The 108,972-nt window shown below is 41.1% G+C and overlaps 1 protein-coding gene and 1 long non-coding RNA gene across 4 annotated transcripts; one reads left to right on the plus strand and one right to left on the minus strand.

Annotated features, from left to right (window-relative positions):
• Window positions 1-2,463: 2,463 nt before the first annotated feature.
• On the minus strand, window positions 2,464-84,596 carry WRNEXO (Werner syndrome-like exonuclease). 3 transcript variants are annotated; one of them, XR_016109131.1, is made up of 6 exons: window positions 84,004-84,548; window positions 66,310-66,489; window positions 54,055-54,185; window positions 53,834-53,952; window positions 2,938-3,048; window positions 2,464-2,832 (listed from the first exon to the last, which is right to left on the minus strand). XR_016109131.1 is itself a non-coding variant. In XM_088974976.1 (6 exons), the coding sequence occupies exons 1-6, from the start codon at window positions 84,461-84,463 to the stop codon at window positions 2,764-2,766; spliced, it is 1,113 nt and encodes a 370-aa protein (XP_088831102.1). In that variant the 5' UTR covers window positions 84,464-84,596; the 3' UTR covers window positions 2,464-2,763. The 3 variants fall into 3 exon arrangements, 2 of the variants coding, with proteins under 2 accessions (XP_088831102.1, XP_088831104.1); XM_088974976.1 differs by having other exon boundaries at window positions 53,791-53,952; window positions 84,004-84,596; XM_088974978.1 differs by lacking the exon at window positions 66,310-66,489 and having other exon boundaries at window positions 53,791-53,952; window positions 84,004-84,546.
• Window positions 84,597-100,201: 15,605 nt separating this feature from the next.
• LOC148865349 (uncharacterized) lies at window positions 100,202-101,156 on the plus strand. The gene is made up of 2 exons (XR_016109027.1): window positions 100,202-100,687; window positions 100,839-101,156. It is a non-coding gene; the product is annotated as an uncharacterized LOC148865349 (long non-coding RNA).
• Window positions 101,157-108,972: the final 7,816 nt, after the last annotated feature.

Raw genomic sequence — 108,972 nt, forward strand, 5'->3', positions numbered from 1 at the left:
AGTTTTTTGGCAGCACCCTGTTGTTCGGACTACTTCCAGGTGGCCGATGACCGATGACTCAAAGGCTGAAGTGGAGGATTTTTGCTGGATGAGGACTTGGATGTTAAGCTGACTAGGCCGAGCTGGGGAGTAGATTCTGTGCCAAGATAGGTTGATTGCCGAGATGGGTAGCTCTTTAGAGAAACTTGCAAGGAATCAATGTTGGAGGACCCGGGGTGACTAACCCGGTGAGGTTGCTCTGATGATTAAGTTAGTACTCTCATAGTAGATCGCGAGCTAAAATCAAAAGGTATAAAAGCTAGAATGTGCTTACTCGGCTCTCTCTTGTGCCATTGGGGTTGGTGCCTTTATATAGGCATTGTTTGGTGTGGGCCTCACGCACCACATCCGAGATTTCCGGGAGGTCGTGCCTAACCGGTCCAAAATCCTCGGAGGTAACCGCCATGCACATTGACCATCATCAGGAACATTCGGTACGTGGGCGAACTTTCAAGAAACCTAGGAGCGTGAAGATATGCATGTCGAATTTATCAACGAGCACATCTCACAAGTCACCGCCCGGTCCTTAATAAAGTCAATAAGCCCTCGAAGGAGGTCACTCCTCGTGTCAAGGTCAATTCGGCTAGTGACGAGGTGCTACAGGATGACCCTAGACGAGGTGTTGCAAGCTAACCTAAGTTGTGGTCGAGGTCACTAGGTCGACGCAAAGTCAAGTCGCCAGGTCAGCGGTAAAGGCAGGTCGCCAGGTCGACGATAAAGGTAGGTTGCCAAGTCGGTGGTAAAGATGAGCCGTGATCTGGGACTCCAAATCATCACTTAGGTGGTGTCTAGGTGTCATCTAGCTGTTCTGAAATGCCATGAGTCACAATGTCATTGGAGGGCCAAATCCGCCCTCATCATGATCAAATATTCTTTCCTTCTTTAACAAGAAAAATGATTTTCTCTTTCCTGGGGGTGGAGGTAAAAAAAGTGACCCAATCAAGTTAGCTGCATAATTAATTTTAGTGTGAATTGTTGAAACCTCTCTTGAAGTTTTTTAATCTTCTTTAACAACTAACATTTTAGGGTTAAGTAATTAAGACTGAATGGGATCTAAAGATTACACTTTAGGACCCGCTCATTTTTTGGATTCCAAGAGGGGGAAAGTTGGTTAATGGGATTTTGATTCCCATTGACTAAGATACCTATGTTCTTTTTTTAGATTTATGTGGTGTTCATGGAAATTTTATTTTCCCTATGTATCACTTATCCAGGTAAGTGATACTCATCTCTTAGGTGGATAAGTGACTTTTCCAATTGAGGAATAAGTTGCAAACACTTGGAAGAGACAAATTTTTACTTTTAATAATGGTTTTTTATCGTTGAAAGAAAGATTGCCTTGTATATCTAAGAAATAAAAGAACATGGATAAATGTACTTACCCGAATATGTTTTTCTTGAGAAACACTAATCCGGATAAGTAACTTTCCAAAAACAAACAAAACCTTAGAGTGAAGTGATGAATTTTTCAAAACCCATATACATTATAGGATATAAACCAATACCTTGTGATATTTCGAACTTTATTGGAAGTGAAGTGATGAATTTTTGAAGGGAAAGGAGAGTGTGTAACAAACAGAATTGAAACTTGAAAGTAGAAACTATAAAGGTTGTAGATAAGGAGAAGCATAGTGGGCGGACTTAAAGGGAAGCATACGTGTCTTTGGGCAACTTGGTTCCCAACCTTATTTTTTGAACAAGTTGTCATGGTGTCTTTGACAATGAGAGGTAGGCCCTTGGGGCCTTTTTTCTGTTTTCTTTATAGGGAGAGATGGTGAGAGTGTTAGTTGGCATTTGACTTTAGAGGTTCTAATGGGTGATAGACAGATGGAAGTGGATAAATAGTCCCTCGTCCCTCTAACATCTTCTAGAGGAGTTCAGATCTGCGCCCCACAAGGGGGCGCCGCACAGTGTCCAACAGCACATCTCCGCCATGTATTGGGAACATCTCCCGATAATGTCATTATCGGAACTGGTATTATTATCGGGAAATGTTCCCAATACATGATGAAAATGTGCTGTAGGACTTTGTGGGGCACAGATGTGAACTCCTTTTAGAGATCCACATTGAGTTGATGGACCCACCAATTCTTCAGTATTGGCTCCTTGGTCTACGTACGCCCCATGTTCCAATTCTATGTAGTATTGTAATGTTCTCTCAGTAAAATGATGCAATCATGAGGTTACATGCACATTTTTAACAATCCATTACATTGGTGCTGTGAGGGGTGTTCTGGGGTTTAACCCGGTTCAGGGGGTAGACGGGCCTTAAACCAACCCTCTAAACCAGGTTTTAAAAAATCAACTAAAAAACGAGCGAGCCCCGATACAGTTCAGTATGCCCCTGCCAGCGTATCAGGCTGTATCAACATTTTGAACCTTGATTTAACTATTTTGTCCACTACAAGACAAAGAAACAAGTCATTCAGTATCAAACGGCCCCTAAAAGAATATGAATTTATAAGTTCTTTACATTGAAGAGTGATAGATGACAAACCATTTTAATGAAGTTCTCATATTCAAAAATCAAAAATTATTTAGTACCACTGTAAGTGACAAAGATAACACTCTGGAAATAATGTAATTTACTTGCAAAGAATAAAGACAACCTTTTTTCTCTTCCTTATCTATGGTTTTACTTGCTTACATAGAAACATGCTTACCCTTACAACTGAGACATCTGCAGGTTACCAGTACAATCCTCTCTAAGACTGTTGATGATGGTCATAATTGTTGTACATCATTCACTTCCTCATCTTGACTGTTAGATGCATCTGGGAAGTTCCTCAAAATCTGTTATATAGATGACGAAAAATAATAAGAAATTAGTTGCAGGATTGTTACATGGCTATGCGCCTGATATAAGGAAAAGCAACCAAAAAGATGAAGGTAGTTTACCTGACATAGGTGCCATGAAACAAAGGCATCAGTGGCAGCATACTGGAGTTGCTCCCTTGTTAGAAAATCAGATTCCCAGTTTCCAAGTCTAATTTTATTTCGTTTTTCCAGCTGTAAAGTTATAAGAAGGGAAAAATAAGAAAGAAACGGAAAAAAGGAACATTATTAGATCCCATTTGAGCAAGAAAGTGGACCTCTGTATGCAACTTAAAGACAAAAGAAATCCTGATCCAACTAGATATTTTCTTCCAAAGAGGGATCTGGTTACCACTTCGTTATGGTCATAATCATAACAAAGATCCTAACAAAATGATGCAAGTAAAAGAAGGAAAATCTAATTGTAAGATGATGGCATTGCATAAGTATGCAGACCTGACTAACTCGGGCTGAACCAAGATCAGACTGATCCATTTTCACACCAAATAATTAAAAGGCTAAGTGCTGGACATTTTAGAATACCAATAAATCAGAATGTGTTCTAATTAAGTTAGAAAATATTTTAGAAGAGCAAAGCATTCAGATTAAGCTGTGAACATTCTAGAATGATAAATAAGCATGTGCATTAAATGAGTAAATAAAGAACAATGCAGATTAAAGGGTAAAATTGGGAAAGAGAAAAATAAGGAATATCTAGACTAAGAAACTTCTAGATTCCAGCCCACCAAAACTCCATAAATAAGGGGCTCCATACCCATTTTAGGGACCTTTTTGGGCCCATGGCTCCCATGCTGATCCATTTCCTCTCTTCCCTTCCCTCTCCTCTCTTCTCTCATCCTCCCCTTTAAAACCAGCAACTATCTTCTTTCTCCATTGCTGGAATTCCATCTCCAACGAACTACATTGACCTGATCCCTCAGTGGAGGGTATGTAGACAGCCCCTCTGGGGGTCCAATCAGCTGTCTTTCTCTCTCCCTTTCTCCCCTTTCTCTTCTCTCCTTGTTTTGATTGAAACAGTCCAAGGAGATGAGCAAGACCAGTGTAAATAGACAAAAAGGAAAGACCAGATCAATCCCCAACACAATAGAAAAAAAGAGCTGAAATAATTGGCAAGAGGATCAAACTTGCTTTGATACCATGTCAGTGAAATTCGAATAAGAGAATGTGAACAGATTTGTGGTGCGTCCAAGTGAGTTGACTGCACCAAGAGAAAGGTATTTATATTAATGAAAAGTAAAAGGACAAATCTGTCCCTAAGATACAAGATGTATGATACAAAACGATGTGCTTTGCCTGGCATCATGGAGCCAGCCAATGTCCACCCTTGAATCTCCTTCCACTACAAGGAAGATGGAGAGAGGAGAAAAAGGGCAAAGTGACGAAGATTTCCAGGCAGTGAACAGGTGGAAATTTGAATTGAACATCAAAGCAAAAAGATTGCTGTTCGAACTTGGAAGGGCTAGAGGTAGAAACCTGCTAAAAATCAGAGAGGATAGGAAGGTGATGGTTCTATTACATGAGGAAGCTGTGCTGTGGTTGAAATGGTTCATTGATGGAGTAATCAACTCCATCAGGACAGCAGGATGGAGAAACTCTTTGGAGGTGCTAAGGAAAAGATATAAAGTTAAGGAGGAATGGGAAAGGATGGATCAATACCATTACAGAATATTTTGCTGATAGGAAACAGATGGTTTGCATACCGGAAGGGAACCAGTTACAGGGTTGGGTATCATTCGCAGAGAAGTTACAACAGTTCCTGGTCTCCAAAGACAGGACCTCAAAGGAAGAACAGGTGCCAAGCGGTGTAAATGATGAGGAGAAAGAAAAACAGACCTCAACTCTTCGGGGCGGAGTGGTTGTAAGGAAACTGTTAGATACAGCAGTGAATAAATTGAAACTGAAAGCTGAGGTAGCCTTAAAACCATTCTCAGACAGGAAGGCGATTCTGCTCGGTATGAAGTAAATCGGGGCTTCATGACTTACGAATCTGAAGAGGGGCTCGTCCAAGTTCAGAATTGGAAGCCACTGTGTAATGAGGTGGAGCAGTTCTCTGGTAGCTTCCTGCTAAAACTGGAATAGAAATCACTGTTTGCTGATTCAGTCAAGCTTCTTGTGAAAGAAAGAGGGGGAAGGTGAAGATTTCAGCAGTAGAGAAGGAGAAGAAGAAAAGAGTAGGAGGTCAACTAGGATTATGAGAAAAGTTAACCCTAGCCGCCTACCTCTCATTATATTTATATTTAACTTAAAGCTGAGATATTACAAGGATGCCCTTAGTAAAGCGGCTACTAAACCTGAACAGTCACAACTTTAAAAAATATAAACTAATGGGCCTAGGCCTACCAACTTCCTAACTAAATAAAAACAAATTAAAACAAAACCAGCCCCCTCAAGTTGGGAGTAAATGTCACACATTCCCAACTTGCGTAGATCATGCTCCAGCTTGTTCTTTCCAACACCTTTTGTGAGAACATCGGCGAGCTACAGATCAGAAGCAATGTATAGAAGACAAACTTCTCCAGAAGTTACCCTTTCTCTGATAAAATGTCTATTCACTTCAATGTGCTTAGTTCGGTCATGCTGGACTGGGTTACGGACAATATTAATTGCTGCCTGGTTATCACAGTATAGCATCATGGGTTCTTCTGCCTGTACACCAATTTCTTCTAACAAAGAGCGGATCCAGAGAAGTTCTGAAACTCCGTGTGCCATGGCCCTATATTCGGCTTCAGCACTTGATCTTGCCACCACTGTTTATTTCTTACTCTTCCATGAGACTAGGCTACCCCCAACTAGAGTGCACACTCCTGAAGTTGATCTCCTGTCACCAAGGCATCCTACCCAATCTGCATCTGTATAAGCCTCTAGTTTCAACTGTCCATCATTAGTGAACAATATGCCTCTGCCCGAGTGTCCCTTCAGATAAACAAGAATCCTATCAACTGCCTCCCAATGCTGGACTCGTGGAGTATGCATGTATTGACTTACTACACTCACTGCATATGAGATGTCTAGTCTTGTCATATACAAGTATGGCAACCGATCCACAAGTCTGTAATATCTCCCAATGTCCTTTATTGGTTCGCCTTCTGATGCATTGATTTTATGGTTCTGATCAATAGGGGTGTTAATTACCTTTGTTCCAAGCTTCCTTGTCTCTTGAAAAAGGTCCAAGACATACTTCCTTTGAGAGATAAAAATTCCGTGTTTCGATCTTGCAACTTCAATGCCTAAAAAGTATCATAGTTCTCCAAGATCCTTAATTTCAAATTCCTTATGTAGGTTCCTTTTCAGACTATCAATCTCACTCAGATCATTCCCAGTGACAACAATATCATCCACATAGACAATAAGGACTGACACCAAAGATCCCCTGCGCTTCACAAACAAGGTGTGATCGAATTGAGTCTGAGTGTATCCAAAAGCAATCAAGGCCTTTCTGAATCTGTCAAACCATGCTCTAGGAGATTGTTTCAAGCCATAGAGTGACTTCTTGAGCTTGCATACCTTTCCCTTTTCAGTATCATTGTAAAAACCAGCAGGAAGATCCATATACACTTCTTCTTGAAGAACCCCATTTAGGAAAGCATTCTTCACATCCAGTTGAAACAAGGGCCAAGAGTATGAGGCAGCAAGAGAAAGGAGTATCCGAACGGAGGTCATATTTTCAACTGGCGCAAAGGTCTCTAAGTAATCAATGTCGTAGGTCTGTGTGTACCCTTTTGCAACAACTCTTGCCTTGTACCTTTCTATACTTCCTGTTAGCGTAGGGATATTTCTGTCTTTATACCTTGATTGATGTTGTTGATCTATTATGTTGTGTTGAAATATGTGCTCTTAACTTAAGTAAGGGCACATAGGTCTTTTCAGTTATGTTTTAATATTAATATAAATTCTTACTGGCCGAATGGGAGAGGATATGTTGACTCTTTCAGTTCGAACCAGAATTCTCTCTTCTCTCTTTCTCTATCATTCTCTCTTCTTCTACATAACTGAACTCAGTCAGGCCAAACTCTAAGGCAGACCTGAATTCTAACATGGTATCAGAGCAGGTTAAATCTGCCTAGATCTCTGCTTGCCTAGGGTTCATTCTCTGTGCACCCTATCTAGGGTTTTCCTTTTTTTTTTTCTGTGTTCGATTGGAGATAAGGGAAAGGGCTGAAAAGGAGTGATCGCCCTCTTCCCTTGGGGGTCTCCATGCCTCCAATCAGGTCGTATGTGTTCGGTTGCTGTGATTTCTGAGATCGCCCTCTCCTAGTAGAGGAGGAATAGAGGGCCGAATTGTGTGTGGCTGTTGTGTGTGAAGCGGCTGTTGTGTGTGAAGCGGCTCTCCTGCTCGCATGGGTGTTACTTCAGCGATAAGGTAAGAGATTTCAGTTCTGGTTTATGGATTAAATAGGAGGTCTGTTTCAGATAATTTGCTAGTGTTTCAGCCAGCCAGTGCTAGGGTTTATGCTAGTTTCTTTGCGCATGTTGAAGGAAGAGATATGATCATATAGTGGTGAGATTTCAGGTAGTTGTAGGAGCAGGGTTTGTGGTGTAAAGAGCATACATTCCAGCAACAATTAGTGTTGCAATCAGTGTGACAGGTGTGACCTAGTGGTGTGTAGTGTGCAGATCTTAGTGATAATAGAATTCAGCAAATGTGCAGTATTGGTGATAACATAATGGGAGACAGTAATGATTATAAACCTAGTGTGATGGTGCCTACAGACTACCTGAATGTTCAGATGACCTCCATTAAGTTAAATGGAGAGAATTATGTGCCTTGGGCTAAATCCGCTGAAGTCTTTCTAAAGGCAAAGAAGAAGGTAAAACATATCAGAGAGGAGAAACCTTCCTTTGACTCTAACGAGTATGAAGATTGGGAGCAAGAGGACACTCAGATCATCACATGGTTGTGGAACAGTATGGAACCCAGGATTAGTGTGAACTTCATGTTCCTTGATACTGCCAAAGACATGTGGGACCATGCAAAAAAATTGTATTCAAGGCAGGACAATACAACCAGAGTTTATCAGCTTTATCAAGAGTACTTCAATCTGCAACAGGGCAATCGGAGTCTTGAGGAGTACTATGCCAACATGAGGAACATACGTAATGAGTTGAATGTCTATCATCCTCTCACTTCTAATGTCAAGATTCAACAACAACAGAGAGAGCAACTTGATGTGACTAGATTTTTTGTGGGACTAAAGTCTAAATATGAACCAGTACGGGCTCAGATATTAGGGGGATCAGCTCTTCCGTCCCTGGAAAAGGTATTTGCTCGACTTCGGAGGATTTCTATCAGATCTACTGAGAACTCTAATATCTCAGATAGATCGGCCTTGGCTGCATCGAGAGGCCGTGGTGGTAGAGGTGGAGCTCGGGGAGCTCAATCTGGCCGTGGTGTTGGTAGTGGTTCTGCATATGGCCGAAGTGGCAATGGTGGGTCTACTTATAATCGTGGTGGTGGTCATACTAGGAGCAGAGATTCAGGGGGAGCCCGTGGTAGAGGACGTAGCTCAGGCCCGAGGAAGTGCACTCATTGTGGTATGGATGGACATACCATCGACTATTGTTATGATTTACATGGTCCTCCCTCAACCTGGGCCAATCATGCCGCGACCGGTGACTCAAGTTCCAGCTTTAAACAGGAGAATCATTCATCTGACCAGTTGCCTCCTACATCCACAGATGGTCCCATGAAGGAGATGGTGAGTGTTCCCCATGAAGAATATGAGAGGTTTATCCAATCACAACAGAACACGACAACTTTTGCTCACTCAGGTATGGCTTGTCTGGCATCTACACCCAATCCCTGGATCATTGACTCTGGAGCCACCGATCACATGACTGGAACTCCAGGAGTGTTTTCCTCCTTGTCTCATTGCTCAACATCACAATCTGTCACCCTTGCTAATGGTTCCACATCCTCAATTTGTGGTGTTGGTAATGTTGACCTAGATCCTGTATCCCTCTCATCAGTTCTGTATGTTCCTAAATTGCCTTTTAACCATATGTCTGTTAGTAAACTGACAAAATCACTTAACTGCTCAATTACCTTTTATCCTTCTATGTGTGTCTCTCAGGATCTCAAGACGGGGATTAAGATTGGTGGAGGGCATGAAGCAGGTGAACTGTATTATCTTGACGGTGGTGGTGGTAGAACTTCAATAGCTCTCCAGTCATCTCTTTCTCCTCTCCAGTGGCACTGCCGATTTGGTCATTCGTCGCTCAAAGTCTTGAAGTCCTTGGTTCCATCCTTGAGTCAGATTTCTGTTTTGGATTGGGAGTCATGTCAGTTTGGGAAACACCATCGTGTTCCCTTTAGATCTAGGGTTGATAACCGTGTGTTGAGTCCTTTGAAGGGATAAGAAATCCATCATATGGATGCCCAAAAATGCGGAATAAAGGAGGGCGAATTTCAAAAATTTTTCTTTCCCTTCAACTAGGAATCGAATTCCCTATTTAGAAAATCATATTTTCAATGATCATTCTTGAACCATAAACTAAACCAGATATGAACCAAAAGGAGGAGAGAGAGATAATACCTGATACAGAGAAACAATCTCTCAATGGAGGTGTTCACGCCCAAGGTAAAACCAAAATCTGCTCCCACTGAAAATGGCGCAGTGCAAGGTGGAGCAGAATCAGCAAAGTCCTTCCTAAGAACTTGATTCTTCCCAAGAATCACCTGGACGGCTTGTGAATACAACTCCTACCAATATTTTCTCCAAAAGATTGGAATCAAGATCCGATCTTAATTTACCCCAAGGAATGGAGATCGAACTGCAATAGGTGGCGGCTGCAGGAAGGAGGCGGCTATAGAGTATTTGCAGGGTGCAGAATTCTCTCTTCTGTGATCTCAGCTCTAAAGACAACACTGTTGCTGGTGAGTCTCTTGGATATCTAAAGGCCGCCACCCCCTCTTCTTTTATAGACTTAAAGGGATCAGCTCCTAATCCCATTAGGAGTTGCTAACCCAAATCATATCTGGATTAGAAGTCCCTTTAAGATAAGGGATAATCCTTAATCTTATTTGCAGATTAGATCAGCCAGCTCCTAATCTAATTAGGAAGTTTCCAAATCTAAATCTCATTTAGATTTTGGACTCTCTGAGTGGATAGGGTGTGGGCCCAATCCTATCAGCTGATCTTATCTCAGAATTCGCCCCTTAAAGACTAATCAAATTAACCCAGTTCAAAATGGGCTTAAGGCCCATTTAGGGTTATGTATTCATTAAGCCTTCCAAACTGCTGCCCAGTTGGGCTTCCTTGTATGGCGTGGGACCCAAGCATTGATCTACACATCAGCCACATGAGTTCAGCCTAGCCTTTGTTACAAGGCCTGGCCGAATACACTGTTATAGACAGTGCACCCCCTAAAAACCCATCAGATGGGCTTTATGGGCCCAACACTTACCCTAAGTGGTCCCTGGGCCAAACCACCTTCTAACACCTAGGGACTGTGGGCAGATGCAAGATTAGCCCAACAGGTATTATCCTCAATGGCCTTACACTCAACCTCTCAGCCCATAATGATCATACACTATCCGACCAGAGAGGACCTCTCCCTCGGCTGCAAGAACAGTATTGCACTCTCTCTTGTATGGATCCTGGGAATTAAAACCTTTTGCAAACATTTCGAAACCATAATATATATACTTTTATATCTCATATAAAATATATTTTGCAAAACAAATCTCAACGATTGAAATCGGCTGCCAGCAGTCTTGGTTTCCATCAGTGAGAGCGCATCCCCGATCATTACCTTTGTTTGACAAAGGGGCTGATCCTGTCACTATGATCACCCACTCAGATGAATTCTCAGACTGTCCCAACATACCCAGGTTTTGACCCCCGCTAAGGATCTCACTAATTGGTATATCAAAAACAGCGCAATCCGACACCTAGTGCAATATCATAATCGAGTCTAGGGGTCGGGTGTAACTTTTCGGTTTTGCCCATCAATCTCCAAGGTCCAAGGCAATACTGGAAATCTGGTCCAGTTCAAAGGTTCAATTAATCCCACACTGTATGTGCCTAGGGTCTCACCCCGGTAGCTGAGACAAGCCACCCCAACCGACTTGGTGGCACCACAGTGTCAGCCTTGTCAGGATAGGTCTCCCCAGACCGACCCACTGGCTGTGAACATTCTAAACTAACACAAGTCTCATTAAGTGTCCAGTTTAAGGGTATTACACAGAAACATACCAAAGGAACATGAATCAAATATGTACTTTTATTCATTTACAATAAACTCATAAAGTACATCAATTTGATTGAAGCTAAGGGCATACAAAACTGTCTAACATCCTTTTTCTTTAGTTCGTTCAGATGTTTGGGGTCCTTAAAGTAATGTCATATAATGGATACAGATATTTTGTCATTTTTGTGGATGATTTTTCAAGGATGACGTGGCTCTATTTAATGAAAGAAAGAAGTGAATTGTTTACCATTTTCCAAAAATTTTATGTTGAAATTCGTAACCAATTTGGTACCCATATCAAAGTTTTTCGTTCTGAAAATGGCCGCGAATATTTATCCTCATCATTTCAGGAATACCTAGACGAACACGGCATTATACATCAGACCTCGTGTACCTACACCCCACAACAAAACGGGGTGGCTGAGAGAAAGAATCGCCATCTCCTTGAAACAGCAAGATCCCTAATGCATCACATGCATGTTCCCAAACCTTTTTGAAGTGATGCAGTGTTTACCTCTTGTTTTCTGATTAATCGGATGTCCACGTTCATCCTTGATGGTCAGTCTCCGTTTCGGGTCTTGTTTCCTTCTGTCTCTGTTCCCTCTTACGCCGAGAGTTTTTGGGTGTGTCTGTTTTGTCCATCATCTAGGTCCTGTGAACGACAAGTTTGATGCCCGTTCTCTCAAGTGCATCTTCCTTGGCTATTCTCGAACCCAGAAAGGGTATAGGTGTTACCATCCTGGTTCTCGACGGTCCTTTGTGTGTGTTGATGTCAGTTTCTTTGAGTCTACTCCGTTCTTTTTGGGGTCTGGTGATGCTTCTTCCTTCTCATCACCTCCTCCCCTTCCACTTCCCGTTGTCGATCCTCAGTTTGTTCCAGTTGTGACCAAATCGTTGCCTCCGGTGCCACCACCTGTTGAACGCCCACCTATTCGTCATGTGTATACACATCGCCCACGTGCACCGGCTACTATTCCTCCAGCTACATCTCCATCGACGGATCCGTCACCAGAACCCCACTTGGCATCTGAGATTGATCTACCCATTGCTTTGCGGAAAGGTAAACGTACTTGCACCCTTCATCCCATTTCTAATTATGTTTCTCTTACTCACCTTTCCGCTTCCCATCGTCAGTTTGTTACCTTGTTATCATCAGTTATTGTTCCTAAAGATGTCTAGGAAGCCCTTGCCTCTCCAGGGTGGTGTCGTGCCATGGAAGAACTCTCAGCCCTTCATCATAATCATACTTGGGACCTCGCTGCTCTTCCTCAAGGGAAGCAAGCTGTTGGTTGTAAGTGGGCTTATACAGTTAAGTACCTGCCTAATGGTAGTGTTGAATGCCTGAAAGCGTGATTAGTTGCAAAAGGGTACTCCCAAACCTATGGCATTGACTACACAGAGACCTTCTCACCGGTTGCTAAGATCGAGTCAGTTCGGGTTGTGATCTCTCTTGCAGCCATGTATGAGTGGCCACTATATCAGCTTGATATCAAGAATGCCTTTTTGCATGGTGACTTACACGAGGAGGTCTACATGGAGCAACCTCCAGGGTTTGTTGCTAAGGGGAAGGATGGTAAGGTGTGCCGACTAAGGAAGGCTATATATAGGCTTAAACAATCTCCTCGAGCATGGTTTGGTAGGTTCAGTGAGGTGGTAAAGAAGTTTGGCATGAAACAGTGCAAGGTTGACCATTCTGTATTTAGTCATGACTCTTCGGGAGGAAAAATATTGTTGGTGGTGTATGTAGATGATATTGTTATTACTGGGAATGATAACATTGGTATTGATAGGCTGAAGACTTATCTGCAAGATCACTTTCAGACAAATGATTTGGTTAACTAAAATACTTCTTGGGGATAGAGGTAGTGAGATCCAAGTATGGGATTAACCTGTGCCAGAGGAAGTATGTGCTTGATTTGCTAGACGAAACAGGCTTGTTGGGTGCCAAACCAGCTCAAACACCCATGGACACAAATACCAAGCTAAGCAGTGATATGGGTGAAGTGTTTGAAGACCCTGGCAGATACCGACGACTTGTGGGCAAACTGAACTACCTAACCATTACCAGACCAGACATCTCATTTGCAGTTAGTGTCGTAAGCCAGTTCATGCAAAAACCTCTGACTCGCCACTGGAATGCGGTTCTGAGAATTGTGAAGTATCTAAAAGGGGCCCCGGGTCGTGGTCTGATATACAAGAGTGGGGGAAAACTTGAAATAGAAGGGTATTCTGATGCTGATTGGGCCGGTTCTATGTCTGATAGGCGGTCTACTACAGGCTATTGCACGTTTCTGGGAGGTAACCTGGTGACATGGAAAAGTAAGAAGCAGACGGTTGTGGCAAGAAGCAGTGCAGAGGCAGAAAATAGGGCTATGGCGCATACCGCTTGTGAGTTAGTGTGGCTAAGGAACCTTCTACAGGAAGTAAGGTACAACATTAACACTCCAATGAAGCTCTACTGTGATAATCAGGCTGCAGTTCATATCTCCTCGAATCCAGTGTTTCATGAAAGTACCAAGCATATTGAGGTTGACTGTCACTTTTGAAGGGGATGAGAGATCCATCCCATGGACGCCCAAAGATTGCGGAATAAGGGGCGAATTTCAAAATATTTTCTCTCCCTTCAACTGGGAATCACATTCCCTATTTAGAAAATCATATTTTCAAGGATCAATCTTGAACCTTAAACTGAACCAGATCTGAACCAAAAGGAATGGGAGAGAATGATACCTGATACGGAGAAGCAATATCTCCCAACGAAGGTGTTCACGCCCAAGGAAGGATCCAAAGACTGCTCCCACTGAAGATGGCGCAGTGCAGGATGGAGCAGAATTAGCAGTGTTCTTCCCCAAGAACTCTGTCCTTCGCAAGAAACAGCAGGATGGAACGTGAGCACAGCTTCCCTTTTCAATCCTTTCTCAAAGAACTGATGTCAAGATCCAATCTTGACTTCTCCCACAGCTGGAGATCGAACTGGCAAACAGGGCGGCAAGAGCAGGGAGGCGGCAAGAGAGTATTCGCAGGGTGCAGAATTCTCTCTTCTTGATTTCAGCACTAAAGAGGATCTGATGTGCTTCTTTGTCTCTCTCAAGGCTACCGCCCCCTTCCTTCTTTTGTTAACTTGAAAAGATCAGCTCCTAATCCCATTCGGAGGTGCTTATCCAAATCATATTTGGATCAGCCTTCTCTTCTAATGATAAGGATAAACCCTTATCTTATCTACAGATTAGATTATCTTTATCCTAATCTTATTATGAGGTTTCTAGATCTGAATCACATTCAGATCTGGACTCTCTGAGTGCATAGGATTAAGACCCTATCCTAACTGCTAATCCATCTCAGAATTCGCCCATTTAATTAACTAAATTAATAGCCCAGTTCGAAATGGGCTTTAGGCCCATTAAGCTTATGTGCTCACTTAACCTTCCTAACTGCTGCCCAGTTGGGCTTCCTTGTATGGCGTGGGACCCAAATATTGATCTACACATCAGCCACATGGGTTCGGCCCAGCCTTTGTTACAAGGCCTGGCCGAATACACTGTTAAAGACAATGCACCCCCTGAAACCCATCAAATGGGCTCTATGGGCCCAACACTTACCCTAAGTGGTCCCTGGGCCAAACCACCTTCTAACACCCAGGGACTGTGGGCAGATGCAAGATTAGCCCATCAGGTATTATCCTCAATGGTCTTACACTTAACCTCTCAGCCCATAATGATCATACACTGCCCGACAAGAGAGGACCTCTCCCTCGGCTGCAAGGAACAGTGCTGCACTCTCCACTTATATGGATCCCGGGAATTAAAACCTTTTTGCAAACATTTTAGAAACCATAATGTATGTACTTTTATATCTCATATAAAATATACTTTGCAAAACAAATTTCAACGGTTGAAATCGGCTGCCAGCAGTCTTGGTTTCCAACAGTGATAGCGCATCCCCGATCATTACCTTTGTCCGACAAAGGGCTGATCCTGTCACTATGATCACCCACTCAAATGAATTCACGGATTGTCCCAACATACCCAGGTTTTGACCCCCGCTAAGGATCTCACTGATTGGTACATCAAAAACAGCCCGATCCGACACCTAGTGCAGTATCATAATCGAGTCTAGGGGTCGGGTGTAACTTTCCAGTTTCGCCCATCAATCGCCAAGGTCCAGGGCAATACTGGAAATCTGGTCCAGTTCAATGGTTCAATTAATCCCACACTGTATGTGCCTAGGGTCTCACCCCGGTAGCTGAGACAAGCCACCCCAACCGACTTGGTGGCACCACAGTGTCAGCCTTGTCAGGATAGGTCTCCCCAGACCGACCCACTGGCTGTGAACATTCTAAACTAACACAAGTCTCAATAAGTGTCTAGTTTAAGGGTATTACACAGAAACATACCAAGGGAACATGAATCAAATATGTACTTTTATTCATTTACAATAAACTCAAAAAGTACATCAATTTTGATTGAAGCTAAGGGCATACAAAACTGTCTAACAACTTTGTGAGGGAGAAGGTGCTGAATGGAGAGCTAGACACTACACATGTTAATACAGGAAATCAATGGGCTGACTTATTTACAAAAGGTTTGAGTCGGGGAAGAGTGGACTACATATGTAACAAGCTGGGAGTATATGATATATACTCACCAGCTTGAGGGGGAGTGTTAGCGTAGGGGTATTTCTGTCTTTATACCTTGATTGATGTTGCTGATCTGTAATGTTGTGTTGAAATGTGTGCTCTTAACTTAAGTAAGGGCACATAGGTCTTTTCAGTTATGTTTTAATATTAATATAAATTCTTACTGGCCGAATGGGAGAGTATATGTTGACTCTTTCAATTCGAACCAAAATTCTCTCTTCTCTCTTTCTCTATCATTCTCTCTTCTTCTACATAACTGAACTCAGTCAGGCCAAACTTTAAGGCAGACCTGAATTCTAACACTTCCATCTGCCTTATATTTTATTGTGTAAACCCATCTGCATCCAAATGTCTCATTCCCTTCTGGTAGGTCCACAATGTCCCATGTCTAATTCTTAATCAAAGCTTCCATCTCTTCCTGCATAACTGTCTTCCACTCAGGTTTGGAGAGAGCCTCACTAACACCCTTGGGTATAGACACTAAATCAAGAGAGGAGAGAAAAGTGCGATATGAAGGAGAAAGTCCACTGTAGGATAAGTACTATGAAATACAATGAGCAGTACACTTTCTCTTCCCTTTTTTGAGAGCAATAGGAAGATCAAGGTTATCTGTAACAGAGTTAGTAGGATCAATGAGAACTGAAATAATAGTAGGACCAAGAGGAATACATGAATCCATGTCAGCCGAATCTGGAGTTTCCAAGGGATCAACAGGAAGTGGTGAATTCTACTGTAATGGAATCAACCGCCTTGTGAAGTCTCTGTCATGAGTAATGCTGAGAAACAGACCGCAAAGGAGGTGGCAAGGTAGGTGGTGCCACTGGGTGGTGGTCAAGCACAGGAGTAGACACAGGGACTGAAATTGGGAGAGGAATAGATTGCTGACTTAGTTCCCCAAAACACTCCCCCTGAGAAGGATTCTTTGAGAAGAATTATGTGGATTCAAAAAGGGTACCATCCATGGTAACATATTGGCTCCCAGAGACTAGACCATAGCAACAATACCCTTTCTGATTCTCTGCATATCCAAGGAAGACACATTTCTTTGCCTTGGGGTCAAGCTTCGAGCGATGAGGACCAAGGATATGTGCAAAGCAAACACACCCAAACACCTTGAGAGGAATATGAAACATCTCCCTGAGGAAAAAGAAGACTGAATGGGGTGTTGAATCCAAGTATACGAGAGGGCACCCTGTTAATCAGATATACTGCTATGATGACTGCATCACCCCAAAACCGAACCGGAACTGTAGATGTGATCATCATGCTTCTTGTAGTTTCAACAATGTGTCTGTTCTTCCTTTCTGCAACACCATTCTGTTGTGGACTGTAGGGGCAACTGCTCTGATGGACAACACCTTCACCTTTTGTTTCTATTGATGGCTTTCGTTACTTTATTAGTTTTATTGACCACTATTCTCGATGCATATGGATCTACCTGTTAAAAGGACGAGATGAAGTGCCACGGATAACCATGGCATTTTGCAAAATGATTGAAACACAATTTGACAAGAAGATTAAGCAATTCCGGTCAGATAATGCTGTTGAATATTTTGAAAAATCCTTGAACTTGTTCATGGAAGATATTGGCATGCTACATCAATCATCTTGTACTAATACCCCTCAACAGAATGGGATTGTTGAGCGCAAGAATAGACATCTATTGGAGACAGCTCGAGCCTTACTATTCCAGCACAAGGTTCCCAAGCACTACTGGTCTCAAGCAGTAGTTACTGCATCATATCTGATAAATCGGATGCCATCTAAGGTGTTGGGTATGAAAACCCCTTTCTCTGTTCTATGTCCTACCCTTCCAGACTTTCCTCTTCCTCCTAGGGTCTTTGGTTGTGTATGTTTTATACATGTAAAGGATCCAAAGATACCCAAGGTGGATCCTAGGGCTAGGAAATGAATTTTTTTGGGGTACTCTCCTACACAAAAGGGTTACAAGTGTTATGATCCTGTCACTAAGAGAAAGTATGTCACCATATCAAGTGCGGAGGCTGAATATCAAGCTATGGCTCATGGTGTTGCTAAACTTCTGTGTCTTAGGACCCTTCTTGGTGAGCTTGGCATAAAAGCTGAGGGTCCTCTTCGGCTATACTGTGACAAGGCTGCCATCAACATTGCAAATAACCCAGTGCAATATGACAGGACAAAACATATTGAGATTGATCGACATTTTGTTAGAGAGAGAATAGTCTCAGGAGAACTCTGCATCCTTTATACTCCATCCGAGATGCAGATTGCAAATGTGATGACTAAAGGGTTGGCTGCAACAAAATTCTTGGACCTTCTTGGCAAGCTAAACATGACTGACATCCATGCTTAGCTTGAGGGGGAGTGTTAAGTTGACTATTTTTATGTATTGTTGGTTCGGATGATAAGTGTACATGGTAGTTAGTATTGGGTTTTAAGTTGTTAGGTATTGGGCCTTTGTTATTGGGCCTAAGTTTATTTAGTGTTTTAAGTTGTCTGGGTATCCCATCACTAATCAGGGGCATTCCAGACATTTCATGTAACATTGTATTGTAATCTACTATAAATAATAGTATTGTCGACTAGGTTACTCAGTTCGACATTCTCAACACTTGTTTGCCTTCAACTCTCTGCTTCTACTTCAGCTACAACCTTTCAGCAAACATGAGGCAAGATGTCTTTCAAAATATTTCCTGGCATTGTCAGATCTGAACACCTTTATTCTTGTTCCAAACTGTGTTAGTATCATCTGATTAAATCGCCTCACCAAGGATGGTACCTCATCGTGGGATTTCATCAGGTAAATCCAAGAGTATCGAGACAAATCATCCACAAACAAGAGAAAATAGCGATAGCCTCCCATAGAATGAACATGGTAAGGGCCCCACACATCCAAATGAATAACATCAAAAGAAGAAAAGCATCTTTTATAACTAGGTTTAAATGAATGTCTACAATGCTTTCCAAGTTGACAACCTTCACACTCCAGACTTGACAAACTAACAGACTCAAAAAGTTTTGGGAACAAAGAACCCAAAGAAGAAAAAAGTAAACGACCCAAACGATTATGCCACAGCATAATTTGACTCACAGATCCTGACTAACTATCCCTGCTGACATGATGACTCTGATGAGGAGGAAGCACATCCAGGAGGTAGAATCCATTCACTTCACGACCACTCCCAATCGTCCTCTTTGAATCCAGATCCTACAAAATACAACGTCCAAGAGAAAAAATTACTGAGTAGTTTAGGTTCTTAGTCAAACTACTAACAGATAACAAATTAGTATTCAATCTGGGAACATGAAGGACAGAGGGTAGACAAATAGAATCACTAATCTTGACAGATCCCTTCCCAGCAATAGGAACATGGGATCCATCAGCTGTGGAGACCCTGTTTCTACCAGAACAGAACTGGTAAGAAGAAAAACTAGTGGAGCTATGGATCATGTGCTCTTAGGCTCCATAATTTATAATCCAAGAAGGTCCCTCCTTACCTGAAGTGGAAACATAATTTGTAGTGGCGTGTGAACTACCTGTGTGAGCAAAGGAGGTAGAGTGGACTCCACCAGTGTCACATGTACCTTGCTGTCCGCTTGCGGCTGAACTGGAACCGGCTGTATCCCGCTGGTTCAGAAGTAGCCCATACCACTCAAGTTCGGCCCTTACTGCAGCAGTTGCAACAGACTCTAGAGTAGTTGTAGTAGGAGGGGCCGGAGTGTCACCAGTAACTGCCACGTGTGCATTTCCCTTCTTATTTTTCAATCTAGTCGGCACAAGGTGTGGGTGAAGATTCCAGCAAGTATCTCTTGTATGTTTAGGCTTCTTACAATAGTCACAGATCAGATCTCTTTTGTCTTCCTTCTTGATTTCACTGCCAATTTGTTTAGGTTTCACAGCACTTACCATGGCAGACTGATCAGAAATGAGGCTTTTCATCATCACATCCCTCCCGCACTCCTCCCCTGACACAAAAGCATATGCTTGGGAGAGAGTGACACTGTCCCTGGAAAGAAGATGTTGTCATGCAATATCATACTCAGGATTTAGGCCAGCAAGCAATTCAAACACCCTATACTTCTCTACATGTTTCTGATAGGTAGTTGCATCCTTAGTGGCTTCCTAAGAAAATGTCTCTAAATGTTCAATCTCCTGCCACAGGGTTTTAAGGACTGAAAAATAGGCTACAACAGATCTATCTCCCAGCCTTGTACCAATAATCTGATTTCTCAGTTCATAAGCCCTAGCAACATTCTCCCTCTGTGAATGGGTTTCAGCAACCCCATCCCATATCTCCTTATCTGTATTTGCCCATAAAAAAATTTAATTATATGTGGTAACATGGAATTACACAACCAAGTCATCACTATATAAATCTCCTACACCCACCGGGAGTTGCTAGTTTCGGGATTCACCAATGATATACCCTAATTTCCCACGAGCACCATGAAGGGATAGGAAATCCATCACATGGACGTCCAAAATAGAGGAATAAAGGGGGCGAATTTCAAAAAAAAATTTCCCTCCCTTCAACTGGGAATCGAATTCCCTATTTAGAAAATCATATTTTCAATGATCAATCTTGAACCATAAACTGAACCAGATCTGAACGAAAAGGAGGAGAGAGAAATAATACCTGATACAGAGAAATAGTATCTCTCAATGGAGGAGTTCACGCCCAAGGTAGGATCCAAAATCTGCTCCCACTGAATATGGCGCAGTGCAGGGTGGAGCAGAATCAGCAGCGTTCTTCCCAAAAACTTGATCATTCCCAAGAATAACCTGAACGGCTTGTGAATACAACTCCAACCAATCTTTTCTCCAAAAGATTGGAATCAAGATCCTATCTTGATTTCTCCCAAGCAATGCAGATCGAACTGCTATAAGCGGCGGCTGCAGGAAGGAAGCGGCTAGAGAGTATTTGCAGGGTGCAGAATTCTCTCTTCTGTGATCTCAGCTCTGAAGACAAGACTGTTACTGATGATTGTGTTGAATGTCTAAAAGCTGCCGCCCCCTCTTCCTTTTATAGACTTTAAGGGATCAGCTCCTAATCCCTGAAAGAATGGTAGGATCCATCTAATGGACGCCATAAAGGTTACGGAATGGTTGGGCGAATTTCAAAAATTTCCTACCTTCTCTCAACTGGGAATCATATTCCCTAAATTTAGAATACAATATTCAAAGATCCTACTTGAACCATAATCAAACCAGATCTGTACCAAAAGATAAATGGGAGGAATATACCTGATCCGGAGAAACAGTATCTCCCAAAGTTGGTGTTCACGCCCAAAGAATGCTCCAAGATACGTTCCTACTGAAAATGACACAGCTGTAGATGGAACAGAACCAGCAGAGTGCGTCCTACACACTGGATCCTTCACAAGAATCCTCTGGAAATACTAAACACTGAATCTTTTTCAGTCTTTCTTGCAAGACTGATGTCAAGAACAGATTTCTTGACTTTCTTTTTCTGCAAAAATCTAATCTTGCAAAAACAGATGGAGGCGGCAGGAGATCTCCAAATCGAAAAAGGCTGAACTGCTTTTTCTCTTTTCTGGAGTATGAGATCTGATCTCAATTCGCAGGAACCTTTCTTGCGATTTTCTGGGTTCGAAATCTCCTCCTTTCTTCTTGATTAAGAAACCTCCTTATTAGGAGTTATCCCAATCCAAATTAGTATTTGGATAGGGGATAATCTTAATCCTTTCTGCAGATAAAGTTAGCTTACTCCTGATCCTATCAGAAGGTTACCAGATTCAAATCTAATTTGAATTTGGTCTCTAAGAGTGGATAAGGCTAAAGGCCCAATCCTTTTACTAACTTTAATCTCAAATTCGCCCCATGGATGGGTGATCATATCAGCCCACCTCGAAATGGGCTTTTGGCCCATTAAGTGTTCAGTGTCTAATTACTTTCCAATCTGCTGCCCAGTTGGGCTTCTTTGTATGGCGTGGGACCCAAGCATTGATCTACACACCAGCCACATGGGTTCGGCCCAGCCTCTAAAACAAGGCCCAACCGAATTCACTGAAAAACTCAATGAACCCCTTGAGTCCATCATATGGACCCTATAGGCCCAACACTTACATTAAGTGGTCCCTGGGCCAAGCCATCTTATAAAAACCCAGGGACTGTGGGCAGGTGCAAGATCCATCAGGTATTATCCTCAATGGTCTTACACTTAACCTCTCAGCCCTTAATGATCAAGCACTGCCCGACAAGAGAGGACCTCTCCCTCGGCTGCAAGGAACAGTGCCGCACACTCTTCTTACATGGATCCCGGGAATTAAAACCATTTGCAAACAATTCGAAACCGTACATATATATATATAAATATATTAATTTTGCAAAACAAAATTCCAACAATTGAAATCAACTGCCGGCAGTTTGGTTTCCATCAGAGAGTGCATTCCCGATCATTACCCTTTGTCCGACAAAGTGGCTGATTCTGTCACTATGATCATCCACTCAGATGAATTCTCAAACTGCCCCAACATACCCAGGTTTTGATCCCCGCTAAGGATCTCACTGATTGGCATATCAAAGGCAGCCTGATCCAACACCTAGTGAAATGTCATAATCGAGTCTAGGGGTCAGGTGTAACTTTCCAGTTTTGCCCATCTATATCCAAGGTCCAGGGCAATACTGGAAATCTGGTGCGGTTCAAGGATTCAAATAATTCCATACTGCATGTGCCTCGAGTCTTACCCTGGTGGCTGAGACAGGCCATCCCAACACTTGCTGGCACACCAGCATCAGCCTTGGCAGGATAAATCTCCCCAGACTTATCCAACGGCTGTGAACATTTAAAACTAACACGAGTCTCTATAAATGTCCAGTTTTAGGGTTTTACACAGAATTAAACCAAACAACATGAATCAAACATGCACTTTATTTATTTCCACTAAATGACAAAAGTACATCAAATCAGATTGAAGCTAAGGGCATACAAAACTGTCTAACAATCCCATTAGAAGTCGCTAACCCAAATCATATCTGGATTAGAAGTCCCTTTAAGATAAGGGATAATCCTTATCTTATCTAATTAGTAAGTTTCCAAATCTAAATTTCATTTAGATTTTGGACTCTCTGAGTGGATAGGGTGTGGGCCCAATCCTATCAGCTGATCTTATCTCAGAATTCGCCCCTTAAAGACTAATCAAATTAGCCCAGTTCGAAATGGGCGTAAGGCCCATTTAGGGTTATGTATTCATTAAGCCTTCCAAACTGCTGCCCAGTTGGGCTTCCTTGTATGGCGTGGGACCCAAACATTGATCTACACATCAGCCACATGGGTTCAGCCCAGCCTTTGTTACAAGGCCTGGCCGAATACACTGTTATAGACAGTGCACCCCCTGAAAACCCATCAGATGGGCTCTATGGGCCCAACACTTACCCTAAGTGGTCCCTGGGCCAAACCACTTTGTAACACCCAGGGACTGTGGGCAGATGCAAAATTAGCCCATCAGGTATTATCCTCAATGGCCTTACACTCAACCTCTCAGCACATAATGATCATACACTGCCTAACAAGAGAGGACCTCTCCCTCGGCTGCAAAGAACAGTGTTGCACTCTCTCTTATATGGATCCTGTGAATTAAAACCTATTTGCAAACACTTCGAAACCATAATATATATACCTTTATATCTCATATAAAATATATTTTGCAAAACAAATCTCAACGATTGAAATCGGCTACCGACAGTCTTGGTTTCCATCAGTGAGAGTGCATTCCTGATCATTACCTTTGTCCGACAAAGGGGCTGATTCTGTCACTATGATCACCCACTCAGATGAATTCTCAGACTGTCCCACATTACCCAACTTTTGACCCCCGCTAAGGATCTCACTGATTGGTACATCAAAGACAGTCCAATCCGACACCTAATGCAGTATCATAATCGAGTCTAGGGTCAGGTGTAACTTTCCAGTTTTGCCCATCAATCTCCAAGGTCCAGGGCAATACTGGAAATCTGGTCCAATAAATTGGTTTCTATAACACAAGTTTCGAAATTACCTTCCTTGGATTCCAGGTAGGGAGGACAATTCCTCTTCCAGTGGCCGATCTTTTTGCAGAAGTGACAAGCATCCGATGCTTTGTCTTTCTTCTTCTTTTTGCTCTTGGTGGCTTTCTTCTGAGGCTTCTTTGCCTTCCGCTTTTTCTTGCACGTTTTGCTAGTTTCAACAAGCATAGCTACAGGCTCATCCTTTTTAATCAGTTCTTCAGCTCTTTGCAACATATTGTTGAGCTCTTGCAAACTGACATTCAGCTTGTTCATGTTAAAGTTCATGATGAACGGATTAAAAAAAAAGAGGCAAAGAATTAAGGATAGCATCTATCTGGGTTGCGATGTCCAACCAGGATCCAAGAGCCTCCAGTTCGTTGATTTAACCCATCATCCGAAGACAATGGTCGTGAACTTGTTGGCCCTTGGACATTTGAGTGGTCATGAACTGTTCCAAAACCTTTTGTCGAGTAAAAGGATTCTGCTCTTCATACATCGTCCTTAGGTTATCCAATATGTCCTTGGCAAGTTCGATCTGATCGAACTGCCTCTGTATTGGGTTGTCCAAGGAGGCAATGATGTAACACCGGGCTAGGGAATTCTTCTCCTCCCATTCCTGATAGTCTCTACTTCGGGCATCAGAAGCCCCGTCTCCCGAATGCTCCGGAGCAAGATTCTTTGCCACTTTGTCCAGCTTTTCTGAAGCTATGACCAGCATAAGGTTCCTGTACCAGTCGGCGTAGTTTGGGCCCTTAAGCTTGTTGTCATGAAGAAACTTTGCAAATGATCCGTTTGCCATTTTCTGATAAAAGAGCAAACATCAGTCCACAACCTAATTTGATTCATGTTCATTTCATAGATATGGCTTTTAATCTACGATCCATTTCTATTTATTCATCTCTGAGATTTCCCTCCTTTCTCAGTGATGGAGACTACGGGTTGTCACTGGAAATGTGGGAAATCACATAGGGTGCATGGAGCCAACTGTTTCAGCTGCATAACCCCACCACCTTTTTGTGAAGGATCATATCCACTCATCATATGACTTTTCCCTTTGGCCTCTGTCAGACAAGGTTCAGAGCCGTTTTCAGGTAAACCTTTCTATCCAGTGAGTGCTTACCCATCATATTAGTGAACGCCAAGGTACTGTGAGAGAGTTCCCATTTTCTGGTGAATCCCCTCCCACATCGGTTTATGACGCCCCTATCATCTTATGAAACACTCAGACAAGTCCAACAGCAAATGGATAGCCCATTTTTTGGTGTGTTTCCTCATTACTGAAGGACCCATCCTCATGTTAATGATGGAAGGCCTTTAGAGAGTTCATCATATGAATCTCCCTATCACTTGCACTCATATTAGCTGGAGGGAACAAATAATTATGCCCTAGTTTGATTTAGGTCAAACCAAAGTGGCTCCCACTGACTTTCATAAAGCCAGATTTTGGTGGGCCTCAAATCGGCTAGGGTTCCGCACGTAACTTCTTGATGAGGTGTGGGACCCACCACTGAGGGAGGTCATCCAATGACCAAAAGGGACACCATGGCAATGATGTGCATTCAGTCATGGTGTGCGCAAGAGCCACTGTCGAATGAGCATGGGCAAAGTACTTATGGCCCATGTACGCAGCACATCACACATCCATACATCTCATGCAGGGATAAATTGATCCAATCAATCAATTATCTGTAAGGCCCATTGGAAGCCCGTTAAAATCCATAATATTAACCAATAATATTATCTAGATATATATGGGCTGAATTAGGGTAACCCAGTTCGACCCATATAGCTTTATCCTTTAAAAGGGCTTTTTGCAGTTTTAACTATTTAAAACTGGGCCTTTACAGGTTGGGCCGAATTAACCATTTAATTAAATATCAATCCTCAGGCCCATTAGTGGGAAAAATTAGGGCTGACTTTCAGCCTTGATTAAACCCTAGATTTGGTCCAAACAATTTGGACCAATCTTGGTTCGAATGGGTCTAGGGTTTGATTTTTTATTAAATCCTTAATGCAAGAATAATCTGAAAATAAATAACCGATAAAAGAAAAACAAGAATCAGTTAATCAGGGTTGTTCGCACACTCCATCCTGCAAAATAGAGGTTAGAACACTGATTGCAGTTTCTTAAACTGCAAATCGCAGATAGCGAATCTCCCATCTGCGAAATCTCCTTCTTTGCGCCGCCATCTTCGATCCAAAATTAAAATAAATAGAAATCCCACTTCTATTAATTATTACATCAGATCGAATGCCTATAAATTGAGTCTAAAAATTAAAAAATATATATTTATAGACCAAATGTAATAAATAAATTCAATAAACTGCAAATCTTGCAGTTCTCCCTGCGCAAACCAAGATTTCGATCTCCTCTTATACGAACAGCCCATAAATCAAGAAAATTATAAAGAACTATTCTAAATAATAATCAGATTTATTTAAAATTAATTTCAGATTATATGCCAATCTGTTTTCGGAACAAATTTCCCAAAACCCATATCGATGCAAATTGGGCTTCCTTGTATGGCGTGGGACCCAAATATTGATCTACACATCAGCCACATGGGTTCAGCCCAGCCTTTGTTACAAGGCCTGGCCGAATACACTGTTATAGACAGTGCACCCCCTGAAACCCATCAGATGGGCTCTATGGGCCCAACACTTACCCTAAGTGGTCCCTGAGCCAAACCACCTTCTAACACCCAGGGACTGTGGGTAGATGCAAGATTAGCCCATCAGGTATTATCCTCAATGGCCTTACACTTAACCTCTCAGCCCATAATGATCATACATTGCCTGACAAGAGAGGACCTCTCCCTCGGCTGCAAGGAACAGTGTTGCACTCTCTCAAGTATGGATCCCGGGAATTAAAACCTATTTGCAAACATTTCGAAACCATAATATATATATATATATATATATATATATATATATATTATATACTTTTATATCTCATATAAAATATATTTTGCAAAACAAATCTCAACGATTGAAATCGGTTGCCGGCAGTCTTGATTTCCATCAGTGAGAGTGCATCCCTGATCATTACCTTTGTCCGACAAAGGGGCTGATCCTGCCACTTAGATGAATTCTCAAGCTGTCCCAACATACCCAGGTTTTGACCCCCGTTAGGGATCTCATTGATTGGTACATCAAAGACAACCCAATTCGATACCTAGTGCAGTATCATAATCGAGTCTAGGGGTCGGGTGTAACTTTCCAGTTTTGCCCATCAATCTCCAAGGTCCAGGGCAATATTGGAAATTTGGTCCAGTTCAAAGGTTCAATTAATCCCACACTGTATGTGCCTAGGGTCTCACCCCGGTAGCTGAGACAAGCCACCCCAACCGACTTGGTGGCACCACAGTGTCAGCCTTGTCAGGATAGGTCTCCCCAGACTGACCCACTGGCTGTGATCATTCTAAACTAACACAAGTCTCATTAAGTGTCCAGTTTAAGGGTATTACACAGAAACATACCAAAGGAACATGAATCAAATATGTATTTTTATTCATTTACAATAAACTCATAAAGTACATCATTTTGATTGAAGCTAAGGGCATACAAAACTGTCTAACACACCAATGGCCATCTTTGCAGATTGTGACCATTCCAAGTAATTTGCACCATCCAACCTAACTGTGGTAATGGTCCCAGCCCCAAAGGGGTCTCCAGCACCTCCTCCCATTGGTCCCATTTCACTCCCAGGCTTATTTTCAACTCTGTGGCCCTCCATGCTTCTCAAAAAAGGTAAAGAAAATAACTAAAATTTGCAGCAATATCAAACAAAACACCTTTTGGAACCAACATCACTTTCTTGGTGTCCTAGACTTTCTTTCAACAAAAGATTCTTTTTCTGTGGGATGGAAGAAGAGAGAGATGAGGCAGCCGCCCTCTCTAGAAGTCTCCAAACCAGGCAAGACTTGAACCGCCCCTTACAAAAAATTCCAAGGAACCCTAAAAAATTAGGGCACCACATCCTAGGTCAAAATTGAAGAGTCCAACAAAAACATGACTCTTCCCCTTTCTCCAATTTTTCCTGATTCTGATGAGAAACCCTAGACCAGCTACAGGGTACACAAATCCATCAAGAAAATCCAAAAACTGAGCTTACCTGAGAGCTTCGATCAGCCTCTTAAATCACCATGCAGTCGGCCGATCTAGGGCTGCATGAGAGAACAACTTCAAGAACCTTCGGCCAGATCTGATACCAAGTAGAAATCATTGTTTATTGATTCAGTCAAGCTTCTTGTGAAAGAAAGAGGGGGAAGGTGAAGATTTCAGCAGTAGAGAAGGAGAAGAAGAAAAGAGTAGGAGGTCAACTAGGATTATGAGAAAAGTTAACCCTAGCCGCCTACCTCTCATTATATTTATATTTAACTTAAATCTGAGATATTACAAGGATGCCCTTAGTAGGGCGGCTACTAAAACTGAACAGTCACAACTTTGAAAAATATAAACTAATGGGCCTAGGCCCAACAACTTCCTAACTAAATAAAAACAAACTAAAACAAAACCGGCCCACTCAACAACTGGTTGGACTGCCATTCCACCTATGGAATGAATCCACTCTGGACTTTATGCTGGGGAGAGTTCTGGAGGAAATAAAGCTACAAGACTTACAGGCAATTGAAGTTCTTTCTGGTGAGGCCTGGTACAGAGTCTGGCTGATTGACAAAGTTCCAAGGTTGAAGACAATGCCGACACGGCGGGCTGGACTACACATGGCACACATTCGGGGGTGGAAAACTCTGATTTTCAGAACATTTTTCTAAAAGGGAAAATGGAAAGTCGGTGAAGGTAAACCAAAAGTTAAGAAAGCTAATTAAAGAAAGAAATTCAATTTTTTTTAATTAAAAGAAAAAGAGGAGACTCGGGCTTCATATGCTGACATGGCCAAAAGGGGGAGCGGTTTGACCAAAGGATTAGGAGAAGTTGTCGAATCTGATTCAACCGGAAGGCAAAGCGGTCCAACCAAAATTCAGCAGACCGACCCACAAGACACTTTTAAGTGGTCACGTGGATCGGGGAAAAGGTGTTCTGATAGATGATAGTGCTCATCTATCTTCCTCTCCATTGAACATGAATGGTTGTATCCCATCCCTGACCCGAAGGTTTGAGCAGGGCACGAGGGATCTCTGCAATGGGTTCTTCGAGCTGAGCAGATTCTTCTAGCGCCGCCCAGCCCCGACAGGATCGGCCAAACCCAAGGTACTCTAGAAATTGCCTTGAGGAAAGGGAGGGAGTCGATGAGGATTGGGTAGCATGCTGTCTGGAGGAAGTGGAAAGTGATGAAGATTCTGAAGACAAATCCAGCCAGGCAGTGTTAGGGATGAGTTATAATTCAAGGAAGAGCTTGAGGCAACTCTAAATCTGGGGCTGCTGTTTAAAGGAGACATAGAAGCTAAAAATCGAAACATTACTCTAACTCAGCCTGACAGAAGAGAGACAGTCAACAGAGTGGAGCACAACCAAACTTTTGGAGTTGGAAACCTTCGCTCACATTCAGAAGGGCAATTACTAAATAATTCTGCTGATCATAAGTGTGTAAGCAATTGCCTGAGACCTCTCAGCGGCATGACAGGGGTAAATAGAGAGGAATAAACAAAAGGGTGAAAGGACTCACTGTTTAACACAAGAGACAGGAAGGCACTCTCATCAGAATCAAACCAAGGAGATAGGCAAACCCCACTCTCCAAATCAGCAGGGCATGACAGACCACACTAATACCCCATGCATTCCCCTTCCAAACCAGCAAACTCCAGATAACTGTGTCCTTTCGGGTTTTGCTACTAATGAGTGTCATGTGTATGTTATGCCAGATTCAGGTCCCATTCCAGAGGCTGTAGCCTATCTTGAAGAAGAGGGAAGAGAGAGTAGTGAAGTTAGGGAGAGTCAGGAGAGTGGTGATGGGATGCAGGAGGGAGAAATAAAAGAATTTGGGAAATTCTGGAGAGGTTGTTGGATGAAATTGTGGAGAATTATTTACAGAAGGAAGGGGCAGCAGGGGTAAACACTGAAAAACTAAAGAGGGTAAAGGAAGACTGGGGGTAATAACTCACGAAGGAGTGAATAAGAAATCCAACAAAGGAGAGCTGAGTAGTGAACACTCTGTGGCAGCATTTGTGGGAAAACTTGGTTGTAAGCTGAAAGATCCGAATGATCTTAAAGTGTTCCTACAATAAAAGAGAGAGAAAGTAAAGGTAAAAAAGAGGAAGCTGAGTACGATTGAAAGAATAATGAGGGATGTGGAAGGAGTTAAAAGCTTTGATATTAAAGGGGAGAGAAGGAAAAGAAATAAGTAAGGCTAATAGAGGTAAGGGGTAAATAAGTAGAGAAAATGAAAACAATCAGCTGGAATGTTAGGGGTCTGGGAAGTGCTAGAAAGAGAGCAGTCATTAAAGAGGCAATCAAGAAGATAAATCTGGATGTGGTAGTGTTGCAGGAGGCCTAGAGGGCAGACTTTGATGTTAGGTGGGCAAGGAGTGTCTAGAGAGTTAGGGGAATCAGTTGGGCTCTGGCACCCTCTTGGGGGCAGCAGGGGGTAATGGTGACAATGTGGAAGAATGATGTCCTCACAAGATTGGAGGAATTGATAGGACAGTTTACAGTTTCAGTGAGGTTTAAGTGGAGGATAGATTTGAGTGGGTTTTAACAAATGTTTATGGGCCAAATGATTATAGAGAGAGGGGGAAACTATGGGAAGAATTGGGTGATATTAGGGGACTGTGGTAGGGGCCATGGTGTATATGAGGGGATTTTAATGTAATCAGATTTTCGGAAGAGACAAATAACCCTAGGCAAAGGGTGACCACTAGCATGAGGAAATTTAACCAGTTTGTGGATGGTTTTTTAGCTTAAAGAGATCCCATTGTCACATAGCCGCTTTACATGGTCCAGCCTCCAAGTGAATCCTATTTGCTCTAAGCTGGACAGATTTCTCTTCTCAAATGAGTGGGAAGAGCACTGGGGAAGCTTGACATCTAGAGCCCTTCCAAGGGTGACCTCTGATCATTGGCCTATTGTGATCTATAAGGAAGAATTGGGAAATGCAGGGCCTACTCCATTTAGGTTTGAAAACATGTGGCTAGGTCACCCGGGGGTGTTATTAGGAAAGTAAAAGAATGGTGGATCAAGAGCAATCCTGTAATTGAGTGGAATGGAATGAGGTTCCACAAGAAACTCCAATATCTAAAACGTAGAATTAAGGATTGGAACATCCTAGAGTTTGGGAGGCTAGAGGAAAGGAAGAGAGGGGATGCCTTACAAAAGAGGATAAGGATCTTAGATGAAGACTGCAGAAACAGTTAGAGGATTATCTACTCAAGGAGGAAATAAGTGGAGGCAAAAATCAAGATGTAAGTCTTACCATTTACTAACTTCCTGTTCATTTACTACAGATATATGGGATTTGTTTTTCTCTTTATTTGGGTGTAGGTGGAATATGCCAACGGAGATAAAAATGATGTTTGACCCATCTACCTTTGTGTTACCGAAGAAGGGGGGAAGAGTAATGTGTGGTGTGGACCTTGTGGGAAGAAATAAATGTCAGAATTTTCCAAGAGAAAGAAAGGAGCAAACGACAAATTGTGGAGTGTGTAATGACTAGGGTTATACACTGGCTACAAACAGTCAAACTATTTAACAATTTCACATTTGGTAATATTTGGAGGAATTGGCCATTAGTGGCTTCTAGCTCAATGTAGAAGGTTAAGGCAAGGCTGGTTTGGGCTCCTCCCATTGAAGGATTTCTGAAATTAAACTTTGATGGGAGTAATCAAGGCAACCCAGGCCCAGCTTGAATAGGAGGGGTCATCAGAGACAAGGAAAATTAAGAGCACTCTTCTCAGGACCAGTGAGGAATGGAGACTCCTTAAAGGCAGAACTGTACACAGCCCTACAAGGTGTACAGATTGCAAGAGAGTTAGGATTGCAAAATTTGGTGATAGAAGGGGACTCCAAGGTGGTGGTGGGTTGGCTAAAAACCCAGATTTAGTGATCTGGGCTTACAGAATTGAATTGAAGAAATTAAAATGGTTAACTCAGCAAATAGAGGTAACTATACAGTAGGTGGGGTGGGAGGCAAATGTTTTTGCTGATTCTCTAGCTAAACAAGGGGTAACTAGGGAGTAGAAACCACTATCTGCTGATTCGGTCAAGCTTCTTGTGGAAGGAAGACGTGAAAGCTATAGATTTCAGCAATAGAAGAGGAAAGGAAAGAAGAGATAAGAAGGTCAACTAGGATTGTGTGTCATAACCCTAGCCGCCAGCCCCTCATTCTATTTATAATTAACTTAAATATGAGATATTACAAAGAAGCCCTTAGTAGGGTGGCAACTCAAACTAAATAGTTATGTTATGATTCGGTTCTACCTTAGAGTTCTGTCTGTCTGAGATCAGTTATGTAGAAAGAGAAAGGTGGAAGAAAGAGAGAAAGAGAGAAGGGAGAAATTCTGGTTCGAACTGGAAGACTCAACATAACCTCTCCTAGTCGGCCAGGCAGTATTTATATTATTAAAATTAATTGAAAAGACATATGTGCCCTTATTTAAGTTAGGAGCACTAGTTCCAACACAACATTACAGATCAGCGACATTAATCTAGGTATAAAGACAGAAATACCCCTATGCTAAAACTCCCCCTCAAGCGGGTGAGTATATATCATATACTCCCAGCTTGTTACATATGTAGTCCACTCTTCCCCGACTCAAGCCTTTTGTAAATAAGTCAGCCCACTGATTTCCTGTATTAACATGTGTAGTGTCTAGCTCTCCATTCAACACCTTCTCCCTCACAAAGTGACAGTCAACCTCAATGTGCTTGGTTCTTTCATGAAACACTGGATTAGAGGAGATATGAACTGCAGCCTGATTATCACAATAGAGCTTCATTGGAGTGTTGATGTTGTACCCTACTTCCTATAGAAGGTTCCTTAGCCACACTAATTCACAAGCGGTGTGCGCCATAGCCCTATATTCTACTTCTGCACTGCTTCTTGCCACAACCGTCTGCTTCTTACTTTTCCATGTCACCAGGTTACCTCCCAGAAACGTGCAATAGCCTGTAGTAGACTGCCTATCAGACATAGAACCAGCCCAATCAGCATCAGAATACCCTTCTATTTCAAGTTTTTCGCCACTCTTGTATATCAGACCGCGACCCGGACCCCCTTTTAGGTACCTCACAATTCTCAAAACCGCATTCCAATGAGGAATCAGAGGTTTCTGCATGAACTGGCTTACCACACTAACCGCAAAAGAGATGTCTGGTCTGGTAATGATTAGGCAGTTCAGTTTACCCACAAGTCGTCGGTACCTACCAGGGTCTTCAAACACTTCACCCATATCACTGCTTAGCTTGGTATTTGTGTCCATTGGTGTCTCAGCTGGTTTAGCACCCAACAAGCCTGTTTCCTCCAGCAAATCAAGCACATATTTTCTCTGGCACAGGTTAATACCAATCTTGGATCTCGCTCCCCACGATTATGAGTAGGCCCACCATTACTACTTCAGCCATACGCAGAACCACTACCACCACCACGGCCAGACTGAGCTCCCCTAACTCCACCTCTAGCACCACAGCCTCTCGATACAACAAAGGCAGATCTACCTGAGATATTAGAGTTCTCAGTAGATCCAATAGAAATCCTCCAGAGTCAAGCAAATACCTAACCTAAGGAGGGAAGAGCTGATCCTCCTAATATCTGAGCCCGTACTAGTTCATATTCAGACTTTAGTCCCACCAAAAATCTAGTCACATCAAGTTGTTCTCTCTGTTGTTGCTGAATCTTGATATCAGAAGTGAGAGGATGATAGACATTCAACTCATTACATATGTTTCTCATGTTGGCATATTACTCCTCAAGACTCTGATTGCCCTGTTGCAGGTTAAAGAACTCTTGATACAGCTGATAAACTCTGGTTGTATTGTCCTGCCCCGAATACAATTTCTTCGCATGGTCCCACACATCTTTGGCAATATCAAGAAACATGAAGTTCACACTAATACTGGGTTCCATACTATTCCACAACCATGTGATGATCTAAGCATCCTCTTGCCCCCAGTCTTCATACTCGTGAGAGTCAGAGGAGGGTTTCTCCTCTCTTATGTGTTTTACCTTCTTCTTTGCCTTCAAAAAGACTTCGACGGATTTAGCCCAAGGCACATAATTCTCTCCATTTAGTTTAATGGAGATCATCTAAACATTCAGGTAGTCTGTAGGCACCATCACACAAGGTTTATTATCACTATTATCTCCAATTATGTTATCAACGATTCTGCACACTTGCTGAATTTTATTACCACTGAGATCTGCACACTGCACACCACTAGGTCACACTTGTCACACTGATTGCAGCACTTATTGTTGCTGAAATGTGTGCCCTTTACACCACAAACCCTAGATCACACCTGTCACACTGATTTCAGCACTTGTTGTTGCTGAAAAGTGTGCTCTTTACACCACAAATCCTACTCCTACAACTACCTGAAATCTCACCACTATATGATCATATCTCTTCCTTCGAAATGCACAAAGAAACTAGTATAAACCCAAGCACATTACTGTCTGAAACCCTAGCATATGGTCTGAAACACACTTCCTATTTAATCCATAACAGATATCATGCACTGAGATCTCTTACCTTATCACTGAAGTAACAACCATACGAGCAGGATACCAAGTCCACACACGACAGCCACTACACATACAGTTCGGCCCTCTATTCTTGCTCTACTAGGAGAGGGCGATCTCAGAAACCACAGCAACCGACCACATACAACCTGACTGGAGGCATAGAAACCTCCAAGGGAAGAGGGCGATCACTCCTTTTAAGCCCTTTCCCTTATCTCCAATCGAATGTAGAAAAAAAAAAAGGAAAAACCCTAGATAGGGTGTGCAGAGAATAGAAACCTAGGCAAGCAGAAATCTAGGCAGATTCAAGTTGCTCTGATACCATGTTATGATTCGGTTCTGCCTTAGAGTTCTATCTATCTAAGATCAGTTATGTAGAAAGAGAAAGGTGGAAGAAAGAGAGAAAGAGAGAAGGGGGAAATTCTGGTTAGAACTGGAAGAATCAACATAACCTCTCCCAGTCGGCCAGGCAGTATTTATATTATTAAAATTAATTGAAAAGACATATGTGCCCTTATTTAAGTTAGGAGCACTGGTTCCAACACAACATTACAGAGCAGCAACATTAATCTAGGTATAAAGACAGAAATACCCCTACGCTAACAAATTACAACTCTTTAAAAAATAAAAACTAATGGGCCCAAGGCCCAACAACTTCTTAGTTTAAAAGAAAATAAACTAAACACAAAAGGGCCCACTCAACACTCCCCTCAAGTTGGGAGTAGATGTCACACATTCCCAACTTGCGTAGATCATGCTCCAGCATATTCTTTGCAACGCATTTTGTGAGAACATCAGCAAGCTGCAGATCAGAAGTAATGAATGGAAGACAAACTTCTCCAGAAATTACCCTTTCTCTGATAAAATGTCTATCTACTTCAATGTGCTTAGTTCGGTTATGCTGGATTGGATTATGGGCAATACTAATTGTTGCCTGGTTATCGCAGTATAGCATCATAGGTTCTTCTGCCTGTACACCGATTTCTTATAACAAAGAATGGATCCAGAGAAGTTCTGAAACTCCATGTGCCATGGCCCTATATTCGGCTTCTGCACTTGATCTTGCCACAACTGTTTGTTTTTTACTCTTCCAGGAGACTAGGTTACCCTCAACTAGGGTGCACACTCCTAAAGTTGATCTTCTGTCATCAAGGCATCCTGCCCAATCCCATCTGTATAGGTCTCTAGCTTCAGCTGTCCATGATCAGTAAACAATATGCCACTGCCTGGATGTCCCTTCACATAAGCAAGGATCCTGTCAGCAGCCTTCCAGTGCTAGTCTCGTGGAGCATGCATGTATTGACTCACTACAATTACTGCATTGGAGATGTCCGGTCTTGTCATACACAAGTATAATAGCCGACCCACAAGTCTTTGGTACCTCCCAAGGTCCTTTACTGGTTCACCTTCTGATGCACTGATTCTATGGTTCTGATCAATGGGGGTGCTAGCTGCCTTTGTTCCAAGCTGCCTTATCTCTTGGACAAGGTCCAAGACATACTTCCTTTGAGAGATAAAAATTCCATGTTCCGATCTTGCAACTTCGATGCCTAAAAAGTATCTAAGTTCTCCAAGATCCTTAATCTCAAATTCCTTATGCAGGTTCCTCTTCAGACTATCAATCTCACTTAGATCATTCCCAATGACAACAATATCATCCACATAAACAATTAGGATTGACACCAAAGATCCCCTGCGCTTCACAAACAAGGTGGGATCAGATTGAGTTTGAGTGTAGCCAAAAACAATTAGGGCCTTTCTGAATCTGTCAAACCATGCTCTAGGAGATTGTTTCAAACAATATAGTGACTTCTTCAGCATGCATACATTTCCCTTTTCAGCATTATCATAAAAACCAGCTGGAAGATCCATATACACCTCTTCTTGCAATTCCCCATTTAGGAAAGCATTCTTCACATCCAATTGAAACAAGGGCCAAGAGTATGAGGCAGCAATAGAAAGGAGTATCCGAACAGAGGTCATCTTTGCAACTGGCGCAAATGTCTCTAGATAATCAATGCCATAGGTCTGTGTGTACCCTTTTGCAACAAGTCTTGCCTTGTACCTTTCCATACTTCCATCTACCTTATACTTTATTGTGTAAACCCATCTGCTTCCAACTGTCTCATTGCTTTCTGGTAGGTCCACAATCTCCCATGTCTGATTCTTAATCAAAGCCTCCATCTCTTCATGCATAGCTGTCTTCCACTCAGGTTTGGAGAGAGCCTCACTAACACCCTTGGGTATAAACATTGAATCAAGAGAAGAGAGAAAAGCACGTAAGGAAAGAGAAAGTCCACTGTAGGATAAGTATTATGAAATGCAATGAGCAGTGCACTTTCCCTTCCCTTTTCTAAGAGCAATAAGGAGATCAAGGTTATCTGTAGCAGTGTTAGTAGGACCAATAGGAACCAAAATAGTAGTGGGATCAAGAGGAATACCTGAATCTGTATCAGCCGAATCTGGAGTCTCCAAGGGGATCGACAGGAAGTGGTGTGAGTACTGCTCTAGTGGAATCAACCGCCTTATGAAGTCTCTACCGTGAGTAATGCTGCGAGACGGAACACAAAGGAGGTGGCAAAGTAGGTGACATTGGGTGGTGGTCAAGCACAGTAGTAGACATAGGGACTAGAACTGGGAGAGGGATAGACTGCTGACTTACTTCCCCAAAACACTCCCCTTGAGAAGATTCCTTCAGAATAAGTACGTAGATTCAAAAAAGGTAATGTCCATAATAACAAATCGGTTCCTAGTGTTGGACAGTTTTGTATGCCCTAAGTTTCAATCAGAATGATGTACATTATGAATTTAATGTAAATGAATAAAAGTACATATTTGATTCATGTTCCCTTGGTATGTTTCTGTATGATACCCCTTAAACTGGACACTTAATGAGACTCATGTTAGTTTAGAATGTTCATAGCCAATGGGTCGATCTGGGGAGACCTATACTGATAAAGCTGACACTGATGTGCCACCAAGTCGGTTGGGGTGGCCTGTCTCAGTGGCCAGGGTGAGACCCAAGGCACATACAGTGTAGGATCAATTGAATCTTTGAACTAGACCGGATTTCCAATATTGCCCTGCACCTTGGATATTAATGGGCAAAACCGGAAAATTACACCCGACCCCTAGACTCGATTATGATACTGCACTACGTGCCGGATTGGGTTATCTTTGATGTACCAATCAGTGAGATCCTTAGCGGGGGTCAAAACCTGGGTATGTTGGGACAGTCTGGGAATTCATCTGAGTGGGTGATCATAGTGACAGGATCAGCCCCTTTGTCGGACAAAGGTAATGATCAGGGATGCACTCTCTCCGATGGAAACCAAGACTGCCGGCGGCCGATTTCAATCGTTGAGATTTGTCTTGCAAAATATATTTTATATGCGATATAAAAGTATATATATTATGGTTTCTAAAATGTTTGCAAAATGTTTTAATTCCCGGGATCCCTATAAGCAGAGGGTGCAACACAGTTCCTTGCAGCCAAGGGAGAGGTCCTCTCTTGTCGGGCAGTGTTTGATCATTATGGGCTGAGAGGTTGAGTGTAAGACCATAGAGGGTAATACCTGATGGGCTAATCTTGCATCTGCCCACAGTCCCTAGATGTTACAAGGTGGCTTGGCCCAGTGACCACTTAGGGTAAGTGGTGGGCCCATAGAGCCCATGTGATGGGTTTTAGGGGTGCACTGTCCATAACAGTGTATTCGGTCAGGCCTTGTAACAGAGGTTGGGCTGAACCCATTGAAAGAATGGTGCGGAATGGAGGGCGAATTTCAAAAAAATTTCCTACCTTCTTCCAACTGAGAATCATATTCCCTAAATTTAGAATACATTATTCAATGATCCTACTTGAACCATAAACAAATCAGATCTGAACCAAAAAGAAACAAGAAGGAATATACCTGATCCGGAGAAATAATATCTCCCAAACTTGGTGTTCACGCCCAAAGAAGAAACCAAGATCCGCTCCTGCTGAAAATGACACAGTTGTGGATGGAACGGAACCAGCAGGGTGCATCCTACACACTGGATTCGTCACAAGAACCCTCTGGAAACCTTGAACACCGAATCCTTTTGTCTTTCTTGCAAGACTATTGTCCAGAACTGCTTTCTTGACTTCCTGTTGCTGCAAAGATCCAATCTTCCAACAGGTGGTGGCGGCGGCGGCTGAAGGAGGAGAAGTCTAGGGACGAAGAGGGCAGAATTGTCTCTTCTCTCTGGAGTCTGTGAGAGATCAAATCTCAGATTGCAGGATGTGTTTCTTGCTTACTCAAACCCCCTAGTTTGAAATCTGATATTTCTGCTAGGGTTTTCTCATCTTTCTTCTTGATTAAGAAACCTCCCAATATTTTGGGAGTTATCCCAATCCAAATCAGTATTTGGATAGAGGTTAATCTTAATCCTATCTGCAGATTAAGTTAGTTAACTCCTGATCTTATCAGAAGTTTACCAGATTCAAATCTAATTTGAATTTGGTCTCTTAGAGTGGATAAGGTCAAAGACCCAATCCTTTTACTAACACTAATCTCAGATTCGCCCTATGAACTGGTGATCATATCAGCCGAGTTCGAAATGGGCTTTTGGCCCATTAAGTGTTCAATGTTTAACTAGTTTCCAATCTGCTACCCAATTGGGCTTCTTTGTATGGCGTGGGACCCAAGCATTGATCTACACACCAGCCACATGGGTTCGGCCCAACCTTTATTACAAGGCCCAGCCGAATTCACTGAAAGACACAGTGACCCCCTTGAGCCCATCACATGGACCCTATGGGCCCAACACTTACATTAAGTGGTCCCTGGGCCAAGCCATCTTATAAAAACCCAGGGACTGTGGGTAGGTGCAAGATTAGCCCATCAGGTATTATCCTAAATGGTCTTACACTTAACCTCTCAGCCCTTAATGATCAATCACTGCCCGACAAGAGAATACATCTCTCTCAGCCCTTAACCTTTTGCAAATCTTTTGAAACCGTACATATACATATATATATATATATATATATATATATATATCTTATTTTGCAAAACAAAATTCCAACGATTGAAATCAACTGACGGCAGTTTGTTTTACATCAGAGAGAGTGCATTCCCGATCATTACCATTGTCTGACAAAGGGGCTGATCCTATCACTATGACCACTCACTCAGATGAATTCTCAGACTGCCCCAACATGTCCAGGTTTTGACCCCCACTAAGGATCTCACTGATTGACACATCAAAGACAGCTTGATCCGACACCTAGTGATGTGTCATAATCGAGTCTAGGGGTCAAGTGTAACTTTCCAATTTTGCCCATCTGTCTCCAAGGTCTAGGGCAATACTGGAAATCTGGTCCGGTTCAAGGGTTCAAGCAATCCCATACTGCATGTGCCTTGGGTCTTACCCTGATGACCGAAACAAGCCATCCCAACACTTGGTGGCACATCAGTATCAGCCTTGGCAGGATAAATCTCCCCAGACTTATCCAATGGATGTGAACATTTAAAAGTAACACAAGTTTCTATAAGTGTCCAGTTTTAGGGTCTTACACAGAATTACACCAAACAACATGAATCAAACATGCACTTTAATTTATTTCCACTAAATAATAAAAGTACATCAAATCCGATTGAAACTAAGGGCATACAAGACTGTCTAACACCCATGTGGCTGATGTGTAGATCAATGTTTGGGTCCCACGCCATACAAGGAAACCCAACTGGGCAGGAGTTAGGAAGGCTAAGTGAGCACATAACCTTAATGGGCCTAAAGCCCATTTCGAACTGGGCTATTTTAATTAGTTAAATATGGGGTGAATTATGGGATGGATTAGCAGATAGGATAGGGTCTTAACCCTATCCACTCAGAGAGTCCAGATCTGAATCTGATTCAGATCTAGAAACCTCCTAATGTGATTAGGAGAAGGCTGATCTAATCTGCAGATAAGATAAGGGTTTATCCTTATCACCTAAAGGGATGTCTGATCCAAATAAGTTTTGGATCAGCAACTCCTAATGGGATTAGGAGTTGATCCTTTAAGGTCACAAAAGAAGGAAGGGGCGGCAGCCTTGAGATTAATCAAAAAAGATCATCAGATCACTACAAGTCTTTAGAGATGAAATCACAGAAGAGAGAATTTAGCATACCTGCGAAAATACTCTCTTGCTGCCTCCTTCCTGCCGCCGCCTCACCTGCGAGTTCGACCTCCTCTTCAATGGGAGAAATCAAGATTTGATCTTGATATCAGTTCCTTGTGAAGGGACTGATAGGAAGTTGTGCTCACATGCCATCCTGCTATTTCTTGCAAATGAATAGATTCTTGGAGAAGAACACTGTTGATTCTGCTCCATCCTACACTGTGCCATCTTCAGTGAGAGCAATCTTTGGAACCTTCCTTGGGCGTGAACACCTCCATTGGGAGATATTACTTCTCCGTATCAGGTATATTCCTCTGCTACTGCTTTTGTTCAGATCTGGTTCAGTTTATGGTTCAAGATTGATCATTGGAAATATGATTTTCTAAATAGGAGATGTGATTCCCAGTTGAAAGGGAGAGAAATTTTTTTGAAAACCGCCCACCTTATTCCGTAAGTTTTGGGTGTCCATACGATGGATCTCTCACTCCTTCACCTAGAGAATGGATCAAAGCAGCGGTATCCTTTCTAATTCTCTGCATATCCAAGGAAGACACACTTCTTTGCCTTGGGGTCAAGTTTCGAGCGATGAGGACCAAGGATATGTGCAAAGCAGACACACCCAAACACCCTGAGAGGAATATGAAACATCTCCCCCTGAGGAAAAAGAAGACTGAATGGAGTGTTGAATCCAAGTATACGAGAGGGCACCCTGTTAATCAAATATACTGCTGTGAGGACTGCATCACCCCAAAACCGAACCTGAACTGTAGATGTGATCATCATGCTTCTTGCAGTCTCAACAATGTGTTTGTTCTTCTTTTCTGCAACACCATTCTGATGTGGACTGTAGGGGCAATTGCTCTGATGGACAACACCATACCACAACAAATATGAGGCAAGATGTCTCTCAAAATATTCCTTAGCATTGTCAGATCTTAACATCTTTATTCTAGTTCCAAACTGTGTTAATACCATCTGGTGGAATTGCCTCACCAAGGATGGTACTTCATCGCGGGATTTCATCAGGTAAATCCAAGAATATCGAGAGAAATCATCCACAAACAGGAGAAAATAGCAATAGCCGCCCATAGAGGGAACATGATAAGGGCCCCATACATCCTGATGAATAACATCAAAAGGAGAAGAACATCTTTATTACTAGCTTTAAAAGAGTGTCTACAATGCTTTCCAAGTTCACAACCTTCACACTTCAACCTTGACAGACTTACAGACTCGAACAGTTTTGGAAAGAAAGAACTTAAAGAAGAAAAAGACAAATGACCTAGACGATTATGCTAAAGTATAATCTGATCCACAGATTTTTGACTCACTGTCCTTGCAAACATGATGACTTTGGTGAATTAGAAGAGCATCCAGGAGGTAGATTCCATTCACTTCACGACCACTCCCAATCGTCCTCTTTGAGTCCAGATCCTGAAAAATACAGTGTCCAAGAGAAAAAATTACTGAACAGTTCAGGTTCTTAGTCAAACTACTAACAGATAATAAATTGGTGCTCAATCTAGGAACATGGAGGACAGAGGGTAAACAAATGGAATCATTAATCTTGACAGATCCTTTCCTAGCAATAGGAACATGGGATCCATCAGTTGTGGATACCCTATCTCTGCCAGAATAGAGATGGTAAGAGGAAAAAATAGTGGAGCAATGGGTCATGTGCTCTGAGGCTCGAGAGTCTATAATCCAAAGAGATCTCTCCTTACCTGAAGCAGAAACATAGTTTGCAGTGACATGTGGGCTACCTGTGTGGGCAAAGGAGGTAGAGTGAGCCCCATCTGTGCTACCTGTACCTTGTTCTCCGCTTGCAGCTGAACTGAAACTAGTTGTATCCCTCTGATTCAAGAGTAACCCAAACCTCTCAAGATCGGCCCTTATTGCAGCAGCTGCAACGGACTCCAAAGCAGTTGTAGTAGGGGGGCCGGAGTGTCACCGGTAACTGCCATGTGCGTATTTCCTTTCTTATTCTTCTTGCAGTAGTCACAGACTAAGTCCCTTTTGTCTTCCTTCTTGTTTTCATTGCCATTCTGTTTAGATTTCACAGCACTTATCATAGCGGACTGATCAGACATGAGATTCTTCATCATTACATCCCTCCTGCACTCCTCTCCTGACACAAATGCATATGCTTGGGAGAGAGTGACACTGTCCCTAGAAAGATGTTGTCGTGGAATGTCATACTCAGGGTTAAGGCCAGCAAGGAATTCAAACACCCTATACTTCTCTAAGTGTCTTTGATAGGTAGTTGCATCCTTGGTGGTTTCCCAAGCAAAGGTCTCTAGATGGTCGATCTCCTGCCACATGGTCTTAAAGACTGAAAAATAAGCTACAACAGATCTATCTCCCTGCCTTGTAGCAATAATCTGATTTCTTAGTTGATAAGCCCTAGCAACATTCTCCTTTTGTGAATAGGTCTCTGCAACCCCATCCCATATCTCCTTAGCAGTATTTGCCCATAAAAAAATTTTACTTATATGTGGCAACATGGAATTACACAACCATCATTACCATATAATTTTCTTGCACCCACCGAGAGTTGCCAGTTTCAGGTTTTACCTCTTCACCAGCAATATACCCCAATTTTCCACGAGCACCAATGGCCATCTTTGCAGATTGGGACCATTCCAAGTAGTTTGTACCATCCAACCTAACTGTAGTAATGGTCCCAACTCCAAAGGGGTCTCTAGCACCTCCTCCCACAGGTCCAATTTCATTCCCGAGCTTATATTCAACTCTATGTCCCTCCATACTTCTCAAAAGGGTATAGAAAACAAATAAGAAAAAGCAACAAAAACAAACAAAACACCTTCTGGAACCAACGACACTTCTGTGGTGTCCTGAACGTTCTCCCCACGAAAGATTCCTTTTCTGTGGGATGGGAGAAGAGAGAGAAAAGGCAACCGCCCTCTCTAGAAGCCTCCAAACCACGTGGGACTTGAATCGCCCCTTATAAAAAACTCCAAGGAACCCTTAAAAAATAGGGCGCCACTACCTAGGTCAAAATTGAAGAGTCCAACAAAAACATAACTCTTCCCCTTTCTCCAGTTTTTCCTGATTCTGGTGAGAAACCCTAGACCAGCTACAAGGCATATAGATCCATCAAGAAAATCCAAAAACTGGGCTTACCTGAGAGCTCCGATCAGCCTCTTAATCTCCATGCAGTCGGCCGATGTAGGGCTGCATGAGAGAATCACTTCCAGAACCTTCAACCTGCTCTAATACCAAGTAGAAACCACTATCTACTAATTCGGTCAAGCTTCTTGTGGAAGGAAGAGGTGAAAGTTGTAGATTTCAGCAATAGAAGAGGAAAGGAAAGAAAAGAGAAGAAGGTCAACTAGGATTGTGTAACATAACCCTAGCCGCCAACCCCTCATTCTATTTATAATTAACTTAAATATGAGATATTACAAAGATGCCCTTAGTAGGGCGGAAACTCAAACTAAATAGTTACAACTCTTTAAAAAATAAAAACAAATGGGCCCAAGGCCCAACAACTTATTAATTTAAAAGAAAATAAACTAAACACAAATCGGCCCACTCAACATAGGGAACAGTTGTACTAGGCCCAATTGTAAATTTATGATGTTTCTGTATCAATGAGTGAGGCTGCACCTCGCACCTCATTTTGGGATGCTTGTAGCAAATTATTTATCATTTGCTTCTAATGAAATCAATTGAATTTTATCTATCAAAAAAAAAGAAATCAAGATGTAAGTGGTTGAAAGAGGGAGATTGGAATACAAAATTTTTTCATGTTGTGGCAAATGGAAGGAGGAAGCATAGTTTTCAAGGCATCTAGGCGACATTGGTGCGCCTATTCGCCTAGTCGCTTAGGCGATAAAAGTTTTATAATATAAAAAACTGACTTTTGGCTAGTTTCCTAGTTTTATATACCACTCTGTCTCAGCATGTATGTTAATTGAAAACATAGCAATTCTCTTTATTAAGAACATTAAATCTCCTCTAAAAACATGGCAAATCATCACATCTGAAAGAAAAAAATCTTTTACATGTATTAATTTCATTATTTTCAAAAAGAATACTACTATAATAAGTATTTAATACAGCAAATTCATATTAATTAGCGGCTAAAAAAGGTTATTAACTTTATATAATAAATATTCAAGATAGAAAGTAAAATAGAAAAAAAAACAAGAATGGAGTTTCTGTTTTATTTAATTAGAGAGAGAATACAAAAAAAGAACTTTATTATTCTATTCTTTCTTTCCTCTTTCTCTTCTTTCTTTCCTTCTTTCTTTCTTTCTTTCTTTCTTTCTTTTTTCTCTCCTCAAAACCCTTTGATCTTTTAAATTTCAATAGTAAAACATTAAAACAAAGTATAATTGATATATATAGCATATAATAAAATGTATTAACACATACAGTAATAAGATACATCAATATAAATGACATTATAAAAGGGGATCGCCTTGTCATTTTTGTCGCCTAGGCAGGCGCTTAGTCACCTAGAAGGGCACCTAGTTGCTAAAAGTGAAGGCATTTGGGCAAGGCACCCAGCCAAGGGCGCCTAGTCGACTAGGCGACGCCTTGACAACTATGGGAGGAAGAACTTCATCTCAAGCTTGGAAATTGAAGGAGTAACATTATCCAACCAAAATGAGATTGTTGGAGCGTTTGATGGACATTTTAGATCTATCTTCAGAAGACCCATAAATTACAGAGTGTGGATTGAGGGATCAAATTGGCCATCCTTGAGTTTGGAGGATAGGGAGTGGATGGCGAGGATTTTTGACTTGGAAGAGGTGAAGGAGGCTGTCTTCTCTATGGACAGGTCAAAGGCACCAGACCTAGATGGCTTCACAATGGCTTTCTATCGGGACTGTTGGGAGATACTAAAAGAGGATCTATTGATGGTGTTTGATGAATTCCATAATAGAGGAGTGATCAACCTAGGCCTGAACTCCACTTTCATAGCCTTGGTTCCTAAGAGAAAAGAAGCAAACCACCCGAGGGACTATAGACCAATCAGCCTTGTGAATAGTCAATACAAAACCATAGCGAAGGTGTTGTCTCTTAGGATTAGGAAGGTGCTCCCTACCAGTGTAGCAAATAACCAAGGAGCTTTTGTAGGGGGTAGGCAAATAGCAGATCAAAATCTTATAGTAAATGAGAGTTTTGAGGATTTCAAGAGATCAAAGAAAAAGGGGGTGGTTTGCAAATTGGATCTAGAAAAGGCTTATCTAGTAGATAGGTCCTTCCTGTTGCAGATGGGTGATGGGTTGTATTCAAACTTGTCATTACTCTATTTTGGTATGGGACAGTGGAGGACTTCTTTCTGGATCTAAGAGGAATCAAACAAGGAGACCCTCGCACTCCTTTTCTGTTTACCTTGGTTGCAGAAGTGTTTGGGAGAATTTAATTAGGGAGTGGAGAGTTGGAAGGGAGAATGTACCACTTACTTGTAGTTTGTAGACGATATGATTCTTTTCTGTGAAGGTGGGGATATTGATTGGATTTGGAATTTGAAACTCACTATACAACTTTTTGAGCAAATGTCAAATCTCAAAGTAAATTTCGAGAAAAGTTGTATAGTGGGGGTTAATTTGAGGGAAGGGGAAGTAATGGAGTGTGCTGATATATTGGAGTGTATAGTGTGCAATTGGCCATTAAGTTACCTTGGCCTGCCTTTGGGAGATAATCCACATAAAGGGGGCTTTTGGATTCCAGTAGTGGAGAGATTTGAAAAGAGACTTGCCTCATGGAAGAAAAATTTCCTTTCTCTTGGAGGGAGAATCACCCTAATAAGGTCTATCTTAGCTAACTTGCATGTTTACTTTTTGTCGGTATTTAAGATCCCAGCAAGAGTGGCTAGTAAGCTAGAAAAATTAATGAGAGATTTCCTTTGGGAAACAGGGGAGGAGAAAAAGGAGGGAGACCATGGCATTGGAAACATAAGGAAGAGGAATTTAGCTTTATTAGGGAAATGGTTGTGGAGATTTTCACTAGAAAAAGAAAAGTTATGGGTTAAGATAGTGGGTAGTATACATGGACTTGCAGAGAATGGATGGGACTCTGTCATTCTGGCAAAGGCCACAAGGGCATCTCCATGGAAAGAAATCCAAGCTATTTTGCCTCAGTTTTCTTCCTGGATCAGGTATGACTTGCACTCCGACCACTTTATTAAATTCTGGGAGCAAGTTTGGGTTGGGGATTCCCCTTAAAAGAACAGTTTCCGGCTCTCTTTGCCATCTCTACCTTCAAGAATGAACCAATATCTACCTTCCTTGTACCATCTAACTCTACCTCCGGGTTTGGTTGGAATTTGGGACTGAGAAGAAGTATCGGGATCACAGAATTGAACAGTACCTTATCCCTTGTATCCATCTTTGATGGGATTTTCCTGAAGCCATCAAAGGAAGACAACAGAATTTGGACCCTCTCTCCCTCTGGTACCTTTACTTGTGCATCTTTCTTTAGAACCATAACACAACATTCTGTTCCTATTAGCTTGTCTTTCCCTATTGTAGTTGTTCAAGACTGCTATCAGTCTCGAGCACTACTAAATTTTAGGTTCGAAAAGAAGAGAAAGTATAGAGGAAAGAGGAGAAAGAGTAGTGAGAGAGCAGTAGAACACAAACTTTGAAAGGAAGGACAGAATCTCAATGTTCTGCCGCCGTCACTTCAATTTAATATTTATATGTTATGCTAGTTACATGAAAGGACACATCTGCCCTTGGTGTTTACATCATAGCACATAACAATATAAAACTGAAAAGTAAATAACAACTAGAATAACAGAATAACAGATTGACCATCAGCTATGACTAGATACTTTCTACCCTATGGACAGAGTGGGACCACAGCTGTGGAGCCCACATCAGTGTTCTCTACACCTATTTAAGGGGTGTGGTGTAAACCTATTTCTCCAAAGGTGGGAAGTTTCTACTGGGAGGCTTTTCTGGAAAGAGTTAATACAGGAGATTTGCTTCAAAGAAAAAGACCCAATGGATGTTTGTCTCCTCATTGGTGTGTCCTCTGCAAAGCTGCTGTTGAGTCTGGGTTTCACTTACTAATTTCCTGTCAATTTGCAAATTTTATTTGGGAATGGTTTACTTCTTTGTTTGGGTGCAGGTGGAACTCTCCAACGAATGTGCAAAGCCTGTTTACTTCCTTTCCTTCTAACCAGACAACAAAAAGGGCAGAGATAATGTGGAGATGTGTTAGGGCTGCAGTGTGTTGGTCTATTTGGGAAACTTGAGGATTTTCTCAAAGAAGGACAGAACTGTGAAAGCAATGATAAAAGTGATTCATGTAAGGGTAACTCATTGGCTGAAAACTTTGGAACTATTTGTAGAAATTTCAGTAGATGACCTGCTTAGAACCTGGAAGGAAATTGCATATTCAATCTCAGCTAGGAAGGTTTCAAGCTCTTACTGGACCCCTACTGGACCCCCCCCCCACCACCTCTTGGTTTTACCAAACTGAATTTTGATGGCAGTAGTATGGGCAATCCAGGGCCTTCCGGAATTGGGGAAGTCATGAGGGATGAGAAAGAGAATGTGTTAGCCATGTTTTCTAGGCTATGGATTTGCACATAAACAAGCTGATCATACAAGGAGACTCTAAGACTGTAGTAAACTAGTTAAAAGAAGACAATTCAAGATTATGGAGCTACAGCAATGAAAAAAGGAAATAAAAATGGTTGACCAAAGACATGGAAGTTCATTGCACATGGATAAAGAGAAGTGCAAACTCTTATGCAGATGGCTTAGCAAGACAAGGGGTGAATAGAAGTTCTGTTTTTTTGGCTCAGTTGTAATTGTTTTTATATTTTGGGTGTTTAGTGGCAGTTATGGGGAGTTAAGCTATTTTAGCTCCCTTTCTATGTATTTTTACTCTTCAATCTTTTAATGAAATCTCTGTTATTGATCAAAAAAATGTAGATACAAAATAAAAGAATGAAAAATATGTACAACAAGAAGTAAATTACAAATCTAACCCTTGTTGTCCCTGTTTCTATATTTACAAGAAACCGAAGTTAAACTAGGGCTAATGTAAGATGATGGCATTGCATAAGTATGCAAGCACGACTAACTCTTAGAATACCAATAAATCAGCATGTGTTCTAATTAAGTAATAGAATATTCTAGAAGAGCAAAGCATTCAAATTAAGTTGTAAACATTCTAGAATTATAAATAAGCATGTGCATTAAATGAGTAAATAAAAAGGACCCATTAAAAAGTGGATCAGAAGGGTATGAGTTTAATGTTTATCAACCCTATCCACTGATTTGAAGACTCGACAAGAACAAAGAGAACATCTAGATGTTGCAAGGTTTTTATCTAGGTTGAGGTCTGAATTTGAACCAGTGCGGTCCCAAATTTTAGGTAGTAGTAATCTTCCATCCTTGTCCAAGATTTTCTCCCACATAAGGAGAGCCTCAACTCCACATAGTAATCATGCCCCACCTTCAAAGAGATCAGCCATGGTAGTTTCCAGAGGAGGTTTTATTGGTAGAGGTAAGTGTGGAAGAGGTGGAGGAAGTGTGAGGGTTTTGGCCATGGGCCCGGAGGTGGACGTGGAGGTGGTAGAGAGGATGGAGGTGCAAGAGGTGATGGTGGTCATAGTGGTGGTGACCAAAGCTGAGCTCATGAGTGCTCACATTGTGAACAAGAAGGTTACACAGTCAACTTTTGTTATGATCTTTAGGGCCCTCCATCATCCTGGGCATACTGGAGTCTTAGTGTGACTGAAGATGCTCTCCTGCTTCTAATATTGGTAAGGATAAAGACAATCTCTACCTCACGTGAAAAGTATGAAAAGCTTCACCAGTTTGCTTCTTCCAGTTCTACCACCGCTACACTTGTGAAGTCAAGTATTGCTTGCCTTGTTTCTAATTCTACACCTTCACTCCAAGTAATTGATTCTAGAGCCTCAAACCAAATGACTGGCTCCTCAGATATTTTTGTATCTTTGCCACCTCCTTCTACATCCCAAATTGTTACTTTAGTTGATGGCTCTTCTTCCGCTATTACTAGTACTGCTAATGTGTCTCTTGGTTATGACCTTAGTTTATGCTCTGTTTTTTATGTTCCCAAGTTCCCCTTTGGTCTCTTGTTTTTAATTAAGCTTACTCAAGCCCTTCATTGTTTAGTAATTCATATTGTGTCTTTCAAGATCTCAAGACGGGGAAGACGATGAAGTTGGAGGATTGTACTACCTGGAAAACCATGGTCCTCAGAAGGCTCTTCATTCCTCTCTCACACCACATCAATGGCATTGTCATCTTTGTCATCCTGGAAAACCATGGTTCTCTACATGTTTTGAAAAAGCTAGTCCCTACTTTGGAGTTTGTAACCAATTGGATTGTGACTCATGTAAATTAAGCAAATATCATATAGTGTCTTTTGTTCCCAGAGAAGATAATAGAGTCCCAAGTCCTTTTTCTTTAGTCCACTCAGATGTTTGGAGTCCTAGTTGTGTGCCATCTTATAATGGATTTAGATATTTTGTAACATTTATTGATGACTATTCAAGAATGACTTGGATTTACTTAATGATGGATCATTCAGAATTGTTCTCTATTTTTTTTATCTTTTCATGTTGAGATGAGGAAAAAGTTTGGTGTATACATTAAAGTATTTCGTTCTGATAATACCAAAGAATATGTTCATAAAAGTGATGCAATTCAAATGGATTGATTGAAATTTCTCATAGAATCATATGATTGAAATTGCTCAAGCCTTGTTAGAGTCACCGTTCTCTATCTTGTTTCCTTCTACTTTCTCCTCTCTTCCTCCTTATGTGTTTGGTTGTTTGTGTTTTGTTCACAAATTAGATCCAAGATATGATAAAGTTGACTCCAAAGCTATCAAATGTGTTTTTCTCAATGATTTAAAAGGTGCGCCTAGGCGCACAGGTGAGGGGCATTTTAGGGTATGCACCTCACCTAGGTACTAGGCGTAGCCCTTTCAAAAGATGCATGGGTATGCGCCTAATGCGCCTTGTGCCTTAACCCAAGCGTGTGCCTTTTGAAAATTTCACACTTTTTGCTTTTTTTTTAACCTAGCAGCTAGGCCGGGGGCGTGCTAAAAAGGCATCATAGAATCAGGAATGCAATATGTTTCACATCACATTAGCTACTTGAAGTAATGTAATTGAGGAAAAAAAGAGATTGTGGGTTTTACATGCTTGAAAATGCTTTATATGTTTGATTATATTTTTAAATTTTCATTTGAAAATGTTTTACATGGTATTCTTATTATTCTAATTTTAGATAATAGGTTTTTTAAAACATTTATTTTAAAATTTAAGTTGATATTTTTTATTAATATTATGTTTAACGTTTTTTTATTTTTTGAATTTTCTAACTTTTTTTTTATTTTTGCTCGTTGCTTCAAACACGCACACACACCTCGCCTTACACCTTGCGCCTCAAGCACAGATTGCCCCTTGCACTTTTAAAACACTAGTTTTCCTTGGTTACTCTTGTATTTAAAAAGGTTACAAGTGCTATTATCCTGTTCTTCGAAAGCTTTTGTTGCTTCAGATGTTACCATCTTTGAGAGTTTACCCTATTTCTCTAGACATTAACCTTTTCCTTCTATTCCTCTTTCCTCTAATTCTAGTGATGTCTTTATTCCTTTACCTACTATGGAGGAGCCTATTCGGCCATCTATTCACAGTGATGCCTTTCTCTTCGTAAGGCTAAATGTCTTTGCATAGATCACCTCCTTTCTTGGTATGTCTCCATTGCTCACATATCCCCTTCACACTAATGGTTTACTTCCCTTTTTATCCTTTGTTTCCCTATCGTGTTCTATACAGGAAGCTCTCTCATCTCCTAACTAGAAGAAGGCAATGGATGAAGAATTTCATGCTCTTCAATCCAATAATACTTGGGATCTTACTTCCTTACATCATCAAGGTGGCAATATTGAGTGGTTCAAAGCTCAACTTGTTGCTAAGGGGTATACTCAGACCTATGACGTGGACTATTCAGAAACCTTCTCTCCTTTGGATAAAATAGGTTCTGTACAATTGCTCATCTCTTTAGCTGCCTACTTTGATTGCCCTTATTTTAACTTGATGTCAAAAATTCTTTCCTCCATGTTCATCTTTAAGAGGATGTGTATATGGAGCAACCTCCTGGGTATGATGCTCAAGGGGAGTTAGGGAAGGTGTGTCAATTGAAGAAGGCAAGATGTTGTCTTGAAACAATGCAGTGTTGATCATTCTGTGTTTATCAAGGACTCTTCATCTGAGAAAATCATTCTAGCATGTATATAGTTGATATTGTTCTCATCAACAATGAATTAAAACAATTCCCACAGCAGCACTTTCAAACTAAAGGTCTAGGAACCTTGAAGTACCTTCTTGGAATTCAGGTAGTCCAATCGAAGTGGGGAATCTCTTTGTCCCAGCAAAAGTATGTTTTGGACATGTTGGATGAAACTGGGTTGTTAGGATCCAAGCCAATTGAAATTCTTATATTTATCTTACTATGAGAGTGTTGAAAAATCTAAAGGGTGCTCCTGGTTGGGGGCTGTTATATAAGAAAAGAGGAGATATGCTCTAATAGGGTATTCAGATGCATATTGGACAAGGTCTCCAATGGACAGGAAGTCTACTACAGGTTATTGTACCTTATTGTGCAGAAAACTAGTCACTTGGAAGAGCAAGAAGCAGAATTTGGTTGATAGTAGTGTTGAACCTAAATACAGGGCAATGGCCCATGCTACCTATAAGCTAGTTTGCTGAAGTTGATTACCATTTTGTGAGAAAGTAACAAGTGGAGATATTGTTACTTCCTATGTTAAATCTAAAGACCAAGTAGCTGATATTTTTGTTGAAAGTTTGGATCGCTCAAGGATCAATTATATTTGTAACAAGCTAGAACTTTATGATATATATGCTCCAACTTGAGGGGGAGTGTTAGAATTGTTAAAATTAGTTGACAAGGGCGTACTTGTTTTCTCTTGTTTTTTTTCTCTCTTATATGTGTTATAACTTATCTAGGGTCATTATTGTCATTTCAACAACCAATAAAATGTTAATACAAGCTGGGCCGACAGTGAGGAGAGTAGTTCAACTTCTCCTTGCTTGTCTTCCCTTTTTTCTTCTCTTCCTCTTCTCTATCTCTTCCCTACCTTCTTCCTTTGCTTCTTTTTATATTCTCTTGATCATTACCTATAAATAAAAAATTAAAAAAAAAAAACTTCCTCTAGGGGATAGTCCCCTAAAATAACTTTGGCTTACTCCTTGCCTTGCCAAAGCATCAACCATGCTGTTAGCTAATCTTTGAGTCCAAATGGATGTAACCCAATCTTAATCCCTGTAGCACTGCCAATGGTTCAAACCTTTAGAATCTCACCCCACCCCATAGGCGTAGAAAACATAATTAAAAATTTTTTATAAGTGAAAACATAACTAAAATTATACCGTAATAACTCTTCAAAACTCCCCCAATCCCCAACAAACTCAAATTACCAAAATTGCATCCATCAAAGTTCAAGCTGGTATAGTCAAGGATTGGAGGTGGAACCGTATAGGTCCTTACCCAAGAGGGTGAGACCACAATCTTCTAAAGGGGTCAATTGAAGAGTGAGATGCAAGTAATGGCAATACTTTTACCCAATATACCACCTTCACAAGAATGTTTTCTATTAGGGATTCCTTATATTGATTTTGTCTTTGAATATTCTTGCATTTTTCCTACCGTATGGTCCATAGGTATACAGCTGTAGTACACGTCTACAATATTTTGTCTCTTTTCCAAGGCAGGGAGAATAAGGATGCTTGAAATAGAGAACTGAGACAGTTTTACCCAAACCCTAATAGAGAAAGAAAATTTCCAAATTCCAAAAACAAGTAGAAAAGAGATTGGTAAATGGAAGGTAGTTTCACAACCTTTTATAATATTCCCTGTCTACAGCTCCTAGTTGTACAAGGTTTTTTGTTCAAGGAAATTCTATACTTAACCTTTCTATACTTGTCGTTTCTGTTCAGCAGATGTTTGTATACATTAACATAAGAGACCAATTTGGTATTCTCTTTAGCTAACATTCACATGTATGACATCCTAGTTGAAAACCCTACTCATGGAAGGTATGAGACATTAGCCTTCACAGGGAACACCAACAGAGAGGAGGGGTTAGAGGATTGATTGACAAGCATATAGATGATAAAAGATCACAAGACCTATGCAAAAGTATATAAGGTACAAGCGTGTAATGTCACTTCACAAAAGAAACCAGAAAAAAAAAAAACATTAGTATCAGAATTAGTTGACAATTAATCATCCAAATCCGCCCCAGCCCTTGGGTCAGAAAAATGTTATAGAAACAAAAGCCACAACATTACATGTTTGCAAGTAACCATTTCAGTCAGAGAACGAAGACTCCACTTCTTAGGGATTCCACCAAGCTTCAGATTTGCAAGATCAGACAAGTCTTCCAAAGCTTTAACAGATACACTGTAATCCTTCAAAACCTTAGTAGCATCACCAGCTATGCAAACTCCAACCTTCACATTTACCAAACATTATTATTAATAAATAAAATTATGAAGGAATGGAGCAATTTACATAGAACAAAAAATGAAAATAGAATAAAAAAATTACCAAACCTTTATGGTTGTTGAATCCTCAAGAAGTGACTGCAAAATTGGAGGAATTCCAGAATGAATAATGTGCATAACATCACAGCGACTAGTATCACCACATATCTGAATAACTGCCGCTTTCCCTGGTGCTTCTCCTGCAGATCCAGGTTATGTTTGATAATGTTCAAGAAATCCAAATTTTGAATAGATAATGTTCCAGAAGTCCAAATGTTGCAAAACAGACATCTATTTCTAACCTTCACTATTTGACAGGAAAATGATTCCAACATACAAACTGATTTTTAGACTGCTAAATCAGCATTTTGCTTCAAAGCCCTAAGGACTCTCTGTCTCTCTACCATCTAAGTCACGGACAAGCAAAAGGCTGTGGACGTGTGACTCAATATGTCTGTATAAATCAAAGAAATGAGTCCAGCAGAACTGTCAGGGTGATATTTTAACAGGATCCTAACATGTACAAGTAACTCTACATGGAAAAGAAAAACATTAGATGCTGCAAGCTCCTATAGCAACTTGCCCACCCCATCAAAGTCTGCTCAATCTTACCCATGATGGCCTCCAAAGAGAGTGTTACACATTGTCAAACATCCTAATGTTATGCTCCTTCCGTAAGTTCTGTTTTCACTTAGATTCAGTAGAAGAATAGAATAGGAAGAGGGGAGAAGGGAAGAGAGTATGAGAAGAAGAGAGGAAAAAGATTGGAGAGACTTCCTCAATTCATGGGAGGTCAAAGAATGGATGGGATGCTGGTGTATCAAGGCAAGCTAACCTATCAGCACCTTGGAAGGCCGTTCACAACACCCTTCCTCAATTCCTCAATTTTATCAAGTATGAAGTTTGTTCTGGCAACACTGTTCATTTTTGGGAGGATATTTGGGTAGAAAACACACCTTTAAAGGATCTGTTCCCTTTGCTATTTTATGTTTCTTTGTACAAAAAAGATGTGGTCTCAAAATTTGTCTCACCTTGGGGAACACCCTTAGATCCCACTTGGGATTTTGGGTTTCGTAGAGGACTTAGGGATGATAAAATTGAATCTCTTTCTATATTGCTTAGTTGTCTTAATCAGGTTTCTTTGGATCAACAAGCCAGATAAGAGGGTATGGACTCCAAGACCCAATGGAACCTTCACTTGTGCTTCTTTCTTCAAGTCCATCTCTCAACTTTCTACTCACCAACCCTTAGATCCCACTTGTGCTTTTTTGGGTTTCTCCTCCTTTCTTCTTGATTAAAAATCCTCCTAATTAGGAGTTATCCCAATCCAAATCAGTATTTGGATAGGGGATAATTTTAATCCTATCTGCAGATAAAGTTAGCTTACTCCTGATCTTATCAGGAGGTTACCATATTCAAATCTAATTTGAATTTGGTCTCCAAGAGTGGATAAGGCTAAAGGCTCAATCCTTTTACTAACATTAATCTCAAATTCGCCCCAAGGATGGGTGATCATATCAGCCCACCTCGAAATGGGCTTCTAGCCCATTAAGTGTTCAGTGTCTAATTACTTTCCAATCTGCTGCCCAGTTGGGCTTCTTTGTATGGCGTGGGACCCAAGCATTGATCTACAAACCAGCCACATGGGTTCGGCCCAGCCTTTAATACAAGGCCCAGCCGAATTCACTGAAAAACTCAATGAACCCCTTGAGTCCATCATATGGACCCTATGGGTCCAACACTTACATTAAGTGGTCCCTGGGCCAAGCCATCTTATAAAAACCCAGGGACTGTGGACAGGTGCAAGATCCATCAGGTATTATCCTCAATGGTCTTACACTTAACCTCTCAGCCCTTAATGATCAAGCACTGCCCGACAAGAGAGGACCTCTCCCTCGGCTGCAAGGAACAGTGCCGCACTCTCCTCTCACATGGATCCCGGGAATTAAAACCATTTGCAAACAATTCGAAACCGTACATATATATATAAATATATTAATTTTGCAAAACAAAATTCCAACGATTGAAATCAACTGCCGGCAATTTGGTTTCCATCAGAGAGAGTGCATTCCCGATCATTACCCTTTGTCCGACAAAGTGGCTGATTCTGTCACTATGATCACCCACTCAGATGAATTCTCAAACTGCCCCAACATACCCAGGTTTTGATCCCCGCTAAGGATCTCACTGATTGGCATATCAAAGGCAGTCTGATCCAACACCTAGTGAAATGTCATAATCGAGTCTAGGGGTCAGGTGTAACTTTCCAGTTTTGCCCATCTATCTCCAAGGTCTAGGGCAATACTGGAAATCTGGTCCGGTTCAAGGATTCAAGTAATCCCATACTGCATGTGCCTCAGGTCTTACCCTGATGGCTGAGACAGGCCATCCCAACACTTGCTGGCACACCAGCATCAGCCTTGGCATGATAAATCTCCCCAGACTTATCCAACGGCTGTGAACATTTAAAACTAACATGAATCTCTATAAATGTCCAGTTTTAGGGTTTTACACAGAATTAAACCAAACAACATGAATCAAACATGCACTTTATTTATTTCCACTAAATAACAAAAGTACATCAAATCAGATTGAAGCTAAGGGCATACAAAAACTGTCTAACAAAACAGAGGAAAAATAAGACTAATAAAGGACTGATAACACTCTCCCTCAAGTTGGGGCTACATATGTTAATTATGCCCAACTTGTCACACAACTCATTATGCCATAGAGATGGAAGTCCCTTCGTAAGCACATCAGTAAATTGTTCTTTTGAATTGACATAGGGGGTAGGTGCACATTTCACCCTTCTACAGCTTTTCCCTTATAAAGTGTTTGTCCACCTCTATATGTTTTATCCTTTCATGGGGAACAAGATTAGAAGTAATGTTTATAGCTGCCTTGTTGTCTTAGTAGAGAGGCATTGGGCTGTCAACATTAACCCCCAGCTTTCCTAGTAACTTCTTAATCCAAAGCACCTCTGCAACCCAGTAGAAAAGTTTAGAATATCTGTTTTGATATAAAACCTATGTAAGAAAGAGGAAAAGAAAGAGAAGAAAAGATTTATGCAGAGAAGAAAAGAGGAGAGAAAATGAAGAGAATGGGAGAAGCCAAAATTAGGTTTGGCCGCCCCTTTCATTAGCTTATTTCTAAACTCACAAATAAAAACTAAGTACAAAGACAAGTATGCCCTTTGTATGTCGGCTACTTGTAAAATCTAAATAAACACTCTTAACCTAAACATAAACTAATGGGCCTTAAGTTATATCAGTCCAAAACTCAACACTCCCCCCTCAAGTTGGGAATAGATGTCACACATTCCCAACTTGCGTAGATCATGCTCTAGCTTGTTTCTTGCAACACCTTTTGTAAGAACATCAGAAAGCTGCAAGTCAGATGCAACATATGGTAAGCAAACTTCTCCGGATGTCACCCTTTCCGTTATAAAGTGTATTCACTTCTATATGCTTCGTCCTATCATGTTGAACTAGGTTGTAGGCAATGTTAATTGCTACTTGATTGTCATAGTATAGCATCATAGATTTTTCGGCCTCAACTCCGACCTCCCCAAATAAGAACGAACCCAAAGGAGTTTTGAAACACCATGTGCCACAACTGTTGTCATCTAGGCACCCTGCCCAATCAGCATCTGTGTAAGCCTCTAACTTCTTCAACTGTCCATGGTCAGCAAACAGTATGCCTCTACCTGGGTGTCCCTTCAAATAGGGAAGTATCCTATCAATAGCCTCCCAATGTTGAACTTGTGGGGCATGCAAGTACTAACTCACCACGCTCACTGCATAAGAGACGTTTGGTCGTGTCATACATAAATATAGTAACCAGCCCACTGATCTCTGACACCTTCCAACATCCTTCATTAGTTCACCCTCTAAAGCATTTATCTTGTGGTTTTGATCAATAGGTGTATCAGTTGTCCTTGCCCCAAGTAGGGGTGGCACCAAGCCAAGCTTTTCGCGAATATATATAATAAATTGGTGTCCCAATTCATTGACTTGATTATTAAACGAGCCAAGCTCGAATATCAGTTGTCCCGCCTTGTCATTTTTGTCGCCTAGGCGGGCACCTAGTCGCCTAGAAGGGTGCCTAGTTGCTAAAAGTCGAGATGTTTGGGCGAGGCGTCCAGCTAAGGGTGCCTAGTCACCTAGGCGACACCTTGACAACTATGGCAAGGATTTCAACCATAATACTTCTGCAACACCATTGGCCATGTATCTGTATTCTGCTTCTGCACTGGAGCGGGCAACAACACTTTGTTTCTTGCTTCTCCAAGAAACAAGGCTTCCCCCCCACAAATGCACAATATCTAGAGGTAGATCTCCTGTCATCAACACATCCAGCCCAATCCGCATCTACATACACTTCCAATTTCATATGACCATTATTCTTGATGAGTATACCTCTTCCTAGACATCTCTTTAAGTAGGCAAGAATCCTTTCTACTGCAAGGAGGTGGATGGTCCTGGGAGAATGCAAGCATTGACTGACAACACTAACAACATAAGAAATATTTGGTCGAGTTAGGCAAAGATAAAGAAGTTTCCTAACCAACCTTTGGTACATTGTCCTCAAGGAGCTCTCCACTTTTTGCACTTATCTTATGGTTAGGCTCAATGGGAGTAACAGTAGGTTTCACTCCTAACTTGCCATACTTAGATCAAGCTACATCAATTCCTAGGAAATAGTGTAACTTTCCTAGGTCTTTCACTTCAAATTCCATGTGAGGGTACTATTTAAGGGTTTCAATTTCACTAGTGTCACTTCCTATTATCACAATGTCATCTACATTGACTGCAAGTAGAGTCAAGGAATGACCTGTCTTCTTAAAGAAGAGAGTGTGATCTGACTGAGCCTATATGTATCTGAATTTGTCCAAAGCTAGTCTAAACCTATCAAACCAAGCTCTCAGGGATTGTTTCAGCCCGTACAAGGCCTTCTTCGAAAGGCAAACTTTCTTTCCTGCTTCTGTACCATAAGTTTGTGTGAACCCCTTTGCAACCAATCTAGCCTTATACCTCTCTACAGTACCATCAGCATTATATTTCATAGTAAACACCCATCTGCATCTAGCAGGTTTCTTCCCTTTAGGCTGGTTAACTAGTTCCCATGTGTTGTTCTTGACAAGAGCATCCATCTCTACTTGCATTGCTTCCTTCCATTCAGGTACCAAAAGAGCTTCTTGCACTTTTCTGGGTATAGGAATAGCAGAAATAGGTGCAAAGTAAGATCTGTAGGATACTGGGAGACAATTAAAGGAAAGGAACTTGGAGATGCAATGGGCAATGGATGAGGTGCAACGGTGCTTCCCTTTACGAATAGCAATTGGAAGATCAAGGTCATCTATTGGTGAAGGTTGAACCTCTGAACAGTGGGATCAATAGTGGGAGCAGTAGTAGTGTCTGGATCTGGAGCTGTAGAAGATGTTGGAACTAGCCTAGATTGCTATTGAGTACAAGAATCAACCTACCTCGACCACTTTCTGTGATACACTCTCAACTCCCAAAAGTTGAGGTCACAGGTTCGAAGAGATACACAGGTTCGAAGAGAAAGAGAGAGAAAGAGAGAGAACGAGAGAGAGAGAGAGAGGAAAGAAGAGCGAAATAAGAGAGGAGGAAGAGAAAGAGGGGATTCGGATGATGGTATCTACCACCCCATATTCTTTATTATTTATAGGCTTTGGTTCCTTACAAGAATAAGATAGAAATACATAAAGTCCTAATCTTAGTAAGACAAAACAAAGTCCCAATCCTAGTAAAACAAAAATAATATGGATAAACATAATAAGGCCAGTCGACCCAATCGTAAAAGAAAAATAAAATAACTAGGTGTGAGTATGGACCTACGAGCCTGAGTGTGGGTATGGAACCCCATACTCGTGACTTAGTAACTATTTCTTCAACAACCAATGCACTTCTAAACCTGTCAAACCAAGCTCTGGGTGATTGTTTCAAACCATATTGTTAAGAGGTGCTGAATGGGGGTAGTTTAGTCTTCTTCTGTTTATTAAGTAACTTGCTTATGTGGCAGTGTTATTAGAGTTACTCTGCCCCACACTTAAGTAAGGTCATTTCTGTCTTTGTAACTATGATTAGAACCTAATATAGATTAAGGGGGTCGACCGAATGGGTAACCCATCAGATTTTCGACAGACCCTTCTTCTTCTTCTTCTTCTTCTTCTTCTTCTTCTTCTTCTTCTTCTTCTTCTTCTTCTTCTTCTTCTTCTTCTTCAACATGGTATCAGAGCAATGCTCCTGACCTAAGTCAGTTGGTAAAGCAACTCAGCACTGTTCATGACTCTTCACCTTCGTTTCTGATCAGTCGATGGAGAGAACTAGTTCGCCCTAGGTCAAAAACAGTACAGCTTGTCTCTCTACTGCGCATAACCTTCTTCAACAAGGAATGTGACTTCAGTAGTGAATGGTTGATTGATATTCTCAAAGGAATGTCGGTTCTTTCTTCTTCTAGTGTTACTTATATTTCTGGGTAGAAACCCTACAAGAAGCTGTTGTACTGAGTAGAACCTAGAGAACTAGGTTCATTGTTGCCCTAGGAAGGGCTGTGTGTGCAGTAACCGAATGTGTAGGGCTGCTGTAAGTTGTTGTGTAATAGCCGAATGTGTAGGGCTGCTGTAAGTTGTTGTGTAATAGCCGAATGCGTAGGGCTGCTGTAAGTTGTTGTGTAATAGCCGAATGTGTAGGGCTGCTGTAAGTTGTTGTGTAATGCCCTCTTGATACGGTATAAGGTAGAATGCAGTGACCTTGCCGAGTGGTATAAGGTAGAATGCAGTAAGTTGTTGTAGGGCAGTAGCCGAGTGGTATAAGGTAGACTGCAATGACTTTGCTGAACTCCTTGTGGTTGTGTAATGCCCTCTTAAGTGTGTTAAATAAGTCTGAACTGGGTGCAGCAGATTTAGCTGTGTTGTGGTGCTTGAGTGGTTGTAAGAGAGCCTCTACGTGATTAGTGAATGGTAAACTGATGCTTATGTGGGACATAAGTGTGTGAAGTCAACAGTAGTGTGAATAAGAACAAGTGTGTGAAGTCAGCAGTGGTGTTTAGAGGCTGCAATAGGGGCTGAAATATCAAACTGTGAACAACCGTGAAAAGGTACAATGGCAGCAATAGGAGATGGCTACAATGATCAGAAACCTAGGGTAGTAATTTCTTCCGACTACCTAGGATTACAAATGACCTCAATTAAGCTAAATGGGGAGAACTATGTTCCATGGGCTAAATCCGTGGAAGTTTTTCTCAAGGCAAAGAAGAAAGCAAAGCATGTTAGAGATGAGAAGCCACCGGTTGACTCTCCAAGGTTTGATGATTGGGAACAAGAAGATGCTCAAATCATGACTTGGCTGTGGAATAGTATGGAACCCAAAATCAGTGCCAACTTCATGTTCCTTGATACGGCTAAGGATATATGGGAGCATGCTAAGAAGCTATATTCTGGACAAGATAACACAACAAGAATATATCAGCTGTATCAGGAGTACTTTGATTTACAACAAGGAACCAAAACACTAGAAGAGTACTATGCCTGCATGAAGAATATAAGGAATGAACTCAATGTCTATCATCCCCTTACTCCAGATGTTCAAGTTCAGCAACAGCAAAGGGAGCAGCTAGATGTTACAAGAATTTTAGTGGGGCTGAAGTCGGAATATGAACCAGTTAGAGCTCAAATATTGGGGGGTTCTACTCTTCCTACACTTGAGGAAGTATTCTCAAGACTTCGTAGAATCTCTTTGGGCCAGACAGAGAACCCCACACAGTATGATAGATTAGCACTTGTGACAGCTAGAGGTGGTGGACATAGTAAAAGAGGGGGAGGTCATTCCAGAGGGGGCCGTGGCAATCCCATGATTGGTAGGGGTGGCCATGACTCAGGGGGAGGCCGTGGCAGAGGAAAAAATAACTCTACAAGGAAGTGTATTCATTGTGGTAGGGATGGACACACAGTGAATTTCTGTTATGATCTACATGGCCCTCCCTCTAAATGGGCTAATCATGCTGTAGCAGGCGAGGTTGCTATTAGTGATAGTAAACTGGTAGACCTAACTCCTTCCACATCTACATCTACTTCTGAGAGGGAGATGGTGAGTGTTCCGCGTGATGAGTATGAACGGTTCCTTCAAACTACTTCACAGCATACCACTACCACATATGCCCAATCAGGTATCGCTGCATGTCATCTAAAACTCCTTCCTGGATTATTGACTCTGGAGCCTCAGATCATATGACCGGGACTCCAGGTCTTATAATGGGTACAAGTATTTTGTCTCCTTTATTGATGATTGTTCAAGAATGACATGGATTTACTTAATGAAAGAAAGAAGTGAATTATTTTCCATTTTTCAAAAATTCCATGCTGAAATACGCACACAATTTGGTGTTCCAATCAAAGTTCTTCGTTCAAATAATGGTCGTGAATACTTTCTTACTGCATTTCAACAGTATTTAGAACAGCATGGCATTATTCATCAGACCTCGTGTGCTTTCACCCCTCAACAAAATGGGGTGTTTGAACGGAAGAATCGTCATCTTCTTGAAATTGCTCGGTCTATGCTTCACCACATGAATGTTCCTAAACGGTTTTGGAGTGATGTTGTACTCACTGCATGTTTTCTCATTAATCAGATGCCCTCTTTTATTCTTCATGGTTGGTCCCCCTTCTCCATCTTGTTTCCCACTTTATCTCCGTTTCCATTAACTGCTCGTGTCTTTGGTTGTGTGTGCTTTGTTCATAATCTGAGTCCTGGAATAGACAAGCTAGATGCACGCTCAATTAAATGTGTCTTCCTTGGCTACTCTCGGACTCAAAAAGGGTACAAGTGTTACAATCCTATTGCCCGAAAGTGCTATGTCTACCCTGATGTCACATTTTTTGAGTCTGTCCCCTTCTTTTGTAGTCATGAAGCACCCTTGTCCTCACCCTTACCTCCTCTCCTCTTCTTGTCAGTGATTCAGTTCCAGAGGCTGTTGTTGGAGTAGACTCATCTCCTCATCCAGTGCAGGTCACCACTGAATGACCACCAATCCGACAAATGTATACACGTCGAACGACACCGGCCCCTCCTCCAGCTTCTACCTCATCTACGGATCCTCCCATGGCTCCTATTGCTGAACCTTCAGATCTTGACCTACCCATTGTCTTACGGAAAGTTAAACGTAGTTCCACACTCCATCCCATTTCCAATTTTGTTTCATTATTTCGTCTTTCTGCATCACATCGCCAGTTTGTTTCACTTTTGTCTTCTATTTCCCTACCTAACAATGTTCAAGAAGCTCTTAATTCACCTGGATGGCGGCGGGCAATAGAGGTGGAATTTTCTGCTCTTCAACATACTCAAACGTGGGAACTTACTACTCTTCCACCTGGGAAGCATGTTGTGGACTGTAAATGGGTGTATACTGTGAAATACTTGCCAGATGGTAGTGTGGAGCGTCTGAAGGCCAGACTTGTTGCTAAAGGTTACTCACAGGTGTATGGTGTGGACTATATGGAGACATTCTCACCGGTGGCTAAAATTGGTTCCGTTCGTGTCCTAATTTCCTTGGCAGTTATGTATGATTGGCCTCTCCTTCAACTTGACATAAAGAATGCCTTCCTCCATGGTGATCTAGTGGAGGAGGTATATATGGAGCAACCACCTAGCTTTGTTGCTCAGGGAGAGGGTGGTAAGGTGTGCAGGCTGAAGAAAGCAATTTATGGGTTGAAGCAATCTCCACGTGCTTGGTTTGGGAAGTTCAGCGAAGTGGTGAAGAGTTTTGGAATGAAGTTCATGCCAAGAAGCCTACAAAGAAACCTACTTGCTACAAATGCAAGGGGGAATGGAACTTCATGCCCTTATTTGAAGAAAAAATCCACAGGCAAGGAGAAGAAGGCTCAAGCCACTTGGGATAAGGAAAGCTCAAGTGATGAGGGATCAGAAGAAGAACAAGCCAATCCTTGCTTTGTTGCCAAGGATGAAGAGGTAAGTCCTAGCTCCTTATCTATTAGTTCTGATTTAACAGAAGTTCTTATTGATAAGGAGCTTAGGAAGAGTTTAAAAAACTTATAAGTTAAGTCTAACGATTTGAAGAGTGAAAATGATACTCTTAGTTTATCAATCTCAACCAAATCGACTTAAGTTGTTGAATCAAGAATAGAGAATGACACTTTAAAAGTATTCCTTCAAACAATTTCTAAGGAGAATCAATCATTAAGAGCTGAAAGAGATGAACTCCTTGGAAAGTTTGAGAAAGCTTAAACCTCAAACTGGACAAGGCCCATATGTTCTTATTGCTACAAATTGGGTCACACTGCTTACTATTGTTATTTCAGGAGAAATCCAGATGGCCCAAGAGTAAAATGGGTGCCAAAGCAATGACCCAAGTTGTTCAATTCAGTAGACTTTGTTAATCATCACCACAAGTACTAAAGATCTCAACATAGATCTATGATAACGAGCAGTCCGAGTTTTTTAATCAATTAAAAGCAGAAACAGGTGACCAATGAGAGTTATCAGTCAACTAGTAAATCCAAGCAATCGGCGATTACAAAAGCATAAAATGTTTCTAGAACAGCAAAGTATCTCTCTGAACATTCTAAATCTTTACTAAACTAGAAACAAATCACATGGCCTCCTCAAGCAAGGAAAAGAAGTCTAGGGTGTCTGAACTTTGACCCGAATATACTGAAGACCCTTTCAGATGTCGCTTTAGAGACAAGAAAGGAGAGGTTAGATACAAGTCAACATTCGCAAAAAGAAGAACCGAAGAAAGGTAGATTTCGAAGTGTTGGAAATGAAGGGTTTGATTTGCAAATCCTCTTCAATACACTTGGCTGGACAGGTATATCAAAGAAAAATTGTCTACCTATCTAAAAGGTGTTGAGATAAAAATGAACACCACTGAAATAGTAAAAACCCTTGAAATAAGTACAGAGAGGCCTTCCATTTATGAGAAAGAAAAAATGGCCAAATGATATAGGAGTCAATCATGGCCCTTAGAGTTGTTTTTGAAAGGGAAAGGATCAAAGATTCATACAAACCTCTGTCCAAACACTAAGATTTACAAACAAGAGTTCTGCACATAATAGTTGCCAAGGTAATATTACCAATGTCATTGTAAGATCTTGTCCTAGGGGTGCTAGAGTCAAGCTCTACAAAGGTCAGGCCCGAACCCGAACTGAAATTTGAAAAGGGAAAAGATGATTTTTTTGGCCCAGGCCCAGCCCGAGGGCAAAAAATTCAAGCCTAGCCTACGTAAATTTTTGGTCTAGGTCAGTCTGGGCTTGGGTTGGGCCCGCCCAAGTTGCACCCCTAGAACAGGACCATACAGACCTCCATGTCCAACTTGCAAATAACCCTTGAAATTAATTGGCACTATCTCAAGTCTATGCATTCATTTGCAACTAATGAGCCATATAGAATCTATCGCCCATCCACAAAGAGACACCCCAGACCAAAGAAATAACAAAGGAAAGCATTTGCCACAATCAGTTAGACAAGACCATAGACATATGGAAAATAAACTAATTGCAAGCAAAAGAAAAATCTGGTTGTTCGGATAAGTAACAATACCTAGCCCATGTTTAGAAGTGCTTCCCAAATAAGCACTCATGAGTGTTCAGTGAAAAAGCACATTTTTCAAACAGGGTAGTATAGGTATTTCAAAATGATATGGCAAACCAAGACGGGCCAGTAAGGAAATAAGCACTTACTGAATAGATGCTTAAAAAGAAGCTCAAAATTTGGGCTTCTTCAATAAGTGTTTATTTTCAAGAATAAGCACTTGTTCAGGTTTATTTCCCAAACGCAGCTAAGTGCTTATTGGTGTTGTCCTGGCCCAAAATAAGTGCTTATTTGAATAAGAACTTAAAAAATAAGCACTCCCAAACTTATCCCATGAACTGCATTATCTGTACAGTTTTCAAACAATACCTTCATTCTATATTCCTAAAACTAGTCAGGCTCCTGAGAAACTACTGACCGCCCATTCTTCAGTTTCCTCTTTGTGACTATCTAAAATGCTAGAACAATAAATAACCACATACCTTCCACCTGATGACTATTAATAAGTAGATAGCTATTTGGAATGAAATTTGAAATTCCCTAGGTCCCCATGGTATTTGCCTGTGCTGCTGACCTAACCTCACCATAGTTATTTTCCAAATGTGATTTTCTCAAGTACCAAAAGGGAAATAAAAATTAGAAAAAGAGAAAGCAATACAATACAAGTAGGGGAAAAACTCAACCAAAATTAACCCCAAACCAAACTGAAATTGCTTAAAATAAATAATTGTTGTTTTCAGTTTACCAAGCTAACCTCTGCGGAATGTGGGCCTCCACTCAATGTCAAATCCTAGTGTAATTTGGTCCATGCTCTTCTTCTTAGCATCAAGGATCTTCAAAAGATCCATAGTAGCTTTCTCCACTTCATGAAATGTTCTACTGTATACAATTTCGCCACCAAAATTTATTGTGGGATATCTAACCTTTAGATTCCCTAAACAAGGAACACATAGAACATCAAAATGGTTACAACTGGAAAAATATAAAGAGAGTTTATATGAATGTACTGATAGTTATTATCTTTCAAATTCTGAAGGAGAGTGCAGAAAAGCTAGTTTTGTGAACATAGTTGGGAGCCCATAACCTCTGAATTCCCCTTTCCACCTCTTCATTGGCCAAGTTTCAGCGTGAATCTTTTTGATAGGTAACAGAAAATTTATTAAAAATGTAATGTACCGCAGTTACATATAATACAGCAATTAGGCTAGAAATTGCTAATTCTCCAACCTCTTATTAAATTCCTTGAATCTACTCTAGAAATCAACCTCCCTAGGACATCTGCTACTAAGGTGAACTAAAAAAGGAGAGAAAGGGTTCCCTTGTCTAATATCCCTCGAGCCCGGAAAAAAATCCACCACTTTCCCATTCAATAGAATGGAGTAATTGCATGTCAACTCTCTATCTCCCTTGCACAAAGGCCTCTTGGTTAGGTGCAATAATAGCAGGAAGTGTCAGAATTGTTAGAAGTGGTTAACAGGGGCAGTATTGTCATTTTCATGTTATTCTTTCTCTCTTATATCTGCTGTAATTTTCCTAAGGGTCTTAGTAGAATGTTAATACAACTTGGGTCGACAGTAAGGAGAGGTGAACAGATTTCTCTTCTCTAACCTTCCCTTCTTTTCTTCTCCTATTCTTCTCTTTCCCTTCCCTTTCTCTTCCTATCTTCTCTTTCTTCTATCCTTTCCTTCACTTTTTCTTACTTTATTAAAGTTGGAACATGGTATCAGAGCCTTGAGGTCGACTATACTGTTGGCGGCACTGTTCACGTCCCAACTTTTTGTGCCCTAGGAACAGAGAATATTCTCTGTTCTTTGTTGGAAAGGAAAAGGACTTAAGAGGACTGATCGCCCACTTGGAAAAGAGGCTTTAATGCCTCAAGTTGTAGTGTTGTGTGAGTTGGTGGTGTTTTTCTAAAAGCCCTCTATTCGACAGTTCAAAGAGGGCAGCTTTGTGATGTTTCGAGTTGTGAGGTAGGTACTCCTCAATGTGTGGTGATTCGAAGTGGTTTGTGTTGTGGTAACACCTTGTGATAAGTATGCAATCTTTCCCAAGTGTTTCTAAAGTAGAGGGCTGATGATTCTTGGTGTTTTTCCTAAAGAAAAAGGTGTGTTACAGTAGTTGCATACTAGCTGTTTGACAATTTGCCTAGGTGACAAATCAGTGATCTCCTCTCACTCATAGCTTCATCAAATGGTAGCACTAAACCTACAATAGTTGTGCAATTAGATTTCACGACTTCTCAATTAGCTACAGTGAAACTCAATGGTACTAATTATATCCCATGGGCCAAATCGGTTGAGGTATCTCTCATTGCAAGAGGCAAGTTGAAGTACATCAAGGAGGGTCCATTGAAAAGTGAATTAGAAGGGTACAATGAATGGGTACAAGAGAATGCCCAAATTATGACATCACTTTGGAATAGTATGGAGAATCACATTAGTGTAAACCTTATGTTTCTAGACACGGCCAAAGAGATTTGGGACCATGCCAAGCAATTGTACTCTGGACAAGAAAATGTCACAAGCATTTACCAGTTGTACCAAGACTATTTTTCTCTTCAACAAGGGGATAAAAGTTTTGAAGAATACTATGCTTCTCTAAAAAGCTTAAGGAATGAGCTCAATGTTTATCAACCCCTATCCACTAATTTGAAGACTCAACACAAACAACAAGAACATCTAGATGTAGCAAGATTTTTATCTGGGTTAAGGTCTGAATTTGAACCAGTGCGGGCCCAAATCTTAGGGAGCAATGATCTTCCATCCTTGTCTGAGGTTTTTCTCTCGCATAAGGAGAGCCTCAAATGCACATAGTGATCATCCCCCACCTTCAGAGAGATCAACCATGGTAGTTTCCAGAGGAGGTTTTCCTAGTAGACATATGTGTGGTAGAGGTGGAGGAAATGTGAGGGGTTTTGGTCGTGGGCCCAGAGGTGCACGAGGAGGTGGTAGAGAGTTTGGTGGTGCAAGGGGCGGTGGTCGTCGTAATGGTAGTGGTCGCGGTTCAGCCCATAAATGCTCACATTGTGGACGAGAATGTCACACAATCCATTTTTGTTATGATCTTCATGGCCCTCCATCCTCCTGAGCTAACCAAGCAATGGTGAAAGGTGATTTTGGGAGTCTTAGTGTGACTAAAGATGCTCCTACTTCCAATGTTGGTAAGGATAAAAACACAATTTCTATCTCATGTGAGAAGTATGAAAAGCTTCGCTAGTCTGCCTCTTCTAGTTCTGCCACTGCTACACTTATGAAGTCAGGTACTGCTTGTCTTGCTTTTAGTTCTTCACCTTCACCTTGGGTAATTAATTTTGGAGCCTCAGACCACATGACTAGCTCCTCAGATAAGTTTATATCCTTGTCACTACCTTCTACTTCTCAAATTGTTACCTTAGTTGATGGTTCTTCTTCTGCTATTACCGGTACCGGTAATGTCTCTTGGTTCTAACCTTAGTTTACGCTCGGTTTTTTATGTTCCTAAGTTTCCCTTTAGTCTCTTGTCTATAAGTAAGCTTACCCAAACCTGTTAGTGTTCAGTAACATTTTATCCTTCATATTGTGTCTTTTAGGATCTTAAGACGGGGAAGACGATTGGTGGCGGTCATGAAGTTTGAGGACTGTACTACTCGGATGACCATGGTCCTCAGAAGGCTCTTCATTCCTCTCTTACACTACATCAGTGGCATTGTCGTCTTGGTCATCCTTCTTTGTGTGTTTTTAAAAAGCAAGTCCCAACCTTGGAGTTTGTAACTCAACTAGATTGTGAGTCATGTCAATTGAGTAAACATCATAGAGTGTCTTTTGTTCCTAGGGATGATAAGAGAGTCCTGAGTCCTTTTGCTTTAGTCCACTCAGATGTTTGGGGTCCTAGTCGTGTGTCATCTTATAATGGATTCAGATATTTTGTAATATTTATTGATGACTATTCAAGAATGACATGGATTTACTTAATGAAGGATCATTCAGAATTGTTCTCTGTTTTTCTATCTTTTCATGCTGAGATAAGGAATCAATTTGGTGTGTGCATTAAAGTGTTTCATTCAGATAATGCCAAGGAATACTTTCATAATAATTTTCAGTATTATTTTGACTCTCATGGTATTATACATCAGTCCTCATGTTCACACACTCCTCAGCAAAATTGTGTGGTTGAGAGAAAAAATTGCCATGTGATTGAAACTACTTGGACTTTGTTGATTCAAATGTCAGTTCCTAAAATCTATTGGAGTGATGCAGTTCTCACCTCTTGTTCTTCATAAACCATATGCCTTCTTCAGTCCTAGATGGTAAGTCACCTTTCTCTATCATGTTTCCTTCCACCTCGCCTTTCTTTCTTCCTCCTTGTTTGTTTGGTTGTGCGTTTTGTTCACAAATTGGGTCCAGGCCATGATATACTTGACTCTAGAGCTATTAGATATGTTTTTCTTTGTTACTCTCGTACTCAAAAAAAGTTACAAATGCTATGACCCTATTTTACAGAAAGTTTTTGTTGCTCCAAATGATACCTCCTTTGAGAGTTGATCCTATTTCTCAAGATGTGAACATTCTCCTTCTATTCCCCTTCCCTCTGAATTTGGTGATGTCTTTATTCCCTTGCCTACTATGGAGGAGCCTATTCAACCATCTATTCATAGAGTGTACTCTAGACGTGATAGTCAACCAAAATTGTCGCCAGTAGTTTATCCAACTCCAGCTTCTGACATGCCACCAGTGTCTTTGCCGTTGATAAATCCACCATCCCCAGATCTTGATCTTCCTAATGCCCTTCATAAAGGTAAGTGTACTTGCACAGATCACCCCCTTTCTCGGTATGTCTCCTTTGCTCAATTGTCCCCTTCACATCAACGTTTCATTTCCCTTCCATCCTTTGTTTCTCTATCGTGTTCTCTACAAGAAGCTCTCTCATCTCCTAACTAGAAGAAGGTGATGGATGAAGAATTCCATGCTCTTTAGTCCAATAATACCTGGGATCTCACTTCCTTACCACCTAGAAAGCAAGTCGTTGGTTGTCAATGGATATTTATAGTTAATCACCGTCAAGATGGCAGTTTTGTATGCCCTTAGCTTCAATCAGAATGATGTACTTTATGAGTTTATTGTAAATGAATAAAAGTACATATTTGATTCATGTTCCCTTGGTATGTTTCTGTGTAATACCCTTAAACTGGACACTTAATGAGACTCGTGTTAGTTTGGAATGTTAACAGCCAGTGGGTCGGTCTAGGGAGACCTATCCTGACAAGGCTGACATTGTCGTGCCACCAAGTCGGTTGGGGTGGCCTACCTCAGCTGCCAGGGTGAGACCCTAGGCACAGACAGTGTAGGATTAATTGAACCTATGAACAAGACCAGATTTCCAGTATTGCCCTAGACCTTGGAGATTGATGGGAAAAACTGGAAAATTACACCCGACCCCTAGACTCGATTATGATACTGCACTAGGTGTCGGATTGAGTTGTCTTTCATATACCAATCAGTGAGATCCTTAGCGGGGGTCAAAACCTGGGTATGTTGGGACAGTCAGAGAATTCATCGCATGCGGGGAACTGGAGAATGGTCTCTATGTTCTACATCCTTCTCTAGAAACTAACCTAACCAAAACTACGTCGGTCGAAAATCCCAAGAAAAGGAATCGTGATACAGTTAATTCCACGTGCCTCTGGCATTACTGACTTGGCCATCTCGGTATTGACCGAATCAAGACTAGTAAAGGATGGTCCTTTGGATTTTCTAACCTTAGAAAATCTTCCCACTTGTGAGCCTTGCCTTCAAAGTAAGATGACTAAGCGGCCATTTGACAGTCAGCCTGAAAGATCTGGAGGCACACTTGACCTAATACATACTGATGTATGTGGTCCCCTGAATGTTAGGACACGGAATCAACACGTGTACTTCATCACCTTTACAGATGATTTTTCACGATATGGTTACGTGTACCTAATGAGACACAAGTCTGAATCCTTTGAAAAGTTCAAAAAGTTCAAACAGGAAGTCGAGAAACAGTTATGGAGAGAAGTTAAGGCCCTATGATCGGATCGAGGTGGCGAGTATTTCTCTGACGAATTCAGGGACTACTTAAAGGACAATGGGATAGTGTCACAACTAGCCCATCCTACTACACCACAACTCAACGGTGTTTCAAAGAGGAGGAATAGAACCTTGTTGGACATGGTCCGGTCACTTCTTGTACGCTCGGAATTACCCACATCCTTTTGGGGATATGCATTAGAGACTGTTATCTACGTGCTGAATCGAGTTCCAACCAAATCAGTTCCGAAAACTCCATATGAACTATGGACCGGAAGGAAGCCAAGTGTAAGACACTTGAAGATTTGGGGTTGTCCTGCACACGTTAAAAGAACAAGTGCAGACAAGTTGGAATCCAAAACCATCCGTTGCCTATTTATAGGCTACCCAAAGGATTCAGTGGGTTATCTATTCTATGACCCAAGTGAGTAGAAAATGTTCTGCAGTCGAAACGCCCAATTCTTAGAATCCGAATACATCATGGACATTCACCGTCAAGAAATAGTTCTTGATGAGGAGAGCTCACGAGTAGTGGGAGATGTCCCACAAATTCCAGGTAGTGACCAACCTAGAAGGTCCACCCGGGTATCCAGACCACCAGTCTGATATGGTTATGACCAGGATACCTACCTGGTGGAAGCCTTGACTAGTGAAGAGGATCCCGTGACTTACGCGGAAGCTATGTTAGACATAGATTCCCAGAAGTGGGTGGAGGCCATGAGAGCTGAGATGGACTCGATGGAGACCAATGGAGTCTGGACTCTAGTAAATCCGCCCTCCGGGGTAAAAGCAATTGGTTGCAAATGGATCTACAAGAGGAAGAAGGGCCCCGAAGGCAGGATTGAGACCTACAAAGCTCGCTTGGTGACAAAAGGGTATACTCAGAAAGAAGGCATCGATTATGAGGAAACATTTTCGCCCGTGGCCATGCTTAAATCCATTAGGATCCTGTTAGCTGTAGCAGCATACCATAACTACGAGATTTGGCAAATGGATGTCAAAACCGCATTCCTGAATGGAGATCTTAATGAAGATATCCACATGCAGCAGCCGCAAGGCTTCATTGCTGCTGGTCAGGAACACATGGTATCTAACTCAATAGATCCATATATGGACTTAGGTAGGCTTCTAGGAGTTGGAACATCCGTTTTGATTCTACCGTCAAAACGTTTGACTTTGAGCAGAATCCGGATGAGCCCTGTGTTTACAGGAAATCCAGTGGGGATAAGATTACCTTTTTGGTATTGTACGTGGACAATATCCTACTCATTGGGAATGATGTAGGAATGTTGACTTCGGTCAAGGTATGGCTGTCACAGCAGTTCTCCATGAAAGATCTTGGAGAAGCTTCATACATACTGGGTCTTTGACTCTATAGAGATAGATCGAAGCGGATAATTGGATTATCCCAGGCTGCTTACATTGACAAATTTGTCAAAATGTATAGCATGGAAAACTCCAAGAAAGGAAATGTTCCTTTCAGACATGGAGTAACTCTCTCCAAAAAGATGTCTCCCAAGACTTCTGAGGAGATTGAGGGCATGAGAGACGTTCCCTATGCCTCAGCCGTAGGGAGCATCATGTATGCCATGCTGTGCACTCGCCCAGACATAGCTCAGGCGGTGAGTGTGGTAAGCAGATTCTAGGCTAACCCAGGGCAGGAGCATTGGACTGCTGTGAAGAACATACTTAAATACCTTCGAAGGACAAAAGAGTTTTGTCTAGTATTCGATGGTAGTTCACTACAAGTTCTGGGGTATACCGATGCCGATTTCCAGTCGGATCCAGATGATAGAAAATCTACATCTGGGTATGTTTTCACGATAGAATCGTGTGCTGTTTGCTGAAAAAGCAGCAAACAGGGGTCCACTGTAGACTCCACAATCGAGGCCGAGTACATTGCTGCAAGTGAAGCTGCCAAGGAAGCCGTGTGGATGAAGAAATTCATACACGAATTGGGAGTGATTACGTCCAGCACATCACCCATCCCGTTGTTGTGTGACAACAATGGAGCGATCGCCCAGGCTAAAGAGCCTCGAGCCCACTCGAAGTCAAAGCACATCGAGAGGAAGTACCATGTACTGCGGGAGATCGTTAGTAGAGGGAACGTCCTAATTCAGAAGGTAGCATCAACGGATAATGTGGCAGACCCATTGACTAAGCCACTGACACAGAAGGTGTTTGAGAAACACGTGGAAAGTATGGGACTCCGGCTTGTACCAGATTGGACCTAAGTGCAAATGGGAGCTGTTAGACAGTCTTGTATGCCCTTAGCTTCAATCGGATTTGATGTACTTTTGTTATTTAGTGGAAATAAATTAAAGTGCATGTTTGATTCATATTGTTTGGTGTAATTTTGTGTAAGACCCTAAAACTGATTTGGATTGGGATAACTCCCAAAATATTGGGAGGTTTCTTAATCAAGAAGAAAGGAGAAAACCCTAGCAGAAATATCAGATTTCGAACTAGGGGGTTTGAGGAAGCAAGAAACACATCCTGCAATCTGAGATCAAATCTCTCACAGACTCCAGAGAGAAGAGACAGTTCTGCCCTCTTCGTCCCTGGACTTCTCATCCTCCAATCGCCGCCACTCCCTGTTGGAAGATTGGATCTTTGCAGCAACAGGAAGTCAAGAAATCAGTTCTTGACAATAGTCTTGCAAAAAGACAAAAGGATTAGGTGTTCAAGGTTTCCAGAGGGTTCTTGTGAAGAATCCAGTGTGTAAGACGCAGCCTGCTGGTTCCGTTCCATCCACAGTTGTGTCATCTTCAGCAGGAGCGGATCTTGGTTACTTCTTTGGGCGTGAATACTAACTTTGGGAGATATTATTTATCTGGATCAGGTATAATCCTTCCTGTTTCCTTTTGGTTCAGATCTAGTTTGTTTATGGTTCAAGTAGGATCCTTGAATAATGTATTCTAAATTTAGGGAATATGATTCCCAGTTGGAAGAAGGTAGGAAATTTTTTTTTGAAATTCGTCCTCCATTCCGCACCCTTCTTGGCGTTCATTAGATGGATCCTACCATTCTTTCAAATACCTGATGGGCTAATCTTGCATCTGCCCACAGTCCCTGGGTGTTACAAGGTGGCTTGGCCCAGGGACCACTTAGGGTAAGTGTTGGGCCCATAGAGCCCATGAGATGGGTTTAAGGGGGTGCACTGTCCATAAACAGTGTATTCGGCCAGGCCTTATAATAAAGGCTGGGCCGAACCCATGTGGCTGAAGTGTAGATCAATGTTTGGGTCCCACGCCATACAAGGAAGCCCAACTGGGCAGCAGTTTGGAAGGCTAAGTGAATACATAATCTTAAATGGGCCTTAAGCCCATTTCGAACTGGGCTGATTTGATTAGTCATTTAAAGGGGCGAGTTCTGAGATGGATCAACTGATAGGATTGGACCCAGACCCTATCCACTTAGAGAGTCCAAGATCTAAATGAGATTTAGATCTGGAAGCCTACTAATTAGATTAGGAGATGGCTGATCTGATCTGCAGATAAGATAAGGGTTATCCCTTATCACTTAAAGTGACTTCTTATCCAAATATGATTTGGATTAGCAACTCCTAATGGGATTAGGAGCTGATGCCTTTAAGATTATAAAAGGAGGAGGGGGCGGCAGCCTTTAGACATGCAATACACAATTCCTGTCTTCAGAGCTGAAATCACAAGAAGAGAGAATTATGCTCCCTGTGAATACAGGAGTAATCAAGATTCGATCTCCTCCTTTCTACAGGAGTAATCAAGATTCGATCTTGATACCAATATTTTGGAGAAAGATTGGTTGGAGCTGTATTCACAAGCCATCCAGTTGATTCTTACGAAGGGTCAAGTTCTTTTGGAAGAACACTGCTGATTCTGCTCCACCCTGCACTGCGTCATCTTCAGTGGGAGCAGATTTTGGATCCTTCCTTGGGCGTGAACAACTCCATTGGGAGATACTGTTTCTCCGTATCAAGTATAATCCCTTCCTACTCCTTTTGGTTCAAATCTAGTTCAGTTCATGGTTCAAGAATGATCATTGAAAATATGATTTTCTAAATAGGGAATTCAATTCCCAATTGAAGGGAGAGAAAAATTTTTGAAATTCGCCCCCCTTATTCCGCAATCTTTGGGCGTCCATGTGATGGATATCCTATCCCTTCATATTCAGAAACCTTCTCTCCTGTGGCTAAAATAGGTTTTGTAAGAGTGCTCATTTGTTTAGCTACCCACTTTGGTTGACCCCTATTTCAGCTTGATGTCAAAAATGCGTTTCTCCATGGTGATCTTCAAGAGGAGGTATATATGGAGCAACCTTCTAAGTATGTTGCTCAGGGGGAGTGAGGAGAGGTGTGTCGATTGAAGAAGGCTATCTATGGGCTGAAGCAATCACCACGGGCATGGTTCAATCATTTTAGTAGTGTGTGCAAGATTTTGGCTTGAAACAATGCAATGTTGATCACTCTGCGTTTAGTAAAGACTCGTCATCTGGGAAGATCATTCTAGTAGTGTATGCTGATGATATTGTTCTCACTAGCAATGATACACATGGAATTGATGAGTTGAAATAGTTCCTACAGCAACAAATTCAAACTAAAGATCTAGGAACCTTGAAGTACTTTCTTGGAATTGAGGTAGCTCAATCAAAGTGGGGAATCTCTATGTCCCAAAGAAAGTATGTTTTAGATGTGTTGGATGAAACTAGGTTGTTAGGATCCAAGCCAGTTGAAACTTCCATGAATCCCAATGTGAAGATGACTGATAGTCAAGGGGAGCCATTAGAAGACCCTACAAGGTATCGAAGACCGGTAGGCAAGTTGATCTATCATACCATAACTAGGCCTGACATCTCCTTTAGTGTTGGAGTCCTGAGGGTGTTGAAGTATCTAAAGGGTGCTCCTGGTCGAGGGCTTTTGTATAAGAAAGGGGGAGATATGTCTCTGGTAGGGTACTCAGATGCATATTGGGCAGGGCCTCCGATGGACAGGAAGCCTACTACAAGTTATTGTACTTTCTTGTGCAAAAATCTCATTACTTGGAAGAGTAAGAAGCAAAACGTAGTTGCTAGGAGTAGCATTAGAGCTGAATACAGGGCAACGGCCCATGCTACCTGTGAGCTAGTCTAGTTGAAGCATCTTCTTCTGGAGATGAATATCACAATTTGTCAACCCATTAAATTGTTTTGTGACAACCACGCTACAACACATATTGCCTCAGTAGCTGATATTTTTACTAAAAGTGTGGGTCGCTCAAGGATGGACTATATTTGTAACAAACTGAAACTATATGATATATATGCTCCAGCTTGAGGGGGAGTGTCAGAATTGTTAGAAATAGTTAACAGGGGCAGTATTGTCATTTTCATGTTATTCTTTCTCTCTTATATCTTTTGTAATTTTCCTAAGGGTATTGTAGTCATTTCATCCTTAGTAGAATGTTAATACAACCTGGGTCGACAATAAGGAGAGGTGAACAGATTTCTCCTTTCTAGTCTTCCCTCTTTTCTTCTCATTTTCTTCTCTTTCCCTTTCCTTTCTCTTCCTCTCTTCTCTTTCTTTCTTATATCCTTTCCTTCATTTTTTCTTACTTTATTAAAGTTGGAACAGGAAGGATATGCCTAGTCCTCATGTATAACACCTTGTCCATAATCTTGTATAGGCCATTCACCAAGATGATTGGCCTAAAGTCTCTCAGGTGTGAAGCATCAGATTTCTTAGGGACCAAAGCTATAAAGTGAGTTTCAAACCCAGATTAATTAGTCCTCTTCTGTAAAACTAATCAAATACAAACAAGAGGTCCTCCTTCAATATGTCCCAACAATCTTGGTAGAATGCCATTGTAAAGACATCTGGCCCGAGTGCTTTTGATCTATCCATAGAGAACACTACTTCTTTCAGTTCATCCAACTTAAATTCGACCACTCTAGTCCATCTACCCACACCCTACCATTCAAGGACCTAAAAAAATATATGAAATGATCCAAAAAAGCTCGAGCTATCTCATCTTGTTGAGTGGTAGTTGAACCCTCCACCGCTAATTTGGACCTTTCTTCGTTCAAGTTCAGCTCTTCAATTTGGTCAATGACAGCTTGTTTGCTTTCTTCCAATCTCCCAAACTCCAACTCATCCCAATCCTTTATTTTAGTTTTCAGGTATTAAAGCTTCTTATGGAATCCCATTCCTTTCCATTTCAAAATAGGATCATGTTCCACCCACCAATCCTTAACCTTCTTAATGAATCCCAAGTGGCACAACCAAATATTTTTCAAATCTAAATGGAGACAGCCCAGCACTACTCAATTCCTCCTTACAAGTCACTATGGGTCAATGGTTAAAAGTAACTCTTGGAAGGGTTCTAGAGGTCAGTCCTCCCCAATGTTCTTTCCAATCAAGTGTAAAGAAAAACATATTCAATTATAACATATCGTGTTTGGTTGGAGGATGGACCAAGTAGATTTACTATGCAAGAGTGGAAGTTCCTTCAATTCAAAAGTATCCACAAACTGGTTGAATTTCCTCATACTTGTAGTCACCTCTGCCTGGAATTATTAGTTTCCTTTGTAAATCTGATTTCAATAAAGTCTCCTCCTAACCATTGACCCTCCCACAATCTGCTGATATCCTCCAATTCTTCCCACATTTCTTCCCTTTCCATGTAATCATTGGGGCCATAAAGATTAACACCCACTCACTGTTTCACCAGAGTCGCTAGGCCCCAAGACAACCCCCATGAAGGTGTCATTGCCCACTGAATTCCCCTAGCTTTCCAAACGCTCCTTGCCATTTGCCGTCAAATTCTGTCTGTTTGGACTCCTGAAGTAACACCACATCTGGGTTCAGCTTCCCAATCACTTAGTCCCCTTCCTCCATTCCCCTTTTTGCACTAAACATTTTATCCCCCTCCACTTCCAATATTAATCTTACAACCACACTCAATTTCCTTTTCCTCACCTTAAGATCATACTTCTTTTGTAAGTAGATTTTCAGTTCAGCCATATCCTTGGTCATCAATAATTAATCCCTCTTTCCCTCCCATCCTAGAATCTATTCTCTCCTCTACACCCTCTTGCCCTCCATTCTCTGTTCCCACAACTTCTTCATTGCCTATCTAATCCTTCTTTTTGCATTTCCTCTCTTTCAATTCTTTCAATAACCTCTCAATGAGCTCCCATATTTTATTACCCTTATCCACTTCTTCCTCAAACACAATTCCTTGCCTTCTACTTCTGGTCTTTTCAAATTCAGCTACCTCCCCAGAAACTCCTATTTGGGCTTCTGGCTCTGGAACAGGAAGAGAACCTGAAACAAAAGCTTCAGACAAGGGGCAAGCATTAGTATCTAAACCCAAAATGACAAGGTTACTTGGACTTGGTTATGGGGAAGACTCTGTGACTGGATTCCTTGTGAAACACAAAAATTCCTACTCAAGCCTTGTTGATGATCCTTAGCTACTTCCTTATAGACACCCTGCCTAGATATTTGGCCTGGAACTAGTTCTCCTTTATTTGAGTTATGGTTTTCCCCCGCGACAACCTTACTGTACATCGCACCATGTACTACTACTCCCTCATAATCCGGAACTGAGGAGTCTTCTTCCCTATTTCCACCCAACTCTTCCAGAAAAAGTATTTCCAGGTTTTGAGTCTCCCCACCACCTTCTCCGAAATCATCATCATCCCCAATACTTCCTAAACTGGTCACTGAATTTGACCCATCATCATCGTCCGCCACATTGCAAGCTACCCAGCCTCCATCCTCTTCTTCCTTCCCTTCTGTTTGATTCCCCAGATACCTTGGGTTAGGGCAATCAGACCACTAGAGGATAGAGAGACATTATCCACCACATCAAACCTTAATTCCATCAAAGCAATAACAGCGGGGGGTCTGTTCTTTTTTGGGATAATGATAGATGTCCAGTAACAACTGGGGTTGAGGCCTTCCCCCAACTTACGTGAATACTTAAGTTGTCACATGGGTTGGGCTGATCCTTGCCCGGTCTTCTCAAGGGCTTGATTGATTCTCTCGATTGGACCACCTACATCGGATTCCTTAGTAAACCCCAAATTCAAGTCCCACCTCCAGTCTGTTCAGATTCCAAAAAATTCCCCTCTTTGTCTTTCCCCTTTCAGCCTCTCCAGCTATTCCACATGTACCCTGTCCAGCCATCCACATCATCGTCATCTTCAACCCCAGTACCTTCTCTCCACAAAAATACTCTTCTGAAGCTAACCAAACTTTGCAACAAATCACAACCGAGAACATTTCAGATGGCTGAAGTAGGTTATCAGGTTTCACCCCAGCAATCTGTACCTTTGCTGCATGCAGATCATTCAGAGAACCCCTCCTGCCACTTTCCCAATCTTCTCAAGAAATGGTTCTCTCCAAAGATGGAATGGAGTCCCTTGTCTGTTACAACTGGTGTATATATACAAGTTAATATATATAAATGTATAATATATATTTAATATTTTTAATATATTAAATTATATGCATAATTTAATATATGTATTATTAAATGTATAATATATTAAATAAATTAATAATATATATAATATTTTCAGTAGGTTTATTATAATCGAATCCATTGGATCAGAATCGACCGGTTTGGTTTTGGGTCTAAAATTACAGACCTTAACGGGTCCGGATTCGGTTCCAGGTCCTTAATCTTCTTCTCATCATGAGGGGCCCGTTGGAAAGAAAATGGAGACACACTGTTTCAGGAAAAGCAAGATGACTTTGCAGTTGATTTCTAGGAATTATTTTGGCTGCAGAACATCGATTACTAGGAGGAAATCCAAAAGCAACGGATCAAAAAATGGAAAGGCCGATGAGGTTTCAGAATGGGTGGTAACAAAATTTAACAAAGAAAAGAGTGTGATCAGTATGAATATTGGACAGGTTTATCCTCCTTTGAAAGGACCTATTCAAGAAACCAGAGCGATGGAGAGTTTGTCTCCTTCTGCCGATCTAGTTTCTGTGGATGCTAAATGTAGGGAAGAAAAAAGCCAGATTTTTCTCACAGCTTCAAAGAGAGTAGAGCAAGAGAACTCGCAGCCTGGTTGTGGCAGAGAGGAAGAGCTCAATTTCCCCTTGTCTATTGTTGAGGAAGAGTAGTGCCAGAAATTCGAGTTACTAGGGCTGAAGTGTGCTTGCGAGAGAATGATACTACTCTTCCGGATGGTTCTTTCAACTCAGAGCGGAGTTCCAAAACTTTTGATGGAGACATTGTAATTTCTCAGATGGTAAGGGGTCTGAGGAAGGAACACGCAGGGAACAAGGAAACTTGGGGTATTGAAACAACAAAAATCACTTCTGAATTCATCATTAAGTTCTAAGAAGACTAAGAAGACCAACACTGGGCATCTAATTCACATTACAAAGATATTCTCCAGGTTGAAAGATGGGCTCACAAGTGTGGGCCCAAGTAGCAAATTCAACAGAGTCTATAGAAGGAAAAATGTGAAGGACAAAGCTTGTTAGATCAGAGACTTTATTGCTGAGAATTTATCAAGTTGCACTCCAGTCAGCAGTGTTAAGGGTGATAATTCAGCAGACCCCAGTGAAGAGGTTTTGGCAAGAGAAGGGGTGATGTCAGAGGAAGAGGATGGCTCAATGTAAACAAGAAGGGGGCATAGGGGGTCTCTTTGTCTTGTCCCCCTCGAAGCCGGGAAAAAATCCACTACTGTCCCATTTACTAGAATAGAATAATGAGAAGTCCTAACACACCCACTTGCACAACTTATCTCCAAAAACAAAGCTTACCATCACCTCCAAAAGTTACAACCAATCCACCAAGTCATATGCTATCTCCAAGTCAAGCTTGCACACCATTCCTTTCTTTCATGACTTCTTAAAGTCCTTAACATTTTCATTTGCAATTAAGATGTGGTCAATTATCCATCTCCCTTTCACAAAAGCTCCTTGATTAGGTGTAATATTTTTTTTTTTTGAAAAAGGTAAAGTAATTATTTATTAGAAATAGAACTAGATTACAGTATACAATAGGCCCCCAAAGCAGCATATCCAGAGGCCAGCAACCTAGAAATACATTACAAGTTTAATAAACTATCAGCAATCAGCTGGGCACCCAATACCCTTGGTTGAACCCCTTTAACAGCAGCAGTCCAAGAGACTAACCTTCCAAAAGTAAAGGAGATTAGTTATTTATCAAAAAAAAAAGTGAAGGAGATTAGTTGGTCCACTTCACTATGTCTGTCCTAGAAGATTCTTCTGTTTATTTCTGCCCAAATGGTGTTGATTACTACTGCAGGAGTGGAGGACCACACAAATTTTGCTAACTTGGACAGGCCATTCCGGTCCCAACACCACAAGAGGTCAAGAACAGTCGTTGGTATAACCCAAGAAAGATGCCAAGAGGAGAAGAAGTTGTTAGAAACTATAGTGGAAACCGGGCAGTGCAGAAATAAGTGATTGTTGTCTTCTTCCACTTGATTACAGAGAACACAAGACAAATCCTGGAGCTGGATTCCTCTCCTTTCAAGGTTCTTTTTGGAGAGAATTCAAAGCCACAGAAAAGACAGGCATTTAGCTTTGAAGGGACAATCAGGTTCCAGACTTTTTCAGCAAGAAAATCAGCTTAAGGACCAATTGGAAGATTCCTGACAAAAGAACTGACAGAGAACAAACCATAATAATATTGGGGAGAACTTGCTTAATTCTCAAAGACAACACCTTAGCTATAATCTTTTACAAGCTGTTCACCAAACTAATTGGCCTAAAATCCTTCATGTAGGTATCATCCTTCTTCTTTGGTAACAAAGCAATGAAAGTGAAATTCAACCCTGGATTTTTTTTTTTTTTTGATAAATAACTTGAAATTTTATTAGAACTTTAGGTAAAAGCTTTGCGAGCATCCCTTAAGAGAGGCACAAGAAACTACCTCTCTATAAAACAACAAAAGCAAGCTACATTTGAGCCTAGAACAGAAATTTCCTATTCACCACTTGCTTAGCCAAAGCATCCACCATCCCATTTACAGATCTCCTCACCCGTTGTATCCTAAGGTTCATATTCCTGATGAGTCATCTAAAATTTTTTCATTCTTGTAGCACCAAATTATGGAGTATGGATCCTTTAACCATCTCACCACCACTTTTGAATCCCCTTCAATATGTCCCACCACCAAATTCATCCTTGGATTAATCACTCTCCTCTTGTAAAACTAATCAAAAACTAGCAGATTGCCCATCTCCAACATGCCCCAACAATTTTGATAAAATGCAATTGTAAAGCCATCTAGGCCTGATGCTTTTGATTTGTCCATAGAAAACACTGTTTCTTTTATTTCTTCTAATTCAAGCTTTCTTTCTAATAAGGACATGACTTGAGTTTTGTAGAGAGGAAGAAGGATGACATGCATTTGGTTATAGTTACTTGAACATGGGCATCTCAGCATTTCAGGCAGGAGCAAGACAACCATCAGGGGTGGAGCCAGGAGAGGCAGAGGGGGTCCATCCCCCCCCCCCCAATGCTTTGAAAATCCCCACAATACTCATTTAAATGTCGCCTATATTTTGGTTCCCCTAGCCCTGTTTACTACCTTTTGGCCACCCTATCTATGTTTACTAGTTTTTGGCTCCCCTTAAGAAAAAATCCTAGCTCCACCCCTTACAACTATAGAGAATACTAGTCTAGGGTACTACAACCCTCGCCACCCCACCCAAAAAAAAAAGAAAAAAAATATGCAACAAATGTAGGGATTTGGTTTCGTTGATTCCAAGGTTTTCCATAGTTCTCTAGTTTTTCTAAAAATCTTGAACTTGTGAGATAAAGAGTGTTTTTTAATTAAATGGTGTTTTTTTTTTTTTTTGGCTGAGATAATCTCAAACGCTTGATTGTAATGGATATAGATGCATGAGCTTGAATTAATTTGAACTGTAGTTACCGTAAGGAGTCCATAATAGGTCGTCTTCATGGCTTCCCTATTTATATGGCTAGGTCATCATCCGATTGAGCTTATGAAACAGAGAAGCCATTGTTCTTTCCATCGCAAAACAGTGCTTGAAATGGGTGATCAACCTGAAGCCATCACAGTGACTAGGGCAGCATTGCAGTATTCGGCAACAGCATCTTCTCAACCTCGAAGAACGTCGATTAAAATTGGAGTGCAACGGCGACCAACCCATCTCGTTTTCAGAACAGAGCTTCACGACCCAAAAAAAAAAAACAATGGCAGGTGTACATTCGATTAATTTTTATGACAGAACTAACAGTAACAGTATGCTCCTTGATATAGTTGGCTCCGCCCTTCAATAGCTTCACTCTTTATATTTCTTAAGTTTCTCTTTCTTTTTCCCAATACCCATTTAATGAAGCTCAGAAATTACTATGAACAAATACAACTACATTGAAGGATCTAGTCGTGAAATTTGAAAAATCTACCTAAAAACTACAAAATGCAAAGAAACAAAGAAGTGTGTACCTTGACAAGGAGCAAGTTTAGAATGTAGACTCCTAGAGCCAGATGATGCACAGACAGAATATGACCTCTGCATCGAACAGATTCCAACTTCGGAGACCCCTATTTGACGGTCACGATTAGAAGTTGCAGAGAGTTGACAACCTATAAGTGTAGTGGGCAAACGGCGGCCATTCGATCGAACCTCCTTGTCATCGGCACAAGGTCGACTCCGCTTTGTCGACGACGACGATGAACGTTCAAGCACTGCGTCGATTTCATCGAGCTCTTCCTGGGTGATAGGCTGGTCCCAATCTGAGATTGAGGGGAATGTAAGAGCTGAGGACGTTAAATCAGTTGCATATACCCTTTCGGGTTCCATCTGCAGTTTCGTCGAGATACTTCGGACCGTTTGCAAGAGGAAATTTTTTAAGCTTAACGCGGGGCGGGTGTCACAAACACGGCAAGCAGCTGATCTTGACATGGCTGAGGCCTCACAGGTGCATTGCCTGCGGCCCCAGTGAAATGTACAAATCGGCAATGGCGAAAGCCTTTAATCCGAAATTTTGGGGCGGGAAAACTTTGACTGTTGCCAACGGGTGCCCATGAAATACGACAAATCGAATGAAAAAAACAAACCGGTTAAACAAATTGACAGATTCGGTTTCACTTTGGTTCTCGAAAAACCAAAGGCACCGATTTGGTTTTTGTTAACAAAAAAAATGGTGTTAATTGAACCAATTGATATATATTATAAATATATTATATATTTCACTATATATTATAAATATAATATATATTTATTATTTATATATAATATATAAAAAGATATATGTGCACTATATATCATGTTTACAATTAGTTATTTGTAGTAATAAATTATATATATATATATATATATATATATATATGTGTGTATAATATATTATATATTATAGTATTCGTATTATAATATTTATATATAGTGTATATTATAAATATAAGGGAATTTGAACCAATGAGTAACAGCATGTGAGTAGGGTGGTTAAGCTATGTGTGGGGTCTCCTTAAAAGACAAAGGAAGATCGAGTGTAAGAGGTAGGCTAAAGGCTTAGGGCAAATGGAACAATAAAATGATGATTTCGTTATGAGATTGACCCTTATTTATAGGGAGAGATCACGAGGTCCCGAAATGAAGGAGTCAAAAGCATTTGATTCCCATTAGGAAAGGGAATCTCGGATTCGATTTTAGTTGTTATGGAGAATTGCTAGGGTTTCGTCATATGTCTTATGAGATATTTCAAGGACGAGCATTCCTTTTGTCTCAGGATTCTCATAATACACATGTGCTACTTCCTTTTGTCACCCTTTTAAACCGATGTGGCATGGGTGACGTCACTATTTACCTTGTGTGCCCTTATTAGGCCCACGGGGTGTCCCATCACGCATGTAATTTAACAATGCACATGTATCTATTTTTTGTTCCCAGCCTGTGATGATTCAGCACTTGTCGTGGCTTTGTGATGGCTTTAAACTCATCACAAATCTGCGTGTGTCCAAAGCTCATCGCGAGTTCACACATGTCCAAAACTCATCGCAAATCGGTGCATGTTCAAAGTTCATCGCAAATCTGTGCAAGCCAAAGTTCATCCCAACTTGTTTCAAGTATGAGTTTGTCACATATGTGCGATGAGTTATGAACTCATGCACACGTGTGATGGGTTATGGACTCACCGCAGACATTCGTGTAGTATTAGTTTGAAACCCTATGTATTCCGATGGTCTAAATGACCACAATGTACCTACATTAGCCCCCCTACATATTGGTAAGTGGGAACTAACTTATAAGCATTTTTGTTGTCGGGCTTTGGGGTTTTGTGATGGAGCAATGATGAACAAAATTGTAGGTGTTGTGGCACCCTGATTCTTTCGCATTAGGTTTGGTGATCGCTCTTTTTCTCGATGGAATGCCCTATGGATTTTGTGTGTAGAAAATTTTAATTTCGGTACGTTATTAGTCCCCTTATTGATAAGTGTGAACTTGTTAATAAGCATTTTGGCGTTCAACTTAGTAATATCTTTCAATGGGAATCGAGATTGTTTATTTTGGGGTAACTTTTCATTCTTTCTGTGATTCAGCTTACAGTTTGCTTTTTGTCAATAGGCAGCTCTGTGCTCAATTAATTAGCGAAGTTCTCAACCCCCTACCTCTAAGCAGGAAGCTAATTGTCAAAAGACAACTACTATACGACAGATTCTGGGCTTCCAACCCCTCTTTGCTTAAAGGAGGTTTTTCCATTTGAAAATTTAGCCGCCTGTTTCACGTTAGGGCAATGCTTTTAAGCTCTGCCTTTGGCGAAGTATTGTCTATCGTGGAATACATAAACGAAGTTCTAGTATTTCGTTTGGGTGACTTTTCACATTCGCCTATCTGTTGGATTGGTGGAGAATCCGTTATGCACCAGTGATGTGGCATTCATCATTATTTTCTTATAACTGTCGTCTCGCATTAATGCACTACAATCGTGCGTATGGCTCGGAGATTAGGTTTGATATTTTAAAGTGCGACTGCCGATGTGGGGGTACTTTTAAATTAATTCGCCAGTTGTCCCATCTTTTATGGGGTATGTTTGTAAATTACTTTAGTTTACTTTTCGGTTAAGCAACAGTGGGGAAGTAGCAATCATTTCATTTCGTCTTCCACGACGTCGTTTAGAATTCTAGACTTGTGTGAAGCCCTTATAAAAGCGTAGTGCGACCAGAAGTTGTTCTCCTTGCTTGCTCTGTTGCTTTAAGTCGATTGTGTTCTCTTTGTGTCTTGCTCTTCTCTTTCGAATAACTATTCTCCGTCGAGTTCCTATCTGTTCTCTGTTCTTTAGCGATGGCTCCTTGTTAGAAGAACTCCAAGTACCCTTTCGTTGATTTTGTTAGGGTATTGGACATAGTAGAAACGCTGTCAGAGTGTGAGGCTGCCAAGATTGAAGGTGGCAAGGGTTTCTGGTCCGCTATGTTGGTATCAAGGGGCAAGGATGGAGGGTTTGATGCCATTGATGGAAAGAATTAATGTGTCTCTTTGGTCATTTGGAGCGGTTCGTATTATTTAGGTGTCATGAGCCGAGGGCTGATAGTTCCAAGTCGTCGGTTAGCTATTCAAGCTGGGCACGATACATTTTGGAGAATCCAATGTTCTGTCATTTATTACGGGATGCTGGTCTCATTCGCTTTGTGGACTGCTTTTTCGATCTCCTCGATAAGGAGGGAGTAAGCTATGTGAAACTCCTATTGCAGCACTAGAGTTGCCACACTCATACCTTTGTGGGTGCATTTGGTAAGTTTAGCATCACAATAGAAGATGTTGTTGCGCTCTTGGCGCTCCCAATTGGTGGGTTGGTGTCCGCCCATCACTTACAGTTTCCTGAGTCCATCCTTGCCAATTTGTCAGACCTCTATGAGGAGTTGATGGGGGAAATCTGTGATTTCAAGTCCCAAGTCGATGAGTCAACTGCCTGGGGGAAAATGTCTTAGACAGTGTATGCCATTAGCTACCAAGAAGGTTGGGGCAGTTTGTCTCAGTTGCCAGAGTAGGACCGAAGCACATGCAGTGTGTGTTTGTTTGAAACACTGAACCTGAACCATTTTCCAAATATGCTCTGAACCTTGGAGACTAGTAGGCAAAACTAAAAAGTTACACCTAACCCCTAGACTCAATTATGGTATTGCACTAGGTGTCGGATTGGGTTGTCTTTGATATGCCAATTAGTGATATCCTTCGGGGTCAAAACCTGGGTATGTTGGGGCAGTCTAAGAATTCACTCGAGTGGGTGATCATAGTGACAGGATCAGCCCCTTTGTCAAACAAAGTGAATGATTAGGACTGCACTCTCTCTAATGAAAACCAAAAATGCCGGTAGTCGATTGTTAGACAATCTTTGTATGCCCTTAGTTTCAATCAGAATGATGTACTTTTGACGTTTATTGTAAATGAATAAAGTGCATATTTGATTATCCCCTTAGCTTTAATGTGACTTGTGTTAGTTTAGAATGTTCATAGCTGGTGAGTTGGTCTGGGGAGACTTATCCTGATAAGGCTGACACTGATGTGCCACCAAGTCGGTTGGGGTGGCTTGTCTCAGCCGCTAGGGTGAGACCCAAGGCACATGCAGTATAGGATTAATTGAACCTTTGAACCGGACCAAATTTTCAGTATTGCCCTGGACCTTGGAGATTAATGGGCAAAACTAAAAAATTACACCTGACCCCTAGACTCGATTATGATACTGCATTAGGTATCGGATTGGGTTGTCTTTGATGTATCAATCAATGAGATCCTTAGCGGGGGTCAAAACTTGGGTATGTTGGGACAATTTGAGAATTCATCTAACTGGATGATCATAGTGACAGGATCAGCCCCTTTGTCAGACAAAAGTAATGATCAGGGATGCACTCTCTCTGATGGAAACCAAGACTGTTGCCAGTCGATTTCAATCGTTGAGATTTGTTTTGCAAATCTCCCCAAACTTATCAAATGGCTGTGAAGATTTAAAATTAACACGAGTCTCATTAAGTGTCCAATTTTATGGTCTTACACAGAATCATATCATACAACATGAATCAAACATGCATTTTATTTATTTATGCTAAATGTCAAAAGTACATCAAATCAGATTGAAGCTAAGGGCATACAAGATTGGATCTTGACATCAGTCTTTGCTGAAAGGCTGATAGGAAGTTTGCTCACTGTCTCCATTGGATTATCGCTGAAGAATTCGATTCGTGGGATGAACCCTGCTGATTCTGCTCCTCCATCCATTATGTCATTTTCAGTGGGAGCAGTCTTTGATGATCTTTTTTTGGGCGTGAACACATATATTGAGAGATATTATTTTTCTGTATCAAGTATATCCTCTCCTACTATTTCGCTTCAAATCTGGTTCGGTTTATGATTCGAGATTGATCTTTGAAAAATATGATTTTTCAAAAATAGGGAATATGATTCCCAGTTGAAGGGAGAGAAATTTTTGAAATTTTCCCACTCTATTCCGCACGTTTTGGGCGTCCATGTGATGAATCTCACATCCCTTCATCGATTTCAACCGTGTTTGAGATTTATTTTGCAAAATATATTTATATGATAATATATATATATATATATATATATATATATATATATATATTATGTTTTAAGAAGAATGTTTGCACAAGGTTTTAATTCCTAGGACCCAACCGAGCAGAGAGTGCAACACTGCACCTTGCAGCCAGGGGAGAGGTCTTCCTTATCGGGCAGTGGTTGATCATTAAGGGCTTGGAGGTTAAGTGTAAGAAACCATTTAGGGCTGTTTTACCCGATGGGTTATATATCACTTAAGTCCATTGTCCGTGGGCTTTCATATGATGGCTGGACTTAAGGACCATTTAGTGTAAATGTTGAGTCTATTAAGAGCCCATACTGCTGGACTCAGGGGTTCACTACACATGATAGTGAATTTGGCCAGGTTTTTTCACATAAGCTAGGCCGAACCCATATTGGCTTTTGTGAGGTCATTGTTGGGGTCCCACACCATACAAAGAGAACCAATTGGGCCATAAACTATCTAGGGTCATGAGCCACTTACTTAATTGGCCTAAAGCCCATGATTAATAAGATTAATCAAGTGGTCACATGACAGTTTAAGGAGTCATGCGACATGGGTGAATATAGGTATAGATATGGGTTTGGATCCACAATTAGGATAAGAGGATAAGTCTTATCCACTTAAAAAGTCCAAATCCGAATAAAGATTTGGATTAGGATCCTCATAATTCGATTAGGAGTGTTGATCCTCAAGGCTTATAAAAGGAGGAGGGCGAACTGCTCCAATTATCACATTTGCTCTCAGTTGTCTCTTTTTGCTTTTGCCTCTCCAGAAACCTTAGTTTGACCTCCAGTTCTTGAACTGATAAAGATCGAATCTAATTTATGATTTTTGCAAGAAAATATGATATTCAATTCGTGCTCACCTCCCTTGCTCGATCCAAGTTGTTGGATTATAGTTTTTGCTGAAAAATTGTGTTCCTGAATCGATTTCAATTCAAGTTGCGCTATCTTTAGTTGAAGTTGGTTTTGGTACTCTCTTTGAGTGTGAACTACCACCCAAAGAACTTCCATATCAGGTATTTTTCTTCATTTCTTTTGGTTTCAGATCTGGTCTGGTTTAGTGCAAGAGCGATCCTTGAAAAATATAGTTTTCAAAAAGTAGGAATACAATTCCTAGAAGGATAAAAGAAAATTTTTGAAATTTCGCTCAGACCTTTAGCATGGTTCGGCCATCCATATGATGGATTTCCCCTTTCTTCAAAATGCCACTAGAGGCGTGAGTGGCTTACTGGTTTGGGACCAATAACATTGGATATGTGATGGATCAGAGGGGAGATAGTTAGTGCCGTCTCGTGGCATTCATTCTATACATTGCATCCCGGTTCCTATTTCTCGGGGAACCCTTACTATGGCCTCCGCACGGTGTTTGTTCCCCTTGTCACGCTAGTCATTAGTTGCCATTGGCTTCAATGTTTTTGGGGGTTTTTGTTCAAGCAGATGGACGACACTGTCCCTCAGATAATGGATCCGAGCTGCAAAAGGCGTTGCAGCTACATCCTCTCTCCCTTTCTCTTCATGTACATGTGTGAGCGTCTTGAGCTTAGAATCACGCCTCGACATCTATCTCCTATGAACGTTACAATTGCAACTTTGGATGGAGATCAGATCCAAGATTAGTCCTTGGGTGTTTGTCGAGGAAAACGTTGGCTGAGCACCAAGAAGCTTAGGCAGTTCGGGATTGCATAAATCAAATTGTCTTCCCTTGAAGGTTTTGTATGGAGACCTTATACTCGGGCCATTCGGCATTCCATGCCCTTTTGTATTGGTACTGTCATTCCTGAAGATGGTGACCGACAATGCGCAGTTGAAGCAATTCATCCCCTTGCTGGTGTGGCACGTCTTATTCTTTGACCCTACAGTTTGCTGGGGAAGATGTTTTCTGTAGTCGTCATAATGGTTGTCATTCCTAGGGGTTTCTTGATTCCTTATTGTAGGGTACAAGAGACTTGGGGTTTGTAAGTCCCTCCATTTGACTTGCATATGTTCATTGTTCGGTGGGTTCCAAATATTCATGTCTACAACACCTCGTCCTCATCACGTCATGGCTCCCCCTCTAGGTCATGCAGTTGAGCAGGGGTAGGCACCGAATCCTCCTTAACTGAGCCCTTCACGCACGATTGCAGAAGATCGTGAGTTTCTGGGCACCGTCCGAAAGGGTAAGCATCTTGTTGTAGAGAAAGGTGAAGGCAGTTGTCCTCCTGCTGCCAAGAGAGCCAGATCAGCGAGGGTGCCTCGGTCTTTCGTCTGTAGTAGGTTGAATGTGATGCCAGTAAGCTATTCAGGCCCTGTGTGTCCCGCGAATGCGGGTTCTGTAATATTTTCACTTTGGTGTCCGTGTACCTAGGCCCCTTAGTATGGTTGGGATTACAACACAATTGCTGCGATTAGATATCAGTATATTTGAAAAAAAAATAAATATATGTGAAAAGGCTGAATTTCATCGCATACGAGAAAGTTGAAGACAATCCCATTTGAGGAAATTGAATTTCATTGGGTTCAAAGGTTAGACTATAAAAAGTCATTGCGTGTGAAGTGTTAAATCTCAACGCATACGCCGAAGCTAAGTATTATCGCATGAAAAAGATGGATTTCATCTTATGCCATAGTTAGGTACTGCCACATGAGAAAGATGGGATTCATTGCATGTGCTGGAGTTAAGTACTACGGCATGAGAAAGATAGACTTCATGGCATATGCTAAAGTTAAGTACTATTGTACGAGAAAGATTGATGACATCACATATGCCGAAGTTTGGTACTATTGTACGGAAAAGAAGGGTTCTATTGTATAAGAAAAGTAAAATTGTATGACACTCACAAAAGTTAGAACTTGCCGCATTTGTCAAAAGAATTAAGTATCATCACACAATGGTTAAATGTCACCATTTGTGAAAGTATCATCATGTTGTTTAGAAAAATATATGCCCCAATGTGTGAGCCGGTTGAACTTCGTCGCATATTGAGATGACAGAATATCATTGTACTCCTAAGAGGGTGCAATTTCATCGCACATGCGAAAAAAAGTGAATTTTATCCAATTGAGAGTTGATTTTCATCGCATTGGAGAGGGCTACGTGCTATCATGTATACAAAGATTAGAGTAAGCCGCTCTTGGCGTTGCCAAGGCAGTACGTTGCACATAAAAGGGTCCAAGTGCCAAGATGCTTTATCGTGTCCAATAAGATGAAAGTCTTCCTGGGGTTGCGATCATACATATTCAAAGAAATAAATTATTGGGGCTTTGCCATTGTACCATGTATTTGACATGCTCTCCCTAGGGTTGCCACAGTACCTCATCACAATTTGAAATGTTATCTACTTTGCTTTGCCATCACTCCTAGAGTTGTTAGAGCCTTCCTGGGGTTGTTAGGGTAACTCATCACAAAATGGAATGTTACCTGCTTTGCTTTGCCATCGCTCTTGATGTTGTCAGGGCCTTCTTAGGATTGCTAGGGTGTGTCATCCGGTTTTGGGTTGCCAAACCTCCCTCGGGGTTGTCGGATTTCGCATGGAGCATGCAACATCTTGGGCGGACCAGGGTATGTGTCATTCGGTTTGGGGTTGCCAAACATTCCCCAAGGTTGCTAGGTCTTCGCATGGAGCATGCAACATCTTGGGCGGACCAGGGTATGTGTCATTCGGTTTGGGGTTGCCAAACATTCCCCAAGGTTGCTAGGTCTTCGCATGGAGCATGCGGCATCCTAGGCAGACCAAGGTAATATATATATATATATACAATTAGGAAATAGTTATCATACAATTTGAGAGCAATAATATGTTCAAAATGTAACATGCTTTTATTCAAGACTAAGAATGTATACAATGAATTCGTGACATGCTTTGTTTTGAGTACAACATATTTTTCGTATATAAGGACATATGAAAAACTTTTCAAGATTGCACAGTAAAAAATGCACAATATGCTTTGTTTTGAGTACAAGTACAGGACACACATAACATGCTTTTCTTTTAGAGTTACAATTTACATTACTAATCATGATACAATTTCAACCATTGACCATTCATAGCTTCATTTTGTTCATTCATGTCTACAGTCTTGAGTACATAGTATCCAGTTGGGTGAGCTTATTGGATTATGTATGGTCTGACCCAGTTAGGTGCAAATTTTCTTGCGGATTTACCGTGTCTGATGTGGAGTGCTGTTTTAAGGACCTTGTTGCCTTCTTTAAATTTTCTAGGCATCACCAGCTTCTTGAAGTTAGAATCCATGATTTGTTCGTATTTGATATGTTTCTGCAATGACTTCTCTCTTTCTTCTTCTATGCATTCTAGTCTGTTACTGAACAGATGACCCATATCTTCTGTTTGGAACTACTTTCCTATTGCGAAGGCTACTCGAGCAGACACTGTCTATATCTTTGCCGGTAGGACAACTTCCTGGCCATATACCAATTAGTAGGGAGTTGCTTCTGTGCTCTTCCAAACTGTACTGCAATAAGCCTAAAGTGTTTTAGACTTTTCTGACTAGCCTTTCAGATTCTCTACTACCATATTGCTCAACATTTTTAACAAGGTTTTGTTGGTTGCCTCTGCTTGCCCATTCCCTTGTGGGTAATAGGTTCTGGATGTGCCTAATCTTGCCCCATACTGTCCCAACAGGTCTCAGACTTCCTGATTCTTTATGGATAACCCATTATTTGTCAAAATTCTTATTGGGACCTTGAACCGATGGACTATATGCAGCCTAAGGAAGTTTGTGATGTTCTCTGAACAATTTCTGTTTAAGAGTATGGCCTCTGCCCACTTGGTGAAGTAGTCTGTGGCTACTATCATGAAACAATATCCCTGGGAAGGTGGGTGTACTTAACCTATTAGGTCTACCCCCAGGTATGGAAAGGCCATGGTGTGACGATGGGGTGGAGGTTATTGGCTAGTCGATGTATCCTTTCGGCATGCACTTGGCATTTGTGACACCATCATACATTTTTCTAAGTATCTTCCATCATTGTAGGCCAGTAATACCCTAAGTGCAGAAGGTGGGTGTGTAAGGGTAAATATCCTTGGTGCGGTGATGATTCAAAGTTGTGGGATGCATCTAAGGCTTCTTCTATTTCCTCAGCAGTAAGGTATCGCAGATGTTTTCCAGTGTAAGACATTATGTAGAGCACTCTGTCATGAAGGTAGAACCTTTTCGCTTTGGCTAAGAGTTTTCTCTTCATAATTGGGCCAGATGGTGTTGTGTTGTTCTCAATATAATATACGCACATGATTCTCCAGTTTGCTTCACCAACCGTAAGACATTTATTCTTGTCTGTTTCTGGATGCACTTTTCGCAGCCATTCTCTTCTTTGGCTACATCTACTTTAATTTATGGCTAGTAGTATCCCAACCTTTGCAACCTTTTATATTATGTGCTAGTTATGTCTCCACAGTAAGTTTTGTGAGTTTCATTCAAGACTAATTCTTCCTCTTTGGGCCCTAAGCATCTTGTCCTAAATCCATCCGCCAATCTATGGTATAACACCCCAATCACCAATTGGAACCATAGTAGTGTCCTGCTGTATTGCATCGCCTCTATTGGGTTGTTCAACTTTTGTATGACACAGTATCTCCAATCCTCTATTGTTATTTCATCCTTCTTCTCTACCTAGTGTCCCAATCTCTCAATTGATGGTTCATAGTGCAGCTGGATGGTAATGTTGATTGGATTTTTTGTTCAGCTAAATCTTTTATCCCAAAGTGGCTAATGCATAAGTGTTCCTATTTTTGGATCTATCCAGGAGTTTGTAGGTTATTTCCAAGTCTCTGGTTAATCTTTGGATCAGGGTCCTATATGGCAAGATTGTTAGTTCCTTAACTATGGTGTTGTTGTCCATATGCCCAATCACCAATTTTGAATCTCCTACTACTCGACCTTTTTGGATCAAGAGTCCCTCACTATCATCAGTCCTAGTACTAAAGCTTCATATTCAGCTATATTATGTGAATAGGGGAATTGTAGTTTGAATGAATAGGTTGAGGTGTCGCCGTTGGGCGAAGTCAGTGTGACTCTAGCTCCGACTGAGGTGCTGGTGCTACTTCCGTTGAAAGTTAAGGTCCACTTGCAATCTTCAACTATTGCGATTATGGGTAATTCTCTGGGTACCTCTTCAGAGATGGGGAAACTATCATTGGTGGGAAAGGTGGCTAAGAGATCTGCTACTACCTGACACTTGATAGCTCTCAGTTGGGTGTACTCGATTGTGTACTCATTCAGCTCCATCATCCACTTGACTAATCTTCTTAAGAGAGGAGATCTATCTATGAAATATTTAATGGGGTATCTTCTTGCAATCAATTTCACCTTTTAGCCTATGATGTAATGTCTGAACTTCTGTTTTGCAAACACTACTGCTCCATGTGGGAGTAAATCGGACACTCGACACCCTCATCATTGTCCTGGGCTAACAGGCATCCTAAAACCTCTGAGTTTGATGCACTGTACACCTTGAACTCTCGGACAATTTTAGGTGGTGACATAGTTGGGGCTTTGGCTAGAGTCTTTTTCAACTGGTTGAAGGCATCCTGATGCTCCGTTGACCACTTATACTCTGTAGAATTCTTGGTTAGTTTTCATAGTGACATTGCTATGTGTGCTAGCCAGGGATAAACCTTCTAAGGTGGAGACTTTTCCTAAGAAGGGCTTTAGTTGAGACTCACTGTTAGGAGGTGGGAGGTCTACAACTGCTTTCACCTTAACTTCGTCTGGATGAATCCCGGCCTGATATACTCTATACTCTAGGAGTTTTTCTGACTGTACTCCAAATGCACACTTTAGAGGGTTAAGTCTTAGGTTGAATGTTATGCATCACTCAAATACTTCCCTAAGCACCTTAGAATGATCTTCTCTCTTCTTTGCCTTGACCGCTATCTCATCTACATACCACTCTATCTCCTTGTGCATCATATCAGGGAAAACACTCATCATTGCCCTTTGATACATGTTTTCGGCATTCTTTAGGCCAAAGGGCACCATCTTGTAATAGAAATTAATTCCCTATTAGTGTCCAAAAGCCTGTGTTTGGTGCATCTACAGGATCCATCAAAGTCTAATTGTAGCCTTTGTAGGCATCTAAGAAAGAGAATAGTTGGTTTCCCGCCATTGAGTCCATCAGGATATCCATGTTTGGTAAAGAGAACTCATCTTTGGGGAAGGCTCTATTCAAATCTCCAAAATCGACACAACACCTAAGGTAGGGGTGGGTGAAGTTAGTGCGCTAGTTTTGTTTGGAAAACCAAAAGCTAAATGTATTCTTAGAGTTTGAAAACTAATATGAGTTGCCCATTTTTCTTTTTAACTGGAACCACGTGTGGGTGTGAAATAGGCTTGATGAATCATACTTCAAAAAGTCGCTTGACATCTTTCTTGATTTTCAGAGCTATTTGGGTTTGAAGATCCTCTGTGATTGTTTCACCAGTTTGAATTTTGTGTCTATGCACAAGGAATTGGCAAGGGCCAAGTCCAAGCCCAACATATTGTCGTACGAACAAGTGAAGACATCCTAGAATTCTGTGAAAGAAAACACATATTAGTTTTACTTTCTAACAAAAGCCTAAAGTTTGCGATGAGGAAAAGTTTTCTTTTACCTTTTAGTATGTCAAGTAACTTCTGTTTCTCCTCATATCCTAGCTTTGTTGAGATGTATAGTGGCCTTTTCTCTGCTCCTTTTGTGGCCAACTTTATCTCCTCTAATGGTTCTTCCACCACGTTGATGGAATGTTGCATATGGAGAGGAGGTGCAAGTCAGACAGTTTTGTATGCCCTTAGCTTCAATCAAAATGATGTACTTCATGAGTTTATTGTAAATGCATAAAAGTGCATATTTGATTCATGTTCCCTTGGTTTGTTTTTGTATAATACCCTTAAATTGTACACTTAATGAGACTCGTGTTAGTTTAGAACGTTTACAGCCAGTGGGCCGGTCTGGGGAAACCTGTCCTGACAAGGCTGACACTGTGGTGCCACCAAGTCGGTTGGAGTGGCTTGTCTCAGCTGCCGGGGTGAGACCATAGGCACATGCAATGTAGGATTAATTGAATCTATGAACATGACCAGATTTTCAGTATTGCCCTGGACCTTGGAGACTGATGAGCAAAACTGGAAAGTTACACCCGACCCCTAGACTCGATTATGATACTGCACTAGGTGTCGGATTAGGCTGTCTTTGATGTACTAATCAGTGAGATCCTTAGCGGGGGTAAAAACCTAGGTATGTTGGGACAGTCTGAGAATTCATCTGAGTGGGTGATCATAGTGACAGGATCAACCCCTTTGTCGGACAAAGGTAATGATCGGGGATGCACTCTCACTGATGGAAACCAAGACTGCCGGCAGTCGATTTCAATCGTTGAGATTTGTTTTGCAAAATATATTTTGTATGAGATATAAAAGTATATACATTATGTTTTTGAAATGATTTGCAAAAGGTTTTAATTTCCGGGATTCATATTTGAGAGAGTGCAACACTATTCGTTGTAGTTGAGAGGACGGCTGATCTGATTTGCAGATAAGATAAGAGTTCTTCCTTATCACATATAGGGACTTCTAATCCAAATATAATTTGGATCAGCGCTCATAATAGGATTAGGAGCTGATCCCTTTAAATCTATAAAAGGAGGAGGGGCAACAACCTTTAGATATGCAATCCAAAAACTCTTGTCTTTAGAGCTTAAATCACAAGAAGAGAGAATTTTGCACCCTACGAAATCTCTCTCGCTGCCTCCTTCGTGCCGTCGCCATTATCTCTAGTTCGATCTCCAGTTCTTGGGAGAAATCAAGATCTGATCTTGATATCAATCTTTTGGGAAAAGATTGATTGGAGTTGTATTCACAAGCCATCCAGTTGATTTTTGTGAAATGTCAAGTTCTTTTGAAGAACATTGCTGATTCTGCTCCATCCTGCACTGCGCTATATTTAGTGGGAGCAGTTTTCGGATCTTTCTTTGGGCGTGAATACATCCATTGGGAGATATTATTTCTCCGTATTAGGTATATCCTCCCTCGTACTCTTTTTGGTTCAGATCTGGTTCGGTTAATGGTTCAAGATTCATCATTGAAAAATACGTTTTTCTAAAATAGGGAATTTGATTCTCTGCAAAGATTAGAGAAATTTTTGAAATTCACCCAATCCATTCCACAAGATTTGGGCGTCCATGTGATGAATATCCTGTCCCTTCACACATAAGGAACCGAAGTTTCCTCACGGTACACTGCTAGCTCCAAATCCACAGCACCAAGGCCTTCCCTTTCTATCCCCATAGCATCGAGAACAATGTCACCGATAGCTGCTCTTAGTTGCTTCTAGAACCAGATTGGGGGGCTGCGATGATCTCAATTCTTCCATTAGCCATTGAACAAAAGGCGATGTAGTCATGGTAGCCGGATCTACATTGAATGAAGCCTGCGATGAAACACGATACTAAATTTCAACATGGCAAGCAGACAAATGCGTAACAAAAATATATGGAAAAAGCAAGCCCATGACTAACTCTTGACTCATATCAGGAATCCTCGTTGGTTCGGCGCTAGGTTGAGTGTCGTCAACCTCGACATGTCTCAAAACGGACTGTACGCAAGTCAGTCACATAAACGATACACAGGTGTAGCCACTTTCCAACAAACAATATAGATAGTCTTTACTTACTAGATTTGCTTGCCCGAAGGGGACATCGGGGCCTCTACTGCCTGCACTGGGGGATGCACCGGGATCTCTGCCGCCTGTGGAACATTATCGCTCACCCTGGATTGCAAAGACTACAAACAATCACAATTCGGTTACCCACACTGAGGGCAGTAAAAACTGCATCAAGACAAAAGAATATGTAAAGCCGTTTACTTACTAGACTCACCCGTTTAGTAGGGGCTACCGGGTTCTCCGTTGCCTATGAAACATCGTCGCTCGCCCCAAATGGCAGAGACAGTAGACAAACACAATTCAGCTACACACACTAAATAAAAAAAAAGCGCAATAGATAAAACACCAAGACTAAGGGAGTAAAGTCAGTCCAACACCATATTGAATCATCATCTGCAAGACCCCGCTTTGGTCGGGGTGGGGCCATCCTCTTCATACGCCCGCTCGAAAACTGAAAACAAGTGATCTTACCAACAGGCATCATTACTGCCAATTGCACAGGCCCCACCACCGACGCAGCTTCTTCCACTGGCGGAGATACCAGAGATTCCCAACCAGCCTCCACCTGACACTCTTGTGCCCATGCTGAAGTCACGCCCGAGCCAACAGAGTGTGCACAAGCCTTGGTTGATTAAAACGAGGAGCCCTCGTCGTCCTTCACTTTTTTACAACGGGAGGATGAACATGCTCTTCCCCCTCTCTCTCGCGCTTAGCACCCATATTCTCTAGCGGGCACGATGAAGGGGATAGACCGGCTCTTGTCCTAGTTAGCAACGTAACCCTAAGGGGGTGCCAATACATGACGGGGTGGGGGTTTGTCCAAATAAACTCCTAAAAGCCACCAGGCCAAAGCGACTGACAACCCTGAACACTAAAGTAACCCGTGATAGGCAACTGTGATAGCCTAGGTGTAGGTATATAGTGGTCATTATGACTCTTAGAGCACAAAAGGTGTCAAACCAACACTACTTGGACGCTTGTGATGAATTTATAACCCATTACACATTTGCGATGTGTTCATCGTAAATCCGCAATTGCGATGAAGTCATACCCGGGACAGGTCGCGATGAATTTGGCTAACGCGAATCTGTAATAAAGTTAAGACGCACGGGTTTGCGATGAACCCCAGATACAAATGGATTTTCAATGAACTTGAACTCGCGTAAAATTGCGATAAACCTGACACTATCACAAAATCGTAGAACCATGGAATCATGGTAGATCGGGAATAAGTTCTGGTTACACATGTATCTTTAAATTACACATGCGGGCTCAATAAAAGTACATCCACCAAACGATTACGTTACCCACGCTACATTAGTATAACATGATCACATACTAAAGAATCTGAAAGTAATATAATTTTTTTAATATTGATTCATTAATAGTTAAATTAAAGTAAATATCTCTTTTTCTAACATAAAATATTATTTTTTGAGAATAAATTTTTTTTTGTTAATTTCATATTCTCTTTTGCTCTCTTCCCCACATCCTCTCTCTTTCCTGCCGCCATCACGGTGGTGATTAATTGATGGTTTGGTTACCGATCAAAAAAGCAGCTCGGTGTGAATGACTATTTTGAAATTCGGAGCATCGTCCTTAGTTATCGAGCCCTGACCAAAAACCTTACAACGGGAATGCGTGAACCTCAGAAACTGAGTAACCTAGCGGCAACTCCTCCTTCCCTGACTTCTTCTAACGCGTACCCCCTCTCTCCTCCTCTCTCTCATTCATTGACATCAGAAACACGGTCGGGCTTGCATCTCTGGGAAAGTAGCACTCCGATGAGTGGCAGCCTCAACGTTCTGTCGCAATCCCATCACCGAAAAGGGGCTGGAATTGAAAAGGTAGAAATTTGTTACGCTGTTACAATAACATCGGCTCTTCACGGGGACAGAATCTCACAGTCGGATTAATTGACACACCTATCCTGCATCAAGTTCAGCTTTGGGAAGTATCAGGTATGACTTGCTTCACATGTATCATTGGTGTTCGAACCCTAGTTTTTTTTTAACGGCTTTGGGAATTCTGAGGTCGCGATTTAATCCCTGAACCCACTGCCTGATTCTTGGTGTCGATTCTTTTTTTTTCTTTTTCTTCGGATTGTCCTAGGAAGGGAGCTACCCATTATGCTAGCTGCGTATGATATCCTTTCAAGTAAAAGTGGCGGGATGTTCTATTAGTTTCGATCTGATGAGATCTCAACGTCTCTCACCATGGGATCATAGTCGTGATTAACGCCAATTTCGTAGTATATTTCTCTGTGGGTGAGTTTGGCCAGAGAATTTTGAAACTGAGGAACGACTAAGGGATTGAAAATAAGTTGAACACCCTTTCAGTTCTAATTTGTGATTAACCCACTTATTTAAAAAGCAACGACAGATTGTGGTCGATTGATTCATAGCAATCGAATTCATGCGGGTTTATTCACAGGGTTTGCCTTGTTTCATCATTGTGAAAGTTGTATAGGCAAATCTTTTTAGTCTGAAACCTGTCGAATAGTGTCACAGAGATGACATCTGTGTTAAAATCATACAGAACCCATGCATTTAGAAGCTAATTGATGAACCCGGCTAAGATCCTAATTGTAGGATTCTGAATTGGCAAAGACTGAGCAGTGTATCGAGTAAATTTGGAAACAACACATGCCCATGCAGCCTGATTCCTTGATTTGTCTGGGTACTTCCCATTGATTACCGTCTTTCATGAATAAACAAGAGCAGTAACATAAGATTCTGAACTCTTATCTTCAAAAGAAGCATGGAAGACTCCGTAGTTGTTCAACACATGCCCACTCTTCCTCTGTTTTTTTTTTTTTTTTTTTCCTTTTCTCTTTATCACTGCCGCTACAACTTCCGGTAGGCATTTTTTTTCTTTCTTCCCTCCCTCCTTCTCTCCTTCTTCCCTCTCTTTACTTCTCATGCTCTCTCTTTTGTCCCATCATCCTCTCGGCCTAACCTACAATTTTCCCCCTGTTTTCTACTTTGTTTGAACTGAAGCATCACCGCCTCTGCAAATCCAACCAATGGTGGTGCGTCCCTAGAACATTAGTTCGGAAACCGCCCACCGTTCAACCATCTCCTCTCTACCCTTTTTCATTGTGAGTCCAACCGACCACCGTTCCCCACTCTTCTGTCTCCTACTCTATTTCTCTCTCTCTTCCACTCATATTTCATCCTATTTCCTCCACCTTTACCATTCCACTAGTTCGGAAACCGCCCAGATTCACCTTACGTACTCCGACCAGAGCCAAGCCGCATAACCACCACTGAACCCAGGCCAGGAGAACCTCATTGGATTCTCATTACTCTAGTTCGATAATTGTTTGGTTATATCTTGCAATGCACTAGAATAAGTAATTATATATATATATATATATTTATGTTGCTTCGAACCGTCACTTAGACCATTTAAATATTTTTATTATTATTTTTCTTTTTTGTGTTGAATGTTTGTCTCACTACCTAAAACTTGTCCTTAAATAAATTGCTCGATGCCATCTGTCATAGAAGTTTATGTCATTCAATTTATGTAAGGGAGGTAATATAACCCATCTACCCTTTATTGTTTGAATTAAGTCATTAGATAGCTAACGTTGGATGCAACATTGGGCCTCTTAGGAATCCTAACTCCCTTTAACTCGGCTGTGAATTCATGAGATAAGTCAAGCCTTTGATCATGCTTCTATAATTGAAAATTGCATGCAGTGATTACCTTGAAAAAAAAAATGATACAATTAATGGCTAAAGGCTTGTTTCTAAACTCTCAATCTCCTAGTGGAATTAATGATAATGGATGGTAGTGAACAATGGTACTATGATTACTTCCTAGATGTTAGTTTTCGATTCTATGGAACTCTCAATCATCACCCAAGCCATGTTCTCTTTTCTTTTAACCCGAATCCTATGAGCTAGATGTTAGTTTTCGATTTACTTTGTTTTTGAGTGTCTTGTTATTTTCCTTTTTCGTTATTAATAAAACGTGTTAGATGCTTCTTGGATGTTCATGTTAAATAACAGTAGTATTATTGGGTTCTCTACAGTAGTAGTTAGTCATCGACTCTTGTTTGTTTGATTTTATCTTCTCATTATCAAGTAATATAACTTAGTTCTTTTTATATTGTTTCATTTCTTTTTATATTTAATCTTAGAATTTCATATATACTTAGATAAAATATGGATTCACCTCTCTCTAATCTAATAAGACCCAATTCAATTTGATTTGTATATGATCATATGTATTAAAAGTTGTGCTATACTTATTAGTAAAGGTAATTTCATAGTTTATTTTGCTGAATTTTAATTGATTCAAATTTCATGCAAGTAGTTTTTTATTCACTTTGGTTTATTTTATCAATAATATACAATACCTTGATCATTTTAGTTAATTTACTAACATTAGCCAATTTCAAACTATAATCTGAATTCAATTGGAATATAAATGATTTTTTTTTCTTTTTCTTTGATTTGATCCGTTTGCAGCTTTAGCAAAATAAAACAAGGTCTTCACTTAAAATAAAATTAAGTTAAATTTGGTAGTTGTTAACATGTGTAGAGAACAATATCATTAGGAATAAGTGGGTTGTTGCATGATAAAAGAGTTAGGAAGGACATGGACAAATCCTTTAAAAAAATTGCCATGTATGGAAAAGGTTTATTACATTCAAAATATAGTGCATTTCGAGTCTTTCTGAAATAGGAATAAGATCAATTTTGAATGCTTATTAACTTCTGATTATTTATTTATTTATTATTATTTATTATTATTATTATTATTATTATTATTATTATTATTATTATTTTGTGACGAGCTTATAATACATGTTCTGAGTTAAACATATGATATGTTGTAATGAAATGTCATGATGTATTCTAAATTATGCGATGTAGTTTTGATTTCTCGAGTGAACATGTTGTTAACTTCAACTAGTGATGAATCTCGATTATGCTTACTACATCTATACATATATACACATACATATATGCTCTCAAAGCCCCAACAACCCCGAGCACTCTATATTGCATGTTCCATGCGAAGGCCCTCTCAACCCCAAGCGCATTTCAAAGCCCCGGCAACCCCGGGCACTCTATATCGCATGCTCCAGGCAAGGGCCCTGGCAACCCCAGGTGCTGAAAGAATGGTAGGATCCATCTAATGGACGCTAAGAAGGGTGCGGAATGGGGGGTGAATTTCAAAAAGAATTTTCTACATTCTTCTAACTAAGAATCATATTCCCTAAATTTAAAATACTTTATTCAAGGATCCTACTTGAACCATAATCAAACCAGATCTGAATCAAAAGAAAACATGAAGGATTATACCTGATCCGGAGAAATAATATCTCCCAAAGTTGGTGTTCACGCCCAAAGAAGTAACAAAGATTCGCTCCTGCTGAACATGACACAACTGTGGATGGAACGGAACCAACAGGGTGCATCTTACACACTGGATTATTTACAAGAACCCTTTGGAAACCTTGAACACCAAATCCTTTTGTCTTTCTTGCAAGACTATTGTCAAAAACTACTTTCTTGACTTTCTGTTGTTGCAAAGATCCAATCTTCCAACAGGTAGTGGCGGCGGCTGAAGGAGGAGAAGTCTAGGGACAAAAAGGATAGAACTATCTCTTCTCTCTGGAGTTTGTGAGAGATCAAATCTCAGATTGCAGGATGTGTTTCTTGTTTCTTCAAACCCCTTAGTTCGAAATCTGATATTTCTGTTAGGGTTTTCTCATCTTTCTTATTAATTAAGAAACCTCCCAATATTTTGAGAGTTATTCCAATCCAAATCAGTATTTGGATAGAGGTTAATTTTAATCCTATCTGCAAATTAAGTTAGTTAATTCTTGATCTTATCAGGAGGTTATCAGATTCAAATCTAATTTGAATTTGGTCTCTTAGAGTGCATAAGGTTAAATGCCCAATCTTTTTATTAACATTAATATCAAATTCGCCCCATGAACTAGTGATCATATCAGCCCAGTTCGAAATGGGCTTTTGGCTCATTAAGTGTTTAGTGTAGCATTGAACATTGACAAAAAGGAAATCACCAAAAGAAAAGGTGCTAAACCGTGGAATGTAGGGAGTTTCCATCACAGACATAAGACGCATGCCACTTACATAGAATCATAAAAACAGGGCAAATTCCCAGACCCAATGCATGCAAACAAACTCCCCCGAAGATCTAAAAACAAATATGAAAGCAAGTGCTTATTGATAAGCTCTAGGGGTTTAATGTAGGTGCAAAGTTGAAAGAATGGTAGGATCCATCTAATGGACGCCATAAAGTTTGCGCTATGGGTGGGCGAATTTCAAAAATTTTCCTACCTTCTCCCAACTAAGAATCATATTTCCGAAATTTAGAATACAATATTCAAGGATCCTACTTGAACTATAATCAAACAAGATCTGAACCAAAAAGGGAAGGGAGGAATTATACCTTAACCAAAAAGGGAGAAGCAGTATCTCCCAAAGTTGGTGTTCACACCCAAAGATGACACCAAGATCCGCTCCTACTGAAGATGACACAATTATATGTGGAACGGAACCAGCAGAATGTGTTTTACACACTAGATCCTTCTCAAGAATCCTCTGGAAACTCTGGGCACCAAATCTTTTTCAGTCTTTTCTGCAAAATTGATGTCCAGAAATGATATATTGATTTCTTTCTTCTATAAAGATCGAATCTTGCCAGAAGGAATGGCAGCGGCTGGAGGAGAACTCCTGGGACGAAAGTGGCTGAAGTTACTACTCTTCTCTTGGAGTGTGTATGAGATCTAATCTCAATTCGTAGGATGATTTCTCTACTAACAACCCTAGGTTCGAAATCTGATTATGATCTCTTAGGGTTTCTCCTCTTTTCTTCTCGATTAAGAAACCTCCTGATTAGGAGTTATCCCAATCGAAATCAGTATTTGGATAGGGGATGATCTTAATCCTATCTGCAGATTAAGTTATCTTACTCGTGATCTTATCAGGAGGTTACCATATTCAAATTTGATTTGAATTTGGTCTCCCATAGTAGAAAAGGTTAAAAGCCCAATCATTTTGCTAAATTTAATCCCGGATTCGCTTCATAGATGGGTGATCACATCAGCCCAGCTCGAAATGAGCTTTTGGCCCATAAGTGTTCAGTGCTTAACTAGTTTCCAATCTGCTGCCCAGTTGGGCTTCTTTGTATGGCGTGGAACCCAAGCATTAATCCACACACTATCGACATTGACTCGGCCTAGCCTTTTCTACAAGGCCCAGCCGAATTCACTAAAAAGCTCAGTGAACCCATGAGCCCATCACATGGACCTTATGGGCCCAACACTTACATTAAGTGGTCCCTGGGTCAAACCATCTTATAAAAACCCAAGGACTGTGGGCCGGTGCAAGATTAACCCATCAGGTATTATCCTAAATGGTCTTACACATAACCTCTCAGCCCTTAAGGATCAAGCATTGCCTGACAAAAGATGACCTCTCCCTTGGCTGCAAGGAATAGTGTCGCAAACATTTTGAAACCGTACAAATATATATATATATATATATTGTATGTATATTAATTTTGCAAAATAAAATTGCAGTTGCAACGATTGAAATATCAACTGCCGGCAGTTTGGTTTCCATCAGAGAGAGTGCCTTCTCAATCATTACCTTTGTCCGACAAAGGGGTTGATCTTGTCACTTTTATTACCCACTCAGATAAATTCTTAGACTGTCTCAACATACCCAGGTTTTGATCCCCGCTAAGGATCTCACTGATTGGCATATCAAAGACAGCCTGATCCAACACCTAGTGAAATGTCATAATCAAGTCTAGGGTTCAGGTGTACCGTTCTAGTTTTGCCCATCTGTCTCCGAGGCCAGGGCAATACTGGAAATCTGGTCTGGTTCAAGGATTCGAGTTATCCCATACTGCATGTGCCTTGGGTCTTACCTTGTTGGCTGAGATAGGCCATCCCAACATTTGTTGGCACACCAGTATCAGCCTTGGCAGGATAAATCTCCCCAGACTTATCCAATGGCTATGAACATTTAAAACTAACACGAGTCTCTATAAGTGTCCAATTTTTTGGTCTTACACAGAATTATACCAAACAACATGAATCAAACATGCACTTTATTTATTTACACAAAATCAAAATTACATCAAATCGGATTAAAGCTAAGGGCATACAAAACTATCTAACAAAAGTGGTCACTAAGACCCTTAGAGTACAAAATGTGTTAAACCAACATTATACAAATTTCTGCGATGAACCCAGAGCCCATCGCACATTTGCGATGAGTTCATTGCAAATCTGCAATTGCGATGAACTCATACCCGGGACAGGTTGCGATGAATTTCAACTAGTGCAAATCTGCGATAAAGCTAAAACACGTACATGTTTGCGATGAACCATGGACATACAAATTTTTTATGAACCCGAACACGCATAAAACTACGATGAACCCAACACGCTCACAAAGCTGTGGAATCACAGCAAATCGGGAATAAATTCCGATTATACGTGCATTTTTAAATTATGCATGCGGATTCAATACAAGTACTTCCGCCAAACGATGACGTCATCCACGCTAGGTCAGTATAATCGGGTCACATACAGAAAGAATCTGAAATGAATAGAAGAATAATTCCTTAATAATCAAATTTAAAAGAAATATCTCTATTCCTAATAGAAAAGATTCTCTTTTCCTAACAAGAAAAAACTTTTTCCTTAAGTTCCTCTCTATAAAAGGGAGAGAGCAATTCTTCACGAGAGAAACAACACAATCATAACTTTGACCTAGGGTTTCTCACACATGGATTGTCCATTTTCTCTTCTCTTCTCCTCTATCCCCCACATCCTCTCTCTTTGTCGTTGCCATCTCTAGACCTTTGGAGATTGACCAACCTCCGCCTTAATATAGTGATTACACCAGAAAAGGCAAGATGGTGGCGACGAGTCCAGAAAACATCCTCCCCCGAAGATTTCAAGAACTAGGCACCAATATCATCATACCCAAATCGCCGCAACACTCGATCTAGGCGGTATACAGCCAATTGTGCCTCGTTGGAGCGATCAAAGTAGGCCACCGCACTAGGCCAGGCCACCAATCGCGCTATGCCTGTAGAAGGATTCCTGATGTCCACAACACAATGCTGGTTATTACCCTCCGGAACAGGAATGCCAATACAGAGCGGCATATCATACGGGACGACATGGACATATGGCTGCTAGGTAAAACCATTGACTGAAGCAAATAAATTTCGCACATTTTGAACTACTTATTGAAAGAATGGTAGGATCCATCTAATGGACGCCATAAAGGTTGCGGAATGGGTGGGCGAATTTCAAAAATTTCCTACCTTCTCCCAACTGGGAATTATATTCCCTAAATTTAGAATACAATATTCAAGGATCCTATTTGAACCATAATCAAACCAGATCTGTACCAAAAGATAAATGGGAGGAATATACCTGATCCGGAGAAGCAGTATCTCCCAAAGTGCCCAAAGAATGCTCCAAGATCCGTTCCTGCTGAAGATGACATAGCTGTGAATGGAACAGAACCAGCAGGGTGCGTTCTACACACTGGATCCTTCACAAGAATCCTCTGGAAGTACTAATGTCAACAACAGATTTCTTGACTTTCTTTTCTGCAAAGATCTAATCTTGCAATGGCAAATGGCGGCGGCAGGAGGAGATCTCCAAATCGAAAAAGGCTGAATTGCTTTTCTCTTTTCTGGAGAGTATGAGATCTTATCTCAATTCGTAGGAACCTTTCTTGCGATTTTTCTTGGTTCGAAATCTACTGTAATTCTCTCTATCTTGGTTCGTTTTTCTCCTCCTTTCTTCTTGATTAAGAAACCTCCGTATTAGGGTTCGAAATCTGCTGTAATTATTTTTCTGGAGTATGAATGAGATCCTATCTCAATTCGCAGGAGATATCCTATCTCTTCAAGGTGGTTCGAAATCTGATATTTTCTCTTTCTTGGTTAGGGTTTTTCCTCATTTCTTCTTGATTAAGAATCATTCTAATTAGGAGTTATCCCAATCCAAATCAGTATTTGGATAAGGGATAATCTTAATCCTTTCTACAGGTAGAGTTAGTTACTCCTGATCTTATCAGGAGGTTACCAGATTCAAATCTAATTTGAATTTGGTCTCTAAGAGTGGATAAGGCTAAAGGCCTAATCCTTTTACTAATTTTAATATCAAATTCGCCCCAAGGATGGGTGATCATATCAGCCCACCTCGAAATGGGCTTCTGGCCCA

The sequence above is a fragment of the Nelumbo lutea genome, chromosome 3, assembly GCF_056320005.1.
Source record: "Nelumbo lutea isolate HS-2025 chromosome 3, American lotus-T2T, whole genome shotgun sequence".
Taxonomy (NCBI): Eukaryota; Viridiplantae; Streptophyta; class Magnoliopsida; order Proteales; family Nelumbonaceae; genus Nelumbo; species Nelumbo lutea.

Bases quoted from the DNA above. Each gene is read 5' to 3' on its own strand.
- WRNEXO (XM_088974976.1), bottom strand. From the start codon at position 84,463: ATGTCAAGATCAGCTGCTTGCCGTGTTTGTGACACCCGCCCCGCGTTA. The intron at 3,049-53,790 runs GTAATGTTGTGG...ATAACTTTACAG, and splicing joins AAATGGTTACTTGCAAACAT to CTGGAAAAACGAAATAAAAT. The intron at 2,833-2,937 runs GTAAACTACCTT...TCTATATAACAG, and splicing joins TTTCATGGCACCTATGTCAG to ATTTTGAGGAACTTCCCAGA.